The 123,979-nt window shown below is 32.2% G+C and overlaps 10 protein-coding genes, 1 long non-coding RNA gene and 2 other non-coding genes across 34 annotated transcripts; 9 read left to right on the top strand and 4 right to left on the bottom strand.

Moving 5' to 3' along the window:
- The first annotated feature begins 12,627 nt into the window (after positions 1–12,627).
- LOC123921604 (N-terminal acetyltransferase A complex auxiliary subunit NAA15-like) lies at positions 12,628–34,066 on the top strand. The gene is made up of 26 exons (XM_045974219.1): positions 12,628–12,993; positions 14,077–14,155; positions 14,836–14,918; positions 15,008–15,157; positions 16,096–16,211; positions 16,967–17,072; positions 18,037–18,108; positions 18,196–18,311; positions 19,552–19,684; positions 21,530–21,607; positions 21,692–21,745; positions 21,897–21,967; positions 22,074–22,128; positions 22,200–22,295; positions 22,899–23,027; positions 23,153–23,235; positions 23,322–23,552; positions 23,915–24,047; positions 24,136–24,243; positions 25,145–25,276; positions 26,007–26,063; positions 31,594–31,691; positions 31,813–31,871; positions 31,963–32,074; positions 32,910–33,010; positions 33,372–34,066. The coding sequence occupies exons 1-26, from the start codon at positions 12,943–12,945 to the stop codon at positions 33,566–33,568; spliced, it is 2,700 nt and encodes an 899-aa protein (XP_045830175.1). The 5' UTR covers positions 12,628–12,942; the 3' UTR covers positions 33,569–34,066.
- Positions 34,067–38,948: 4,882 nt separating this feature from the next.
- Positions 38,949–45,074, top strand: LOC123921602 (auxin-induced protein IAA6). Of its 2 annotated transcripts, none has more exons than XM_045974217.1 (3): positions 38,949–39,381; positions 42,582–42,672; positions 44,694–45,074. In XM_045974217.1, exons 1-3 carry the CDS (start codon positions 39,033–39,035, stop codon positions 44,791–44,793), a joined length of 540 nt encoding a protein of 179 aa, XP_045830173.1. In that variant the 5' UTR covers positions 38,949–39,032; the 3' UTR covers positions 44,794–45,074. The 2 variants fall into 2 exon arrangements, with proteins under 2 accessions (XP_045830173.1, XP_045830172.1); XM_045974216.1 differs by having other exon boundaries at positions 38,950–39,381; positions 42,579–42,672.
- A 2,777-nt stretch (positions 45,075–47,851) lies between these two features.
- Positions 47,852–49,374, top strand: LOC123921603 (CASP-like protein 1C1). Its single transcript, XM_045974218.1, has 3 exons — positions 47,852–48,259; positions 48,543–48,645; positions 49,035–49,374. The coding sequence occupies exons 1-3, from the start codon at positions 48,105–48,107 to the stop codon at positions 49,266–49,268; spliced, it is 492 nt and encodes a 163-aa protein (XP_045830174.1). The 5' UTR covers positions 47,852–48,104; the 3' UTR covers positions 49,269–49,374.
- Positions 49,375–49,470: 96 nt separating this feature from the next.
- TRNAF-GAA lies at positions 49,471–49,543 on the bottom strand. The gene has a single exon. It is a non-coding gene; the product is annotated as a tRNA-Phe (tRNA).
- Positions 49,544–56,483: 6,940 nt separating this feature from the next.
- LOC123921596 (aromatic aminotransferase ISS1-like) lies at positions 56,484–92,711 on the top strand. Of its 14 annotated transcripts, XM_045974199.1 has the most exons (9): positions 56,488–56,730; positions 56,862–56,894; positions 57,432–57,987; positions 58,110–58,157; positions 59,053–59,181; positions 59,288–59,347; positions 59,435–59,591; positions 59,927–60,033; positions 90,242–90,908. In XM_045974199.1, exons 3-9 carry the CDS (start codon positions 57,925–57,927, stop codon positions 90,758–90,760), a joined length of 1,083 nt encoding a protein of 360 aa, XP_045830155.1. In that variant the 5' UTR covers positions 56,488–56,730; positions 56,862–56,894; positions 57,432–57,924; the 3' UTR covers positions 90,761–90,908. The 14 variants fall into 14 exon arrangements, with proteins under 14 accessions (XP_045830166.1, XP_045830155.1, XP_045830154.1 ...); XM_045974210.1 differs by lacking the exons at positions 56,862–56,894; positions 90,242–90,908 and adding an exon at positions 62,159–63,776 and having other exon boundaries at positions 56,484–56,730; XM_045974198.1 differs by lacking the exon at positions 56,862–56,894.
- LOC123921595 (inactive serine/threonine-protein kinase/endoribonuclease IRE1-like) lies at positions 63,953–66,321 on the bottom strand. Its single transcript, XM_045974196.1, has 4 exons — positions 65,400–66,321; positions 64,910–65,320; positions 64,539–64,830; positions 63,953–64,445 (listed from the first exon to the last, which is right to left on the bottom strand). The coding sequence occupies exons 1-4, from the start codon at positions 65,822–65,824 to the stop codon at positions 64,272–64,274; spliced, it is 1,302 nt and encodes a 433-aa protein (XP_045830152.1). The 5' UTR covers positions 65,825–66,321; the 3' UTR covers positions 63,953–64,271.
- On the bottom strand, positions 71,854–73,327 carry LOC123921599. Its single transcript, XM_045974214.1, has 4 exons — positions 73,170–73,327; positions 72,971–73,045; positions 72,479–72,610; positions 71,854–72,382 (listed from the first exon to the last, which is right to left on the bottom strand). The coding sequence occupies exons 1-4, from the start codon at positions 73,183–73,185 to the stop codon at positions 72,069–72,071; spliced, it is 537 nt and encodes a 178-aa protein (XP_045830170.1). The 5' UTR covers positions 73,186–73,327; the 3' UTR covers positions 71,854–72,068.
- Positions 92,712–97,303: 4,592 nt separating the features above from the next.
- LOC123921598 (auxin-induced protein IAA6) lies at positions 97,304–101,866 on the top strand. Of its 2 annotated transcripts, none has more exons than XM_045974213.1 (3): positions 97,304–97,754; positions 99,220–99,310; positions 101,485–101,866. In XM_045974213.1, the coding sequence occupies exons 1-3, from the start codon at positions 97,406–97,408 to the stop codon at positions 101,582–101,584; spliced, it is 540 nt and encodes a 179-aa protein (XP_045830169.1). In that variant the 5' UTR covers positions 97,304–97,405; the 3' UTR covers positions 101,585–101,866. The 2 variants fall into 2 exon arrangements, with proteins under 2 accessions (XP_045830169.1, XP_045830168.1); XM_045974212.1 differs by having other exon boundaries at positions 97,305–97,754; positions 99,217–99,310.
- Positions 101,867–103,604: 1,738 nt separating this feature from the next.
- LOC123921601 (CASP-like protein 1C1) lies at positions 103,605–105,469 on the top strand. The gene is made up of 3 exons (XM_045974215.1): positions 103,605–104,329; positions 104,588–104,690; positions 105,072–105,469. The coding sequence occupies exons 1-3, from the start codon at positions 104,175–104,177 to the stop codon at positions 105,303–105,305; spliced, it is 492 nt and encodes a 163-aa protein (XP_045830171.1). The 5' UTR covers positions 103,605–104,174; the 3' UTR covers positions 105,306–105,469.
- Positions 105,470–105,633: 164 nt separating this feature from the next.
- On the bottom strand, positions 105,634–105,706 carry TRNAF-GAA. Its single transcript has one exon. It is a non-coding gene; the product is annotated as a tRNA-Phe (tRNA).
- Positions 105,707–106,574: 868 nt separating this feature from the next.
- LOC123921594 lies at positions 106,575–110,702 on the top strand. 7 transcript variants are annotated; one of them, XR_006814128.1, is made up of 9 exons: positions 106,592–106,985; positions 107,069–107,156; positions 107,532–107,612; positions 108,415–108,492; positions 109,273–109,319; positions 109,447–109,546; positions 109,630–109,713; positions 109,918–110,022; positions 110,332–110,702. It is a non-coding gene; the product is annotated as an uncharacterized LOC123921594 (long non-coding RNA). The 7 variants fall into 7 exon arrangements; XR_006814127.1 differs by having other exon boundaries at positions 106,575–106,985; positions 107,069–108,228; XR_006814126.1 differs by having other exon boundaries at positions 106,579–106,985; positions 107,532–108,492.
- Positions 110,703–112,395: 1,693 nt separating this feature from the next.
- On the top strand, positions 112,396–116,379 carry LOC123921592 (aromatic aminotransferase ISS1). The gene is made up of 9 exons (XM_045974193.1): positions 112,396–113,031; positions 113,154–113,201; positions 114,093–114,221; positions 114,328–114,387; positions 114,475–114,631; positions 114,972–115,078; positions 115,285–115,343; positions 115,457–115,565; positions 115,721–116,379. The coding sequence occupies exons 1-9, from the start codon at positions 112,969–112,971 to the stop codon at positions 116,177–116,179; spliced, it is 1,191 nt and encodes a 396-aa protein (XP_045830149.1). The 5' UTR covers positions 112,396–112,968; the 3' UTR covers positions 116,180–116,379.
- Positions 116,380–119,125: 2,746 nt separating this feature from the next.
- LOC123921591 (katanin p60 ATPase-containing subunit A1) lies at positions 119,126–122,956 on the top strand. Its single transcript, XM_045974192.1, has 7 exons — positions 119,126–119,354; positions 120,072–120,543; positions 120,983–121,180; positions 121,515–121,759; positions 121,973–122,131; positions 122,216–122,303; positions 122,456–122,956. The coding sequence occupies exons 1-7, from the start codon at positions 119,212–119,214 to the stop codon at positions 122,735–122,737; spliced, it is 1,587 nt and encodes a 528-aa protein (XP_045830148.1). The 5' UTR covers positions 119,126–119,211; the 3' UTR covers positions 122,738–122,956.
- Positions 122,957–123,979: the final 1,023 nt, after the last annotated feature.

Here is a 123,979-nt window from a genome sequence, read left to right as displayed (position 1 = left end):
TTGTCAACCACAGAAAAATGGCCCTTTATCTTCTATAACAATATATAAAGGGGATAAGGGAGTTTGGGCTGGATTTTTTTTTGGTCTATTTTGCCCTTAACTTTCTTTATGGTTTTTTAATTATTTCATAATTGTCCTTAACTTCCTCTCTTTTTTTTTATGGTTTTTTCATCTATATCTATTCTATACTATATCTATAACAATATATAAAGGGGATAAGGGAGTTTGGGCTGTATTTTTTTTGGTCCATTTTGCCCTTAACTTCCTTTATGGTTTTTTAATTATTCCATAATTGCCCTTAACTTCCTCTCCTTTTTTTATGGTTTTTTCATCTATATCTATTCTATACTATAATATATAAAAATAATACATGAGTTTTGGGGTAGAATTTTCATAATACCAACATTACCCTTGCTTTTTTTTAGTAGCAACAAAAAAAATTTATTAATAAACTCACCATAACATAAGGCGTATCTTTTTTTTTTGGGTACATAAGTTAGACACAGGCAGGCGCGGTGGCCCGCTAGTTAGTTATAATCTCAATGAATGGTTATGTTATGTTACCTAAACTCGTTTTATAATGGCATAATTAGTTATATTGCCACATAACCTAAAAAGTTGATAATTGATATGCAGATGCAGTTTGGAATCGCAATCTTTACATTTTAACACATAGGATCCGTTTGAAAAGCACATAAGATAAATCTCTATAACCGATTATTATAGCTTATAAAAAAATTATTTGAAGAATAGTATCTTGGGATCAACTAATCGAAGAGACACATATATTTTCTATAATCCAATTTAGATGTAGGAGAAGCTTTAGCTATGCGGAATGCTATGAAATTTGCAACAATATATATTTTGTGAATCTTATAGCATAATCAGATACTTCAAATGTGGTCATCAATAATCTCCCTACTAGGTTCGAGGATAACCAATTTACACTAAAAAATTATACAAGAATATTCTTGTAGTTCTGTTTCTCCTAGCCTCTGTTCGTCTTGTACAGAGACCGGTTATTATTAATAATAATATATATTTTGTTGTTAAACAAATAAAGAAGAATATTTTTAAAAAATTATTCTTAATATGTGTTTGTGTGAGTTTTGCGCTACTATTTAAAAAAATAAAATAAAATACTAACGATATATACTTCATTCGTTCCTTTTCAAGTATTGTTTTAGATTACTACACACATGACAATGTAAAAGTTTGATCACTAATATCTTTATCTATTATACAAAATTATGAAAAATTTTGTCGAGATAAATTGAACAATATCTTATATACTAACATTAGTTTTTATATATTAATAAAAAAGTTTTAGTCAAAGTAGATTATATAAATAATGTACAGTAGTCAAAAAAAAAAAAAACAGAAATAGTATAATTATTGCACAATTTTAACTTTTAAAATATCGTGTAGAAAAGTATATATTTTTGGAAAACCACACTCAAGAAAAGAATAAAGAGAGCACCGATATTTTTTTGGGTGTATTGCATGAAACTTTTTATATGGTCATCAATATATTTGAGTATAGCTTGTACTTTTTGTTTTGAATCACATTTCATTATAAAGATCCACAAACAAGGAGACAGAGACAATATAACAGAAATATGATGATGTTTTCTTTTCTAATTGAAATTAGATGCACGATATATGCTGCAATACATACTTTTCTTCTAGAAACATTAATCACTACACTACACCGTATATAATCATCTACGTCTCTTTATTAATGAGTGTATATTTGAATAAAACTAAACTATTATGAGAAACTCATAATATAGAAAAATAAATAAATTAAAACAGTCATATTGTTTTTTATCATTTCAACCAAAACAAATTAAATTGGGTTTTGATGTTGATGTCTTTGTTTGGTCTTTCAATTTAGTTGTGGTTTTTACTAGTAACAACAACGAGAAATCTAATCCACTAATAAATAGCTACAATGAATATTACTGAAAGAGATGAAATTCAAACTTAAAATTTTCAAATCAAAATACTTCATCTGTTCTAAAATATAAACAAAAATGAGTCAAAAAATTTTGATATATTTGGTTAAAAAATTGGACTAAATACATATCCACTTTAAGACTTATTTTTACCTGTATTTTGCGACAGAGGAAGTATATATATTCAAACTAAATATTAGAAGCTTCCCACCGAAATATTTAACACAAAATTCCAATCTATATTATTCAAGTCACAACTTTCTATATGAATACTTTTCATATATATTGGACTATTAATATATAACTATTCCGTTCACCAATTTCTATAGAACAATTTATAAAGAACTCAAGAATTCAAGAAATCATGATTTCAATATTTTTGTCTAAAAAAGAAAAAAGAACCATTTTGCATTATACAAATAAAATAATCTTGACATATATATCAGCAAAAATAAACTCAAATTTAATGGTGAAAAAACTTCTAAAATTCTATGAAACAAAAGACTATATTTTTTATAATTAAAAATAGAGACTAAAAAATAATAAATCAATATAATTAATAAGAAGGTTAAAATTGCATTTAAGATTATTATATATTGTTGAGATTTTTTAAAAAATTTATTTAAGATTATGACAGAACAAATCTAAGAATCCAAATGGCCTTTGACAGCATCGAATTGAGAGTGATAATGATAGCATATGACTCCCAACCAAATTTGTTAACAAAGAAAGTGTATAGCAAAGTTTTTGGTCCTATTAGGACCCATACAGATAATTCCAACTTGAATATAAAGCAAAGGTCCCGGGGTCATTTTATGTCAATTTCTTTTATTAAAAAGAGGAGACGGTATTTCAAAATTCGGCAGTTAAATAAATAAAGTCTGATTAACAATTATTTTTATTAAAAATTAAATTCAAATTCTTTTAAATAATTCATTTTACTGAAAACTTACAAATCATTTGAGCCTATTTTTTTTTGTTTTACTAGCCTAATATCTTAAATTGCATAAAAATGTCGGTGTTGTTTTTGTAACACAATTTATACGTGAGGAGTGCTAGGTACATACCCTCTAACACACTCGTTTAAACACACACTACAATCAATTAATGACGCATCACCCATTTTTTTAATTATCACCTTATAACCGGTTGTGCAAGTTGGAGAATTAATTTTACATTTTCATTTTCTTTTTAATATATTTTTATTATTTAAATTGTAAATTTTTCAAATTGCAACTTGTTATCCTGTAACTTTACCCTCCACATACCAGCAACAACAAGCATCAAAACCCCAATCGACTAATACCATTGTTTAGAAACATATAAATCATGTAGATCTATAAAACAAATTTCAGAAACAGAATAGTTTAGAATCAATTAAATTGTAAATCAATACCGAGCAATCTGATGCTTGATTCTACTGTTAATACCAAGTAAATCCATAGAAATTGATTTCGTTTGAATGCAACTGTGGAAACGAACACCAAATCTCGCGATAAAAACGATGCAATAAAAAAATGTGTTAGAGGGTGTGTCTCTAGCTCTAATGTTTTAGAAGACACTACACAAAAATCCTATATTGCCATCACGTTTTAAAAACCTAAAAGCAGATCATTTTTAGTGCCTACCATAAATAATAAATACATCAACACATTGCAGACACATTATGTGAGTTATATTTCCTTGTAATATAGTACTGGACCATCTTATGTGAGTTATGAATTTACAATTTTTAAAAGTTGTAAATTTTTAATTGGTAGTTAGTTTGATTTATAATTAATGGTCCGGATTTGAATTGAATTTCATAGTTATGTGTATTTAAAATGTGTGAATTAAGGTGTTGTTTAAATTAACTTATTTTTTAGCTTATGCAATATAAATTAGATTTTATGCTATTTTATAAGTTCACATTAGTAAAAATTATATTTTTACAAACTATTTTATCATAAACTACCCTGACAAACTTATAATGATACTACATAAAAATTGTATAAGCTATTTGTATAAGCTAAAAAATAAACTAATCCAAACGGAGTCTAAGCCTTGTACCAGGAAAAAAAAATAGTTTAGTTGCTAATTTTATTTTTGTCAAAGAGTTTAGCCACTAATTTACTATAAAAAAAAAAAAAAACTTATATGGCATCCAATTTCAAATGGAGCTTTGATTTATTGTCTAACCTACTATAATTAGACTTCAAATCCTAATTAATACTACTATAATTTCACGAGTACTAGAAAACGGTCAAAAGTTACATGAGAATCGACAAGTGTCACTATTTGAAGCTATTAGTACATATGCAGGCACATGTTGATTCAAATTAGTGATCAATCACCACCACCAATTGTTGGTTTAGCATGCACTATTAAATCACAGTTATAGAAGCTAAGCTCGTCATTTTGTGATATGCTAAGTATATATAAAATGGACCACCATGTTCTTTCCGCATATAGAGTGACATTGTAACAACTTGAATATGATATCTAAGATACGTGGCAAAGCTCCATAAGCAAATTAATCAGTTTTTTTTTTTAAGAGAAGCAAATTAATCATCTGTTAATTAGTTCATACATCAATATAATTCTTTACATTTGCTTCGATAACCCGAACCCAAAAAATTATAATGATTCTGATCCTATCTACTATCAGATATTATTAAAAGGTAAAATAGAATGTTTTTATGAATTTAGCTACATTAATAGGAATATTACATTTATATGTAGGGTCGAACGCTTCATTTGTCCATTTTAAATGTAAATTTTTTAGTTATTAGACTAATTAAAAAAAAGGTTTAAATTAGCATAACAATGGGTGATGCTTCAAAATTTACAAGATTATGCTATTCATCAATTTTTAGAAAGAAAAAAGAAACTTATGAAATGTGAATATTTTTTGGATTTACTCCTAACTTTTTGGGCAAATCAGGTACAGTTAAGTAAAACCAAATTTAATAGGTAAAGTAAAGTAGTGGAAATGAAATGACCCACTAGTCACTCTCTAGTTAGTGGAAACCAGCAACCACTCATATCTATTGATCAAACTTTTTTGGTAGCATAGAAAAAGAGGAGAGAGAATTAAAAACACGGGAACCTATGTACTTGGACTAATGTTAGGTTAAATATATGTATTGATTTTCGTGTTTTTATTTTTCTCTTATCTTTTTCTCTCTACCAAGCAAAGTATTTTAGTTTAACATTCCTTTCAAATTTGTACTTTTTCCCGAAAATTATACAAAAATTCATTCAATTTGGTATCGTAGTAAAAGTACTACTACTATTTTTCTGTAACATTTTTCTCCCACTAAAATTTAAACCTTCAATTTGTTTTTGACAGATGGTTCAACCATAATAAAAAATATGAAGCTAATGAAATGTGCAGGGAGAGATTTTTCGTTTGATTTACGATGAAATTGAGCATCGAACTTAGAATCTAGAACTTTTAGTATATTATTTAAAATTTTCACCATTAAACCAACTTAGAATCTAAAACCTTAGCATATTATTTAAAATTTTCACCATTAAACCAAATCTAATGGTTTCAAAAGGATTGACTTCTCTCGTAATATTTACATTTCTCATAGTTTGCCTATAAATCATATTTATGTTAACTTTTAATTTTATTTTTTTTATAAATAACTTTTAATTTTCTTTCCGAAAAGTAAAGGGATAACACGTATGACCACGGTTATATTTTATAACTCTTTTACAACATGTATTAACTGAACTAATTGTGCATATATATTTTTTCCGTATTAAAATATAAACAAAACTAATTTTAAAAAATTTAATGTATTTAATTCAAAAATTTTAAATTATTTTTTGCTTATATTTTGAGACAAAATAGTGCGTGTGATTTTTATTGGATTCCCTTATTAATTTGAATTTAATTAAATTCTTCGGTCACTAGATATTTAACATAAGTTTTATTGTAAATGATGTTGTAGATTGTTGTTTTTTGAGATCTTATACAAGTTTCTTGCTTAATCTATTAGTTTTTCATCATCCACCTCAAAAAAAAAATCAATATCTATATACTAGTAAAAAAATTCATTATAATAAGTCTTACTATTGTGTTGATTATTAAATAAATATAGTCAAAATTCAGATCATCACAGCATACGGTTTGAATCAAACCTCTTTTTTTTTCTCTTTCTTTCAGACAAGTGGTTTGAACAAACATCTAAGATGTGTTTTATTTTAAGTTATTTTTATAGAAATTTGGAAATAAAGAAAAAGGAAATGAATAAATTCGTGTATAATTTATCAACTGACTTACTTATCATAAAAGTTCCTGTAATCAAATATCAGACCGCAAGAGGAGCACGCTCTCAGGTTACAAGTTAATATTAATGCACCAACCTAAGTGAGTTAGTACGTTCCCGTAAATAGTTAAAGGAGAATGTTAACTTGTGCCCTTAAGGCACATGTTAAGGAAGCAAAAATAGAAATTATTAAATGCTAATTTGTGCATTTTAACTTTTGAAGCATTAAATTTCTTGTATCATTAAATGATGAATTTCTATTTTGGTATATCTTAACATGTGCCCTAAGGGCACATGTTAACAAGACCCATAGTTAAATATTAGTCAAACATTTTTTATAAAGTTAGAATAATTCAAAAGCTAGCTTGTGCTTCAATTCAAAATAATTAAATGTCTTATGTTATAAAGTCAATGCATGATTCGTCCAAACTATATATATGGTCTAATTGCACAAAGATGACTGGACTAAAAATTATTCAGAAGATTCTATAGGAAGATAGATTTCTTTTTGCTTCATACTTACAAGAATCTATTAATTGGATACGGTTTTCAAGTCTATTGAATAACTTATGTATTTAATTTATAATATAATTTATGATTCCCGAACTAGATTAAGCGGTTAAGTGGATCAGATACTAATTGTGAGAAAAAAAATTAGTTATTCAATAAATCTAAAAATAAATATTTACTTAAATATTAAACTAGAAGGAGCAGTAACAAAATTGTGAGATGCTCGTCTTAAAAACTTTATTCTATATTAATTATTTTAGACTATCTAATAGATGTGTCAAAAAAGTCTAACTAATAGGAGTAAATTCAATTGCAATATAAATGTAAAAGTTTTTTTTTTTCAAGATGTAAAAATTGTACCCGTAATAAGTGACATCACTATATAATAGGTTAAATATATTTTTCATACTAAAAAAAATATTTTTCATCATACTCGAAAATTTACCTCAACTGATAAAATTTTAATATTATTAAACTAAATATTTTTATTTGAATTCGAAGTTAGAGAATGTCACTGTTAAGTATGTGCATTTTTTATTGTAATTGTCATAATTAATTTGAATCTCACTGTTATTTTATCTCTATATAAATATATAAACTAGTTTGATTATAAATGTGTTCTTCTACATCTACAATTCAAATCCTAACTGGGATAGCATTTATCAAAAATAAAAATAAACAATTCAAATCCTAAAATCATTCTGGGAGTACTCATTATTACTCCATCCGTCCTAAAATATAAGGGAAAATTAGTCAAACAAAATTGATGTATCTAGTCCAAATTTTTGACCAAATACATTAATATTCTCTGACCAATTTTTTCTTATATTTTAGAACGGGTGAAGTAATTCATAACTACAATAGAGAATTCATTCATTCATTATCCAAAATCATATCACAAAATTAGAAAGGGTCAAAAACTCACAAGAACCGACAAGTGTCAGAACTTTGATGGGCATGCATGCACATATTTTTTAGAATTAATGGATGGATAGCATAGCATGCATTATTATATCACTCTTTCTTCTAGAAGCTCAATATTTGTGGATATTAATTGAAAAATAAAAAATGGACCACCATGTTCTTCCATAGGTGACAACACCTAGCTAGTTGATGTGTAAAATGTGTGGCACAGCTCAATGAGCATATTATATTATCTGTTGATACATTAATTTTTCATTGTCATTCTTTGTTTTGTGTATAATCCATTTTTCTATGCTACATTTTGGAGGTGCCTCCAATTTAATCGGTGATTTGTCTCCTAATATAATATGGTTGGAAATGGAATTTAACAAACAAAAAAAAAATAGTATCAACTTTTTACTGACTTTTTTTAATTTTATTACAGAAAAAGTACAAAACTCACATGAAAGAGTTTACTTTCCATTAACATAAATGTATGTAAAAAGTAGGGTTTTTTTCCTTCTCCAAATTATCTTAAGCCAAAAAGTAAGAAACTAATTAATCTTTTTTTTTTATAAGAATAATGAATATCCATTTAATTATATAATTATCTGTTTTAACCTTTTTTTTTTAATAATGTAGAGGACCTAAGTCCGAAAAAGAAACGAGTACAACGAAATTAATCTAGAGGTATTTAATCTCATACTGTCGAAATCAAATAAATTCTTAATTAATACTATATGACAGACATGTTTGATATGTCATAAACCTCATAATCAAGTGTGCAACCTTCATTTACCATTGCGTCCGCACATTTGTTAGCCTCCATGTGTGTGTGAACTTTTCACTTTCCAATCCAATAATAGAAGCTTCATTTGATTTAAGAAAATTTTGTATTTATTATTAATGAGTTAAACGTAATAATATTATAGTAAAAGTTAATAAAATTAGTAAAACTCATTTGTCATAAGGTAAAGTTATTTATTATAATAAAAATAAAAAATTATGTAAAAAAAAAATATGGTTAAAATATTGACCGAAGAAAAAGGATAACATATGTTTTAAAAAGTACGTTTTATGTTCCTATAATATGTTTGAAATATTGACCAAAAAATGTATAGTATGTTTAAAAAATATGACCGCCATGTTTGATTAAAAAAATAAAATAAATCAAACTGCGTACTTTAGCTCCTATATAAATTTATGGACTATTCATTTCAAAGAAAAATAGTTTTTTATGAAATAATATTAGAAAAAATTTAGGACAATAATGGAATGGTGTGATGCTTAGAAAAATTTATGAAATGTGATTTTTTTATTTTTTTTTTTAATTTAAATTTTTGGGCAAAGCAGACAGCTAAGCAAAAACAAATTTTAGAAGAAGAAACCTATGCAACACTGATGATATCATACTATTGACAAAATTTATATTAGAAAATGCCGACAAGAAAAGAAGAAACTATGCAACACTGATATCATATTATTGAAAAAAAATTAGTTTTAAAATTCTTCAATATAATTTGTAGACAAAAGAACAATCCTTCAATTTGGTCAAAACTATATTGATGTCACCTTAACAAAATTCCTCCAAAAGAAGAATTCGCATGGTAGAAATTGTTGATTTTTCATGTGTGTTGCCCAATCCACTAGTATAATAAAATACTATAACTTTTATTATTTTTTAAATTAAAATTAAAATAAATATTCACAATTCACATACCATGATGAATATAAGAGTAATTAAGTAATTCGTCAAAAAAAATTAAGTAATTGAACTCCCATTTCTCTAATTAAAGATGTGTCGTTCAGGAGAATTCATATTCAATTTCTGGTTAAATAAATTTTTGCGAAATCATACTTGACTTTTAGTCAAACTTTAGATTATCAGAATGTCTTCTCCTGAAAATCGGATGGTTAATACAAAAAATGTACAAACACATTATACAGTACTTTTTTATATTTAATTTTTTGGGTCCAGTAGGTTAGATACTAAACTCAAACACTATAAATGTAAAGAAATGAAAAATTCAGGATTCAAATCTCAACCCTCTAAAAATGTCTCTTAGTAGCTATCAATTGAGCTACTCTGAATTTTCGATAAAACTTATTAAGTTTGTTTGACAAAATTTATTTAATAATAAAAAAAAACTTACCGATGAAGTCCAATTAATCTAGTTCTTCGTAGTTGTCTTCGAAATGATTCGTTTTTATGTTTTACAGGGTGTGGAGTTTAAGATGATCTTAATCATTTATTCTTGAATTTGTGCTTTTTTTGGATCGGTTTGATGTGATATTTTGATTCATTTGTTTTTTTGCATTTAATAATTACTGGATTTTAAGCACACCTTATATGTCTAATATATGTTTTTTCGGCTTCTTAAAAAATTGAAATTTTTTCCATATTCAAAAAGCTTGAACTTCTAAGGAATAGTCAATATTTTAAAGTCCAAGAGGAAAACAATTTAAATTTCATGGTCTAATTGCACAAGGATGGCAGCACCTAAAATTAATCAGAATCTTCAATATGATGACTGAGGCTTTCTTTTTTCAACGTTCTTTGATCAATGCATTTTTTTGACTCAACATTATTTCTTTGATGCTAAACATACATTAAACGATATGTTGCTTGCTGGTATCAACTGGGTACATCATATCATATATAGTACTAATATTCATGCTCACGTCATATTATAAAATATATATTCATGCTCACGTACATAACAAAATTGTGGGGTTATGTTAGAACTTTGATAATAGTATATATTTCATAAATAATTAATAGAAATAATAATTTATTAAATAAAAATAGTATTTTCTTACAACAATTAAAAATAGTGTTAAATTTGAGAAATTTTACGAACAAATACATTTTTTAAATAAAATAAACCATAACTAATAACTCAAAAAAATAAATCGAGTAGAAAGAAAGAAGAAGAAAAAGTATTGACTATTCTCTCTAGTCTAGGGCCAAAATCAAATTGAAAATTGCTCTTTCGGCCCCCTTATGTTGCTCTAAGGCCCTCCGTTCTGATCAAATTACCTATAGTTAATTTTGGAATTTACGTTCCGAAATGGTTATTTTTTCAAAAAAAAATTGATATTTCGGAAGTTACCATCCGAAATTAACCAAAAAGATGATTTCGGAACATAATTTCAAAATACGTTACAAAATTAACTAATTTTGGATCCTACGATCCAAAATTAACTAATTTTGGAATTTACGTTCCGAAATGGTCTTTTTATTTTCAATTTTTTTTATATTTCGAAAGTTACAATCCGAAATTAACTAATTTTGGAACGTACGTTCCAAAATTAGGTGTTTTTGGATTGTATCTTCCAAACCATTTTGTATCCCAAAAATCAGGAATATTCTTGGGTTTTTTTTTTTTGGGGGGGGGGGGGGGGGGGGGATGGGCTAAGAGCATTGCTGGGGTCTAAAAAGCCATTTTCAAATAAATTAGCAAAATAAAGGCCCGGGTTATCAAAGAAAAATAAAAGGCCCAATCCAATATCTAGCCACTTTCAAATAGTTCTGTTTTGTTTCCAACTTCAAAAGTTTTTTTTTGGCGTCCTATGAATTTATCGTGTGTTTTATTTTTACTTATTCGCTACTTATAGATATTATAAAATAAGAAATTAAAAAAAATATATCATATGATACTTAAACAGAGGATGAAATTTGAGAAATTCATGGGACTCCAAAAAAAAATTTCCTTAAACTTTTGGTTGACCCTAGTAGCAACACCATCATTTCTCTCTTTTCTCCAATATCTTCATTATTTAATATCACTATTCTTCATAGGAAAAAAATCCAATATGACTATTTTCTTTCATTATTCTGTTTCTTTAATTATTCAATAAGAATTTTCTTTATAGTGGACACGCGTTTTCATCTTCTTCATCATTTAATATCATGGTTTTTTTCTCCATCTTTTCCATCTTCTTCTCCATTGTTGCAATAGATTGAAATTGGACGAAGGTATTACACAATAAGTATGTATGTTAGTATGTGTGCCAGGATTATACCTCCTCTGCGTATTTAATAAGAAAAAAAATACATTTTAGATTAATAGAATAACTTATATATTTAGTCAATAGTTTAGACAAAATACAATAGTTATTCAAATGCATGTAAGAATTATGGATAATTCTCAATCTTACGAAAGAGTCAACAAACGAAATGCAAGGCTACTTATGCTCCTTGGGCAAGTATTTGAGTCACATGCATGACAATAAAATTCATACTAATGTGTATCTGCCCCAATTTGAAGGGAAAAACCAAAGTTGACCGAGTTTGTATTTTCTCCAATTTCAAAAGACGAGATTGAGGTGGATGATGAAGATATTGACACCCACCCCGAACCCGTTCCGCTTATATTAGAATTATATAAGAGTTTAAGGTTATACTTTTTATTACCGTTGAAACTTGAAACGAATATGGAGATATCCAAACTTTATGATTTTTGGATTTAGGGAGAGGAAAACCAATTCCTACCCCGCCCCATTGCCATTGCCATGTCTTGAATTTTGAAGTAGGGTATTTAATCAAAGAGAATGAGACATGTAAAATTATTTTACACCATCATTTAGTACCAATAATATATGAGAAATGTTGATTGGTACGAATCAATCGACAACGAAACATACGAACACTTAACTGACCTCTTTAAGCACTCACTTTTACCTGATTTCCACCAAAACACGAAATTGTTATATATAATTGTATATGTGTGAGAGATAAGTACTAACCTTAATCTGATTTTTGTCACATACATAACATATATAAAAATATTATGTATGTGCCTGAGAAATAAGATGTAAGCCACAAAATTTGGTCTTGTGGTGGAGTTTCATTGTTTTGAGTAGTACATTATAAGTCATAAGTTCGATTTCGGTTCATTATACCAAATAACACTCTAATAATTAAGCTGTACTATTAGATATCGGTGTGAAAATATTTTAGACTACTTAGCATGTGCATTATACAATTACAATCTATGAAGCACAGACACAGACACTGAACACGACACAAACATGTAATCATAAGTGTCGGTGTCGGTATCAGACACGAACACCGACATGTATCAGATACGGACTCGCCTAATCTGAGAAGTGTCGGTGCTTCCTAGATTCCAATACTCGTGAAAGCAAATGGTAATTTCCTTACTGGTTCGTTCGAAGTAAAAGAAGAACCTTACTACTCATTCACGCTTTCTTCTCTTTCGCTTCTTTCTTTGTTCCCATTCTCTAGTGTTCAATTCAATCTCTCAAACCCTATCATCTCTCTCTCTGCAACAACACCAACAACAACAATGGGTGCTTCACTGCCTCCTAAAGAGGCTAACCTCTTCAAGCTTATTGTTGTATGTCTCTCTCTCTACTTTATTGCTTTCACTTCTTTAAACCCTAGGATTATAGGTTCAATTTATTTCATGTTTGGGAGTGTGGAGTTTAAAGTCTTTGGGGATTGATGATTGATAGTTTGGTAGTACTTCAAAGCTGTGTGTTCTTTGGGAGGATTTCAAAGGAAGAAAGTTTTGTTTTTTTGGTAGTTGTAATTGAGTTATTCAATGGAGTTTCAGGATTTAAATGGAGGGAAATTCGGTGCTTTAGAATTTGAGTTATTGGAAGTTTGAATTGATATAAGAATCTGTTATAAATTGAGTTTATTGGATACTTTAACATTTGAGTTATTGGAAGTTTGAACTGATATAAAAATATGTAATAAATTGAGTTAATTTGATACTTTAGAATTTGAGTTATGGGTATGGGAGAGAATTTGCCAATTTGGTACTTTTTTTTTTTTTTTTTTGGGTATTAACCCTCCGGCCCCCAAGGGAAGGGCCCCTGCTAATCCGGGGTCCGGTGCGAGATAAGTAAAGTCTGACCAAGAATTGTTCCCAATTCCCATCAGGAATCGAACTCAGGTTCTCCCGAACGATCCGTTCTAGGGGGAACTCATTAACCACTTGAACCCAATGTCTTGGTTGTCGATTTGGTACACCAGAATTATGGTTATACATGTCAGTTGAAAATATGCCAATGCAATCGGCCATGGTAGCTGTTTGACAGCGCTGTTTCAGAATGACCGTGGATGATTTTTTTTTTCCAATGTGTGTGTGTGTGGACTACTAGCTGACTGAATCACTTGGCTAGGTCGTGACTCGTGAGTAGTGAAAATAAATTTTGGGAACAGTTATTGCCTCTATAAGGGATTAAAACTGAAAAGATGAAAATAGCTTGGCATTTTTATCTTCTTAAGGGACTAGGTGATTTGTTGCAGTGGTTTTGAAATTTTTTATGTATATGTTAAAATGTCCATTTGTTGCTCAAAAGCTTATGCAAATAGAATTTGATTATTTTATGTTAGTGAAATGATATTTTCTTTTTGAGGTGATGGATTAGTTTTATGATGAGGTCATTTGTCCTTGTTTTTATTGCTGCAGAAATCATATGAAACCAAGCAGTATAAAAAGGGGCTCAAGGCAGCTGATGCTATTTTGAAAAAATTTCCAGACCATGGAGGTATACATTTTTTTTGGCAATTCCTTTTTTATGCTTTTCCATAGATTCAGGGGACATTAAGGTTTGTTAAGTTGAGAATTGTTTTCTATTTTCATTTCATGTTTTCACTTTTAATCATGAAATTATCTCATTGTTTAAACTTTTGTTCTTGTTCTTTCAATAAATAGTAATGACACTTTGTTTGAACTTAGTTTCTTGTTGATAAAGTTCTGTATGAGAAACTGGTGAAATAACTCAATGTCTTCTCTTTTAATTACAAAAAAATGACGCATTTATTTTATTATGTTACCTATTTTTAAAGTTTTGTATTAGAAATATTAAAAAAAAGAAAGTTTTCATTTTTGCTTATAATGTTTCCAATTTTTGAAGTTTGGTATACAAAACAGTGAAAAAGAAAGGCTTTCTCTGTTTCCCATACAAAACTTTGAAAACCAGAAACAAAGTAAAATAAGGTGTTATTTTTTGTAATTAACAATGAAAATAAGTGTGCTGGAAATAGAAATGTTTTATGCTTCCTTCCCAACTTGTTTGAATCATGCAAGAAATGTCATCTTTTCAAATGTAACTTCCCCAATCCAATTCTATCTCTTTGCTTTCAATTGCAGCATATTTGGCTTCTTTGATCATATATATATATTTTTTAATATTTATTTGTGCCCGTTCCTTTTTCTGGATGATAGAAACTTTATCAATGAAGGGTTTAACATTAAATTGCATGGATCGTAAGTCTGAAGCATATGAACTTGTTCGTCAAGGATTGAAGGTCTGTGTGTTGTCTTTGAGTTTACTTGATTTATTGATCTTTTAATCATTGTTTGTCAAGTGATTCGGCTTTAATATTTTCCGGTACAGAATGACCTTAAAAGTCATGTTTGCTGGCATGTTTTTGGTCTCCTTTATCGGTCAGACAGAGAATACAGGGAGGCAATCAAGTGCTACCGAAATGCATTGAGAATAGATCCCGACAATATTGAAATTCTGCGCGACTTATCACTCTTACAGGTACCATCTTAAATGCATTTTACCTTTATTGCTTCTTTATAGTAGTTATGAACTCATAAAATATTTGAACACACACACACACACGCAATGCAATGAATTTATCTTGAACATTGGTCTTTTATGTTGATGTGTTCACGAGTCAGATATCATACTGCCAAGAGTTTGTTTGATTTATGGATATATCTTTGTTTTCTCTTTGCCTTATTTCTTAAGTAGTTTAGGTTTTGATCAGAAGTCATATAAAACATATGACTGAGCAAAAAGTGACCAAGTAATGTGTTAGATGGAGAAGTTTCTAATTTCTATAGACATATGGCTTAATATTTGAACAAATAAATCTGATTTAGAATGCAAGCTACCTGTTGATGAACGAGAAAATGTAAAATAATAAAGTTTGCTAGGTTAGGATCGTTAGAGGTCATAGTTCGCACATGATTCTCATCTAGTCATTTCGAATCTTGGTTATCTGCTAGAACTGAAGATGAACATAGATAATTGTGGGGGAATGACTTTGAACTGAAGATGCAAATAGATAATTGATGTTGTTGCTTATTAGATCTGGAACCTTACCTGCGTTAATTATACTTCCTTCTTTTGTACCAAAAGAGATTAGTTTGATGTCATTTTAGTCTTCAAAAGAGTTGAATGTTGTCCATTATCCTAAGCAGGCTATGACAAATATCCAACTCTTCAATAACACAAATATAGGAGCTTCTCATAGGAATATCTTACATTATAACATTATTATAAGATTTGTGTAGCTAATTTTCATACAGCTTTCCACGAACCGTGGAGCAAATAAATGAACTGCTGCTCTATTGTACTGTGTATCCACCACTTATGAAATAAATATGCACGAGTATATAACCGGTGATTTTTTTTTTTATAATGTAATATGGTCTACTTATGTGATAGTTCTTTCTACTCTTCACTGACAGGCTCAAATGAGAGATTTATCTGGCTTTGTTGAGACTAGACAACAACTTTTGACTCTTAAGCCAAATCATCGCATGAACTGGATTGGTTTTTCTGTTGCCCATCATTTAAATTCTAAGTATGATATGTATTTATGTTGATTACCCCCCCAGTTGTTGACAGCTTAAACTGAAATTTGTTGTAGCATGATTGGTCTTGGAACAGTTTTCCTCTTATATATTTTTTTTCTGAATCTTTGGCGTCCTTGACTCAATATATATTTGACAGTTTGCCTCTATTGTACCAATTTTTCCTGTCCTTTTTTTTTTCTTCCTTTTAATGAAAAATAGAAGTAGCGGTTGTGTAGTAATCTGCAAGAGTTTCCTTATTTTAAGTTAATATAGGAGGCCCTAAGGATTAGAGCTAGGTAGGTGGTAAAAGGAGGAAGAGTATTGAATTGAACCCAAATATCAAGATCATCCCGATCTTGAAAGACTAGGAGAGTTGCCACATGAGATATTAGCTAGTTGGTAGATACTATCTTTTTCCTTTATATCTTAACACAAATATGACCTTGAGCTCTCAACTTGGCTAAGTTAATACATAAATATAAAAGCTTTCATTTTCACGAATAATAATTATGGCGTTCTGGTTAGTCTCTATTTACTGTGTTATTTGTGCATTTTTTTTTCATCCGGTATCGGAACATAGTGATCAGAGAATAATTCGAGGAGCCTTTTAGAGAATAACTATTTTGGAACCAAATTCTCCTTCATTTCTTTATTTACCGAAGTCTAGCCTGAACCCGTGGGTCATTTCATTAGTCTAGTTTCTTAATTTTTTTATTATAAGTAGTTGTTGAAATTTAATACAGACCTTTTGAATGTGTAACAGTGGGTCCAAGGCTGTGGAAATTTTGGAAGCATATGAAGGGACTTTAGAAAAAGACCATCCTCCAGATAATGAACGGTGCGAGCATGGGGAAATGATTTTATATAAGGTTATACTTTGACAGAATGTTGCATCTGTTTCTTATTGAATGCTCAATCAATGCTTATTTACATTTTATTTACATATTTGGTGTCTCATATAACTTTCAGGTTAATTAACTTTATGCGTACACATTACATATAAAAATTTATTTTCATATTATTTATAACATCTAAAACAGTATAAAAGGATCTGCGGTAACTTGTCTTTGACCTTGAAGTCTATGGTTGAAACTGATAATGTAAAACCGAGACTGGAAATTTGGTGACCCAGTTCCCTTGCTGATCTATTTAGAATGTTGACCATTGTTATTGTTATAATATTAGAAAATATATTGCAATATCTTTATATTATCTTAGTTTGTTGCGTAAGATCAATTTGTAATTGTAGAGCATCTTAGGTTATCTCCTAGGATTAGTTTCTATACTACAGATTAGGATTCTTGTATCCCTATTTACATGGATTAACATTTAGTTTTTTGTATCAAATTAGTATGAACGTAGAACACTATAATTATATATTGCTTTATTCTTCTCCTCCTTTTAATCTGAGCTCCATAACTTAAACAACCATTTTTCTATCAAACCAAGTGATATGGATGGTTTCGGAATTTTGGGTTGATTGCTTACCAGATGGCTGAATTAGCAATTTAGTGATCTGAGTGAATGGTTAAATCATTGGTTCAAAAAATTTTGATTGTAAAAATGAAAAGGGCACCCTGGTGCTTTACAGCTCCTGTCATGGTGGGGTGTAGAGGAGGTTCAGATCCATGTAGGCAGTCTTACCTTGGTTCAAAAAGTATGACTTAAGTTAAATTTCATTTGTTGAATGTGAATCTTTTTTGTTTTTTAATTGCTTTCAGTTCTACTTGGTTATATTTGAGTATGTGAAATTTTGTACAGTTTGGATGCTGATATTATGTTATCTAAATTTTTCTTATAAAACTCTTTTTTGTGCCAAATATTATTGCTCAGATCTCTTTGTTAGAGGAATGCGGATTTCTTGATAGAGCTCTTGAAGAGTTGCGCCAAAAAGAAACAAAAATTGTATGTATGCTATAGTTACATGGGTAATTTGGTAATTTAACTTATTATCCATGATACAATAACTTGTTTGTGATAATGTCTTTTTAGGTTGATAAACTTGCTTTTAAAGAACAAGAGGTTTCACTTCTTGTGAAGCTTGGTCATTTAGAAGAAGCAGAAACGATATACAGGATATTACTTTCCATGAATCCTGATAATTATAGGTAACATAGAACAATTATATTTTAGGTCAAAGTGTATCAATTGATCAGTCATTTTAGACGTTTTTCCTTTTTGTGTTTTCTCCCCGAATTTCTCGTTTGTTTGTTTTTTAAGCCTGAATGGTTTATTTCACACACTTCTAGCTTATAAATAAAATTATTCTATACACCAAAAGTTTTGGTTTCAATTACTCATTGTGTTTCGAATGGTGAGATGAATACATATTGTTCAAGGTAGCTCTTATTTATACTTCTATGACGACTGTTTCTTTTACTTCCCCCACCATTTTTCCGATTACACGTAGCACACAACTATATTTTGTCTTGTTATATTAGTTTATTGTGATTGGTTTTGTGCATCTTCCATGACCTGCTTTTGTGCTTATTTTGAAGTTATTAGGCCACTTCTCCATTCCTGTCCAGAATTTGGAAAGAACCGTAATATACAGGGTTCAATTTCTCACTTCTTTTTGTATCAGTTTGTGCCCTCAACTACAATGCATCTTAGCTCTCATCTCGAACTTCTCTCTAGATTCTGATTCTCGGAGACTAAAACCAAGCCTCTGTTGAAACCACTTGACACAACCTCCCCAAAGGTTCTCCATGACGCATTCTGACCACTTTCCTACCAGAAACCCACCATTTGAGAGATCTAGAGACCTCTCTTGTCCAAATCTAGTTCACCAGATGTCTATCTTTCCCTCTCACCCCGTATTCTTATTTATAGGCAACAAGCTTTATTTATTTCTTCTAACTATCCCAGTCTTGTTAACTAACCAACCCCCTTTAATTATCTAGTGTCCAGTATGACTATGACTGCAATTTTGAAGTGTCTGTGCGCCCCTTTGGATAGGATAATCTTTAAAAAAGGGGTAAAATATTTCATTGATATGTCTTACTTTTGGAACCGAGAATTTTATCGGGTACCTGTGATTGTGTATATTCGTTGTTTATACTTGATTTCTTACTAGTGGAAGGGTGGGTTCTGCTTAAAGGTAGATTAGGATAAAGCTCATCTTGTCAAGTTTTCAGAGAAATTAGTTTATTTATTTTTCATTAGCTACCATGATTAAATTGATGGATGGAGGGATGATTTTGCTGCAGTTGTTTTTCTTTTTTCCTTTGGCTCTCATTGATTTGATAAACTATTTATTTTGTATTTGAATTGTCTATGACGTGCTTATTTTTATTTACTATACTTGTAGAAGCTAAACATTAATTCTTGTTTCATGTTACCAATCAGTTACTACGAGGGTCTCCAAAAGTGTGCTGGATTATATTTAGAAGATGGGAAGTACTCTTCTGATCAAATAGATCAGTTAGTTGCGTTGTATGAAACACTTGGGCAGCAATATAAGTGGTCTTCTGCAGTTAAGGTAACACAGTTCATTGCTGTTATTCTAGTCATTTATACCTTTTTGTTTACTTGATATCTTTCTGTAAAAGGTTTACAATCAACAGTAATATTTTACTGAATTATCCATGTAAGACATTTTAAATATTTGCTTTTTATGTGGCAATGGTTCTTCTAATATACAAATATTAGTGTATTACTGTGTTGCTGATAGTGTTTTTGGAGGCAGGAATTACATTGTTTCATGCTTGATTTTAAATGTCGCCAAAACTTGAATCAATTACCTATAAGCCTAATAAGTGTATTCATAATGTCTTAAATTTTGTTTTTGAATCGAGAATGTCAATAACTTAGGAAATTTAAATTACAGGGGTATTGAATTACAATGGTTTAATTACTTCCATTTGCAATTTGTTTGGATTTTTACCATGATATTGAATAACTGGAAGTGGCTAACTATCATGAATTCAATTTTGTCATGGTCCTCATCACACATGAATCTCAACGTCCGTAATTGAATGTATAAGTTTATGTTTAGGCAGCTGTTTTATGGCGCCCAAACTGCTTTTGAATGGTTAAAATGCAGTTTCAGGGCTAGGAAACACAGCTAGCCAAACATGTGCTAAGTCTGCAAGTCGACCTACATTTAATTCCTGCATGTTTACCCATGATTCCTACTCAGACCATGCGACATCACTTTTTATCAACGAGATAATGTTTGAGGTGAAAAATAGATATATAATTTGATTTTGTGGGGGGGGGGGGGGGGGGGGGAATTTAAGGAACTTGGGAGATATGAAATCTCAGCAGAGAGAAATGCAATTTATCTGAATAAGAGAAGTAGATATGCAACTCAAATTGAGATGGGGGGGGGGGGGGATTTAAGGAACTTGGGAGATATGAAATCTCAGCAGAGAGAAATGCAATTTATCTGAATAAGAGAAGTAGATATGCAACTCAAATTGAGATTTAGAGGAGGATTTCACAAAACTACCGTGTTGGTATTTTGCAGTGTTAATCACGCCATTGCAGCCTGTGAGCGCTTGATAAAAATACTGTAGAATTTTCAAAATTCTGTTTTTGAAATGGTGTCGTCAGGCTTCAAATCGAGCCCCTGGGCAGATATAGGAGGTGCAGTCGAGGAGACCTTCTAGATGTTAGCGGTTGCGGTGTGGGGAAGAGGTGCTGCCATTGGAATCCCAGTCTTCAACAGATCTTAGAACGAGGTTGTCGGGGAAGCAGCGAATCTCAATTGTCACAAATCTGGTAATGTATTTGAGGGAGACGGTGTCAGCGGAGTGCATGTTCTGTTTGCCCACCAGGCACAACTTTCAAGGTCTGTTTTGCAGTACAGCACCAAACTTTTGAGTAACAGTAGGCTCATGGAGAGAAAGTATAGGGGTTGGAAAAGGGGGGATGTGAGAAAGACGGGTGGCATAGGGCCACTGGAAGGTCCAAGAGGGTGGCACTATGTGCTGCTGGGAGAGGGACCACCTCAAAGATGTGGTGGTGGGTTGGAGGGGAAGGGGAGGCGGAAGCGGAAGCGGAGAGAGAGCATGATGATGAGAGAAAGAGAGGTCTGTAAATAAAATATTTGAGAAAATTTAAATTCGACGGTGCTAATGTACATATCCACTGTTTTAAACTAGTGTACTCTATACGCAGCTGCTAAAGAAGTAATCCTATGTTTGTTGACATTGTCACACTCACAGATCAATGTGTGGGCATATTCTAGAATTTAATATAGTATACACAAATCAATGTATGGTGTTCTACTGATGTATTTCCTATCAAGTTAGGTAGTACTATTGAAGTTCACAATTTTTTCGATGGAATTCATTCTTCGGTGGATCTTTTTGTTTGACAGAGAATACCCCTGGATTTTTTACAAGGTGACAAATTTCGAGAAGCAGCAGAAAGTTATATTAGGCCTCTCTTAACTAAGGTATACAGAGTTCCTTTACATGTTTTATGTGCTTGGTTTAGTTATTTCAAGATTAATTGAAGTTTATTTTTGTGTTGTTTATAGGGAGTTCCATCTCTGTTTTCTGATCTTTCTTCTTTGTACAATCATCCTGGGAAGGTCAGTTTTATCAATTACATTTCTAATATAAAAATTGTTTGGGATTTTTGATTGACTTTTTCTGCATTATATATATTATGATATGATGACAAAACTACTGATTCTGCAGGTTCTGATTTATTTTTCTTCATTTTATTTGAAATTTGTCCAGGCAGACATTTTGGAACAAATTATTCTTGAGTTAGAGCATTCAATTAGGACATCAAGCCAATATCCTGGGAGGTATAATACTTATTACTCTTTTTTCCCATGTCAATGAATGGCAATGATCGTTCTAGTTGGTACTTTTGTATTATATATAAATAACCATTGTCTCTCTTTTATACAGTACGGAGAAAGAATCCCCTTCAACTCATTTGTGGACTTTGTTTTTCTTGGCTCAGGTTTGTAGCTACAGTTTGATATTTAGATTCATTTCCTGCATCCTTTCACTAATAAATTTATACTGGTTCAGCATTATGACAGGCGTGGCCAATATGAGATTTCTCTTTCTAAAATCGACGAGGCTATAGAACACACACCTACTGTCATTGATCTATATTCTGTCAAGGTTTGTTCAGATGAACACTATTCTTCTTGTTGTTGAATTAATTAATTTTTGTTGTTGTCGTCCTTTCTGTTATGTTATAGTTAACTCTTAACTATGGTTTGGCTGATTAACTTCTAGAATTTATGCTTGTTCAAAAAAAAAAACTTCTGGTATTTATGTGACACATAATTTGTGTAGAATGTAAATCGTCGTTCATCGTGAGTATTAGACATTTGGTCAGCATTGTCACATAAGTTATTGCCATGTGCATTGCGTGTTTCTTTGTGCTCAAAATCCCTATTTGATTAATTTTGCAGTTTCTATCATGCTGCTTAACTCATTCAGAATGCTTAAATGCCAGATAATTTATCATTTTTATGTTAATAGAAAAAGACAAGATATTTCTGCACAGTAAAGCTTAGTTTTTTAATATTGAACTTTTAATCAAGCACATTATCATTGTAAGTTTGTAACTCGATTAAATAAGATGACAGTCACTTGTGGGACTTGTATGTGAGAGTACAGATGGATAAAATGAATTGAAACTGAGATGTGAATTCCTGGTGCCTTTGTCAACAGTTAATAACAATATTGAAAGATTTCTGATTGTCTTTTGTATAACAGAGTCGGATATTGAAGCATGCTGGTGATTTGAATGCTGCTGCTGAATTTGCAGATGAAGCAAGGCGTATGGACCTTGCTGATCGTTATGTTAATAGTGAATGTGTTAAGCGCATGCTGCAGGCTGATCAGGTTTCTGTTTTTAATTGCATTATATTTAAATATCAGCTAAGAGGCTTAGTGATTCAAATGATTCTCTTTTTTCTCTTTTCTGACTCTGGTGTATTTATAATTTTATATATTCCCTTGCTATAAAGGTGGCTTTGGCAGAAAAAATAGCTGTGTTGTTCACAAAAGATGGGGATCAACATAACAACCTTCATGATATGCAATGCATGTGGTTAGTATACAATCATGTTTTAATATTATGCACATTCAGTTTGTGGCTTAATTCTTAATGCATGTTGTAATATCTATACTTTCAAGGTACGAGCTTGCCTCGGGTGAAAGCTTTTTCCGCCAGGGCAATCTTGGGCGGGCTCTCAAGAAATTTTTAGCAGTGGAGAAGCATCATGCTGATATTACCGAGGACCAATTTGATTTTCATTCATATTGCTTAAGGAAAATGACTTTGCGTATGTATGTTGAAATGCTTAAATTTCAAGATCAATTGCACTCACATGCATATTTTCATAAAGCCGCAGCAGGAGCTATCAGGTGAATATCATGTCTTTTGTTGGTGTGCTGTTTTAATGCATGAGTTGTTATGCTTGGTAGTGTTTGCGGTGCCCTAGATAAATGGGTTTGTACATGCATGGGAGCTGAAATCCCTGCACAAATACACACGAGAAGCAATGAGTATAAGTGAACTTGTGATTGTTATTAGAACTTTCTTTTCCTTTGTTGGTTCTAGCATTCTCTTCTTCACAGTTCTTTTGAGGCTAAGGGTTTTCTGACATGGGTTTTCCTTAAGGATTGCAATGACTGTTCCACGTATAATATAAGTTAATAATATAATTGAGGCATTTTTCTTCTGATTTTGTATTTTGATACTGTGTTTGTATCACTTGGAACTGCAGATCTTATATTAAGTTGCACGATTTTCCCCCAAAGTCTACAGCAGAGGAAGATGAGCATATGTCAAATTTGCTCCCTTCTCAGAAAAAGAAAATGCGACAAAAGCAAAGAAAGGCAGAAGCAAGAGCTAAGAAAGTATTATAGTCATGTCCACAGCTTCTAGTGACTTAAATGCAGTAAAGCCTTTAATGTTGCTCATGCTTTTGTTCTATTTTGTTTTTAGGATGCAGAAGAAAAGAATGAAGAGTTAAATTCTAGTGCGGTATCAAAGTCTGGGAAACGAAATGTAAAACCTGTTGATTCTGATCCACACGGGGAGAAGTTATTGCAGGTAAATTTTATTGTCTTTAATGACATTGGGATTCCTATTAAGCTCTCTTTTATTTTCTTTCACGCACAAAAAAATTCTCCTAGGTTTCATGTAGAAGATAAGTAACTATAGGTGACCATTGTTGTGGTTGTCGCCTTGCATATTGGCATTTTGCAAGTGTAGATGGGTAGAGATTATAGAGGGTTTAGATTCATTATATATGTTATAATATATAAATTTTTTCTAAATATCTAATCTAATTTGTATATTATAAAGTACATTAGGGTAACTTACATTATCCCCTTTAAGATTAGTTTCCATGTTTGTTTCCTTAGTTAAAGGGGGTTTTGAGTCGAGTATTAAGCTATTAGCATATATTGGAATTTGTGCCTTGTCTTCTGCAACAACATCCAACATACTACTCTGCCCTTATTTATAAGCAAAAATTACTTTTTAGATTCATTGAAAAACCAATGTAGTATCTAGTCTATATTTAGGCTAGATACATTGACTTTTCAATGAATCTAAAAAGTAACTTTTGCTTATAAATAAGGCCGGAGGGAGTATTATTCACATTTTTTCCTTCTAATTTGATTTTTCTGAGTGTTTATTTTTCCTCCCTCTACCTAAAGACTGAATCCTATAACTTCAACAATGTAAATATGAATAACAATATTCTTAGTTCCTCTGTAAATAGCACTTTGCTTTCAAATAAATATCATATGGAATTGACAAGTTAAAAAGCCATACTGAAAAATACCAAGGCTTGGCATATTTATCGAACTGTTGAAATCTGCATAATACATGAAAGTGTCACGTTTATCAGACACTAGTTTTAATGTCAGAATGTTTTTTACTATTGTCAATAGTTACTTGTTAGTACTGATATAGACCTGTCTCTTGTGTGTTTTTCCATGCTTAGGTCGAGGATCCACTGTCTGAAGCTGTTAAATACTTGAAGTTGCTGCAGAAGAATTCACCCGATTCATTGGAAACTCATTTGCTCTCTTTTGAATTATATACAAGGAAACGGAAAATTTTGCTTGCCTTTCAGGTATGAGGAGGAGTAACTTATTTTATTGGGCATCACTTTTTTTTGTTGCATTGTAAATTTGTCTGGCTAGTATACCTCTATCCCTAATATAAGCCTCATTTTAAAAAACCCTTTATCCTCTAGTATAAGCTCCTTTCTAAAGTACTAGATACATTAATTATTTTACAAAAATACCTATAATTAGTATCGTTGTTTAACTAAATGCACTCTTCCTTCGTCTCTCCCAATGATACTCTCAAATTCTCAATGGTTAAAACTTAAAACCCCTACTGAGATTGGCAAACAAGCCAGGATTCGGTCCCTCTAATTTCACTTTTCACACATCATGCCTCCTTCATTCCATTGCTCCCCCCTAAATGCAAATTTCCCTCCTCTCTCCCAATGATTACCACATTTCCTTTCTCCACTTATAACCTGCCAGATGTCCATATTTCAGTTAGACCTTCCCTCTCCACTTCATTCCTTTCATCATATTCAGCCGTCTAGTATTCTTCTTTCCTCACCTGATAGGCCTTGTCCTCTTGGCCCAACACCCTTCACATTCTTGCCATCTCTTTCCCTTCTCTCATATATTTCATGGTTCAACGAGAGCTCTATTTTTGAATAAACACTTAATGTCACGGTAGCTTTGATCATTTATACATTTCATTTCTTACACTTCTTTCTTCTTTATCATTTTAGACTATGATGTTAATGCAATTTGTTTTCTTTGCTATCTTTGGAGTTGTAGGCTGTAAAGCAGTTACTGAGGTTGGATGCTGACCACCCTGATTCTCACCGTTGCTTGGTATGTGTTGTAAATAGATAGTAAATATTTTATTACTAGAAGCAATCTTTTATTTTTATTAATAATATGTATTCGGCCCATGAGCCCATTAGGTTAGAATAGCCTATATAAACACATTAGTGATTGTACATTATTCAATAACTTGAAATATAATAATATATTCAGTTTTCACATGGTATCAGAGCTCTCGTTCTTTGAGGGCCTTGCTTCCGCATAAACCCTAGCCGCCTTCATCGCGGTCATAAACCCTAACCGCCTTCATTGCGGTTTTATTGTGATTTTGAAAGTACTGTTCACGCGTACTGTCCACGCGTACTGTTCACGCTTACTGTTCACCTGAATCGTTGTTCATCCGAATCACTGTTCGCGCACTGTTCATCAAAAAAAAAAAAAACTTTTTGAATCTTGTTGTTTCTGAGTTTTTTTCTCGATGGCTGAAGCAGTTGTGATTAAAAATGAAACTGAAGCTGAAACAGGGGATTACAAATCCCAATCAGAATTGCCACACTTCCCTTCGACTTACAAGTTGAATGCTAAGAATTACTTGAAGTGGTCTCAACTTGTGAAAACCCTCTTGAAAGGTAAAGGGAAGGTGGAACACTTAACTGAAGAACCTCCCAAAGAAACAGATCCCAGGTTCAAGAAGTGGGACACCGAGGACTCGGCCATCATGGGATGGTTATGGAGTGCAATGGTCCCAGAAATCAGTGACACTTGCATGTTTCTCAATACAGCAAAGGAAATTTGGAAAGCATTAGAAGAGTCTTATTCTAAAGCCAAAGATGCTGCCCAAATATATGATGTGAAGGTGAAAACCATGGCTGCTAAACAGGGAAACAAGACTGTTACAGAGTATGCAAATCACCTCAAAGTCTTGTGGATGGAGTTGGATCACTACAGGGTTGTAAAAGCCAAGTGTTCCGAAGATATGACCATACTCAAGGAGTATATTGAGCAGGATAGAGTCTATGATTTCCTGGTGGGACTCAATTGTGACTTTGACCAAGTTAGAGTACAAATTCTTGGCAAGGAAAAGGTACCTAGTATTAATGAGGTGGTGGCTATAGTGAGGAGTGAAGAAAGTAGAAGGGGGTTAATGCTGGCACCCCCTCCTATGGAAAGCTCAGTAATGTTGGCTGAGAAGAATTCAATCATGATAGCTGACCAAAAGAATGGGGGAGGAACCTATGTGGAGAAGAAAGATGAAGAAATAAGGTGCACTTATTGCAACAAGCCTCGCCACATTCGTGAAAATTGTTGGAAATTGAAAGGAAAGCCACCTAGTAGGCAGTGGGGAAAGAAGGGAGATTTACCAAAAAAGGGAGGACAAGCACACATGACTGGCAGTACTAGTGAAGCTGGTCTAGAAGGTATGAAGCAACTCAACCAAGTTGAGATAGAGAAAGTGAGATCTTTCCTTAGCAGGTTGGAGAGACCAACAGGTACTAGTACTTTGTCACATTCAGGTATTTTTTCATTCCCAATTTCCTTTGGCAAATTTCAATTTTCTGTTGGACTTAATGCTTCAGATATACCCTTTAAACAATATTGGATTTTGGATTCTGGAGCCACTGACCACATGACACCCTTACCCAAACATTTCTCTACGTATTCACCTTGCCCTAGTAATAGGAAAATATCCATAGCGGATGGCACCCTTTTAACTGTAGCAGGTCAGGGGGATGTCCGGATTAACTCATCCATAACCCTTAACAATGTCCTTCATATTCCAAAATTGTCTACTAGCCTAATCTCCATACAAAAACTCACAAAAGACCTGTCATGTAATGTTATCTTTTATAACAACTCTTGTGTTTTTCAGGACCAACAGTCGGGGAGGACGATTGGCTATGCTAGAGAATGGAATGGTCTTTACTACTTGGATAACCAAGATTCAAGCCCAAATTTACTCAACAACAACAACTCTTTCTTTTCAGAATCAATAAAGACCAACAGGGAGAAGGTTCTCTTGTACCACTGTCGCCTGGGTCATCCATCATTTAGAGTCATTAAGCAGTTATTTCCATTGTTTTTTAAATCAATAGATGTTGAGAGTTTTCATTGTGAGGTGTGTGAGCTTGCTAAACACAAGCGTGTACCTTTTTCAGTTAGTAATAAAATGAGTACTTTTCCGTTTTATTTAGTTCATACAGATGTGTGGGGTCCCTCAAATGTTCCAAATATATCGGGTACACGATGGTTTGTAACCTTTATTGATGATTGTACTCGGGTTACTTGGGTCTATTTACTTAAACAAAAATCTGAAGTTAGTTCTGTGTTTCTCCAATATTTCTCCATGGTTAAAAATCAGTTTGGTGTGAGCATTAAACGAATTCGATCCGATAATGCCAAAGATTACTTTAATCACGGCCTCAATTCGTTTTGTCAAAAAGAAGGCATAATTCATGAGTCGTCATGTGTTAAAACACCCCAACAAAATGGGATCGCCGAGAGGAAAAATGGACACTTGTTAGATCAAACGCGTGCTATGTTATTCCAAAATAAAGTCCCCAAGAAATATTGGGGAGAAGCGGTTTTAACTGCAACATATCTCATAAATCGTTTACCATCCAGTGTTCTTGCCTCTAAAACTCCTATGGAGGTTTTATCCTCATTTTATCCCGATGTGTCCACCTCTTGTAATCTCATTCCTAGAATATTTGGGTGTAAGTCGTTCGTCCATATCCATAGTGATGGTAGAGGGAAACTTGATCCTAGAGCCTTAAAGTGTGTCTTTATAGGGTATTCTTCCACCCAAAAGGGTTACAAATGTTATCATCCACCGTCTCATAAATTCTTTGTCTCCCGAGATGTCACCTTCCATGAACATGAAAGTTACTTCATTCAAACTCATCTTCAGGGGGAGAGCACAAGTAAGGAAGATGAGTCTCTTATACTCCCTGACCTTAATTTCGGGCCAGAAGTTGAGGCTGAAACTAGAGGTGACAATGTTGAGACTGAAATTGATCTTGAAAATATTGAAACTAAAGTTGACAATGTTGAGACTGAAATTGATTCTGAGAAAGATGGAAATGTTGGTGTTGATGTGAGGTATGGGAAGAATTTAGTATACACAAGAAAAAAGACCATTCCTGAATCTACTCATATCCATGAGTCCGATCCAACATTACATGAGGTAACTTTCCTTGACCCTTCAAACTCTAGTGATTCAATTTCAGAATTTTCTCATACCCAGGAACCAGAATCTAGCTCAACCATACAAAGGGAACCAGAATCCATTCTGATAAAACATAAAAACCCAAAATCCAGAGAAATAACACCAGTAGACTCTAAAGATTTACATCTCCCAATTGCCCATAGGAAAAATACTAGAACCTGCACCAACAAGCCACTTTACCCTCTATCCAATTACCTATGCTTTGAACAATTATCACCTACTCATAAAGCCTTCCTCACAAATCTAAACACTACCACAATACCTACCTCCTTATCTGAGGCATTGTCTGACAGGAGATGGAAACAAGCCATGGATTTGGAAATGGAGGCACTTGATAAGAACAATACTTGGAAATTGGTTTCTCTACCAAATGGAAAGAAACCTGTAGGGTGCAAATGGGTATACACTGTAAAATACAAGGCTGATGGATCTATTGAGAGGTACAAGGCAAGATTGGTAGCCAAAGGGTTCACTCAGACTTATGGAATAGATTACTCAGAGACATTTGCTCCAGTTGCAAAAATGAATACTGTTAGGGTGATATTGTCTTTAGCAGCTAATTACAATTGGGACTTGCAACAATTTGATGTAAAAAATGCTTTCCTTCATGGAGAACTTGAAGAAGAGATCTACATGGATGTACCCCCCGGATATCATGAAGATATTGCTGCCAACACCGTATGCAAGTTAACAAAGGCTTTATATGGGCTAAAGCAATCACCACGAGCTTGGTTTGGAAGATTCACTAAAGTTATGGTTGGTTTGGGCTTCAAACAAAGTCAAGGAGACCATACTTTATTTGTCAAACACTCTGAGTCAGGGGGAGTCACAGTGTTATTGGTGTATGTGGACGACATTATAGTAACAGGTGATGATGAAGAAGAGCAACAAATGCTAAGTCAACACTTAGCCAAGGAATTTGAGATAAAGTCCTTGGGAAAATTGAAGTATTTTCTGGGAATAGAAGTGGCTCATTCTAGGAAAGGGATTTTCATATCCCAACAGAAATACATTACTGATCTTCTGCAAGAGACTGGCAAGACAGCATGCAAGCCTGCATGTACACCAATTGATCCAAATGTAAAGTTGGGGAATGCAGAAGAAGATATTGCGGTTAATAAGGAAATGTATCAAAGGTTGGTCGGCAAACTGATATACCTATCACATACTAGACCGGATGTTGCTTTTGCTGTAAGCTTAGTGAGCCAATTCATGCACCAACCAAAGGAGATTCATCTACAAGCTGCACTCCGAATTGTTCGATATTTGAAAGGAACCCCGGGTAGAGGGATTTTGTTTGAACGAAATGGAAGTGTGGAACTTGAAGCATATACTGATGCTGACTATGCAGGGTCAATTGTGGATAGAAGATCAACTACAGGATATTGCACTTTCTTAGGAGGGAATCTTGTGACTTGGAAGAGTAAAAAACAAAGTGTGGTATCTAGATCTAGTGCTGAAGCAGAGTTCAGGTCAATGGCACAAGGAATATGTGAATTATTATGGCTAAAAGGCATCTTGGAAGACTTGAGGATAAAGAGTGATGAACCAATGAAACTCTACTGTGATAATAAATCTGCTATTAGCATAGCCCATAATCCAGTGCAGCATGATAGGACCAAACATATTGAAGTTGACAGACACTTCATCAAAGAAAAATTAGATAGTGGTCTAATTTGCACTCCATATGTCTCTTCCCAAGGCAACCTTGCAGATCTTCTAACTAAGGGGCTGAACAGCAATAACTTTGAAAGAATTGTTTCCAAGCTGGGAATGATCGATATTCATTCACCAGCTTGAGGGGGAGTGTTGTAAATAGATAGTAAATATTTTATTACTAGAAGCAATCTTTTATTTTTATTAATAATATGTATTCGGCCCATGAGCCCATTAGGTTAGAATAGCCTATATAAACACATTAGTGATTGTACATTATTCAATAACTTGAAATATAATAATATATTCAGTTTTCACAGTATGGTATCTCCTTTGAAAGAGAAAATTAGTTCCGTTTTATTGGGAGAGAGTATTTTTAATGATATTTTTTTATAGCAAAGCTATAATACAAATTATTCCATCTTTGCATAATAGTCATCTTTGTAAATTTATTATTCTTCGATTCAAAATTGTTTGTACATATGATATATTTTTAAGCATTGTGGTAGATTAGACAATCTGAAAGAAAATGTACATTTGGATTTGCAGAAGTTATTCCTAGTCTGTTATTCAATTTCTTTATTCTCATGTATGGAATTTGTCTTCTTTATTCTTGTGATTTCTTCTTTTCTCCATCACACACAAACAAGTAAAAAAAACACTTTCTGCTCACATTTATTTGTCCATATGTTGCAGATTAAATTTTTCCATCAATTGGGATCCATGAGTACTCCTGTGACTGAAAGCGAAAAACTGATATGGAGTGTCTTAGAAGCCGAACGCCCAACTATTAGGTTCTTGATACCTCAGTTTTTACCTTTGTCTTCCTTTAAATTTTTTTTTTGCAATATTTACTTTCATTCATTTTTGGACACGATTTAATTTTTACTTTATATGTTTATTCCTTTCTTGCAGTCAGCTGCATGAGAAATCTCTTTTTGACTCAAACAATGCTTTCCTTGACAATCATAAAGGTTGTCCCAGTGAGCATTATCATCTTTGTGGCATTTCATACATTTCAAGTTTCTTCATGAAGAAATTATATTGTTTCTCTATTGTTTGCAGATTCTTTGATGCATAGAGCAGCTTTTACGGAAATCTTGTACATTTTGGATTCTAACAGAAAGTCTGAGGCTGTCAAGTTGATTGAAGAGTCAGCAAATAATATTGTTCCAAGGTAATGTTTTACAACATCTTTCCATTTGATATAACCAACTCAACACATTTCTTGTGTCAGTTAAGTAAATATTGCAAATAATACATGAAAGGTATTTATAGAACAATGGACAGACCAATAAGCACTACAATAGCCTGAGAATCAGAGCAATTATTCTTCCTATAAATGCTAATGCTAAATATGGTAAAGATAGAAGTCAACTAGGTATTATTTACAATCAGTACTATGAGCTGTAAACAGAATCTGTACTAATATCTCTAATAACTTCCAACATATATTTGTGGCACTGCTTGACTAACTGGGACCTGAGAACGCTTGCCGTAATTCATCATCTCATTCTACTGGAGGGGGGCTTACCTGTTAACCTAATTTTTAGTATGGAGGGTGTTGAAAATCCCCATTTATTAGAAATATGACTTTGGCGGTGTTATAAGACTTGGGTAATCCTCATCTTACAAGTCGGTTTGTTGTGTTGAGTTAGTTCAAATTCTCAGAAGTCTCGCATATTGGCTGGAGATGTGGCCTAGATTATATTTAAAGCTTGGAAGGTCCTCACCTTACAAACTAGTTTTGTGGGGATTGAGTTAAGCTGTGAGCCCAAATTAAAAGAGAGGGGTTCTTGTCTTAAAATTTGGAGAGATTGGTAATTTGGTGCCTATCTATGCATCATTATATCTATCCTATAAAATTTTTCACTTTGTGTTGTTAGGGTTCATGTTTGTGTGACAGCAAGTGCGTCCCAAACTTAAGCTCCTTGTTTTCCTTTTAGTTTCATATTTTTCTTTCAAAACTGAGTAATGGAGACATTAAATCTTTCCTTAATTTTTTCTGCTAGAAATGGAGCAATCGGGCCAATCGGAGAATGGAAACTTAAAGACTGTATTGCAGTTCACCAGCTTCTTGGAACAGTACTTGTTGACCAAGATGCGGCATTGAGTAAGTATAACTGCAATAATTTTATGTTGCCTATATAATATTCTATAGGTTTGCCTTAAGGACCAGTGCATGTAATTTTAGTAACATGATATTTTCCACAAAAGGTCCTTTCCATGTACCAAAAGTTTTTGTATATGGGAGATTAAAAATGTACTGTTGCTCTGAAGTGAACAAGATTATAAAATTGTTTGATAAACATACAGTTAATAATTTTGCCACTATCTGCAGATGGGGCTGAGTTGCTCTCAAATTTATAAAGTTTTAAGGCTCTCTTCCTAGATATGGAATTGAGTTTCATATTCTTTTTATTGCAAGTAAGTAATTTTTGGTACTTAGTTTCTGCTGTTCTCTATTTTTGCAGGGTGGAAAGTGCGTTGTGCAGAGTACTTCCCTTATTCAACGTACTTTGAGGGAAGGCACAGCTCTGCCTCTCCCAACTCAGCCTTCAACCAGTTACGTAAGAATTCTGAAAAAGATAGTCCTAATCATTCAGTTGGTAATCAAAATGTGGTCTCCACCACATCAAACGGGAAAGCATTTGAAAATCTCACTATCTGATAAAATACATTCACGAAGCTAACAGATACATGCAAGTAACTTGGTTTGGGTGCTTGATAAACCAAACTGCATTTTACACTCCCAGAAACGACAGTGTCGCTGTTTGCTGCATTTGTCACAGTTTTGGTGCCTGTTATGGCGAATTCTACACGTTCTTCCTCCCATTTGCAAATGTGTATAATTTTACATCAAATAATGTTTTCCAACTGGCTCTTTTATTTGCTCTCCCTTTATTCACGGGAGGTGGTAGAGGGGCTCCAAGGGTTTGCACCATTGTCCGAGGTTATCATTTTCGTCGCTGGGAGAGGCTACACAATTTTTAGGCTTCTGGTTCTGCATCCAACCAACATAAATTAGGGAGAGCTTGTTGTACCTTTCTTATTTTATTAGCTTATTTATCATGTATAAACATTAAATCATGTTAAATTTTGCTACAAAGATGCTGGAATGACAGCTTTAATTTTGGATGGATTTAGTTGACAAAAAGGTTTTAGTTTAGTGATGTTGTATTATATAGATAGTATTTTATTTCAACTCCTGTTTGGTTTGTTTTGAAGAATTAGTTTGGCTTTAATTTTTAATATTAACAATTAACACTAGTACAGCTTCTATGTTTTATAGTGCTTCTATACCAATAGCTTTGTAATGATTGATAAGGACCCATTCTGAAAATGGAAAGTACTAATGAATTTTTTATTTTATTTTTAGAGATAAAGTTAATTCTTATCATTACTAATTTAACAAAGATGCTTTACAAGATAATCATAAAAATCATTGAAATTACTACTATAAGGCCTAGTCATATGAAAGCTCTTGTGTAAGGTAAGAGTGATTATAAACCAAATAGCTTTGTAATGATTGGTAAGGACCTCACTCCGGGAATAGGAAGTAATAATGGAGTTTCTTTTTTAAACACATAAAGTTAATTCTTATCATTAGTAAAATGTTGTAGGGAGTATGTTGGGGTACATGTTTGAATCTCCATTTTTTTTTACTTCTCTCTGTAAGCGCGTGCGAGTTTTGTCATTAGACTCTTTAAAACAATAAATCAATAGTACCAACATAATTGTCAATATTAATGTAGGTTATATCTTTGACTTGCTTACGGAACAATTTCAGAGATCTATCTTTGACCTAATGGTGGAGGTAGTAATTTTACTCTCATAAGAGATCTTCTAAGGAACACCATTTTTAATTTTACCCATGCTTTGATCCTTGAACAAGGGGCAATTGTTTAGACATGTTCTTAGGTGTCCATTCATACGAAATTCAAATCATGAGATAGATGCCTGAATGTTGATATACATGAGTCTGAATTTGAATTCGAAATTTTCCATTTTTTAGACACTTAAAATTGGTCTAGTGTAGAATCAAGCCCTCTTTGAGAAGGTCTATGTCACAAAATCAATGTGATCAATGTAATATAAAATAAACAGGGAACAACTACCATCAAGTGTGGCTCTAAGTGGCCCCACTTATGTAGTGAAGTTCAAGCTCAGGGCAAACTAGTGGTGTAAAAAAATCTGCTCGGTTGGGAAGGAACATAATTGTTCAAATCAACAAGGGTTTAATGAATATAATTTAGCTTCCAACATTATGGTTTGTAACATTTATATACATATGTTCTAATGTTCACCTAGCAAGTTCCATACACACCTGATCCTGGTTATATATCTTGTATATATATAGTAGCAATATATCAACATCAACCATATATGTGTCCCTTATACATGCTTAAACATGACTTTTCTTATTTAATGGTTGTAGAATGTATAGGTTATAAATTTTCTGTTCAATTATCAGATTAGAAATCTGTCTCAATTAAAATTTGAATGTGTGATGCTCAAAATTGACTTGAAATCTTGTTATATACATTAATTAGAGAGACATATTTCACATGCTAGTGCAGAGTTAGTTTTACTAACAAGTGGTTTCGGCATCTTCATGAATACAAGTTATTTTTTTTTACTATAAATTAAGTTCTTTTAAATGAAATTGATAGGCTTGAAATAACTTTAATTAATTGTTTGGTGAACATAATTTAGTTGGATTGTCGATGGCAGTAGCGTATGGTTACATGTTTGAAGACAAACTTCCTCACCTCTACAAAAAAATGAATTGAGTTATTTGAGTTAATGTATGATTTGTACACATAAAAATGATAAAGGCATAAAACTCACTTTACAATTAAATTTTAATGAAATATTTTTTATCTTATGTGGTCACCACCAAGGAAGTTTATGGGAAAGGTGTAGAGTAAGATTAACAAGAAAGATGAAGTTTATGACCTTATAATTTGGTTAAAAAAATTCGACAATTAGTGTTATATATGTTGTTATATATCAAGGCTCAAAGGGTTACCGACATAAATTGTTTAAACAACAAATAATATTTCAAGTGTGTTATTATATAATTGTATTATTTTAGCATAGCCGAAAGAATGGCTGGACATCCCCAGAAGAATTCAGGGGTGCTTTTGTAGATGTGTCTATTGTTTTCAAACTTGGTTTGATAATATAATTAAAGGGCATGTGTATAACACGTGCCCGAAGGGCACATGTTAGGGCAGATGATAAACTAGCTAGTTAAAAAAATATAACATTAAATAATGCAAGAAATTTAATGTTAAAAATCTTGATTACCTTTGCGTAAAAAAAAAAGCTCGATTACACAATTACAAAAAAAATAATTTTATAATAGACTCCCCTTAACATTTGTCCTTATTGTACACGTTAACATTTTGCATAATTAATTAAAATCGGATGGATGAAGTATACTCCTCCGTCCTCCGGTCTTTTTTATAAGAAACAAAATGTAAAAATCACTAAGATAAAGACAACACATTGTAAATAGTTATTTTCATTTAATACTTATATAAATTTAAATTTATTCCATAAATACTTCCATTTAATCACTCTTAATTCCACAAACTTACTTTTAATATTTTCTCTCATAATAAATAAAAGCATAAATAAGATTAAGCATTGAATACATATAAAATTTGGTCAAATCCAAAATTTGTTATGAAAAAGAACAAAATATTTTTACTTTTATTTCTTATAAGGACCGAATGGAGTAATTTATAGTTTGGTTAAAAGTTTGGTTGTTACACATGATTGATTTCTCACTTATTAGCACTAATTATTAATTAATAGATATTGAATCGAATACGAATTTCAATACGCCACATGACATAATATCTCAATTAGTGTAAGTGGATACGAATCTTAATTAATCGTAATTTTTTTCTAGTACTAGTATAATAACTGATCCTTAACCGAACATTACAATATATGTTTGCCGTTTGGGGAATTAAAGCTTACTGAGGTTTCCTCTTTTATACATTTCTGTCCACTCCTTCTACTACATGGAATCCAAACTGACATATAGTGTGCTCCTAAATGGTTAACATCAATATTAAAAACTATACGAAGACATGATTTGAATACCATTTGCATTAAACTAATTAAGGAGGAATTATGTTAATGTAATAGTTTTAGTTTTATTTTAATTAAGTGTTGTAATACAATGTCTTAAACCTTTCTAGTTCTTGATCTCTAAGGAAGGGAGAGTGATATTTAGGAGAGTGTGAGAGAAGGTTAGGAATCTCGTATAAACTAGTCTTTTGGTTTGGACCCTCTTCATATGTTTAAGTATCATATTGATTAAAAAATCCTAAAAATATGTAAAAAGATTGTTATATTCGAAGTGTTTATCCAACTCTATATACTTTCCAAAATTAAATTTCTTCTTGTTATAGACGACTCAAAATTTGAATTTCTAAATCATGTCCAAATTTCGTATGGGTTAAATAACATTTATTTAGATCATTTCTCCAATTTTGTCTTTAGTATTTATGTCTCTGAATCTATAGCGTTGGCGACATCTATATATTTGTTATGATATCTTAAGGAGATTCTATATTTGAATTAGCGATAGGTAGGATCTTCTATGGTCTTGCTTGCATCAAGCTGTAGTTCTCAAATATTTTGGATACGCGTTTGTAACTTAATTTGATTTGATGAGTGTCTCTGATTCATGGTTCTAAGGATTGTCTAGTTTGACTCAAATGGTTTAATGCGATCATTCACAGCTCACAACGAATTTCCTTAGGGTCCCACTTGCTCATTTCATTTCAATTCCTTGCAACACCATCAACATAATGCATGCATGCATATATATGCCCCATATCATATATTCAAAAGTATCACATTGTATATGGCATGGCATTAATTTGTCCTCATGGTCTAATTGACATATACTATCCATATAGTCCATGTATACAGACATATACTACATATCAAATTTCATCTCTATAATATATGAGTGAGTAATGATTGTATCTCGTTGAGAAAAATATGGTTAATTCAGTTGAATAGATCGATGACTAATTCAATTTAGATTAAAATTGTGGTTATCGATCAACTAATTAACCATAGATTTTTACTATTTGAGTGTGATATAAATTAATTAATTATCTATTTAACTAGATTAATTATAATGTTATATGTGATTAAGCAGGTTGATAGAAAATTAGGTTATCGATCAACTTAAATATTTTTTATAATATATTCATAATTAAAAAAAGTCATATTAAATAGAGGGCGATGCATTTGAATTGGAGAATTTTAATTTCTATCATAAATTAATATTTCTTACAACTTACTCACATCTCATGCATGATTAAATGGTTAAATTTATGGACATATAAAGATAATTATTATTCTTTGTTAAAAAAAAAGAAAATCATTATTATTCTATCTCATTAAGGTAACTCAGTTGGTAATTACAAGAGATACTATTGGATGGCTGAGGTTTGAATTCCTCACTTCTCTACATGTATAATGTGCGAGTGTAGCCACTATACAAAACAAAAAATGAAAATTATTATTCTTCAATATGTTTTCTTTTGAATAAGTAAATTTAAATAAGTATAGGTCATTATATAGTTTTGAAGGAAAATAGATCATGATTATTTATAAAATATAAGAGAAGCCTTAGTAACATTAATTAAATAAATACATTACACAATTGTTCATCTAACCCTCTCTCACTTGGTATAATTATTTATTGCAAAGAGACCCCTTAATCAAGCAAATCACATGGCATGTTCCTAAGTCATCTAATCAAACGGCCATGATCAAATCTAAAATATCCACAAAGGAAGCATAAATCGTTCGATATGTCCCATATCCAACTTATTATGGTGCTGGCTTCTGTTGGGTGTTTTAGGAGGAGACAACTTTTGTCCCCACAATTGTTTCTCATGTGACCGACCATTTCCTCTTACTTGACCTGTCTTTGCTCCCACCAAGTCCTTTTCCATTCACTTTGTGTGTGTTTAAGTCTTTATATATATATAACATCATAAGCACTTATTTTCTTACATATTCAAAAAAAAATATTGATCCTTCATCAAATATATTCCAACTCTTAAGAAAAAAACTTTGCCAAAAAAAAAAAAATGGCAAGAGAAGGTCTTGGACTTGAAATAACTGAGCTAAGGTTGGGTTTGCCATGTGGTGAACCGCAAAAGAATGAGAAGAAGAGGATGTTTTCCGAGATTGACGGTGGTGTCGGGGAGGAAAATGGAGGTTCGGGTGATCGGAAAATTATAGAGAAGAAGAATCAAGTTGTTGGGTGGCCTCCGGTGTGTTCGTACCGAAAGAAGAACATGAATGAAGGTTCAAAAATGTATATGAAGGTTAGCATGGATGGAGCTCCTTACTTGCGTAAGATTGATCTTGGTTTGCATAAGGGATACTTGGAATTGGCTTTGGCTTTGGAGAAGCTCTTTGGTTGTTGTGGAATTGGTAAGTTAATTACATAATTTTCATTCTTTTTTCTTGTATTTCATTTTCAAGTCTTTCTCATTATTTGTTGCATGATCTTTTGATGGTAGGTATTGTTAGATAATAAAATAATAGTCTATGTTATTGGGCCTATTAGTTTAGAGTCCATTAGGTTTTATTATATATTCTCTCCAATAACCTTTTGTAATGTTATGCTATTGGTATTCTATTGAAACTCTAGCCGTCTTTCTCTTTTCCTACTATTTGTGTATCTCTTATTCTAACATGGTATCGAGAGCTTGTTTCGATCCTCCTTAAATTGAATGGTGTTAATCCGCTGCCGAGTTCCCGATAGTTTGGGAATGTGTTTGCCATGTTGTTTTGTTTTTGGTTGGATCGCAAGATTTGTATTGATGGATCTAAAGGTTGCATTTGTTTTGTGTTGGTTGCATCTACGGTTTCACAATTGGGTTGTAACGGTTCCATCAATTTGCATCGCTCACACCTTCGTCAATTTATTGAGATTATGGTCAATTTGCATCTTCAGGATCATGTGGCACACTTGTTTGAAAGGTTAAGTTTTATTTGAAGTGGAATTTGTGCACTAAAAGTCTCGATGCATGGAATGTTTTTTTTGTTGCATTGGGTTTGTTGTTTGTGTGGCACTTGTTTCTTGTTTTTTTTTTTTTTAAAGTGATGACTTTGGTGAGTTTCAATTTCATCATGGTGTTGTTGCTTTGTTTCGTGTCTCCGCATTGGAATTGTTTAATAAGGTGCCCCCTCTTTGTTTTGATTATTGTGTTTCTATTGGATTCTTTTCTGATTGCATTGCACTTCTCCCTCCTATTGCATTTCTTCTGATTGCATTGCACTTCTCCCTACTGCACTTCTCCCTACTGCACTTCTGATTGTATTGCACTTCTCCCTATTGCATTTCTTCTGATTGTATTGCACTTCTCCCCCTATTGCACTTCTCTTCTAATTGCATTGCACTTCTCCTCCTATTGCACTTCTTCTGATTGCATTGCACTTCTCCCCCTATTGCACTTCTTTTCTGATTGTATTGCACTTCTATTGCACTTCTTTTGATTGCATTGCACTTCTCCCTATTGCACTTCTGATTGCATTGCACTTCTCCCCCTATTGCACTTCTTCTGATTGCATTGCACTTCTCCCCCTATTGCACTTCTTCTGATTGCATTGCACTTCTCCTCCTATTGCACTTCTTCTGATTGCATTGCACTTCTCCCTATTGCACTTCTTCTGATTGCATTGCACTTCTCCCTCTATTGCACTTCTTCTGATTGCATTGCACTTCTCTCTCTATTGCACTTCTCTTCTGATTGCATTGCACTTCTCCCTATTGATTCTTATGATTAGTTTAGTTTGAATTTGTTCGATTGATTTGGATTGATTGACTTTGGACCGGACTAGATTGGATGTTGGATTAATTTGATTTGGTTCTCCCCTCTTTGATGGTAAATTGCTGCGTTGATCGTGATCTTAATTTGGTTGATTTGTTGTCAGGGCTAATTTGTAACAAGCTTAAAGCTTAGTAAGCTTTAGCTTGAGGGGTGATGTTAGAAGTTTATTTTATTTGGTAGTTTATTTTATTTTCGTATTTTGTTTTGACAAACTCATAATGCTTCTTGTTAATGCATCATGAGTTTGAGAGTAGGTGTTAGATAATAAAATAATAGTCTATGTTATTGGGCCTATTAGTTTAGAGTCCATTAGGTTTTATTATATATTCTCTCCAATAACCTTTTGTAATGTTATGCTATTGGTATTCTATTGAAACTCTAGCCATCTTTCTCTTTTCCTACTATTTGTGTATCTTTGATTCTAACAGGTATAGGGTAAATATAGTAGAGAATACAACATGCAAAATATAGGGGCCTAACATATATATTACATCAAATTGTTTTTTTTTTATCGACAAATATTCGTAAGTTAGTGGTTAACTATACGAGATCAAACGCGGTTTAACTTAAAACTCCTTCAAGTTGTATCGATGTAGTGCTTGTTCTTCAAGTAATCTAATTTCTAGTATGCAAGGTTCTAAATCAAAGTCAATTGTATTTCTTGATATCGCGAAAAGTTATAATTAATTAAAGAGGTAGATTAGAAAAAACCTTAGTTAAATTGATATAACCATTACTATAGTTGTAATGCTTCTTTTGTCTTAATGGTTTGAAGTACTTCTTGTATTTCTCTTTTATCCATTTTCTATTGTAAAAAATAAAATAAAATCATCTTCGCATATATTTTTAACTTTTTTTTTCAAGTTTGTATAATATTCGTTTATGCATATGCTAGCTTGTCCTATAAGAAATTAAATGCAAGTATTAACAAAAGTTGATTATACATATGTAGCCCAAGTATATATATTGAATATACCAAATTTTAACCTAATTAGTTTCTTATTTTAAGATAGGAAAGACACTATCCCCGCGCAACTGCAATTAAAATAGAGTTGAAATCACTTGATACCAGAACCAAAAATTGGAAAGACAGTACAGTTAACTGATATTCTAAACTGACAAATAATATAAGACTAGTATATTTTAAATAGGATAGTATGAGAGATATGAGATAATTTTTTATAAGAAAATATATACTAACAAATCCTTTTAGGACATTATTTAAAGACTCAAAAAAGTCAATTTTATATAGAAAAATGTGTATTTACAACTTTGATAAGTATTTTTAAAGCAAAGTTTCCTCATTTAAATTTTTTAAACAATAATTTTAAGACACTTGTTAGTATGAACTTTTCTCACGCTAACCTGAAAAAACCTTAACCGGAATATCATGGTTTATGTAAGTTAAGGTATATGATCCCACGTAGATATTATCATGCGACATAAAGATGAAGAAGAATCTTTAATTTTGATAAAGTGTCATAGAAAAAGGATAAAGTGGGAGACCAAGTAGAATGTACTATAATTATAATTAGACATTTTCCTTATTATGTGATGGTGGCGTGCTACAAAGTGTACGTATAAAGTTGATCTATGAGTCCTAATGACAAATAATTAAGCACAAGATTATGCTACATCAAATTTAATTAATCATATAACACTACTTGATTATTCGGTTGAATGAAAAGAAGGAAACAAACCCCACAAAAAAGTGAAAAAAAAATTATAATAGGATTATTTTATTATTTTTTTGACCAAATAATAGGAGTATTGAAGATTAATATTTGTTGGCAGAAGAAGCATTGAAGGATGCAGAGAATTGTGAACACGTTCCCATTTATGAGGACAAAGATGGTGACTGGATGCTGGTTGGAGATGTCCCTTGGGAGTAAGTCTTTCTATCATTATTTAATTTAGACTAAATTGCAAAGTTTAGTTTTCAAGTTAATTTTAAATTTTATATTGATTCCTTAAGTTTTATTTTATTTTTTTTTAATTTTATTTTAGTCTCTTGAACAATGAATTTTTTATTTTTTTTATAAATTAAGAGCATTTAGATGTTAAGGTAGGGATAAATATGTTAACTATGTTGGCACTCTTATCTTTTCCCGCCTTCCACCAATATTATTCGAACACTTTTATCTCTTTAATTTCTTTAAGTAGCACGAGAAAGTTCGGTTGATATAGATTAAAACATTCCAATTAAGTTGACATCCTTTTACCTAACCGATAAACAAATTACTCAAAAATATATTAAAGAAGAAAGACAGTGACAAGAAAACTTTAGACCAAAATAACTTTTAAATTATAAACTTTAGACAATTTACGCCTCTTATTAGAGACTAAAATATCTTAATATTTATAATTTAAGGGACTAAAATATTTAACATTCATAACTTAAGGGATCAAAAAAATAAAAAATTTAAGGACCAAATTATCTAAGTTTGTAATTTAAAGGATCAAAATGAAATTAAAAAAAATTCAAAGTACTAAAGTGAAACCTAAAATTAACTTAAGAGAATAAAAATATAATTTGGTATTTAATCATAATGTTGTTTTTTATACTATATGTAGAAAAATATACTCGTTTATTTGAGTACTGTATTGTGATCGTATAATTTATTGAATCTGGTGGAACATGATAAGACCCATTCTTAAAAATTAAACATATTTAATCATGGAATAATGAATATAACCAAAATTAGGTTATGTTTAATCATTAGTTAACTAGCTCAATAATACAGAAGTTTTTTTTTAAAAAATAAAATAATACTTAATAAAAAATAATATTATTTGTCAAAAACAAATAAAATAATATTAATATAGGAGAGTATATATATTTTGGGATCCTTTCTTTTAGACAAGCATAATCGTGTAAGATACGAGTCAAGTAAACATTAAACACTTTTGTCTATAGAGTCAGCTTCTCATGTTTGTGACCTAATAACCAATTAGTTTATAGTGCATTCACCACTACTACGTACCAACCTTGATTCCATGCATATGTTTGAGGAAAAAAATGTGCTACAAAACTTTCGTTTACTTGACTAATGACTTCTATAAAATGCAACCATAAATGAAAGTTACTTGGATATTTTAGTATTAACTCTCTTTTTTTTTTTTGGTTACATTTAGTATTAACTCTCTAGTATTTTAAGAAAATTAAAATCTGATAATTTGAAATTCAGCCGAAAGATAAATAAATTTTATAAAAAATTATTCCTTATAAAAATTAATCTTGAATTTTTTTTGCTTGAATGATTTGTTACTTTCAACAAAATTTTATTTAGGATAAATGAAAATCAACATATTTTGTGAGATAGTATATATTAATTGGACCCATAGAGCCGACATGCGTGATTATAATATGTTGAGCACATCAATTGGGAAGGAGAAATAATCGATGTCATGATGGCCTACCATGGAAAATTCAAAGCCATTATTGTGTTATATATATGGAAGCATCAAAATAAAGAGGGAGAAGAAATAAGCTTGCAATTCCAATAATGATCAAAATGTCCATAAAATATATAACAAACATATTGAGCTGAAGTGGTTAATAAAGAGCTCTTTTTAGAATGAATCATTCGGGAGAACTTAAGTTCAATTTCTGTGAAAATAATTTTTTATCAGACTTTACTTACCTCGTAGTTGAATTCTGAATTATATGAGTCTTTTTCCCCTGAGAACCAGAGGGTTGATACAAAAAAAAATGTCCATGAAATATATGAACTATTTCTTCAAAAAAAAAAAGTTGATTAACAAAACAAATAAATAAAATAATATGAAAATCTACATTCATTCTAAAAATTTTGTTCAAGGTTTAAGATTTTCATTTTTATTTTTGATCAAGGTTTAAGATTTTCATATATAAAGTATTAATTAAATTTTACTTTTGACAAACAACAGAATGTTTATTGAATCATGCAAGAGGCTGAGGATTATGAAGAGGTCAGATGCAAAGGGCTTTGGTCTACAACCAAAAGGATCTTTAAAGAGATTCATATAGAAGAAGGCATGGCAAACTGAAAGATATGTTAGGTTTTCTAATCAATGAAGATCATCAATTTGAAATTATGTTGTTTTTTTTAATTATATTTGAGAAGTATTCCTTTATACTATATAGTTTGTTATGAATGAACTAGGCTTCAATCATTATGTTTATTTTAATTTTTTATATATAAAAAATATATAGGAACCATTTTTATTAAGGACTTAAAAGATATGTATTGTCGGTGTTATTGAGTGAATTCCTTCATTGAAAGGAAAAAGTAGTGTTTTTGTTGAAAATGAACCTGTATAAATTTTTTATGTTCATCCAATTTCCCTTCTTTATTGTCTTAGTTATTATTGATTTACTAATAACAAGTGGAGCAATCAAGGTTAATAATTGATATGTTTGCAATTTTTTTTTTGTTGATAAAGATATGTTTGAAATTAATGGGCTAAATTGCACTTTTGACCCCCTATATTTTAGAAAGTTGCAATTTTAGTCTCATATGTTTCAAAATAGCAGTTTTGACCCCTATGTTTACTCCCTTTTGCAAAAGGTCAATTTTGACCAAATCAATGCTGATGTGGCAAGTCACTTAAGTGACTCACCTGCCGCATCAACTTTTTTTTTTCAAATTTTTTGCAAGTGCATCATACTCCTGCCTGCACCAGATTATATACTATTCTCTTTCATTCAAATATTTCTCAAGAATTCTCAAATTAAAACCCAGATATTTTTTGTTCCACATCCTTAATGAATTTAACGGCAGAATTGAAACTACAAGTAATTCATATGTTGATCTATTTATCATAAAACTTGGGCACTTTTCATACTTAATCAAGGAAAAGTTGTTAAAGAAGAAGGTGATAATCACACAAACAATGAACGAATCCCAGTAGATGGTTGAGCTAGCCATTGAAATCAAATATTGAACCAGTAATCTTTACGCTATTAAAATCATAAAGATCGTGAAAATTTGTAAAAAAATAAAATAAATAAAAACTCAAAATTAATCTTTTTCTATGAGAAGTTGTGCCAGCAAAGAAGATAAAAACACATCAAAATTATTCTCAGATTTTTTGTTCTCTCAATCTCTTTTTCTATGATTAGTTTGCAAAAAAAAAAATTCCCTTAATTATGAGTCCTCTATTGAAAATTTTCTTTTGGTCCAGGCCCATTATTTTAAATACTTTTTGGAAGAATTAATATTTTTTTTTGAAAACTAAAGTAATAGAAAAAGTTGAATTTTTGGGTTAATTTTAGATTTGGGTTGAACTTGGTCTAACTTTAATTCAAGTTTATTTGTTGGTTTGCTTAATTTTTTTCTTCCACTTTTTTTTCATCATACCAAACGGACCCTAACACATTGTTTGGTGAAAGTGGGAGGAAAGAAAGTTGGGAAAGGGAAAGCACCAATTTCAAGAAACTTTTCATTGTTAGGATGTTTTCATGTTTGTCATGGTGTAGGCATCGTACCCATTTATGATATGACGTGCGTTATATAAACACAAAAAAGTTGGGTAAAAATACAACACATTTTTTTTCCACTCATATCACGGATATCGAGACGTGCAACAAATATTAAAAAAAGTAAAAAGTGTAGTTTTGTTGTATTTTTGTTAAAAATTTGTGTTTAAATAACATTTTTCTTATGATATATATATATATATATATATTGTTTAAGGTTAATTGGTGTTGACGCTTGAGATTTGTGGTAAGTGTTTTGGTAATTGACGTACTATTGATTATAACCAGTAATTGAGGTTTAGGTTTATGGCACATTACCTTAAAATATTACTTAATTTTTACTTATTTATGTCTAACTACACTAAATAAAAGACATCATATTCTTTACTTATAACAAGAGAAATAAAAAATATACTATAATTTTGATCCTTGAAAAATTGAAATAACTTTAAGACAATAACTAAATGACACTGGTTTTGTCACCTCACATTTATGTATGGTTTTTACATGTAGTTCAACTAATCCATTCCACTACTGATTCATTACAATTTTAAATCATTTACTTTTAGCCCTATTTGGCTTAAAAGAGACAAAAAAATAAGTAATTTAAACATACTGTACATGGGTCAATCCATGGGTCAATCCATAACAAACATCAAAGATAAAAGAAAATGCAAAAGATTGGCTCACACCAAAAACACATAATATAGCAAAATTTTTTTAAAAAAAAAAGAGGAGTGTTTTCTTTTTCTCTCATATTGTTCCTTAGTTTTTCGTTAGTTTCCTCCTTTGTTTATGCTTAATAAACTTAAATTTCAATTAGCTTATCAAATATTTTTGTCAAATCAATCATTATATATATATATTTAAAAAATTACTATTACACGTTCTTTAAAAAAATAATAATGTATCAATCGTTAGTTGGTTCAGTGATGATTGACGATGAACTTGGTCGGAAGGATCACCGTTCAATCCCCCGCAACTGCAATCGGGAGGAGGCTAGATACTAAGAGAGTTGATAAAATAAGTGATATTTCCTCCGATTATTTCATGTATATATATATATATATACACTGAAAGGAGTAGTTTATAGGCATCTTGGTCCAGCATATTGGCTTTTGTGTACCAAGGTAATTACTATTATAGTGGTAGTTTAAAAATAAATCTTGAAAGATCAAATTAAATTTTAAAAATAACATAAATAAACACAAAAATATAATTTAGCCTAACTAATGATTTTTTTTATTGACAAATTAGCCTAACTAATGATACTCATATAACTAGTAATAAGGTAGATTGTGTTTAGGTAGTATTTAGGTTGCAATAATGCACTTTTTACCAATATCATAACAAATTTCTACAATGAAGTAAATGCAACCGAAAAGGACAAGAAATTAATCTATAACATTTTGAAGAGTAAAATAGAGTTGCTCACATACACTAAGAAGTTTTTTCTAAATAGAATTGTGAATACTAATCATTCAAAATAATTATGATTTATTTAAAGAATTGATCTCTCCCGACAAATATTTTTTCATACGTACCGACCGAAATTGAAACTTAGAGCAAATAGTTAAATGACCCATGTAACTCTACATAAGGAGATGCAGCAAAAGTAGAGAAAAAAAAGAACACTAGTGGACGGTGGCATATACATCAGAATTTCACCTAACATAACACAAATATGTACTAATTTAAGTGCACAATCCCTTATTTTCTTTCCTAACATCCTAACCTTGGTCCCAATACACATATTGTCTACCTCAGCATCTTGAAAATTTTCCCAATGATATCATCTTTTAAATATTTAACTTTTCCTTGAACCAAAGATTCATTGTTTCCACCAATTTAGTGAAATCATGGCCAAGACTAGTAGAATATGCCATCTTTTGTTAAGGTTCTTGGCCTTCTCAGCCACCTTGTCAGCAGTAATTGTCATGGTTTCTAGCCATGAAAGAGCAACCTTCTTCAATGTTTCCTTTGAAGCAAAATACACTACCTCCCCTGCCCTAAAGTAAGTGAATTTCATTTTTTTATTTATTTAAATATTATTATGAAGGAAGCACAAACAGATATATCAGACACAACAATAGTAACTATATATTGAATGAAATCACATGTCTTGATGTTGTGTCGGTCTCACACACTAACACGTGTCTCACACCGGACATGTCTTTTGATCAAAAGTGTTGGTGTTCGTAGAGATTGTTACATAGTATATTACTGATTTATTTTGTTAAACAAAATTGTTTCCTTAAATTCTTCTCTAAACTGACCAAACAATTCCTAATTTCTAGGTACTTTGTGATTGCAAACTCTGTTGTTACTGTCTATGGATTTTTGGTCCTCTTTCTTCCAGCAGAAAGCTTGCTATGGCGACTTGTGGTAGCCATGGATATGGTAATGTCCTAAACTTAACCTCTATATATCATGCAACATTTTTTTTTTTTTACTAAAATATCATGCAACAACTTTTGTTCAAGTGTTGTTTAATCATAAATTTTTTGTAACTTCTATAAGAGATAGTGATTAGATGAGATGGAGCAGGTTTCTTCTAGCTTAACCAATATCCTGGGTTCGATATCTGATTTGGGCATGTAGCCGCATTAAAACTCTTAGGGGGAGTTTGCCGCCTATTTGGATCTCATAAGATTCGAGGAATTAGTTAGTCTCTGCAGTTGCGCCAGAGGATACCTAATTTGCGCAACCAAAAAAAATTGTAACTTGCTTTAACTTATGTTATCAACAAAAACTCCATTAATTTGTGGTTTAATTAATTTTATGAGCAGGTTTTGACAATGTTACTCATTTCAAGCCTGTCTGCAGCTTTGGCTATAGCTCAAGTGGCAAAGCAAGGAAACAATTCTGCAGCTTGGCTACCAATATGTGGTTCAGTCCCCAAATTTTGCAATCATATTACAGGAGCTCTAATTGCAAGTTTCATTGGAGTCATTATTTACATGATTCTTCTATTGCATTCCATTCATAGTGTCCTTGACCCTCTCCTCTTGAAAAAAACTTGAGAAGCTTTTCAAATAACTCGGTTGTAACTTGGTGTTTGTAGTTGTCACATTAATCTCTCTAGTATATCTATACATGAAGGACATACAAGATTTTGGCGTGGCTTTCTCCATATCTAATTTAGTAATCCTCCAATTTCACAGACTGAACTGACCCGTTCTTAAATGATATTTAATAAAAAAACGTACCATTAAAAAAATATGTTGCGGTGAGCGTGGATCAAACACGCAACCTTCAGATCTTCAGTCTGATGCTCTCCCAACTGAGCTATCCCCGCAATAATATTATTTATCTTAGTTTTTCGTTATTAATATACTATATTTGTTACGTTTTTATGATTTTATCTACACTCTCCATGCACGCAACAACACCCTGAGTTGAACAAATGAAATCTTAGAAAAAAAAATCATAAAAAATGCAAAATAGTTTTAAACTTTTTTTTACTAGGATAATAGATTATGAATCAAATTATAAAGGATAAAAAGTGTAGTTCATTATATATATAAAAAAAGATCACGGGTCACCCGTAAATTTAAACTATATAGGCTTAATTAGTAAAATGATTCCTTAAAGATATTTTTGTTTTCAGATTGGTCCCTTAAAGGAAAAAAAAAAAAAAGTCCGAATAGATCCCTTAAAGACATCTCTGTTAATCAGTTTAGTCCCTAAAAAAAAATGTCTGAATAGGACCAAACTGATTAACAAATATGTCTTTAAAGGACATATTCGGAATTTTTTTTCTTTAAGGGACTATTCAGACTTTTTTTCTTCTTTAAGGGACCAATGTGAAACCAAAAATATCTTTAAGGGATCATTTTATATATTACCATAATTTAAACACTTCAATTCAAATGGATGATGGATCACAATATAAATTAACAAAAGAAATTCTTCTCTTCCCACCTAAGTTTTTTTTCTTTTTTTGCCCCCGAATCCAAATTTCGGAAAAAATTATTTGCTTGAGTGGAAAGAATGGAAATTTTTTTCCGCTCGCTTAAAAAATTCCATTTTTTTCTAAAACTTTGTGTTTTATACTCAAAATGTGACTTCTTCTCTACAGTTACATTTTTCACTAAAAAAAAAATTGTGTTTCTCTCTTTTGTGAAAACCTTTCGGAAAATTCAACATACTTGGGTTTGTTGAGCAATCCAACTTCTTTTTAACTACATTTGTGACTTACAAGTAAGTTTTAATAATTTCAATAACCTTTATGTTGAGTTTGAGTGTAGTTTAGGCTTAAATTTGATTTTTAGTGTTAAAATTGATTATGTTTAAGTTGTTGCTTATGCTGTTAAAATTGCTTATGTTGATTAAGTTTGAATGTTGGTTATGTTGGCATGTATGGCATGGTAATCTCTAGAAGGGGAGTGTAGCTCTAAGTTAGTTGTTGGATTAAGTTGTGATTAGAAATGTTGGTCAGTTGTGTGATTAAAATGGATTATGTTGGTTGATGCTGGTCACTTATTAGAGATATTGGTTAGTGTTAACATATACTTGTTATTCTCAAGATATTTTTGAAGTTGTCACATTTTATGTATATATTGTAAAAATGGAGTTTGAATTTTAATGTATATTCATATATTTGTGTAGAAAAAGTACAAAGGCTATGCTAATTATATTTACAAAGCAAGCATGAAACGTAAATGGAAAATGGTCAAAGATACTTAATTACAAACAATTCCTATTGAATGAAAATATCTCCTATTAATCACAAATTCATTGCCATCTTGATTTGAATGGAAACCGTGTACAGCTAAGCATGATTTGCTGTGATAACACTCCCCCTCAAGATGGGAGGTGTAAGTTGGATAAACCCATCTTGCTTTTTAAATGCATGAATTGATCTTTGCCCAATGACTTGGTAAGTAAATCAGCAATTTGATTTGCGGAACTGACCTTCATGGTAGTAATGAGACCGGAAGAAACTTTTTCACGAACAACATGACAATCGATTTCTATGTGTTTCGTCCGTTCATGGTATACCGGATTTGAGGCAATATGAAGAGCAGATTGGTTGTCACAAAACAACGGTATTGATGTAGAAGGAGATAGACCAATATCTTTCATAAGATAGGAGAGCCAAGTAATTTCACAAGTTGCATTAGCCATTGCTCTATATTCAGCTTCAGCCGAGGAACGTGAGACCACACTTTGTTTCTTTGTCTTCCAAGAGATTATGCTAGAACCCAAAAAAATGCAGTATCCAGTAGTGGAGCGTCGAGTGGTAGGGCAACTAGCCCAATCTGAATCACAATAACCTTGAAGAGAAAGATTTGAACTAGAAGGAAAGAAGAGACCTTGGCCCGGAGTCGCCTTGAGATAGCGAATAAGTCGAGTAGCAGCATTCATGTGTGGTTGGCGAGGAGCATGCATGAATTGACTCAAAATATTGACCGGGTATGTGATATCAGGGCGCGTGGCGGTGAGATAAATGAGACGACCCACAAGGCGACGATAAGGCGCGGGATCAGATAAAATTGTACCATCAGATGGAGATAATTTTAAATTTTGTTCCATCGGAAAGTCTACAGGTTTGGTGGCAGTAAGACCACTATCAGATATAATATCAAGAGCATATTGTCGTTGACATAAAAAAATACCCTTTTTTGATCTTGCAACTTCAATGCCCAAAAAATATTTCAAATGACCCAAGTCTTTAATTTTGAAGTGTTTGTGTATAAGATCTTTAACCAAATTCATGAGATGGAGATCTGAACCTGTGAGGACAATATCATCGACATACAGTAGCAAATAAACAGAACCAGATTCACGATTCAGACAAAAAAGAGATGGGTCAGCTGTACTATGTGAGAAACCAAAGTTAATAAGAACTTCTGAAAATTTTGAATACCAGTTTCTTGATGCCTGCTTAAGACCATATAATGATTTATTTAACTTACAAACGAGAGGCTCCCCCTGACGCCTAAAACCGGGGGGTGGCAGCTGCATATAGACATCCTCATGTAAATCTCCGTGTAAGAAAGCATTATTGACATCAAGTTGATGAAGAGGCCAATTTTTTGCAGCGGCAACAGAGAGAATGACTCTAACTGTAACAAGTTTAGCAACTGGAGCAAAAGTGTCAAAATAATCAACCCCTTCAACTTGGGTATATCCTTTAGCAACTAAACGTGCTTTATACCGTTCGATGCTTCCATCAGATTTTCGTTTAATTTTGAAAACCCAACGACAACCTATCGGTTTTTTCCCAGGTGGTAGTGAAACTAAAGACCATGTTCTGTTTTCACACAAGGCGTCAATCTCCGATTGCATTGCGTTGCGCCATTCCGGAAAATTCTTAGCCTCAGTGTATGATTTTGGCTCAGACTCAATAGCAATTTTTGATAAAAAAGAACGATAAGTAGAAGAAAAATTATGAGAAGATAAGAAATTGCAAAGAGGATATGGATTACCAGGAGTATGAGTCGAAGAAGATGCCTGTGATGAGCTGAGAGAGCAAACATAGTCAGTGAGGTAGCCGGGCGGTTTTCGTGTTCGAGTGGGGTGGTTGTGAACTACTGAGGAAGGTTGGGGTGGTACTGGTTCATTGTTGGAAGATGATGGCTCTTGATTTGGATGTGGATTAAGTGGGGGAATATGTGGTGTTGTTTGTATGGGGGAGGGAGGATCGTATAGTGTAGGTGGGTCATCAAATGGATATATGGTAGAAGAAGGTGTTTCAATTGGTGGCAATGGTAAAACTAAGGGAGATGATTCAACATTAAGCATCTTATATGGAAAAATATGTTCATGAAAAATAGCATCTCTAGTTACATATATTTTTTTTGATGATAAATCAAGTATTTTGTAACCTTTTTGACCATGGGGATAACCTAAGAAAACTCCCGGAGATGCACGTTTATCAAATTTGTGGGAAATTTGTGTGTTGTGACCATATACTAAACAACCAAAAACACGAAGGTGAGAAAGATTTGGTTTTTTGTTAAATAATATTTCATGAGGTGTACGACCTTTGAGAACTTTAGATGGTAAACGATTGATTAGATATGTAGCTGTTAACACAAAATCACCCCAAAAATTTAAAGGCAAATTAGATTGAAAATGTAGAGCACGTGCAACATTTAATAAATGTCTATGCTTACGCTCAACAACTCCATTTTGTTGTGGGGTGTAAGCACAACTTGATTGTTGCAATACTCCCAAATCTTTGAAAAAATTATTAGTGTGGGAGTTGAAAAATTCACGTGCATTGTCTGATTGAATTTTTTTAATATGTGTATGAAATTGTTTTTCAATCATTTTAAAAAATTGAGGAATTAGTGTGTTAACTTCACTTTTGTGATGCATGAGAAAAACCCACGTGCTTCTTGAAAAATCATCAACCACAGTAAGAAAAAATTTTGCACCGGAAGAGTGAGATTTATTATAGGGTCCCCAAACATCAAAATGTACTAACTCAAAACATGTAACAGTAGAAATGCTACTTAATGGAAATTTTAAACGAGTTTGTTTTGCCAAAGGACAAACATTACATGAACATTTATTTGAAAACTTAATGCTAGAATCAAGATTATTGAATTGGGAAGATAGAGTGGGGGCTGGATGTCCTAAGCGCCAATGCCACAAATCAAAAAAAGATTCAAATGAAACTGCAGAGGAAATGATGGTTGGAGAATGGTTCATAAGGTAAAGGCCTCCATGTTGCTCACCCATCACAGAAGTCTTCTTCGTCTTCTGGTCCTGTAAAATACATGAAGTGGAAGTAAAAGTGATAGAAGAGTTAGTATCACGTGATAATTTGCTAATAGATAACAAATTAAATTGAAATGAGGGAACATGTAAAACATGTGGAATTAAAAGACCAGTTTTCAAATAAATAGAACCAATATGATGTACCGGAACAAGTTTATTGTCAGGTAATTTAACAGAAGTGGAGACTTTTTTGTAGGAATGAAAAAAAGAAAGATCAGATACCATATGATGAGTTGCTCCAGAATCTAAAATCCAAAGAGAGGAAGAAGGTTTTAAAGACGCAAAACATTGAAAAGAAGTACCTGCAAAATTTGCTAGAGGTTGATTATTATCGGACTTTATGAGAGAAAGCAATTGCTGGATTTGAGTCTGAGACAAATTAACCAATGGCTGAGAATCCGAAGATGAAGCAACAGCAGCAGCAGTGGGATGACCGTGTGAAGCAGAAGGTCTCGAGCCTCGACTATCACGAGAGGAAGGCCCACGACGGGTTTTGTTGGATCCAATATTATGTTTCCACCAAGGAGGATATCCAATCTTACCGTAACAACGACTATCTGAATGTCCATCAATATCGCAGATTGAACAATGATAAAGGGGTTTAACATTGCCATCGCGAGAATTAGTGGTATGTTGGGCCGCCATAGCAGATTGTTCCATTGCAATGGAACGAGAATCAGATAATGAACGTTGACGTTCTTCCTGCAGCAAAAGAGAGTATGCTTTCGGCACCGAAGGAAGAGGATCCATTAGGAGGATTTGACTCCGAACAGATGAAAATGAATCATTTAAGCCTTGTAAAAAATCCATGAGATGTTCAGTAGCATAAATTTCATTGAAATTGGGTATAACACCACACGCACAAGCAGGAAGTGTACGATAAGAATCAAGTTCATCTCGATAGGCCTTGAGTTGTGTATAATAAGTAGCAATGGAATTGGTTCCTTGAGAAAGGTTCGAAATGGCTCGCCGTATTTCAAAAATACGAGGTGCATTTTTTTGATTAAAACGCGTAAGGAGATCAAGCCATATATCACGTGCACTTTTGATCCAAAGAATGGAATTTGCAATTGTTGGGATAGTGGAATGAACAAGCCAAGATTGAACCATGCTATTGCAACGAATCCAGTTAGAAAAATTGGGGTTGTTGGGTTCTGGTTTGAGGATGGTGCCATCAATAAATCCAAGTTTGTTTTTAGCTTCTAGGGCCATGGTAATTGCACGGCTCCATGTGGGGTAATTATCCCCATCAAGAAGTTGTGTAACTAGTAATTGTCCTGGTTGATCAGAGGAATGAAGAAAATATGGAGAGGATGGATTTGGAATGTTGTTGGCTTGATTTGGAATGATGTTGGCAGCCATGAGTGATTAAAGAATGAAGGATCGGTGGTAGGCTGATACCATGTAAAAATGGAGTTTGAATTTTAATGTATATTCATATATTTGTGTAGAAAAAGTACAAAGGCTATGCTAATTATATTTACAAAGCAAGCATGAAACGTAAATGGAAAATGGTCAAAGATACTTAATTACAAACAATTCCTATTGAATGAAAATATCTCCTATTAATCACAAATTCATTGCCATCTTGATTTGAATGGAAACCGTGTACAGCTAAGCATGATTTGCTGTGATAACATATATCTCTTTCAATATGGAAATAATATTTCTTGGCAGGACCAAATTCCTTGTCATTTTGGCAAGATACTCCTTCTATTGAAGTTTCAAACGCCCCTCAACTAAATGATCTTCTAACTCTTTGTCTAACACATATGGTTGTGTAAGCTGGAAACAACCGTAAGATGTCATTCTTGTGATGCATGAAAATAACCATGAAATCTAAATGAACATTCACATTTTCTCGTTTCCGTCTCTTCATATTTTAACTTCTTGTTGGTTGGTTTGTACACACCATCCCTTTCGCACCCAACACAAAAACGTGATTTTAGGGAGCATAAAAGAAACACAGGTTTAGGAAAAGAGAAAAATTCAAAAAATTTGTGTTGACCATAGATTAAACGAGTTGGTCCGCTTTCCGCAAACCATAATTCATATTGGTCACCATATGGTGGTTTATTCAATGGATTAGGGACCAAATTACTCTATATTAGGTACTCAACCTTAATTATTAAGTAAAGATAACTTTTCAAATTTATTGAATAATGAATGTATTTAATCTACTACATCCGATTCTTAATATAAGAGATTGTTTATTTTAGGCTTAATTACTAAATTGGTCCCTTAAAGACATTTTTGGTTTCAAATTGGTCCCTTAAAGAAAAAAAAGCCCAAATTGGTCCCTTAAAGACTTTGCCGTTAAACATTTTGGTCCTTTCCGTCTAGAAACTGTTAATTTGTACATATGGCAAACTGAGTGCTTACATGACTGCTTACATGGTTGCTTACATGGATGCTTACTAGGTAAATCATTTAAGTTAAAAAAAAATACTTAAAGTTAAAATTTAAAAATTAAAAAACGTTTGTTTGTTGTAAAAAATTGGCATTTGTTTGGTGTTTGGCTCTGTCTATTTGTTAACCGGCGAAAACCAAAACGCAAAGAGAAGAGTCACTCACTCAACAAAACAAAACTGGTAGAACAACAACAACTTGGTGGTGTTAGCATAAACAAGAAGAAGCAACAACACTCTCTCAGAATCACAAGAAACAAAGCAATGGGTTTCGTCGGTGACACCGTCGATTCTATCAAATCTCTTCAGATCCGTCAGGTCCTCACTCAGGGTGTTAGTCTTGGTCAGTTCCCTTTCTCATTTTCTATCTCAATTCAATCAATTTCAACAAACAAAAAAACAATCTTTACGTTATCTAACTTCAATTTGAGAGCTACATTCATCTGGGTTTAGTGATAAATTGCTTATCTTTAGGGTGATGATATGTGAGGAAGAAGGCTATGTTAGGTATATTATATTTTTTTTGTCTGTATAATTTTTCATCTTCTTCTTCATCCATTCTTTTGTTTGTATAATTTTTTTTTATTTTAAATTTTAAATTTAAGTTTTTTTTTTTTTAACATAAATGATTTACCTAGTAAGCAACCACGTAAGCAGCCATGTAAGCACTCAGTTTGCCACATGTACAAATTAACAGTTTCTGGACGGAAAGGACCAAAATATTTAACGGCAAAGTCTTTAAGGGACCAATTTGAGCATTTTTTTCTTTAAGGGACCAATTTAAAACCAAAAATATCTTTAAGGGACCAATTTAATAATTAAGCCTTTATTTTATAGATTCATTAAATTTCTAACGTATATAAGTCAACTACATTAAAAACCCACCAACAAAGGAAAAATTCTCTTATATTAAATACCGAAGAAAGTTAGAAACCCACAAAAAAAACAAACGTTCTCTTATATTAAATACAGAACGAATAGAGTAGAATCTAATCTAATAGTAAATTAAATCTCAAAAATAAATTTTTGCTTATAATAATGCAGAAGAGATCGGTAAAATCAGAGTCTGCTAAAGACGAACCATTGGATAAGAAAGTGAGTGAGTCACTGAAGCTATGACAGATAGACAGACAAGCACAGTGAATCATCGTTTTGAAGTGGTCCTCTCTGTCGTTTCATACCCATTTTTCAACACTCTTTAAAGATACAAAATTTATCATTTAATTAGCGTTAAACAAACGCAAAGAGGAAAGAGAAACCAAAAAGTTTCATTTTTTTATCAATTTTTTTATCTTATGTGTTAAATTAATAACATTAAAAGGTTTTCGTCTTTTTCCCTTTTGGATTAGATTTACTTGTACTATAGTTTAATGGTGGATGGGTTGGTGAAGCGTGGCGTTGCAAAGTTGAATACTTTTTGTTAGGTTGACGTTTTCGTTTTCTTCTTCAACAAGACTAGTACTTCATTGTGGTTTTTCTTTTTCACTTCAAATCCCAAATTTGGAACTTGTTTCTTCTGTTGTGTGTGAAAAGAAAAATGGGTTCTTTTGGAAATCTAGCTAAGAGGGTTGTGGAAACTGAGATGCCTATTATGGTTAAGGTAATCAAGAAAACATTTTTTGGGATTTTATATGTTTTTGTTTGTATGTTTTTCAATGAGTATTTGGATTGATGATCTAGAATTTGAGGATGTGTTTTTTTGTTTGTGTTGTGTTTTTCCAGATGCAGGAATTGCTACGAGGAGCTAAGAATGCTGTGTCTTTGGCACAGGTTTGTTTTTCAATTTTGTTCTGTTTCCAATGCTTGTTTTCTTTTGTTAATAATAAACTTGTGTTGTGTGTGAGTGTTTTCAATGCATGTTTATGTTGTGAGTGTGTGTTTGTGTTTCCAATGTTTGAGTTATAAATTAGTATTATAGTACCTTCTTGGTTGTGTTGTGTGAGTGTGTTTTCTGGTTTCCAATGTTTTAATTTATAAATTAACTTAGATTTGTGTTGATTTTGTTATGTGTGTTTGTTTTCTGCATTCCAATGTTTGTATTATAAATTAGTCTTGCTTCTTGTTGTTGTTGTGTGTTTGTGTGTTGAGTTTTGAGAGAAGCTTGGTTAGCTGTTCAGATTTTTTTGCATGTTTGGATTGGCGGTGAGATAGACTAAATCCTGGTGAGTACGGTGATTTTGCCAAACTCACCGCTCATTCAGACATATGCTTCAACAATATGAAGGACTCGTTCGGATCCATTTTATGGCTGCAATCTATGTGCAAGTGGGTATAAAGGATGAAGATATAAGATATATCTAGAAATGGGATTGATGTACTTGGGGTGGCGAGACGACCTTAGAAATGTCCAAAAAAACCTAAAAACTTGAAAATCTTAGGAAATCAAAAGTTGTTTTCTGCAGTTCCCTACTACATTTACATGACATGATTGCTATCAAAGATCCCAAATTGAAAAGGCATATAAAAAATAGAAACAGATGTATAAAGTCAGAAAATGAGAACTATTTTCGAAATTGTATAGTATATATGGCTTGCACTGTGTACTCCTTATGTTTGTAAATATTGCTATCAATTAGCTAACGTTTTATGCATTATTTGCTCCTTCTTTGTTCTGTTTGAAATGCAATTTTGATTGATTGATTTGTTGAAAAAATTTCTTCTTTAGGGGGTGGTTTATTGGCAACCTCCAAAGGAAGCGTTGGATAAGGTGAAAGAACTTGTGTATGATCCTTCTATTAGTCGTTATGGTAATGATGAAGGCATTCCTGAACTCAGAGCGGCATTAGTGAAAAAGGTAAACGGTCTAGTTTCTTGTTATTGCTAACCCTTTAACCTATAGGGGAATTGTAATCCTTGACATTTGTGATTCATCGATTAACTCATTTGCTTTAATCACACAGTTGCGTGATGAAAATAATTTGCACAAATCCTCGGTAATGGTTACAGCAGGTGCCAATCAGGTGATCAATCGCCCATATATATAATTTTCTATTAATGTTCATTATTTCAGCATTCATTCGACTCATTTCTAAGCATCTGCAGTACAGGCGTTCGTGAATCTTGTTCTTACTTTGTGTGATGCGGGGGATTCTGTGGTGATGTTTGCCCCTTACTACTTCAATGCATACATGTCCTTCCAGATGACCGGCATTACTGATATACAAGTTGGTCCCAGTAACCCGGAAACACTTCATCCAGATGCAGGTAAGAGACTGTATGATCTTATCACTAGCAACTTCTCTTACTACCATTATACTAACTAAGAACAATAGAAAAAGAATAATGGTTCCATTTTTGTGTGTGTTTTGAATCCATCATACTTCATCTTCTGATTTTGTATACTGTTAAAATTCAACATCCTATAGTAGCATATTATGATGTATAGATTTCTACGCATGTCCGTCACAATACATCAAGAACCTTAGAAGACTATTTGATGTCTGATAGATAATAGTCATTCGAGTGTGTAGTAGACTTTCCTACGGTGTATCTGCTGATTTCTTTGTCTAAATATATATCTGAATTTTCCTGATTTTCAGACTGGTTGGAAAAAGTGTTATCAGAGAGTAAACCTGTGCCGAAGCTAGTAACTGTTGTAAACCCTGGCAACCCAACTGGAACCTACATTCCAGACTCTCTTCTGAAGGTCACTCTCTCAAACTCTTCTAAGAATTTTCCATTCAAGTTTTCTTTCTGTGGTTTCATTTGAATCAGCTTATGTGGTAAAATTTGTCGTTATCCCGTATTAATAGTCCTCATATAAATCAACAAAAAAAAAATATCAATGTATGAATATATGAGTAAATGTATAAAATCCCGTATAAATGTCTTAAAATAAGGCCCCCGAGCAAATAAAAAAGTTAAATTAATTCCATAATATCTAAAGTAAAATAACTGCGAGAAAGCTGGCTCTTGGCTTGTTGTGGACAATACATATGAGTAAGTCTTCAGCATCCTAATGGAAATTCCATCAAATTAATGAAAAAAAATGTATACAGGTATCGATGTAGATCATGTATTTGAGGATATCTCTTATTGTCCTATCTTTTACAAAGAACACATCAACTTGATTTTGTTAATGTTTCTCCTCTCTCCAATAATTCAAAGAGGGCAAGTTGTGTTTTCCATTTTCCTTTTCAACCACTCTACATGGTAACTTTCAAAAATACCAATTTTGCTTCTTTTATTTTATTTGACACTTTCCTTTCATCAGGTACAAGTATTAACAATAAGAAAAGACATTTCCAAAAAAAACAATGAGAAAAGACAAAATAGTTTTTTTTGGTACATAAAAGACAAAATACTTTATTTACTCTTTCCTTTTATATTTAATCAAAATGTTTTTTGGTTTGTCTACTTTCTATATGTGAGAGCCTTGTTTCTTTCTCCTTATGAGAGTTAGTGAGGAAAATCAACTATACCACTTTTAAATGAGTGTTTATAAGTGGGTTTCTTGTTAATCTCACTTGTATACATTGCTATTTACTAACTTTTTAATGTTAGTTGCTTTCAATCATTTTAATCTAACACCTTTAAAAAGTTTCACTAATAATTTTACATCATTAATATCAAAAAATAAAATAATTATACATCATTGATTATTACATTTTAACAATAACTTGTATTATAGTAAAAAAAAACAATAACTTGTATTATCCTACTTATTAATCAACAACTACAATTTTAACAATAAGCAAGATAATAGCTTATCTTGTTAAATATTTGTCAAAGTTAAATACTCAATATAATAATATTTTGTTTAAAATCTCAAGTTTAAAATGAGGAAATGACTATTTGGTTTGATAGAAGGTTTGACACAAAGGGTTTTAATAATGAAGATGAAAACAAGAGCTGTAATTACATAATAATCAATTTCTTTTTCATTTTTCGTTTTTGTTTGTGCAACAATATAATTAATTTGGTTCAGCGGTCATTGATGGTGAACTTAATTCGGAACATTACTGTTTGATGCATTCGTAACTACGATCGGAAGAAGGTTGCAACTACTTGATGTTATAGCTAATTCCCGAACCAGATTAAACCATGCAAATGCAATTGAGTGAAGGCTGAAACCACTTAATGGCAGACTGATTCTCCGACCATATTAAACTAGTGATGAAAGTCAAAACTAAAAAAAAGAAAAGTTAAATTTTTTACCAAAAATTAAATAAAATTATTAAACTAAAATTGAGAACCCTAAATTATCCAATTTCCCCCAAATTCCCAAATTCTCAGATACATTCAAATTTCAATTTTGATATGAAAAACTTGTTATCACTGACATATACAAAACTCACACCTTCAATCTTCAACAATCATCTTCTCGATTTCTTCGATTATCTTCTTCAACGATTATCCACCCGGAAAGTTTTCGCCACCACCCCAGTTGAGTCTCTTCAAAACATCCTTTTATGGAATTCCATTATTAGAGCCAATGTATCTCATGGGTATTATCAATATGCCTTTCAACTGTATGTTAAAATGCGAAAGTTTGGTTTTTTACCTGATGGGTTTACATTTCCTTTGATTATTAAGTCGTGTTCGTGTATTGAGGATATTAGTCTTTGCAAGATTGTTCATTGTCATGTTTTGCAATTGGGTTTTAAGGATCATCTTCATGTGGTGAATGAATTGGTGGGTATGTATGGGAAAGTTAGGAGAATGGAGGATGCATGTAATGTGTTCGATGGAATGGCTGTGAGAAGTGTTTTGTCGTGGAATACTATGATTTCGAGTTATGCTTTTAATTTTGATTCTGTTGGTGCTTTTAGGATTTTTAAACGGATGGAGTTGGAAGGTTTGAAGCCGAATTATGTAACTTGGACGTCACTTTTGTCGAGCCATGCTAAATGTGGGCTTTATGATGAAACTATGGAGTTTTTTAAGTTGATGAGAACAAGAGGAATTGAGATTAGTGGTGAAGCTATTGCTGTTGTGTTGTCTGTGTGTGCCGATATGGATAGAGTTCAATGGGGGAAAGAAATTCATGGGTATGTTATTAAAGGTGGATATGAAGACTATTTGTTTGTGAAAAATACATTGATAGGGACTTATGGGAAGAAGCGTGAGCATCTCTGTGATGCACATAAAATATTTTCTGACATAAAGAACAAGAATTTAGTAAGTTGGAATGCTTTAATATCATCATATGCTGAATCCGGATTATGTGATGAGGCCTATGAAGTATTTTTGCAGCTGGAGAAATCAAATGGTGGTTCGTCCCGGAGACCCAATGTCATAAGTTGGAGTGCTGTCATTAGTGGTTTTGCTTCCAACGGGTGTTTTGAGCAGTCATTGGAACTGTTTAGGCGAATGCAGCTTGCAAAAGTAATGGCCAATTGTGTCACTATTTCCAGTGTTTTATCAGTTTGTTCAGAATTAGCAGCGTTGAACTCTGGTAGGGAGCTGCATGCTTATGCCATTAGGAATCTCATGGATGGCAATATTTTGGTGGGGAATGGTCTGATTAACATGTATATGAAGTGTGGGGTTTTCAAGGAAGGACATTTAGTATTTGATAATATTAAGAATAGAGATATAATCTCATGGAACTCATTAATTGGGGGTTATGGAATGCACGGGCTTGGTGAGAATGCATTAAGAACTTTCGATCAGATGATTAAATCCGGAATGAGGCCAGACAACATCACATTTGTTGTTGTTCTATCTGCGTGTAGTCATGCAGGACTTGTTGCTGCAGGTTGCAACATTTTTGATCGGATGGTCACAGAGTTTAAGATAGAGCCTAATGTAGAGCACTATGCATGCATGGTCGATCTCCTTGGTCGGGCTGGGCTTTTTTGCAAGAAGCAAGTGATATTGTGAGAAACATGCCAATTGAACCTAATGAGTGTGTTTGGGGAGCTCTTTTGAACTCATGTAGAATGTACAGAAATACAGATGTTGTTGAAGAGTTAGCATCACAAATTCTAGGCCTTAAATCAGAAATAACTGGGAGCTTCATGCTTCTGTCCAATATTTATTCTGCAAACGGAAGATGGGAGGATTCTGCAAGGGTTAGGGTCTCAGCAAAGAATAAAGGTTTCAAAAAAATACCTGGTCAGAGTTGGATTGAGGTGAGAAAAAAGGTGTACACATTCACAGCAGGGAATGTAGTCCATTTGGAACAGGGTGAAATTTACGCGATCCTTGATGAATTGGCACTTCAAATGGCGAGTGTAAATTATACTATCAATAGTTGCTTCGATCAGCAATGTATTTGTGACCAATCAGAACTCTTTGTTGCAAACTGAGAGAGGCTAGATTTTTTGTGCCATAATACTCAGATTTTGACGCATCACATGTAAAATAGTTGTAAAATAGTTATGAAACTAACAATTCGTTTTGACGCAACGCATCACATATAAAATAATTAGTAATCTTTGTTTATATCGTCTTTGTGTTTTATGTGTATATAATCCACATGTACCATTCTTTATATTGATTGCCAAATAAATTAATACTTCAAAAAGTCATATAAACATTTCCATTTATAAAAGAAGCTTCAACTTAACTCAAAATATGAAAATACATTTCCTACCTGAACATGACAGACACAAATATTATTTGGATACAAATAAGCTTCAGCTGGAAATTTCATTAGAAACAGAATTCAATACAAACAACCTTTGCCACTGGGCCAAGGGCGCAGCCCACCCATGATTTGGAACATACATTCCTAGCCAGCTAAGTTAACAAATACACAATTACATTTGGCAAACTAGAAAGAAAAACCCTACAACCAACTTGTCAGCACAAGAGATCAAATTAATTTTCCTGATTCTTTCCTCTTCCACTATTTTCTCTCTGCTCCTATGAATTAATTTTTAAGAATATTCTCCACCTATCACCTACGCTTCCTAAACTCAACCGAAAACTACCATGTCATTTTGGAAATAACCATTCGAATGGTTCATCTGTTTGCCGATGTAGTTTAACATGATTATATGCTTCAATCAGAAGACGAGGAAACCTGTACTCGATCAGGGAACGATACACTGATGCCTTCGATTTTCCAACAAAAATCTTTCCTCTTGTTGACACACACAAACCAAGAGCCTGATCAACAAAAAAAAAAAAAATCAGTCAGGCCTATCAATTTTATTTAAAATAAAACAATTTAAATTATAGTTAAAAAAAAAAAAAACAAACCTCATATTCATTGAGATGCGCACATATGTTCCTAAACATCTTTACTAAAGATTGCAACGAGTATTCATTATAGTCATTTTTGAAATCCTTAGTATAGCACATCAGAACTTCGTGGTCAATAAAACAATCCCATTTTTGGTAACCGTTAAAAATCAACTGTTTCTTCAAATTAAATTGATTGAACTCAGCCCAATCTAAACGATGCAACAGATCATTAATCTCCCATATAAACCAGGCTTTAGTTGTATCATCCCAAAATGTGGGATGCAATAATAATGAGGAAGCAACTGACCTGCGCAACAAAGTCAAAATTAAAAAATTTAATTGAAGTTTTAATAAAACAATAAAAAAGAATTATGATAATAACATACCTGTCATCTGGTAAAGCTTTTAATAATCCAGTGATAAAATCTTTATCCACAGGTGAAAGACGGCTTGTAACTGAAGTATCCATAATATTATGTCGAACATTTTCATCATTTCCAAAAGCATGCGATGCTGTCAAGCAAAAACAGATTACTAATCCTAATCCAAATAAATCGGATTTTTCATCTGTAAGTTTCTGTTTGATTTCTTCGGGCGTCCTCCAGCCCGCGGTGCTGGTATCAAGCACAAGGTTATCGGATGACGGAGATGAAGAACCTAGATTAGAGATTTTTGCACGAAGACGGTTTTTATAGGGCGGCTCATTAATCTCCTCAAATATTAAAATATTATCCGGAGTGAGATTCTCATGTCTTATCTTCTTCTTTTGAAGGTCTGTCACGCCATCGATTATATCCCTATTATTTCAATGTCTCAATTAGTAAATAAATAAAAAAATAAACAATTAAATTAATCAAATTATCAATTGCTGCTTACCGTATTAGTGTAAGCAAATCAGGACTTGCCGATTGTTGATCCGGGGCCCCTTTTACTCTTATTTTTTCATGACGATCAGGTGTGTGCCACAGACGATAATCCTTTGAAGCTTTTTTCAAAAAATCTCTACAGTTTTCATTCTGATGATCAAATACACCTTTTTTTTTACAAGCGTTTATCAATTCCCGCAAATTACATTTGGCTCGTTGCAAGAAGATGTAATGGTGATTTTCATCCTTGAGATGGTCAAAACATCGAACGACTCTTGGCACGTCGTTCAAATGTTGATATGCTTTAATTTCAATATTTGCCTTTTCACTCTGGATCGGAACAATCTTCACAGCTGCTTCTAGCGAGTTCCACGTTGCTTCAAACACCTTATCAGTAATTGAGTCACCCATTTCGAAATAAACCTTGTGTTCCATCTTTAAAGTAGAGGATTTTTACACATACCCATCACATACCATCACATAATGTGTAACAGTTAGTAAAATAATCATCATAATATAAATAATAGATAAGAAAACTTTGACAGAGGGTTGAATAAAATGGAACTAGTAATAGTATATCAGACAAACAATCATAATCAAAATGACAAGGGTTTAATAAACAAGATTTGGAACAAATAAACAAACACAAGGTACATGATTTTGTTTCTGCATAAGAAAATGCAGAAGATTCAAAATAACTAAAGACTAGAATCAACCTAAAATAGGGAAGGATTGTATAGCAATAGCAAGATTACATACCTGTTTAAGAGGGAGAGAGTGATGAGCAATAGAGTAAGAGTGATGAGAGAGTTTGAAGGGGTTGTTTGTTGATATGCAAATAGAATATTCTACCAAAAACAAAAAAAAGAATATTAAGATATTCATTCACCCTCACTCGCAAAAAGAATATTAAGATATTCATTCACCCTCACACCCTCGAGAAAAGGGAGGGTGTGAGGGTGAATGAATATCTTAATATTCTTTTTGCGAGTGAGGGTGAATGAATATCTTAATATTCTTTTTTTTGTTTTTGGTAGAATATTCTATTTGCATATCAACAAACAACCCCTTCAAACTCTCTCATCACTCTTACTCTATTGCTCATCACTCTCTCCCTCTTAAACAGGTATGTAATCTTGCTATTGCTATACAATCCTTCCCTATTTTAGGTTGATTCTAGTCTTTAGTTATTTTGAATCTTCTGCATTTTCTTATGCAGAAACAAAATCATGTACCTTGTGTTTGTTTATTTGTTCCAAATCTTGTTTATTAAACCCTTGTCATTTTGATTATGATTGTTTGTCTGATATACTATTACTAGTTCCATTTTATTCAACCCTCTGTCAAAGTTTTCTTATCTATTATTTATATTATGATGATTATTTTACTAACTGTTACACATTATGTGATGGTATGTGATGGGTATGTGTAAAAATCCTCTACTTTAAAGATGGAACACAAGGTTTATTTCGAAATGGGTGACCCAATTACTGATAAGGTGTTTGAAGCAACGTGGAACTCGCTAGAAGCAGCTGTGAAGATTGTTCCGATCCAGAGTGAAAAGGCAAATATTGAAATTAAAGCATATCAACATTTGAACGACGTGCCAAGAGTCGTTTGATGTTTTGACCATCTCAAGGATGAAAATCACCATTACATCTTCTTGCAACGAGCCAAATGTAATTTGCGGGAATTGATAAACGCTTGTAAAAAAAAAGGTGTATTTGATCATCAGAATGAAAACTGTAGAGATTTTTTGAAAAAAGCTTCAAAGGATTATCGTCTGTGGCACACACCTGATCGTCATGAAAAAATAAGAGTAAAAGGGGCCCCGGATCAACAATCGGCAAGTCCTGATTTGCTTACACTAATACGGTAAGCAGCAATTGATAATTTGATTAATTTAATTGTTTATTTTTTTATTTATTTACTAATTGAGACATTGAAATAATAGGGATATAATCGATGGCGTGACAGACCTTCAAAAGAAGAAGATAAGACATGAGAATCTCACTCCGGATAATATTTTAATATTTGAGGAGATTAATGAGCCGCCCTATAAAAACCGTCTTCGTGCAAAAATCTCTAATCTAGGTTCTTCATCTCCGTCATCCGATAACCTTGTGCTTGATACCAGCACCGCGGGCTGGAGGACGCCCGAAGAAATCAAACAGAAACTTACAGATGAAAAATCCGATTTATTTGGATTAGGATTAGTAATCTGTTTTTGCTTGACAGCATCGCATGCTTTTGGAAATGATGAAAATGTTCGACATAATATTATGGATACTTCAGTTACAAGCCGTCTTTCGCCTGTGGATAAAGATTTTATCACTGGATTATTAAAAGCTTTACCAGATGACAGGTATGTTATTATTATAATTCTTTTTTATTGTTTTATTAAAACTTCAATTAAATTTTTTAATTTTGACTTTGTTGCGCAGGTCAGTTGCTTCCTCATTATTATTGCATCCCACATTTTGGGATGATACAACTAAAGCCTGGTTTATATGGGAGATTAATGATCTGTTGCATCGTTTAGATTGGGCTGAGTTCAATCAATTTAATTTGAAGAAACAGTTGATTTTTAACGGTTACCAAAAATGGGATTGTTTTATTGACCACGAAGTTCTGATGTGCTATACTAAGGATTTCAAAAATGACTATAATGAATACTCGTTGCAATCTTTAGTAAAGATGTTTAGGAACATATGTGCGCATCTCAATGAATATGAGGTTTGTTTTTTTTTTTTAACTATAATTTAAATTGTTTTATTTTAAATAAAATTGATAGGCCTGACTGATTTTTTTTTTTTTTTGTTGATCAGGCTCTTGGTTTGTGTGTGTCAACAAGAGGAAAGATTTTTGTTGGAAAATCGAAGGCATCAGTGTATCGTTCCCTGATCGAGTACAGGTTTCCTCGTCTTCTGATTGAAGCATATAATCATGTTAAACTACATCGGCAAACAGATGAACCATTCGAATGGTTATTTCCAAAATGACATGGTAGTTTTCGGTTGAGTTTAGGAAGCGTAGGTGATAGGTGGAGAATATTCTTAAAAATTAATTCATAGGAGCAGAGAGAAAATAGTGGAAGAGGAAAGAATCAGGAAAATTAATTTGATCTCTTGTGCTGACAAGTTGGTTGTAGGGTTTTTCTTTCTAGTTTGCCAAATGTAATTGTGTATTTGTTAACTTAGCTGGCTAGGAATGTATGTTCCAAATCATGGGTGGGCTGCGCCCTTGGCCCAGTGGCAAAGGTTGTTTGTATTGAATTCTGTTTCTAATGAAATTTCCAGCTGAAGCTTATTTGTATCCAAATAATATTTGTGTCTGTCATGTTCAGGTAGGAAATGTATTTTCATATTTTGAGTTAAGTTGAAGCTTCTTTTATAAATGGAAATGTTTATATGACTTTTTGAAGTATTAATTTATTTGGCAATCAATATAAAGAATGGTACATGTGGATTATATACACATAAAACACAAAGACGATATAAACAAAGATTACTAATTATTTTATATGTGATGCGTTGCGTCAAAACGAATTGTTAGTTTCATAACTATTTTACAACTATTTTACATGTGATGCGTCAAAATCCGAGTATTATGGCACAAAAAATCTAGCCTCTCTCAGTTTGCAACAAAGAGTTCTGATTGGTCACAAATACATTGCTGATCGAAGCAACTATTGATAGTATAATTTACACTCGCCATTTGAAGTGCCAATTCATCAAGGATCGCGTAAATTTCACCCTGTTCCAAATGGACTACATTCCCTGCTGTGAATGTGTACACCTTTTTTCTCACCTCAATCCAACTCTGACCAGGTATTTTTTTGAAACCTTTATTCTTTGCTGAGACCCTAACCCTTGCAGAATCCTCCCATCTTCCGTTTGCAGAATAAATATTGGACAGAAGCATGAAGCTCCCAGTTATTTCTGATTTAAGGCCTAGAATTTGTGATGCTAACTCTTCTACAACATCTGTATTTCTGTACATTCTACATGAGTTCAAAAGAGCTCCCCAAACACACTCATTAGGTTCAATTGGCATGTTTCTCACAATATCACTTGCTTCTTGCAAAAAAGCCCAGCCCGACCAAGGAGATCGACCATGCATGCATAGTGCTCTACATTAGGCTCTATCTTAAACTCTGTGACCATCCGATCAAAAATGTTGCAACCTGCAGCAACAAGTCCTGCATGACTACACGCAGATAGAACAGCAACAAATGTGATGTTGTCTGGCCTCATTCCGGATTTAATCATCTGATCGAAAGTTCTTAATGCATTCTCACCAAGCCCGTGCATTCCATAACCCCCAATTAATGAGTTCCATGAGATTATATCTCTATTCTTAATATTATCAAATACTAAATGTCCTTCCTTGAAAACCCCACACTTCATATACATGTTAATCAGACCATTCCCCACCAAAATATTGTCATCCATGAGATTCCTAATGGCATAAGCATGCAGCTCCCTACCAGAGTTCAACGCTGCTAATTCTGAACAAACTGATAAAACACTGGAAATAGTGACACAATTGGCCATTACTTTTGCAAGCTGCATTAGCCTAAACAGTTCCAATGACTGCTCAAAACACCCGTTGGAAGCAAAACCACTAATGACAGCACTCCAACTTATGACATTGGGTCTCCGGGACGAACCACCATTTGATTTCTCAAATATGACACTAGGACTTCAACTTTTGAAATCACGTGGATTCTTAACACATGCGTATTGGTATTGGATCGGAGTTGGTGCATTATTTAATTGGATTTATTTTCCTTTCAAATTGTTTATATACTTTGTTTCTCACTTATCTTGATCGGGAGTATCTTTACATTTGGTTATTTATTTATTTTTTCTATTCAAAGGCAACAATATTCATTTATTCAAATTTATAGGAAATACGTCGATCAAAATCATTATATATTAAACATTAATGTCTATGACAAAGCCTACAATTGATCTGACAAAATTTAAATGTCCGAAATAATCATGTATCCAGATCTGCAACGTTGATGATGCGAAAACCATTGAATATGCAACCAAAATCATAGTTACGATGTTGTTGAGGCTGTTTTTAAAAAGAACTTGCTATAGTGTTTGAGTTTAACCCATGCAGTAGTATATAGGCTACAAATGCGTTCAAAATCTTATATTTTGTTCTTGGAATTTCGACATCCAGAAAATGAAGGATCAAGCTGTAATTGATGACAGATTGGTGCTTTTGAAGGGTGTTAGTGGTGCCTTTAGGCCTGGGATTATAATGAATATTCACGGCACGAAAACCAGTCAGAAAAATCTTAGTCCAAAGACATAAATGGTTGATAAAGAAAATTCTCATTTGTTGCCAGTTTGGGCAACATAAATAGAAGAATATGCGGGTCTTGTTTCCTCAAATAATTGGAAACATAATCAGGCAAATCAATTGCAAACCACTAAAGAAACTGTATTTCATTGGAATCACTCTAGTAAGACTTGTTCCTCATAATTCATCAATCCAAGTTTGGACTTTTACTTGAAATTTGGTGACATTATCATCCCTGTGACTGCAATTCTTCTCGCAATTTTGATCTATTTTCAACAAAGATTAGGCTATGACAAGCTGAATCAGGTTTTGACATTTCGACAGTATAAACTTCTTCCAAGTTTTAGATATGAAAGGTTGGATTCTAAGTCCTCTGAAACTGAAATAATTTCAGGTATCAATGGTGGTGGTGAAAATGGAAAAGAACATGTTGATGTAGAATGAATATAGACACTAAAAAATGACAACTAAAACCTATATTTGATTGTCATTTTGAGAAATTTACACACGCAACCTTTAAATTCGGCAATTTTCTCAAGTTAGTCCTTCAAGTATTTTTCTTCTTCCATACTAATCATTTTATGTCTCAAAATGTGCACACATTATCATTTTATGAATCAAAATTTGGCAAGGGCATTAGAATAGAATTGTTGAAGCGTATCAGCGGTTACCAATTTACAATTCCACACACAAATCAGGAGGGTGGGTTCTAACCAACAAAGAAACATGTAAAATTAAAATTAAACCCAAATAATAATAACTCGTTTATTCCTAAAAAGGAGGAATACTAACTAAGAACAACCACAAAAGTAGTCTTATCAATCCCACTACGGATAGGCTAAGATGACAACCTCCCGAGACCCTACAACTACAAGGCGCAAACCTTCAATATAAAAAGCGGCAATGATGGTTTAACAGAAACAAACCTTCAATAAAAAAAATAGTAGCAACAGTTGTAACTAAACGGCCTCTGCCATTCTGTTGTTATTCCTCTATTTTTTTGTAGAGGGGGTAATATATGGATATAAATTTGTTAAATGTAGTAGATGCAGCAATCATATTCAAAAAAGGCTTTAACTGTTATACACTATTTGTTCAGGAGAAATAAGCAACTTATAGAAGAATTGGACACACAAAGACACAAATAATGACAAAGTCAACTTTAAGATAATTAAATTCATTTTTTCATAGAATTTTACACTCATTTCTGGAGAGTTGTATTCTAACCAACAAAATTAAAAGGTATAGATAGATAGTCTCACAAGAAACATTTGTTCCTGAGAAGGAGGAAGACCAAGAACAACCACAAAAGTCTTCTTATCATCATCCCACTAGGCTAAGATGACAACCTGCCAAGACCCTACAAGACGTTTGGATCCATATGTAATCGTAATGGTCTCAACACTTCAATAAGTTCACACATAAGTTTAATGTCGATATCATAAAGATAATTATAAACAGGATCATCGGGGTTGGTGCCGAACATCTCTTCTAATTCTTGTTGGGTTAGATCAGCACAAGCCTCAACTCTGGGAAGGAACTCCTGTTGTGAGGGCGGTGAAAGAGATTTCTGGAAGATAAGGAACCTCTCATCTTCTTCCTTTTTGTCGGCGTATGTTATACCCCAACGCTCCTGCCATATTTTGAAAATCTCTCGATCTGAGGGGCGTGTCCCTAGAAGTAGAACAAACATGCATTAAACACAGCCAGCCAAGATATATTATTATAAGAAAACAATAATTAATTAAAATATGATTTAGGGTTTTGTACAGGAATCAGTCTGGTGTTCTTCTTCTCCTCCTCCTCCTCCGGAATCAGTGTTGTGTTCTTCTTCTACTAAACCATCCTTGTCAACTTTAAATTTCTTTATGGGTCGAGCAAAATCCTTGTCATTCTCAACAACTAATAATCAAAAGAAAACAAAGAAGAGATCATTCATTTCAATTATTTATGGAACTAGTAACGGAATCTTTGAATTTTGCAAAATCCTTCTTCTAATTCTGAACTAATAATAATAATAATAATAATAATAATAATAATAATCAAAAGAAAACAAACAAGAAAACATCGATTTTGAATATTTATGGAATTAGTAATGAAATCTTTCAATTTAGCAAAATCCTTGTCATTCTCAATTAATAATCAATCAATCAATCAATCAAAAGAAAAACAAACATGAAATCCATATATATATATATATAAATATATACAAAGAAAGAACACAAGAATTTAATTAAAATATGATTTAGGGTTTGTATATACCTTTAGGATCAGGATCAGTGTTGTCTTGTTCTCCTACTAAATCTTTCAATTTCGCAAAATCCTTGTCATTCTCAACTAATAATCAATCACAAGAAAACAAACAAACAAGAAATCATCCATTTGAATTAATTTTTAATAATTGTAAAAAATTAGATGTTGTGCTACTGCGTATCGTGGTCTGGTTTACGGTGGTTCGTACCTGGAATCGGGTCCATCAGGTAGCTGTTGCGGCGGCTCGCTCAGAGAGAGGAGAGGTTAGGGTCGGTAACAGAGGAGACGAATTTATGGAGTGGATCTATGAATGAACGAATGAATAATAATCAACATCAACAACATACACCACACGCTTATTATATATTCCTTCCTTCTCAGTTAAGCCCAAAGTTTTTTTAAAAAAGCCCACTATACCACACCGACAATAAAATATAAGCCCAAACTTGATTTGAAGGAATTCAATGTGTTGATTTTATTCATGATGGTGAAAGGGATATATACAAGTTACAATATGTAAGTCAACCATAGGAAAATAATTACACTTAATGGAAAATAATTACAAACATAATTATACTTAATTGCAATAATATTCTATTCTATCACACCCCCGTAGTCGAAGCGGGAGGTTCACGGACGATTAGACTGGTCCGAAAATCATCAAAAAGAACTCGAGGTAGGCCTTTGGTGGTGAAAATATTGGCAATCTGGTGACGAGAAGGAACATGAAGGACGCGTGCTTGACCACGGGCGACTTTCTCTCGAACAAAGTGAACGTCCATCTCAATATGCTTAGTACGCTGATGTTGTACAGGATTACCAGAAAGATAAATTGCACTAACATTATCACAATACACCAAAGTAGCATGAGAAAGTGGAAAATGAAGCTCCAAGAGTAGGTTGCGTAGCCAACAAGATTCAGAAACCACATTAGCAACACCTCTATATTCAGCCTCTGCACTAGAACGAGATAGCGTGGGTTGTCTTTTAGAAGACCAGGAGATGTTGTCACCACACCAATTTACATGTGCTTAGTTTGGCAACTAAGTGATTACAAATAATTATACAATAATAACAAATAATAGGAAAATCTATATATATAAATCCTAGATAGTTGTCCAACTACCTATCTAAACCCTAATCCATAAACCAATGAAAACCTTTCATTTAGCCACATCATCCACTTACATCCATTCAATGTGTAATACTAATTGTTGTTATTATTATTATTATTATTATTATTATTATTATTATTATTATTATTATTATTATTATTATTATCATTATCATTATCATTGTTAATTCATTTTAATTTTTTTTCATTTTATTATTTTGTTTATTTAGTGTTTTTTTTCAAAATAGTTAATGCTTTTGTTAATAATTTTTTGTCCAATCTTTGTGTATATAAGGAGTTGGTCGATTGTCACGACTATTTCCTAATGTTAGTAAAAAAAGTTAGATGAAAAAAAATCACTAATGGTTGGTATGCCCTGCCTGATTTTTATCATATTCGATTTTGAGTTTGTGTTAAGTTGGATTATATTTGTTCCAATAAGTTTTAAATTAATATAAATGATAAATTTGATAATGAAGTAGTTTACAATTATTAAAAATTAATTCAAATGGATGATTTCTTGTTTGTTTGTTTTCTTGTGATTGATTATTAGTTGAGAATGACAAGGATTTTGCGAAATTGAAAGATTTAGTAGGAGAACAAGACAACACTGATCCTGATCCTAAAGGTATATACAAACCCTAAATCATATTTTAATTAAATTCTTGTGTTCTTTCTTTGTATATATTTATATATACTAGCGGGCCAGGCAGGCGCGTTCCGCGCCTGCCTGTGTCTAACTTATGTACCCAAAAAAAAAAAGATACGCCTTATGTTATGGTGAGTTTGTTAATAAAAGATTTTTGTTGCTACTAAAAAAAAGTAAGGGTAATGTTGGTATTATGAAAATTCTACCCCAAAACTCATGTATTCTTTTTATATATTATAGTATAGAATAGATATAGATGAAAAAACCATAAAAAAAAAGAGGAAGTTAAGGGCAATTATGGAATAATTAAAAAACCATAAAGGAAGTTAAGGGCAAAATGGACCAAAAAAAATCCAGCCCAAACTCCCTTATCCTCTTTATATATTGTTATAGATATATGGATTTCATGTTTGTTTTTCTTTTGATTGATTGATTATTAATTGAGAATGACAAGGATTTTGCTAAATTGAAAGATTTCATTACTAATTCCATAAATATTCAAAATCGATGTTTTCTTGTTTGTTTTCTTTTGATTATTATTATTATTATTATTATTATTATTAGTTCAGAATTAGAAGAAGGATTTTGCAAAATTCAAAGATTCCGTTACTAGTTCCATAAATAATTGAAATGAATGATCTCTTCTTTGTTTTCTTTTGATTATTAGTTGTTGAGAATGACAAGGATTTTGCTAAATTGAAAGATTTCATTACTAATTCCATAAATATTCAAAATCGATGTTTTCTTGTTTGTTTTCTTTTGATTATTATTATTATTATTATTATTATTATTATTATTAGTTCAGAATTAGAAGAAGGATTTTGCAAAACTCAAAGATTCCGTTACTAGTTCCATAAATAATTGAAATGAATGATCTCTTCTTTGTTTTCTTTTGATTATTAGTTGTTGAGAATGACAAGGATTTTGCTCGACCCATAAAGAAATTTAAAGTTGACAAGGATGGTTTAGTAGAAGAAGAAGAAGAAGAACACAACACTGATTCCGGAGGAGGAGGAGGAGAAGAAGAACACCAGACTGATTCCTGTACAAAACCCTAAATCATATTTTAATTAATTATTGTTTTCTTATAATAATATATCTTGGCTGGCTGTGTTTAATGCATGTTTGTTCTACTTCTAGGGACACGCCCCTCAGATCGAGAGATTTTCAAAATATGGCAGGAGCGTTGGGGTATAACATACGCCGACAAAAAGGAAGAAGATGAGAGGTTCCTTATCTTCCAGAAATCTCTTTCACCGCCCTCACAACAGGAGCTACTTCCCAGAGTTGAGGCTTGTGCTGATCTAACCCAACAAGAATTAGAAGAGATGTTCGGCACCAACCCCGATGATCCTGTTTATAATTATCTTTATGATATCGACATTAAACTTATGTGTGAAGTTATTGAAGTGTTGAGACCATTACGATTACATATGGATCGAAACGTCTTGTAGGGTCTTGGCAGGTTGTCATCTTAGCCTAGTGGGATGATGATAAGAAGACTTTTGTGGTTGTTCTTAGTCTTCCTCCTTCTCAGGAACAAATGTTTCTTGTGAGACTATCTATCTATACCTTTTAATTTTGTTGGTTAGAATACAACTCTCCAGAAATGAGTGTAAAATTCTATGAAAAAATGAATTTAATTATCTTAAAGTTGACTTTGTCATTATTTGTGTCTTTGTGTGTCCAATTCTTCTATAAGTTGCTTATTTCTCCTGAACAAATAGTGTATAACAGTTAAAGCCTTTTTTGAATATGATTGCTGCATCTACTACATTTAACAAATTTATATCCATATATTACCCCCTCTACAAAAAAATAGAGGAATAACAACAGAATGGCAGAGGCCGTTTAGTTACAACTGTTGCTACTATTTTTTTTATTGAAGGTTTGTTTCTGTTAAACCATCATTGCCACTTTTTATATTGAAGGTTTGCGCCTTGTAGTTGTAGGGTCTCGGGAGGTTGTCATCTTAGCCTATCCGTAGTGGGATGGATAAGACTACTTTTGTGGTTGTTCTTAGTTAGTATTCCTCCTTTTTAGGAATAAACGAGTTATTATTATTTGGGTTTAATTTTAATTTTACATGTTTCTTGTGAGACTATCTATGTAACTTTTACTTTGTTGGTTAGAACCCATCCTCCTGATTTGTGTGTGGAATTGTAAATTGGTAACCGCTGATACGCTTCAACAATTCTATTCTAATGCCCTTGCCAAATTTTGATTCATAAAATGATAATGTGTGCACATTTTGAGACATAAAATGATTAGTATGGAAGAAGAAAAATACTTGAAGGACTAACTTGAGAAAATTGCCGAATTTAAAGGTTGCGTGTGTAAATTTCTCAAAATGACAATCAAATATAGGTTTTAGTTGTCATTTTTTAGTGTCTATATTCATTCTACATCAACATGTTCTTTTCCATTTTCACCACCACCATTGATACCTGAAATTATTTCAGTTTCAGAGGACTTAGAATCCAACCTTTCATATCTAAAACTTGGAAGAAGTTTATACTGTCGAAATGTCAAAACCTGATTCAGCTTGTCATAGCCTAATCTTTGTTGAAAATAGACCAAAATTGCGAGAAGAATTGCAGTCACAGGGATGATAATGTCACCAAATTTCAAGTAAAAGTCCAAACTTGGATTGATGAATTATGAGGAACAAGTCTTACTAGAGTGATTCCAATGAAATACAGTTTCTTTAGTGGTTTGCAATTGATTTGCCTGATTATGTTTCCAATTATTTGAGGAAACAAGACCCGCATATTCTTCTATTTATGTTGCCCAAACTGGCAACAAATGAGAATTTTCTTTATCAACCATTTATGTCTTTGGACTAAGATTTTTCTGACTGGTTTTCGTGCCGTGAATATTCATTATAATCCCAGGCCTAAAGGCACCACTAACACCCTTCAAAAGCACCAATCTGTCATCAATTACAGCTTGATCCTTCAATTTCTGGATGTCGAAATTCCAAGAACAAAATATAAGATTTTGAACGCATTTGTAGTCTATATACTACTGCATGGGTTAAACTCAAACACTATAGCAAGTTCTTTTTAAAAACAGCCTCAACAACATCGTAACTATGATTTTGGTTGCATATTCAATGGTTTTCGCATCATCAACGTTGCAGATCTGGATACATGATTATTTCGGACATTTAAATTTTGTCAGATCAATTGTAGGCTTTGTCATAGACATTAATGTTTAATATATAATGATTTTGATCGACGTATTTCCTATAAATTTGAATAAATGAATATTGTTGCCTTTGAATAAAAAAAATAAATAAATAACCAAATGTAAAGATACTCCCGATCAAGATAAGTGAGAAACAAAGTATATAAACAATTTGAAAGGAAAATAAATCCAATTAATTAATGCACCAACTCCGATCCAATACCAATACGCATGTGTTAAGAATCCACGTGATTTCAAAAGTTGAAGTCCCAGTGTCATATTTGAGTTTGGGGTTATCTGATTGTGATGTGCTGACAGTAAAACTTTGTACACCGACCTTGCGTGAAAATAAATAGTGTTATAAAAATTAGACCTAATGATAATATTCAACCATACATTAATTTAAGCAATTCAACAAATATTATCGAGAATAAATTAAAATAGAGTTTACAGGAACTTATCTCTTGTGGGTGTAGTAGTTTGATGTCAACCGCATAGTAAACAACCACATAATCATAAACCTACAAAATAGTGACCGTGTTACAATATCAGAGGCGTGCTGATCGCACCGTCCTTAGGGATTTATCCGCCTCATAAGCACAAATCCCCCCAGCAAAGATGTGAATTAGAAGGAATTGGTCGGCGAAATATGAACCGAAGGCTGAATATTGATATACCCGAGAACAATCCATTTTTGTTACCGCGAGATATATTGACAACAGGTCTTCCCGAATATGAATCATATCGAGGTAACAGAACTAGCAAGATATTATTAGACATCGGTGATGTAATCAAGGAAGATAACTCAATTTTATGAGTGGAGAGATTATTTTTGTTCAAAGTCATTTCACTTGGAAGAGATATGCACACTCTTATTCATTTCTAAGCCTTGCTACTTAAAAAGGTATCTTGATCTTTTGTAACTGCCCTAATATTGTTCCTAATAATTAGGAATATTATCAAATAAATTGAATTGAAAGGAAAACATTTCTTTGACCAAGTGAAAGGCAATTAACTTTAAAATAAATTATAATTATAGTATAAAATATACAACAAATAGAACTTTATGATGTCATAAAAGTTTAAGAAATTACTTTGTTCCAACTATTTCCAAGGAATTCATTCACCAGTAAAGCATTTTGTGCATACATTTAAGGTGATATCCAGTAACCCCAAATCCACCATCTCTTAATATCATCTGAGTCGTTGCAAATGAAATATGCATTAATATCTTAAATTTCGAGAATATTGAACCGAACGAAACCAATATATTCGTCAAACCAACATATTTCTCTCACTGGTTTGGTTTGATTTGATTTAGATTTCGTGAAAAAGTATTGCGGAAATTGAATCAAACCAAACTGAATAGTATATTTGATTCATTTGTATTGAGAATGAGGTTTGATTTGTATTAAGTGTGAACTCACCTTTTGACAAAACGAATCCGCCCAACGTGAAAATATGAGAATTGAATAGAAGCAAGTTATGTTAGCAATAATGATATTCCTACAAAGTGCTGCAATAGTTCGGAACATTCCAGAAGCTGCTTGGTTTATCATTATTAGCAGAAAATGCAGCTTAATATAAATCTGCATAAATTAATTGAAATCAGTCACACCATAAATAAATAAATAAATAAATAACACTATACTACGATCAATCATTATATTAATATACACAATAACTGTTGCCAAACAGATAATATAAGCTTATTTACCTCCAAATATTTGGATCAAATCCAATTACATAGTAGGTGAGGAATACCCAAATAGAAACTTCTAATAATGTAATAGGGGCTTTTAGGATCCATGAGGGATAAAATTTGTGGTCTCTTTGCTTGAAAAATGTTGGAAGTTTCATAAATAAATAAATAAATAAATAAATAAATAAATAAATGATTCGTGAATTAGCAAGAAAATAAATAAATAAATAAAAAAATAGCTGATTCGTGAATTAGCAAGAAACTGTTGTCGCAATATATAGCATTTCTCATAATGTACTAATGTAAGTATACAGCACAATACAATAGCTAGGTGGAAGTTTGTGGTCTCTTTGCTTGAAAAATGTTGGAAGTTTCACAATTGTCATTGTAACCTCAGAAGTTCCATTAAACATGAGTATTGTTAATGAGAAAAATAAAGCACCAAGATAAATTGTTCCATTAAGTTTGTGAAAGTTAGGGGGTTAAAAGTGCATTTTAGCCTAAAAAGTATTTAATATAGAAATAAAGTTGGAACTCACTTGAACCATCTTGAAGAGTTAAATGAATGAATTTCTTTTCATAAGCAAATACTCTCTTGAGAAGTTAGCCTTTAACAGTTCCTTCTTGTTAACACCATACTTTGTAGTGGTTAATGCAGCTGGGTGACTATTACATTTGTCGAATGGAATTTCAAGCTCTTCTTTAATCCTCTTCCCAACATGGAATGACTTAATGCCTCTGCAAATTCAGTAACTGTTACAAACCTATATGCTATATCTCTGTGCATCCAATATTGCTCTTGATCCTTTCTTGAAGTTACCTACAACATATACATAGAAGCTTCAAGATTCTGAATTCACATAAACAAATCTCTCTCTCAGATTCTGAATTCACATAAACAAATCTCTCTCTCTCTCTCTCTCTCTCTCTCTCTCTCTCTCCATTTATCATAAGCTATTTATATACAAAATATAAAATCATATCAAATTGCTTTCATAAAAGTTATAAGCTGTTTTTATAAGCTATCCAGGAGAACTTATGTAAATAAGCGAAAAATAGCTTATAGACTTGTCATAAGTTGTTTCTGTAAGCTCCACCAAACAGTCTCACAAATACTTATGTCAATAGATAAGCTAAATAAATCAATCCAAATAAGCTCTTATAAGCGAAAATGCTTATAAGCTTATACATGTTTATAGAAAGGTCAAAGAAGAGTTTCCGAAAATTGATGCAAAAACAATTACAAGATTCTTTCAATGTTTATTTTTCATAAGCACTTCTCAAGAAGTTTATCCAAATCTATTTGAATACATATATGATGATCAACATTTTCAAATGCAGGACATTTGAAACCAACAGATTCAAAAAAATCAAGAACATGTTCACGATCGATGTTGAGAAATGCAATCCAATGGTTTAGTGAAGACAATCAACAAAGTGTTAGTTACTTGCTTTGCAAGTTAGTTATTAGTTTGATTGTTGTAACTACTTTAGTTTGTTAGATAGTTAGTAACTAACTTGAGTTAGTTACTTAATCATGGTTGCTTGTTAACCAAACTATCACACTACAATTTGTAACTCTATAAATTGTATTCCTAAGATCAATAATAAATCAATCCTCATTGATGAAACTAATCCCTCTTTCACTCTCTTCTCCACTCTAACAAGTGGTATCAGTTAGCCTTTTAGGTTTTGATCCAATTCCCTTTTCACATAGATTTCAACCATTCTTTCTTTCGTTGATTCATCTTTCTGCAAGATGAATAACACTGGTAATGCTTTCTCTGCAAATCTTCCAATTCTTGATGGCAAGAATTGGGACCAATGGTTTGTGAAGATGAATGTAATCTTCAGCTATCAAGATGTTGAAGATCTTATCACCACTGGTTATGAGCCCCTTGCAGCCAATGCAACAGAGGCTCAGCAAACAGCTTTCAGAGAAACCAAGAAAAAAGATAGTAAAGCTCTGTTCTTGATCCATCAATGTGTGGATTCATCAAACTTTGACAAGATTGCTGGAGCAAAAACTGCAAAAGCAGCTTGGGATATACTCAGTAATGCTCATGGTGGAGGAGAAAAAGTGAAGAAAGTAAAGCTTCAATCTCTTCGCAGGCAGTATGAACTAGTTGGCATGATGGATAAAGAATCCATTGGTGAGTATTTTACAAGACTGCAGACTTTGGTTAATTCAATGAAAAACTATGGAGAAATTGTATCTGATCAGCAAGTAATTGAGAAGGTTCTTAGAACATTGAACCCTCAATTTGATCACATAGTGGTGGCAATTGAAGAATCCAAAGATCTTTCCACAATGTCTGTGAATGAACTGCAAAGTTCACTTGAAGCACATGAACAGAGATTGAATGAAAGAAAAGAAAAGAAAGACAACAAAGCTAATCAAGATCAGGCTTTGTATGCAAAGAATGGAGGTCAATGGAATAAGAATGGAAAGGGAAAGAACAAATGGAATAAGAATAAGGGAAAGGCTGAGTTCAGTAATGATCAAAATGGTGATCAAGATTAAACTGAAACTTCAAAGAAAGACAGTTTCATCAAGGGCAAGAATGGTGGAAAGAAGGGTGATAAAAGCAAGATTCAATGCTATAACTGTGAGAAATGGGGTCACTATGCTTCTGAGTGCAGAAGCAAGGGAAAGAAGAAGCAAGATAATGAGGCAAATCATGCAAGACACAATGATTCAGACTCAGATGGTGTCTTGATGATGGTGACTTCAAATTCAGAAAATGATAATTCAAAGCTATGGTATCTTGACACTGGCTGCTCAAATCACATGACAGGTCATAGAGATTGGTTATTGGGATTTGATGAAAATTTCAAAAGCAAAGTGAAATTTGCAGACGACAGCACAATCAAAGTGGAAGGCAAAGACAAAGTAATGGTTCAGAGAAAGAATGGTAATCATACTTTTGTCACTGATGTGTTGTATGTACCTTCTATGAAGCATAACCTGTTAAGTCTTGGACAATTGCTTGAGAAAGGGTTCAATTACTCAACAAAGGATCACTGCATTCAAGTATTTGACCCTCATAACAAGTTGATTATGAAAGCACCACTGTCAAAGAATAGAACATTCAAAGTAAATCTGCAAGCTTCTACATTTCAGTGTTTCTCAAGCTTGATCACTGAAGATGAAAAATGGCTGTGGCATTACAGGTATGGACATTTGAACTTTAAAAGTTTGAATCATCTGTGCAATAAGAAGATGGTTGTAGGGTTACCACTGATTCACACACCAGAGAAACTGTGTGAAGGTTGCTTTGAAAGCAAGCAATCTAGAAATTCATTCAAAAGTTCAGTGTACTCTAGGTCAAAACAATCACTTGATGTAGTCCATTCTGATGTGTGTGGACCAATTGAAGTACCAACTCTAGGAGGTAGCAGATACTTCATGACCTTTGTTGATGAATTCACTAGAAAAATCTGGATTTATCTACTAAAAGAAAAGAGTGAAGTATTTGCAATGTTCAAAAATTTCTGTGCACTAGCTGAAAGACAAAGTGAACATAAGCTAAAAGTACTTAGAACTGATGGAGGTGGAGAATATAATTCTAAGGAATTTCAAGCCTATTGTACTCAGAGAGGTATCATTCATGAAGTGACAGCTCCTTACACACCTCAACACAATGGTTTAGCAGAGAGAAGGAATAGAACTCTGCTCAATATGGCTAGATGTATGTTGAAGGGTAAAGGCTTACCAAAGTGCTATTGGGGTGAGGCTGTCAATACTGCAGCTTATGTCTTGAATAGGTGTCCAACAAAGAGATTGAAAGACAATACACCAGAAGAACTGTGGACAGGTCACAAACCAAGTGTGAAGCACTTGAGAATTTTTGGTTCACTATGTTACAGACACATTCCAGATGAGAAAAGAAGGAAGCTAGATGATAAAAGTGAAAAGCTGATTCTCATTGGATATGATGCTACAGGAGCTTACAGGTTGTATAATCCTAACAACAATAAAGTTGTAATTAGCAGAGATGTGATTGTTGATGAAAAATCACAATGGAAATGGAGCTCAGAAGATAAGCAAGTTAGAATGCAACTGGAAGATGGAGTGAATGATGCTGCCATCACACATCAACCAGTAGACAATGAAAATCAAGGCACACACCATGAAGAAGATATGCACACATCAAGTGATGATGATGATAGAATTCAACTATCATCAGTGCCTGTTCAAGCTACAAGGAAATCAACTAGAAACAAATTTCCATCTGTCAGGCTTAATGATCATGAAATCACCTCAGATAGTGCAGTAAATGAAGATGGTGACTTGGTTCATTTAGCTTTCATGGCAGATTCTGAGCCAATCAACTGGAAAGAAGCTGTAGCTTGTTCAAAGTGGAATGCAGCAATGCAAGAAGAACTCCATTCAATTGAAAAGAACAACACATGGAAACTGGTTGAACTACCTCCACAGAAGAAAGCTATAAGTGTAAAATGGGTGTTCAAATTGAAGAGAAATCCAGATGGTGAGATAGTGAAACACAAGGCAAGGCTGGTTGCAAGAGGATTTCTTCAACAAGAAGGAATTGACTACACTGAAGTGTATGCACCAGTAGTAAGAATGGAAACTATCAGGTTAGTGATTGCAATAGCTAGTTCATACAATTTGTCACTATACCATATGGATGTAAAATCTGCTTTTCTCAATGGTCCATTGGAAGAAGAGGTTTATGTAATGCAACCACCTGGATTTGAGCTTGAATCAGAAAAGAACAAAGTATATAAGCTTGATAAAGCTTTATATGGCCTTAAGCAAGCACCAAGGGCTTGGAATAAAAGGATTGATGAATTCCTGCAGAAGGAAGGATTTGTCAAGTGTACTGTTGAATTTGGAGTATACATGAAGGGAAGTGATATCTCAGATGCTATCATTATCTGTCTATATGTAGATGATTTGCTTATTACAGGACATAATGTAGCTAGCATTGAGAAATTCAAGGGCAGATTGAAAAGTGAGTTTGAAATGAGTGACTTAGGCAAACTCAATTACTTCCTTGGATTAGAATTTCACTATGCTCCAAATGGTATTGTACTGCATCAGAGAAAATACATTGCAGATGTATTGAAGAGATTTCAAATGGAAAACTGTAAAGCAGCTGAAACTCCAATGGATGCAAATTTGAAATTGTCAAAGAATGAAGATGAACAAGCAGTTGATGCTACTTTGTTCAAGCAGGTAGTTGGTAGCTTGAGGTTCATCTGCAATACAAGACCAGACATTAACTATGCAGTAGGCTCAGTAAGCAGGTTTATGAGCAAGCCTAAAGCTTCACATATGGTTGCAGCAAAAAGGATCTTAAGATACTTGAAGGGTACACAGGATTATGGTTTAATCTTTCCAACAAATGACAGTGAAACTCAGTTTGAACTTGAAGGATTCTCAGACTCTGACTGGTGTGGAGACAAAGATGATAGAAGAAGCACATCAGGGTATTGGTTCAGGTTTCAGAAACTCACCTATTTCATGGTCTTCAAAGAAGCAGAACATAGTTGCATTATCTAGTTGTGAGGCAGAATATGTTGCTGCAGCACAAGCAGCTTGTCAAGCAGTTTGGCTTGAATCATTACTAGAAGAATTGAAGATCAACTATGTGAAGCCTATGAGATTGAATGTTGACAACAAGTCTGCAATTAGCTTGGCCAAGAATCCAATTGCACATGGAAGGTCAAAGCACATTGAAACAAAGTATCACTTTCTGAGAGATCAAGTTAGCAAAGGCAAACTGAATGTGATACATTGTAGAACAGAAATTCAAATTGCAGACATCATGACTAAGCCATTGAAGGCTAATAGATTCAAAGAATTGAGGAAAATGGTAGGCATTACCATGATTGCAGACAAGACATTGGATTGAGGAGTTGTGTTGAGAAATGCAATCCAATGGTTTAGTGAAGACAATCAACAAAGTGTTAGTTACTTGCTTTGCAAGTTAGTTATTAGTTTGATTGTTGTAACTACTTTAGTTTGTTAGATAGTTAGTAACTAACTTGAGTTAGTTACTTAATCATGGTTGCTTGTTAACCAAACTATCACACTACAATTTGTAACTCTATAAATTGTATTCCTAAGATCAATAATAAATCAATCCTCATTGATGAAACTAATCCCTCTTTCACTCTCTTCTCCACTCTAACACACGAGGTCCTTGGTAGACAATTTCACCATCAGATAAAAGAATAATGTCATCGAAGAGTTCATAAGTCTCGGGTGCTGGCTGAAGCAATGAGATAAGTGCAGTTCCATTAAGAATATGAACATATTGGCCAAGAGATTTCACAATTTGAAATGCAGTGGAACTATCCAAGCCAGTTGATATTTCATCCATGAATAAAACTTTTGATGGTCAGACCAAGATCTCTCAACGCAGTTAAAAAGGGACTAAATATGCCATCATAAATTATTTGTAGGTATCAAAATATGTCAATTTTTTTATAGGACTAAAAAATATATTTAATCCTATGAAAAATAAGGAAAACATATTTATGAAATATGAAGGTAAAAGGATAGATGAAATCATTGGACATAATCACCTTTACAAAACCTCTGTAAAAGTCGACATAAATTTATAAGATGACATAACTACACCTTTGTACAACTATATATATATATATATATATATATATATATATATATATATATATATATATATATATATATATATATATGGGGGCTGCTAACTTAGACCCAGTTGGGTCTAAGTTAGCAAGGTGCATCTTTTCAGTTGGACCAAAATACCCATTCTTTTTAATTAATTAACCAAATTACCATCAATGGACGTGGATCCAGTGTCGCGCGCGTACCGCAGTACCATGGTTACAGGCTGTTGATTTCCATCAGACAGCCAAGATCTGATCTCATCAAGACTGTCTGATCAATCAGACAGCCCAGATCATCCGAATCCATCAGATTCCAGCGCATGCACCACACTGGATTACACCCTGGAGAGAGAAGAATCTACTTTTCAAAAGCAGGACACGTGTCGCTGTCTGATTGGCTGGGCGTGATTTTTTTCCATTTAATACTTTGAACTCAATTATTTCGTTGTAAATTAATTTTTTATTTTTTTTTTTTATACCAAAATTCATAATTTTTTTTTCTCTACAAATAGAGACTTGGTTCGTTTGATTTGGACACAGAAAAAAAAACCCAATTTTTCACTACCTTAATCTCATTTTTCACTACCTTACATCAACTCACTGAAACCATTCTACCAGCAAAATGGTTTCAGATTACAACTCTCTGAAACCATTGTACCAGATAAATAGTTTCAGAAGCAAACACAATTAATAAATTACTCACTGAAACCATTCTACCAGTAAAATGGTTTCAGAATACAACTATGTGCAACCATTCTACAAGCTAAATGGTTTCAGAAGCAAATAACTAATAATCAACTTACTGAAACCATTCTACCAGCAAAATGGTTTCAGATTACAACTCTCTGAAACCATTGTACCAGATAAATGGTTTTAGAAGCAAACACAATTAATAAATTACTCATTGAAACCATTCTACCAGTAAAATGGTTTCAGAATACAACTATGTGCAACCATTCTACCAGTAAAATGGTTTCAGAAGCAAACATTAGTTTTTAATTACCGTTTTATCTCATTTAATTAACTAAAAATAGTTTCAGGTCTCCAAAAATTTCATAAAATATACCAAAAGTTCCAGAATATTATCTACTATTTTCCTGGTATAATGGTTTCAGTGAGTTGGTTGAGTGGTGCGTGTTAAATTACAACACACAAGTAACGTATTTAATAGACAAAAAATGAGATTAAGGTAGTGAAAAATTGCGTTTTTTTTTCGGTGTCCAAATCAAACGAACCAAGTCTCTATTTGTAGAAAAAAAACATTTATGAATTTTGGTATAAAAATAAAAAAATAAAAAATTAATTTACAACGAAATAATTGAGTTCAAAGTATTAAATGAACCAAAATCACGCCCAGCCAACCATTGTGTGACACGTGTCCTACTTTTAAAAAACAAATCTTTCTCTCTCCAGGTTGTAATCCAGTGTGGCGCAGGCGCTGGAATCTGATGGATCAGGATGATCTGGGCTGTCTGATTGATCAGACAGTCTTGATGAGATCAAATCTTGGCTGTCTGATGGAAATCAACGGTCTGTAACCATGGTCCTTCGGTACGCGCGCGACACTGGATCTGCGTTAACTAATGGGTATTTTGGTTAATTAATTAAAAAGAATGGGTATTTTGGTCCAATTGAAAAGGTGCACCTTGCTAACTTAGACCTAACTAGGGTCTAAGTTAGAAAACCCATATATATATATATATATATATATATATATATATATATATATATATATATATATATATATATATATATATATATATAATTTACAAATGAATTTTTAAATATGTAGTATCTTGCTGACCTTCATGTAGACATCAATATCTGAGTCTGGTATAATACAAAATTAGATATGAAAAATTTGGTGAATTTAAATATTTGTCATGATACGATGCAAATTAGATATGAAGGGGTTATACCATATCGTGATCCAACTCCTTGGCACCTTGCTGAGAAAGCTAAGGTTTCCCTGACAGTCATTTCTCCAATATGAACATCATGCTGAACCACTAAACTAATTATTTGCTAAATATAATTTTATTTCTTTTACTTCATTTACATTACTAATTAGCTTAGTAGATGTGAATATGTGGGGTTGACACAAAGTATGATTCTTTGAATTTGTTCAAAGAATTTATGAATGAAGTAAAGGAATAATTTTAAAAGTATTAAGACTAGACGAACAAGTCGTAATGGTAAATACTTAGATAAGGAGTATAGTAACAACTACTCCCTCCGGTCATTTTTATAAGAAACACTTTAAAATATGCATCTCTAATTAATGCACTAGCATTATAATGAATTATTTGATTGTATTTAATAAGGGTACAAATGAAATTGTGTCAAAGTGTTTCTTATAATAAGGACCGGAGGGAGTATTTATATTACATCATGTTTGACATGATTACAAATAAGATAGTCCGTTTATATCTCCAACGACTCTTTCAAAAATTATTAATTAGAGTTACTCTTTACCCACAAAAGTTCCAATAAAAGAAATCATAAAGACACCATATTTGATATGAAGGTAAGAATACATAGTTCGACTTTATAATAGTTTGGATTGTAAGGTTTATTAGATAAACTTAATTTCGACTTGGATGAATGTGTATTTGTGGAGGTATCCTAAAGAAACAAGTGATGATGATAAAGATTATACTTCTTTTTACGGAAATGATGATAAAGATAACAGAAATTGTTTGATAAACATACAGTTAATAATTTTGCCACTTTCTCTCAAAATTTATAAAGTTTTAAGGCTCTCTTCCTAGATATGGAATTGAGTTTCATATTCTTTTTAGGCTAAAATACATTTTTGGCCCCCTAATTTTCACAAAGTTGCAATTTTAGCCCCTTAACTTTAAAAATAGCAGTTTTGGTCCCTTAACTTTAATCATTTTTGTAAAACCTCAATTTTGACTAAGTCAATGCATAGGTGACAACTCAATTAGCTGACTAAGATGCCATGTGTGCAATTTTTTATTTTAAAATATAAAAAAATCCATATAATTAAAAATGAAATAAAATAATTAGAAAAGGAAAACTAAGAATATATTTATCTTAATCTTAAATTAAGGATCCTTGAAAACTAAGATTTATAGAGTACAAGGGATGAACAAGGATGAGAGTAGACTACTCTCATGGTTGTCTTGGTTGTCGTCACATGCATGTTAACCGTTCATACATCTGAATAAAATTTAGTATAAACTTCCTTCGATATACATCTGAATATTGCATATTTTTTGTAATTCATAAAATGAAAAGGGTAGCTCCGGAATTTTTTTTAAATGTTGTGATCTATTTTTTGTATCTGTATGGTCTGCTCTGCCCAATTTTTTCAAGCACACCAAGTGAGTTCAGGTTCTTTCGATTTAATGTATCCTTCATTTAATCAATTAATCGCATGTAAAAAAACAATATGGCTGAGATCACAACAACAGTAGTCTTCCTCTTTCACTCACCACCGCCGGCTTTGTTTGTCTTTCCCAACCTTATTCTCTGGTGACCTTCATCTCAACGTTTTTTTCAATATGTTCGTGAAGTTGTTTTTGAAAAAATATTCAAAAGATTGAAGATTGAAACAGAAACTAATAACATCCAATTTGAGCCGGTAATTCACATGTCACTAAATCATCCATGGATGAAGCAGACCGCCCAGCACCTATGACGGGAACTAGGTTGAAGATTGTTTATTGCCTTTTCTAATTATTTTATTTCATTTTAAATTATGTGACTTTTTTTATATTTTAAAATAAAAAAATTACAGACATGACATCTTAGTCAGCTAAGTGAGTTGCCACCTATGCATTGACTTAGTCAAAATTGAGGTTTTGCAAAATGAGCTAAAGTTAAGGGGCCAAAACTGCTATTTTTAAAGTTAAGGGGCTAAAATTGCAACTTTATGAAAGTTAGGGGGCCAAAAATGCATTTTAACCTTCTTTTTATTATAAATAAATAAGGAAATTTTGGTACTTAAATTTCTGCTGTTCTCTATTTTTGCAGGGTGGAAAGTGCGTTGTGCAGAGTACTTCCCTTATTCAACGTACTTTGAGGGAAGGCACAGCTCTGCCTCTCCCAACTCAGCTTTCAACCAGTTACATAAGAACTCTGATAAAGATAGTCCTATTCATTCAGTTGGTAATCAAAATGTGGTCTCCACCACATCAAACGGGAAAGCATTTGAAAATCTCACTATCTGATAAATACATTCACGAGGCTAACAGATACATGCAAGTAACTTGGTTTGGGTGCTTGATAAACCAAACTGCATTTTACACTCCCAGAAACGACAGTGTCGCTGTTTGCTGCATTTGTCACAGTTTTGGTGCCTGTTATGGCGAATTCTACACGTTCTTCCTCCCATTTGCAAATGTGTATAATTTTACATCAAATAATGTTTTCCAACTGGCTCTTTTATTTGCTCTCCCTTTATTCACCGGAGGTGGTAGAGGGGCTCCAAGGGTTTGCACCATTGTCCGAGGTTATCATTTTCGTCGCTGGGAGAGGCTACGCATTTTTTAGGCTTCTGGTTCTGCATCCAACCAACATAAATTAGGGAGAGCTTGTTGTACCTTTTCCTATTTTATTAGCTTATTTATCATGTATAAACATTAAATCATGTTAAATTTTGCTACAAGATGCTTGAATAACAGCTTTAATTTTGGATAGATTTAGTTGACAAAAAAGATTTAGTTTAGTGATGTTGTATTGTATTATATTATATAGATAGTATTTTATTTCAACTCCTGTTTGGTTTGTTTTGAAGAATTAGTTTGGCTTTAATTTTTAATATTTAATAAAAAATTATATAACAATTAACACTAGTACAGCTTATATGTTTTATAGTGCTTCTATACCAATAGCTTTGTAATGTATTGATAAGGACCCATTCTGAAAATGGAAAGTACTAATGAATTTTTTACTTTATTTTTAGAGATAAAGTTAATTCTTATCATTACTAATTTAACAAAGATGCTTTACAAGATAATCATAAAAATCATTGAAATTACTACTATAAGGCCTAGTCATATGAAAGTTCTTGTAAGGTAAGAGCGATTATAAACCAAATAGCTTTGTAATGATTGATAAGGACCTCACTCCGGGAATAGGAAGCAATAATGGAGTTTCTTTTTTTAAACAGATAAAGTTAATTCTTATCATTAGTAAAATGTTGTAGGGAGTATATTGGGGCACATGTTTGAATCTGCAATTTTTTTTTATTTTTCTCTGTTAAGTGTGTGCGAGTTTTGTCATTAGACTCTTTAAAACAATAAATCAATAGTACCAACATAATTGTCAATATTAATGCAGGTTATATCTTTGACTTGCTTACGGAACAATTCAGAGATCTATCTTTGACCTAATGGTGGAAGTAATAATTTTACCCTCATAAGAGATCTTCTTTACCCATGCTTTGATCCTTGAACAAGGGGCAATTGTTTAGACATGTTCTTAGGTGTCCATTCATACGAAATTCAAATGATGAGATAGATGCCTGAATGTTGATATACATGAGTCTGAATTTGAATTCGAAATTTTCCATTTTTTAGACGCTTAAAATTGGTATAGTGTAGAATCAAGCCCTCTTTGAGAAGGTCAATGTCACAAAATCAATGTAATATAAAATAAACAGGGAACAACTACCATCAAGTGTGGCTCTAAGTGGCCCCACCTATGTAGTGAAGTTCAAGCTTAGGGCAAACTAGTGGTGTAAAAAAATCTGCTCGGTTGGGAAGGAACATAATTGTTCAAATCAACAAGGGTTTCATGAATATAATTTAGCTTCCAACATTATGGTTTGTAACATTTATATACATATGTTCTAATGTTCACCTAGCAAGTTCCATACACACCTGATCCTGGTTATATATCTTGTATATATATAGTAGCAATATATCAACATCAACCATGTGTCCCTTATACATGCTTAAACATGACTTTTCTTATTTAATGGTTGTAGAATATATAGGTTACAAATTTTCTGTTCAATTATCAGATTAGAAATCTGTCTCAATTAAAATTTGAATGTGTGATGCTCAAAATTGACTTGAAATCTTGTTATATATACATTAATTAGAGAGACATATTTCACATGCTAGTGCAAAGTTAGCTTTAAAATAAAACATAAAATTTTAGAATTATTAATTAAAAAAATCAGCTTTCTTAATCTGTGTATTTTTTTTAAGTGTTATCTATAAAAAAGACCAGCAGAAGTACTTATTTTTGGGGGAAAATGCTCTTTGTTACGGGAACATAAAAAACGAAATTTAAGAATATAAAAACATCGCCATCCTATGATTTCCATTAAACGGGGAGGCATAACAATTTTTTTTTTACGAAATAACAGTTTTTATCATTATTAAATCATTTCACTCACATATTCTAGCCTTTTCTGTATCAGTACTTTCATACTATGTAGTAATGTTATTTCATAATTTGAAAACAGAGATATCATTGACGCGGCGACGGACCCGAAAAAACAGGGAGTGATGCATGGGAATTTCAAGTCAAAGAATATTTTGATATTTGAAGAGATATTTGTGGAGCATTGTCATAATCGTCTACGTGCGAAACTGTCAAACTTCATTTCTTATTTTTCATCATCTCGTATTAAGTCTGATACCGACACTCAAGGTTGGAAATCCCTAGAACAATTAAAAGGACAATCTACTGACGAAAAATCAGACTTATATTTCGATTAGGGTTGTGAACAAAAGACTTATATTTCGTTGTCAATTTATTCAAAGCTCAACCGAGTGACATATTTTTACTGAGGATGGCGAGGAAAGTGTTTCGGCATCTTCATGAATACAAGTTATTTTTTTTTACTATAAATTAAGTTCTTTTAAATGAAATTGATAGGCCTGAAATAACTTTAATTAATTGTTTGGTGAACATAATTTAGTTGGATTGTCGATAGCAGAAGCGTATGGTTACATGTTTGAAGACAAACTTCCTCACCTCTACAAAAAATGAATTGAGTTATTTGAGTTAATGTATGATTTGTACACATAAAAAAGGATAAACACAGAAAACTCACTTTACAATTAAATTTTAATGAAATATTTTTTATCTTATGTGGTCACCACCAAGGAAGTTTATGGGAAAGGTGTAGAGTAAGATTAACAAGAAAGATGAAGTTTATGGCCTTATAATTTGGTTAAAAAAATTCGACGACTAGTGTTATATATGTTGTTATAAATCAAGGGTGCGTTTCATTCGTAAAACAGCAAGGACTAGACAGAACAGTATAGGACAGAACAAGATAATACAGGACAGGACAAATCTGTACCGGAAAGATATATGACGATAATATTTTTATATTCGAAAATAAAATGGGTATTTTCGTATTTTTTATATTTGTACTATGGACAAAAAGTTGTCCTGTGATTTAGTGAGGGACAAAAAATCTTGTTTTTGTCCTGTCCCTTACTATCTAATTTGTCCAGTCCCATAACAAATTTCAAATCAAACAGAGTACAACAAAAGTTGTCATGTCCAGTCCCTGTTTTTTAGCAAATCAATTGTATTATTTTAGCATAGCCGAAAAAATGGCCGGACATCCCCAGAAGAATTCAGGGGTGCTTTTGTAGATGCGTTTTCAAACTTGGTTTGATAATATAATTAAAGGGCATGTGTATAACACGTGCCATAAGGGCTTAGGGCACATGATAAACTATCTAGTTAAAAAAAATATAACATTAAATTTTACCTTGCATAAAAAAAAAGCTTGATTACACAATTACAAAAAAAAAATATTCTATAATAGACTCCCCTTAACATTTGTTCTTATCGTACATGTTTTTTTTTTTTTTTTTTTTTTTTAAAAAAAGTTGATGGTTTATAAGTACCACCAACTTATTTACAAAGAAAATACTACAATTGCTGCTGTCAAGGATCGAACACCTGACCAACAGCCTACACCTGCTCAGTCAGCAAGTGCCAACTGAGCTACCCCACCCACCCCTTTTTTTTTTTTTTTTTTTTTAAAAGTTGATGGTTTATAAGTACCATCAACTTATTTACAAAGAAAATACTACAATTGCTGCTGCCAAGGATCGAACCCCTGACCAACAGCCTACACCTGCTCAGTCAGCAAGTGCCAACTGAGCTACCCCACCCACCCCAAAATAATATAAAAATCGTACATGTTAATATTTTGCATAATTAATTAAAATCGGATGGATGAAGTATACTCCTCCGATCCTTTTTATAAGAAACAAAATATAAAAATCACTAAGACAAATACAACATATTGTAAATAATTATTTTCATTTAATACTCATATAAATTTAAATTTATTCCATAGATATTTCTATTTAAGCACTCTTAATTCCACAAACTTACTTTTAATATTTTCTCTCATAAAAATAAAATTAAGCATTGAATACATATAAAATTTGGTCAGAATTTCTTATGAAAAAGAACAAAATAATTTTACTTTTATTTCTTATAAGGACCGAATGGAGTAATTTATAGCTTGGTTAAAAGTTTGGTTGTTACATGATTGATTTCTCACTTATTAGCACTAATTATTAATTAATAGATATTGAATCCAATACGAATTTCAATACGCCACATGACATAATATCTCAATTAGTGTAAGTGGATACGAATCTTATAATTAATCGTAATTTTTTTACTAGTATAATAACTGATCCTAAAATGAACATTACAATAAAATACAATAAAGCTTACTGAGGTTTCCTCTTTTATACATTTTTGTCCAAATTTTTAACCAAATACATCAACTTTCTTTGACCAATTTTCCCTTATATTTTGGGACAGAGTAGTACATTTCTGTCCACTCCTTCTACTACATGGAATCCCAACTGACGTATAGTGTGCTCCTAAATGGTTAACATCAATATTAAAAACTATACCAAGACATGATTTGAATACCATTTGCTTTAAACTAATTAAGGAGGAATTATGATGAGGAACTAAAGAAAATATATATATGATAAAGAAGAAAGCAAGAATATTTTTTAAATATCATTAAATATGACACATAAATATTTTTTTTATTTGTGTTTGTTTCATGTTAATGTAATAGTTTTAGTTTTATTTTAATTAAGTGTGTTGTAATACAATGTCTTAAACCTTTCTAGTTCTTGATCTCTAAGGAAGGGAGAGTGATATTTGGGAGAGTTTGAGAGAAGGTTAGGAATCTCGTATAAACTAGTCTTTTGGTTTGGACCTTCTTCATATGCTTAAGTATCTATCACATTGATTAAAAAATCCTAGAAATATGTAAAAAGATTGTTATATTCGAAGTGTTTATCCAACTCTATATACTTTCCAAAATTAAATTTCTTCTTGTTCTAGACGACTCAAAATTTGAATTTCTAAATCATGTCCAAATTTCTTAGGGGTTAAATGACATTTATTTCCAACGAGTTACACACTTTAGAAAATAAAGATCATTTCTCTAATTTTGTCTTCAGTATTTATGTCTCTGAATCTGTAGCGTTGGCGACATGTATATTTGTTATGATATCTTAAGGAGATTCTATATTTGAATTAGCGATAGGTAGGATCTTCTATGGTCTTGCTTGCATCAAGCTGTAGTTCTCAAATATTTTGGATACGCGTTTGTAACTTAATTTGATTTGATGAGTCTGATTCATGGTTCTAAGGATTGTCTAGTTTGACTCAAATGGTTTAATGCGATCATTCACAGCTCACAACGAATTTCCTTAGGGTCCCACTTGCTCATTTCATTTCAATTCCTTGCAACACCATCAACATAATGCATGCATGCATGCATATATATATATATATATATATATATATATATATATATATATATATATATATGCCCATATCATATATTCAAAAATATCACATTGTATATGGCTATGGCATGGCATTAATTTGTTGGTCTAATTGACATATACTATCCATATATATAGTCCATATATACAGACATATATATATACTACATATCAAATTTCATCTCTATAATATATATGAGTGAGTAATGATAGTATCTCGTTGAGAAAAATATGGTTAATTCAGTTGAATAGATCGATGACTAATTCAATTTAGATTAAAATTGTGGTTATCGATCAACTAATTAACCATAGATTTTCACTATTTGAGTGTGATATAAATTAATTATCTATTTAACTAGATTAATTATAATGTTATATGTGATTAAGCAGGTTGATAGAAAATTAGGTTATCGATCAACTTAAATATTTTTTATAATATATTCATAATTAAAAAAGTCATATTAAATAGAGGGCGATGCATTTGAATTGGAGAATTTTAATTTCTATCATAAATTAATATTTCTTACAACTTACTCACATCTCATGCATGATTAAATGGTTAAATTTATGGACATATAAAGATAATTATTATTCTTTGTTAAAAAAAAGAAAATCATTATTATTCTATCTCATTAAGGTAACTCAGTTAGTAATTACAAGAGATACTATTGGATGGCTGAGGTTCAAATTCCTCACTTCTCTACATGTATAATGTGCGAGTGTAGCCACTATACAAAACAAAAAACGGTAATTATTATTCTTCAATATGTTTTCTTTTGACATTGATTTTTTGTTATACTACTCCATTGTGTGTGTCTTAAAAAAATATCCCTCTCATGTAAATTTAAATAAGTATAGGTCATTATATAGTTTTGAAGGAAAATAGATCATGATTATTTATAAAATATAAGAGAAGCCTTAGTAACATTAATTAAATAAATACATTACACAATTGTTCATCTAACCCTCTCTCACTTGGTATAATTATTTATTGCAAAGAGACCCCTTAATCAAGCAAATCACATGGCATGTTCCTAAGTCATCTAATCAAACGGCCATGATCAAATCTAAAATATCCACAAAGGAAGCATAAATCGTTCGATATGTCCCATATCCAACTTATTATGGTGCTGGCTTCTGTTGGGTGTTTTAGGAGGAGACAACTTTTGTCCCCACAATTGTTTCTCATGTGACCGACCATTTCCTCTTACTTGACCTGTCTTTGCTCCCACCAAGTCCTTTTCCATTCACTTTGTGTGTGTTTAAGTCTTTATATATATATAACATCATAAGCACTTATTTTCTTACATATTCAAAAAAAAATATTGATCCTTCATCAAATATATTCCAACTCTTAAGAAAAAAACTTTGCCAAAAAAAATAATAAAAAATGGCAAGAGAAGGTCTTGGACTTGAAATAACTGAGCTAAGGTTGGGTTTGCCATGTGGTGAACCACAAAAGAATGAGAAGAAGAGGATGTTTTCCGAGATTGACGGTGGTGTCGGGGAGGAAAATGGAGGTTCGGGTGATCGGAAAATTATAGAGAAGAAGAATCAAGTTGTTGGGTGGCCTCCGGTGTGTTCGTACCGAAAGAAGAACATGAATGAAGGTTCAAAAATGTATATGAAGGTTAGCATGGATGGAGCTCCTTACTTGCGTAAGATTGATCTTGGTTTGCATAAGGGATACTTGGAATTGGCTTTGGCTTTGGAGAAGCTCTTTGGTTGTTGTGGAATTGGTAACTTAATTACATAATTTTCATTCTTTTTTCTTGTATTTCATTTTCAAGTCTTTCTTATTATTTGTTGCATGATCTTTATGGTAGGTATAGGGTAAATATAGTAGAGAATACAACATGCAAAATATAGGGGCCTAACATATATATTACATCAAATTGTGTGTGTGTGTTTTTTTTTTTATCGACAAATATTCGTAAGTTAGTGGTTAATTATACGAGATCAAACGCGGTCTAACTTAAAACTCCTTCAAGTTGTATCGATGTAGTGCTTGTTCTTCAAGTAATCTAATTTCTAGTATTCAAGGTTCTAATTCTAAATCAAAGGCAATTGCATTTCTTGATATTGTGAAAAGTTATAATTAATTAAAGAGGTGGGTTAGAAAAAACCTCAGTTAAATTGATATAACCATTACTATAGTTGTAATGCTTCTTTTGTCTTAATGGGTTGAAGTACTTCTTGTATTTCTCTTTTATCCATTTTCTATTGTAAAAAATAAAATAAAATCATCGTCGCATATATTTTTAACTTTTTTTTTCAAGTTTGTATAATATTCGTTTATGCATATGCTAGCTTGTCCTATAAGAAATTAAATGCATGTATTAACAAAAGTTGATTATACATATGTAGCCCAAGTATATATATTGAATATACCAAATTTTAACCTAAGTTTCTTATTTTAAGATAGGAAAGCTACTGCCATAGTTCGATCTCCGCGCAACTGCAATTAAAATGAGGCTGAAATCACTTGATACCAGAACTAAAAATTGGAAAACCAGTGCAGTTAATTGATATTTTAAACTAACAAATAATATAAGACTAGTATATTTAAAATAGGATAGTATGAGAGATAGGAGATAATTTTTTATAAGAAAATATATACTAACAAATTCTTTTAGGACATTATTTAAAGACTCAAAAAAGTCAATTTTATATAGAAAAATGTGTATTTACAACTTTGATAAGTATGTTTAAAGCAAAGTTTCCTCACTTAAATTTTTTAAACAATAATTTGAAGACACTTGTTAGCATGAACTTTTGTGACCTTAACCGGAATATCATGGTTTATGTAAGTTAAGGTATATGATCCCACGTAGATATTATCATGCGACATAAAGATGAAGAAGAATCTTTAATTTTTATAAAGTGTCATAGAAAAAGGATAAAGTGGGAGACCAAGTAGAATGTACTATAATTATAATTAGACATTTTCCTTATTATGTGATGGTGGCGTGCTACAAAGTGTACGTATAAAGTTGATCTATGAGTCCTAATGACAAATAATTAAGCACAAGATTATGCTACATCAAATTTAATTAATCATATAACACTACTTGATTATTCGGTTGAATGAAAAGAAGGAAACAAACCCCACAAAAAAGTGAAAAAAAAATTATAATAGGATTATTTTATTATTTTTTTGACCAAATAATAGGAGTATTGAAGATTAATATTTGTTGGCAGAAGAAGCATTGAAGGATGCAGAGAATTGTGAACACGTTCCCATTTATGAGGACAAAGATGGTGACTGGATGCTGGTTGGAGATGTCCCTTGGGAGTAAGTCTTTCTATCATTATTTAATTTAGACTAAATTGCAAAGTTTAGTTTTCAAGTTAATTTTAAATTTTATATTGATTCCTTAAGTTTTATTTTATTTTTTTTTAATTTTATTTTAGTCTCTTGAACTATGAATTTTTTTTTTATTTTTATTTTTATAAATTAAGAGCATTTAGATGTCAACGTAGAGATAAATATGTTAACTATGTTGTCACTCTTATCTTTTCCCGTCTTTCACCAATATTAATTGAACACTTTTATCCCTTTAATTTCTTTAAGTAGCACGAGAAATTTCGGTTGATATAGATTAAAACATTTCAATTAAGTTGACATCCTTTTACCTCACTCAAAAATATATTAAAGAAGAAAGACGGTGACAAGAAAACTTTAGACCAAAATAACTTTTAAATTATAAACTTTAGACAATTTACTCCTCTTATTAGAGACTAAAATATCTTAATATTTATAATTTAAGGAACTAAAATATTTAACATTCATAACTTAAGGGATAAAAAAAAATAAAAAATTTAAGGACCAAATTATCTAAGTTTGTAATTTAAAGGATCAAAATAAAATTAAAAAAAATTCAAAGTGAAACCTAAAATTAACTTAAGAGAATAAAAATATAATTTGGTTTTTAAGGGCAATATTCCGGATGTTTCGTCGTTATTGGAGACAATCAAACTTCATTCTTGGTTGTGGTTCACTAGTCGGTATAGGCGTAGGACTTGTACTCCTTTTTCTTTTTGGTGTTTAAACCCTATGTCTTGTATTATGATTACTTAGTTTAGTGTTCTTTGTTGTAAGGGTTTGAGTACCCCTTAGTACTCCCTTATAATAAATTTTTGATTATAAAAAAAAAATAAATATAATTTGGTATTTAATCATAATGTTGTTTTTTATACTATATGTAGAAAAATATACTCGTTTATTTGAGTACTGTATTGTGATCGTATAATTTATTGAATCTGGTGGAACATGATAAGACCCATTCTTAAAAATTAAACATATTTAATCATGGAATAATGAATATAACCAAAATTAGGTTATGTTTAATCATTAGTTAACTAGCTCAATAATACAGAAGTTTTTTTTTTTAAAAAATAATACTTAATAAAAAATAATATTATTTGTCAAAAACAAATAAAATAATATTAATATAGGAGAGTATATATATTTTGGGATCTTTGTTTTAGACAAGCATAATCGTGTAAGATACGAGTCAAGTAAACATTAAACACTTTTGTCTATAGAGTCAGCTTTTCATGTTTGTGACCTAATAACCAATTAGTTTATAGTGCATTCACCACTACTACGTACCAACCTTGATTCCATGCATAAGTTTGAGGAAAAAAATGTGCTACAAAAATTTCGTTTACTTGACTAATGACTTCTATAAAATGCAACCATAAATGAAAGTTACTTGGATATTTTAGTATTAATTCTCTAGTATTTTAATAAAATTAAAATCTGATAATTTGAAATTCAGCCGAAAGATAAATAAATTTTATAAAAAATTATTCCTTATAAAAATTAATCTTGAATTTTTTTTGCTTGAATGATTTGTTACTTCAACAAAATTTTATTAAGGATAAATGAAAATCAACATATTTTGTGAGATAGTATATATTAATTGGACCCATAGAGCCGACATGCGTGATTATAATATGTTGAGCACATCAATTGGGAAGGAGAAATAATCAATGTCATGATGGCCTACCATGGAAAATTCAAAGCCATTATTGTGTTATATGGAACCATCAAAATAAAGAGGGAGAAGAAATAAGCTTGCAATTCCAATAATGATCAAAATGTCCATAAAATATATAACAAACATATTGAGTTGAAGTAGTTAATAAAAAGCTCTTTTTAGAATGAATCATTCGGAAGAACTTAAGTTCAATTTCTGTGAAAATAATTTTTTATCAGACTTTACTTACATCGCAGTTGAATTCTAAATTATAAGAGTCTCGTTCCCCTGAGAACCCAGAGGGTTAATACAAAAAAAAATGTCCATGAAATATATATGAACTATTTCTTCAAAAAAAAAGTTGATTAACAAAACAAATAAATAAAATAATATGAAAGTCTACATTCATTCTAAAATTTTTGGTCAAGGTTTAAGATTTTCATATATAAAGTATTAATTAAATTTTACTTTTGACAAACAACAGAATGTTTATTGAATCATGCAAGAGGTTGAGGATTATGAAGAGGTCAGATGCAAAGGGTTTTGGTCTACAACCAAAAGGATCTTTAAAGAGATTCATATAGAAGAAGGCATGGCAAACTGAAAGATATGTTAGGTTTTCTAATCAATGAAGATCATCAATTTGAAATTATGTTGTTTTTTTTTAATTATATTCGAGAAGTATTCCTTTATACTATATAGTTTGTTATGAATGAACTAGGCTTCAATCATTATGTTTATTTTAATTTTTTATATATAAAAAATATATAGGAACCATTTTTATTAAGGACTTAAAAGATATGTATTGTCGGTGTTATTGAGTGAATTCCTTCATTGAAAGGAAAAAGTAGTGTTTTTGTTGAAAATGAACCTGTATAAATTTTTTATGTTCATCCAATTTTCCTTCTTTATTGTCTTAGTTATTGATTTACTAATAACAAGTGGAGCAATCAAGATTAATAATTGATATGAGAAATTTAAGAAAAAAATACTTTGTAACATGAAATTTTTAAGATTTTACATGTCATGTACTTAAGTAGTGAACTGTTTACGCTACTTAAATAGTGCATAAAAATATTTTGATAATTTTACAGGGCGGATGAGAAAATTAGTAGGGTGCCAAAAAAAAAATTCCCTTAATTATGAGTCCTCTATTGAAAATTTTCTTTTGGTCCAGGCCCATTATTTTAAATAGTTTTTGAAAGAATTTTTTATTTTTTTTTGAAAACTAAAGTAATAGAAAAAGTTGAATTTTTGGGGTTAATTTTAGATTTGGGTTGAACTTGGTCTAACTTTAATTCAAGTTCATTCGTTGGTTTGATAAATTTTTTCCTTCCATTTTTTTTCATCATACTAAACGGACCCTAACACATTGTTTGGTTGGGGTGAAAGTGGGAGGAAAGAAAGTTGGGGAAGGGAAAGCATCAATTTCAAGAAACTTTTCATTGTTTGGATGTTTTCATGTTTGTCATGGTGTAGGCATTGAGGTTTAGGTTTATGGCACATTACCTTAAAATATTACTTAATTTTTACTTATTTATGTCTAACTACACTAAATAAAAGACATCATATTCTTTACTTATAACAAGAGAAATAAAATATACTATAATTTTGATCCTTGAAAAATTGAAATAACTTTAAGACAATAACTAAATGACACTGGTTTTGTCACCTCACATTTATGTATGGTTTTTACATGTAGTTCAACTAATCCATTCCACTACTGATTCATTACAATTTTAAATCATTTACTTTTAGCCCTATTTGGCTTAAAAGAGACAAAAAAATAAGTAATTTAAACATACTGTACTTGGGTCAATCCATAACAAACATCAAAGATAAAAGAAAATGCAAAAGATTGGCTCACACCAAAAACACATAATATAGCAAAATTTAAAAAAAAAAGAAAAAAAAAGAGGAGTGTTTTCTTTTCTCTCATATTGTTCCTTAGTTTTTCGTTAGTTTCCTCCTTTGTTTATGCTTAATAAACTTCAAATTTCAATCAGCTTATCAAATATTTTTGTCAAATCAATCATTATATATATATATATATATATATATATATATATATATATATTTAAAAAATTACTATTACACGTTCTTTAAAAAAATAAAAAATGTTTCAATTGTTAATTGATTCAGTGGTGATTGACGATGAACTTGGTCGGAAGGATCACGGTTCGATCCTCCACAACTGCAATCGGGAGGAGGCTAGATACTAAGAGAGTTGATAAAATAAGTGATATTTCCTCCTATTTCATGTATAAGTAGAATTAACTTTTTTAATAAGTCTTAAAAGTCAATTTTATATATATATATATATATATATATATATATATATATATATATATATATATATATATATATATATATATATATATATATATATATATTATGCTGAAAGGAGTAGTTTATAGGCATCTTGGTCCAGCATATTGGCTTTTGTGTACCAAGGTAATTTACTATTATAGTGGTAGTTTAAAAATAAAACTTAAAAGATCAAATTAAATTTTAAAAATAACATAAATAAACACAAAAATATAATTTAGCCTAACTAATGATTTTTTTTTTGTTGACAAATTAGCCTAACTAATGATACTCATATAACTAGTAATAAGGTAGATTGTGTTTAGGTAGTATTTAGGTTGCAATAATGCACTTTTTACCAATATCATAACAAATTTCTACAATGAAGTAAATGCAACCGAAAAGGACAAGAAATTAATCTATAACATTTTGAAGAGTAAAATAGAGTTGCTCACATACACTAAGAAGTTTTTTTCTAAATAGAATTGTGAATACTAATCATTCAAAATAATTATGATTTATTTAAAGAATTGATCTCTCCCAAAAAATATTTTTTCATACGTACCGACCGAAATCGAAACTTAGAGCAAATAGTTAAATGACCCATGTAACTCTACATAAGGAGATAGAAAAAAAAGAACACTAGTGGACGGTGGCATAGACATCAGAATTTCACCTAACATAACACAAATATGTACTAATTTAAGTGCACAATCCCTTATTTTCTTTCCTAATATCCTAACCTTGGTCCCAATACACATATTGTCTACCTCAGCATCTTGAAAATTTTCCCAATGATATCATCTTTTAAATATTTAACTTTTCCTTGAACCAAAGATTCATTGTTTCCACCAATTTAGTGAAATCATGGCCAAGACTAGTAGAATATGCCATCTTTTGTTAAGGTTCTTGGCCTTCTCAGCCACCTTGTCAGCAGTAATTGTCATGGTTTCTAGCCATGAAAGAGCAACCTTCTTCAATGTTTCCTTTGAAGCAAAATACACTACCTCCCCTGCCCTAAAGTAAGTGAATTTCATTTTTTTATTTATTTAAATATTATTATGAAGACAAACACATATATCAGACACAATAGTAGTAACTATATATTGAATGTAATCACATGTCTTGGTGTTGTGTCGGTCTCACACACTGACATGTGTCTCACACCGGACATGTGTTTAATCAAAATTGTTACATAGTATATAACCGATTTATTTTGTTAATCAAAATTGTTTCCTTAAATTCTTCTCTAAACTGACCAAACAATTCCTAATTTCTAGGTACTTTGTGATTGCAAACTCTGTTGTTACTGTCTATGGATTTTTGGTCCTCTTTCTTCCAGCAGAAAGCTTGCTATGGCGACTTGTGGTAGCCATGGATATGGTAATGTCCTAAACTTAACCTCTCTATATATATCATGCAACAATTTTTTTTTTACTACAATATCATGCAACAACTTTTGTTCATTTAATCATAAATTTTTTGTAACTTCCATAAGAGATAGTGATTAGATGAGATGGAGCGGGTTTTTTCTAGCTTAACCAATATCCTGGGTTCGATAGCTGGTTTGGGCACGTAGCCGCATTAAAACTCTTAGGAGGAATTTGCCGCCTATTTGAATCTCATAAGGTTTAAGAAATTAGTCTCTGCAGTTACGCCCAAAGGATACCTACTTTGCGCAACCAAAAAAAATTGTAACTTGCTTTAACTTATGTTATCAACAAAAACTCCATTAATTTGTGGTTTAATTAATTTTATGAGCAGGTTTTGACAATGTTACTCATTTCAAGCCTGTCTGCAGCTTTGGCTATAGCTCAAGTGGCAAAGCAAGGAAACAATTCTGCAGCTTGGCTACCAATATGTGGTTCAGTCCCCAAATTTTGCAATCATATTACAGGAGCATTAATTGCAAGTTTCATTGGAGTCATTATTTACATGATTCTTCTATTGCATTCCATTCATAGTGTCCTTGACCCTCTCCTCTTGAAAAAAACTTGAGCACCTTTTCAAATAACTCGGTTGTAACTTGGTGTTTGTAGTTGTCACATTAATCTCTCTAGTATATCTATACATGAAGGACATACAAGATTTTGGCCTGGCTTTTTCAATTTTATCTTTATTTAATTATTATTACAACTAAGGAAAAAAGAAGCTTAAATTCGCTTTTCATATCGAAGTATTGTGATTTTGATTTTAATGGGTTATTTTTTTTTATCGATTTTGGTCTCATAACTTTTCTCCATATCTAATTTAGTAATCCTCCAATTTCAACTAACCCGTTCTTAACTGATATTTAATAAAAAAATGTACCATTAAAAAAATATGTTGCGGTGAGCGTGGATCGAACACGCGACCTTCAGATCTTCAGTCTGACGCTCTCCCAACTGAGCTATCCCCGCAATGATATTTTTTGTTTTAGTTTTTCGTTATTAATATACTATATTTGTTACGTTTTTATAATTTTATGTACACTCTCCATGCACGCAACAACACCATGAGTTGAACAAATGAAATCTTAGAAAAAAAATCCTAAAAAATGCAAAATAGTTTTAAACTTTTTTTTTACTAGGATAATAGATTATGAATCAAATTATAAAGGATAAAAAGTGTAGTAGTTCATTATGAATCCAAATTTCGGAAAAAATTATTTGCTTGAGTGGAAAGAATGGAAATTTTTTTCCGCTCGCTTAAAAAATGGAATTTTTTTCTAAAACTTTATGTTTTATACTCAAAATGTGACTTCTTCTCTACAGTTACATTTTTCACTAAAAAAATATTTGTGTTTCTCTCCTTTGTGAAAACCTTTCGGAAAATTCAACATACCTGGGTTTGTTGAGCAATCCAACTTCTTTTTAACTACATCTATGACTTACAAGTAAGTTTTAATAATTTCAATAACCTTTATGTTGAGTTTGAGTGTAGTTTAGGCTTAAATTTGATTTTTAGTGTTAAAATTGATTATGTTTAAGTTGTTTCTTAATGCTTATGGTGTTAAAATTGCTTATGTTGATTAAGTTTGAATGTTGGTTATGTTGGCATGTATGGCGTGGTAATCTCTAGAAGGGGAGTGTAGCTCTAAGTTAGTTGTTGGATTAAGTTGTGATTAGAAATGTTGGTTAGTTGTGTAATTAAAATGGATTATGTTGGTTGATGCTGGCCACTTATTAGAGATATTGGTTAGTGTTAATTTTTAAAGTTGTTGCATTTCAATCATCAACGTCCTAGTGACAAGTTTTAATCTATGACGGACATTGTACACCTCACTAGTGGAAAAAACACATTTTAAATCAGGGATTTTAAATCAGCTGACATCCACCTGATTTAAAATGTTAAGATCATGGGACACGCTGGGAATTTTAAAAATTGAAGTGATATTAAGTCAGGCCACCTGACTTAAAAACATTTCATAATTAAAATTAAAATATAATTAATATTAATAAAATAGAAAACGAAAGATGGTTCTCACAAACGCGACCTTCTCCCTCAACACGGACAAAACCGAACCCTAAACGCCTCTCCGCCGCGAACTTCCCCCTCTTTGCAACGAAGCCCTAAACGCCTCTCCACGAATCCCCTATCTCTGATGCCTGTCGGAAAACCTTCCTTCCTCTGCGACGAAATCATTTCTACTACCACCGGTGACTTTGTTCTTCCGCCTCGTTGTTTAGAGTTTTCAAGGTTAAATCGGTTTTCCTTTCGATTCTAGTCTTCTCATTCTTCAATAGATTCTGATTCTAATTTTCCTTTTGTTTTGCTTTCAGAGTTTTCAAGGGTTTTTCAACAGTTCTCTTCGTTGTTGCCGCCATCATCACGTGCAAGTCTTAATCAATATGTATCCCTATTTCTTCAGTAAGTAGATCCGAACTATGTTTATCTTAATCTCAATTTTCTATGATGTGTGATACTGTTGTTTCTAAGCTTCGATTTGGAATCTAGTAGTTCTGTCCAGAATTTGCGATTAGACAATTGTTTCCCACATTCATGATGCTTGTAGATTTCTCCACACATTTAGTTATCAGTAACTTATTTAACATCAGTGATAATTTATTCTAGTTAAATAGATGAAATAAGGTATAAAGAGGTGCTTTTGGTAAGGTACTTTAATCTACTGTTCAATATCCGCTATTTTTTGTCAAATAGAGTCATACTCGTGGAAATTTGTCTTTGAAATAGCTGAAATCCCTAATTTTATCTTTGCCATTCTGATTGTTGGAAACTCTCCAGTGTATATACATGTTTTGGATATAGAGATTGGGAACATGTCGGAAAGCATTCTAAATCTGAATTACCACTTTTGATGGTTATGTAAGTTTATAATATATTTTTGTTGGATTGCATACTCTTTATTTGATAGTTCTTGAAAGTTGTTGTGCTTGTTGCTAACTATAAGTTGTTGGATGGTTTCTTAGTTTCCTTGTGATTTAAGACTTTTTACCAATTCACGTGTACTGATTGCTTGTAGAATTTTTTGTTGTGCTTTTTCTCTTTTAATTTGGTAGTTTAGAAGCAGTGATAATTCTTATGGACGATTGTACTTTTTAGCAATATTGTGATCAAAATTTTGTATTCTATGCAAGTTATACATTTTATGGATATGGTTATACTTGAAGAACCAATAGAGAGGTATCATTAGTTGAAGCTTGTTTGGAATCTTCATTTTTAGTTCTCTTCATTGACCAACTGATTGAAATGATATACTATTCTCAAGTTCTATCAATAGACAGACATTGATTATTATCATAAATTTCAGGATATATTACAAACTCAATGGCACTAAGGATTGGTTGCTTTAATCAAATGAATTTTCTATTTGTCATGCGAGAAGTTAAAGTTTGAAATAATATGATTGGTTTCTTGAACCCTTAAGTTAGCATGTGGAAAATTTAAATTGAACGTGATGTATTGTCAGACACCATTTATTGTGAGTATATAAGTTTTGTTTGTCTTTAGCTTAGAGCATACCCTTTTGTTTGTCTTTAGTTAGCATTTGGTAGAATTAGAAAATGTGTCTAATGCTTAGTATATATCATAAGTAAAAGTGATACTATTCTTTGGCACTGATCTATTGATTTGTTCTTTTCTATTGTGATTCTTTCTTATCTTGTAGGCATTTCCTGTTATGTTTTTATGGAATAATTGGCATGACTTAGTTTTTGCAAGGAGTTGAAAAAATCAAGAGTTAAAGGTAATATCTATATCTTATATTAAGATCTTTCGTGATTGAATCTTTCTGTATATTAAGACTTTAGAAGTTTCACCATGGAGGTGACGGTGATGAGTTTGTCAGAATATTATTTCATCATTTGAAAAGATTGTGCAGTATAGAGAGGCTAGATAGAACACTAGTAAGGTTTATGATGCCATCATCAACCGAAAAGTATGTAGATTGGAATAAAGACTCATTTTTTAAATTAATTATATCTTTATAGATATAGATGAAAAAAATGATCATATCTAACTCTTAAATGCCACCATGTTTGTTTCATTGTAGAGAGGGCTGATGTTTAAGTTTCAATTTCCCATCTTGGCTGATTGCTAGTTAACTATGTGTTGGTCATCATTATCATAGTATTTTAAAGAGATTTATTCAATTATCATACTTGAGTACTGCTGCTAATTGATTTATGCTACTCAGCCACATCCTTTTGTTTTTCCATCATACTTGAGTACTGTGTGTTTGTGTTTATTATTCCGTTTATTAATTTTTACTTCCTTTACTTGCTCCTTGCTTTGATTATCCAACTAGGTTACTTTCTAAAATACAATTAGGTTTGGTTTTCAAAAGTAAGTTGTCTTACAGCAATAGGTTGGATATTATATATAGGGAGCTTTTGTAACATTATTCTTGTGCTTCCAGAGACTGGTTTATGAATGACTTTTGGGGATTTGAGATTTTAATTTATGCAGGAATTTTGGGACTGTTTTATTCATGTATTAATTAGGCTTGTTTTGTTGTTTGTTTTAGATCATCAAACACTGCTACAAATGTCATTCAGAACCTTCACAAGCTAAGTGAGTTTGATTCTAATAAATCTCCGACACGATCACATCAGTCACAATTATTTATTCAATGCCTTTCACTTCTCTTCACTTTTTTACAATCTCTCCCTTCTGTCATATGATATATTTAACTATGTAGGCAATATAGAACTATTGTAAAGAGACAAATGAGGGGAAGGAATGCTTCTGAGCTAGACAAAAAAGTACATAGAGAATTCATTCTTTGGTTCGCCAATCGTGTGAGTGTTTCTACATGTTCTTTTCAGATCAAGTGACTAATTTCAATAGCAATGCGACTAACTATTGTCATTTTCTTATTCAGATTGGAAACAATCTTGATAGTCATAGCGGACCAGATGAAGATGTTCTTAATAGTCTTGCACAAGGTCCTTGGTCAAGCTAGAAGGTTCGTGCTTCTTAATCCTTTTTTATTTTAATTTGTCTTTTAATCCAAATAATATAGCTTCAATTGTGTTGTTTTCTCATGTAGGATCATTTTCTGTGTGTGCAAGATTGCAAGAGCACTTAAAATTTAATTCTAACAAGCTATCTATTCCTTTTTACATGAGTTGGTTGTGCATTTGATGTGATTCTAGTTGGTTTTGTTTAGGCACTGGTTGCAAACCTGGATTTCATGTATGCTGATATCCAGGAAATGTTAAACAATTTGGGTGACCTGTTATGTACCATAGCTGGATTTGACTTCTCTTGACAGGTATGTCTAAACTGTCAATCATTGTACTGTTAAAATATTTTGCACATATGAAACATATTCATAAATATGAAATGGATTTGAAAACAAGAAGATTAAAGAGGTTAGACTATGTGTGGGTTTAAAATAATACTGAATGTTGTATTGAAAAGTGTGGATGTGTTAATTATTTCAATTGAGTATTATTGAAATTCCTTGACAGCTTTGTGATATTGGTTGTTGTCATTTCTAGGCTTTATTTTCTCTAAGTTATCAATTTTATTATGCTTCCATGTTGAGCTGAGTTTATCTTCTTTTTTTTTTCCTTTTCAGAATTAAAAGGTTTGAGGACATCCTTGTGGAAATATGGAGAGAATTGATTCAACCCAGCGAACCAACTTATGAGTTAACTGTTAAAGGAGGAGACAAAGTTAAGCATACAAATAGAAGGAATCGAGGTTACAAGTATAAATTTGTAACTTTATGATTTATAATTGATGATTCTAGGTATATGATATTAACTCTACTATTATGGAGTGATTTTAGTATATATAAGTATAATTTATGCTATTAGGTGTATGGTACTCTATTATTATAGTATCATGATTTTAATGTAGAAGTATAATTTTGTAACTTTATATTATTAATGGATGATTTTGGATTAAATAAATTTTGGTGTATGGTACTCGAGAAACAATAGTAAAAGAAAAAAAATAATTGAATTTAAATCGGGTGAGATATGAACAGATTTAAAATAACGTGTTTTAAATCGGTTAAACCGATTTAATTTTGGATTTTAAATCGGATCAAATCTAGTTAAAAACTTCCAATGACTTTTTAAACATTTTTTAAATCGGGCAAACGGATTTAATAAACTCTTTAAAATCGGGCAACCCGATGTAATAAAATCTTTTAAATCGGTTCAAAACCCGATTTAAAAACGGAAAACTTACTAAATCGATGGAATTTAAATCGGTCCCGGAACCGATTTAAAAAGCCTTCCAGAACCGATTTAATAAGTGTTTTTTGCACTAGTGCCTGTTTTATTGTAGTCACATTTTATGTATATATCTCTTTCGATATGGAAATAATATTTCTTGGCAGGACCAAATTCCTTATCATTTTGGCAAGAAACTCCTTCTCTTGAAGTTTCAAACGCCCCTCAACTAAATGATCTTCTAACTCTTTGTCTAACACATATGGTTGTGTAAGCTGGAAACAACCGTAAGATGTCATTCTTGTGATGCATGAAAATAACCATGAAATCTAAATGAACATTCACATTTTCTCGTTTCCGTCTCTTCATATTTTAACTTCTTGTTGGTTGGTTTGTACACACCATCCCTTTCGCACCCAACACAAAAACGTGATTTTAGGGAGTATAAAAGAAACACAGGTTTGGGAAAAGTGAAAAATTCAAAAAATTCGTGTTGACCATAGATTAAACGAGTTGGTCCGCTTTCTGCAAACCTTAATTCATATTGGTCACCATTTGATGGTTTATTCAATGGATTAGGGACCAAATTACTCTATATTACATTTGATTCTTAATATAAGAGAATGTTTATTTTATAGATTCATTAAATTTCTAACGTATCTTAATATGTAATAGAGATCAACTACATTAAAAATCCACAAAAAAAAACGTTCTCTTATATTAAATACAGAAGAGAGTTAGTTTCTCTTGTATTAAATACCGAATAGAGTATAATATAATCTAATAGTAAATTAAATCCTAGGAAGCACCGACACCTCTATGATTAGGTGTGTCGCGGTGTCCGACACGTGTCGGTGTCCGACACTCTTATGACACTTGTCCGACACGTGTCGGATAGCTCATATCGGTGTTGGAAAAAATTCAATTTTTTCTTTAGTTTGACACTCCTTTGATCGGTGTCCGACACCTGTAAGACACTCGTATGACACGTGTCGGACAAGTGTCCCAAAAAAAATTATTTTTCTTTGCTTATACTCTCCTTAGGCACATATTAGACATATCTACAAGAGTTAAAGATGTGTAGAAACAACAATATTGATCAATTAGGCATTGAAGATATTACATTTTGATTACGATATTTTTAGTTTTTTCGATCGTAGATGTATAAATAAAGGTAAAATACTATTATATCTTGTTTTAAAACTTTTTTTAAAAAATAACTTGCTCAAATTAGATTTACATGTATATATTTTGATTCTCAATTTAAATGTTTTATAAATATGTAGCGGTGTTGGTGTCCTATATTTTTTACATTAGCGGTGTCGTGTCGCGGTGTCCGTGTCGTGTCGCGGTTCATAGATTAAATCTCAAAAATAAATTTTTGCTTATAATAATGCAGAATGGATCGGTAAAATCACAGTCTGCTAAAAACGAACCATTGGATAAGAAAGTGAGTGAGTCACTGAAGCTATGACAGATAGACAGACAAGCACAGTGAATCATCGTTTTGAAGTGGTCCTCTCTGTCGTTTTGTCTGTGCAGACTCACACACTGAAAACCAAGACAATGACAAAAAACATACACAAATTTCACAAAAACCCACTTTCTTAGGAACTCCGATTTCAGTGAAAACCCAATCACTTTTTCCAAGCATTTTTCACACTTTTTCTACATACCCATTTTTCAACACTCTTTAAAGATACAAAATTTATCATTTAATTAGCGTTAAACAAACGCAAAGAGGAAAGAGAAACCAAAAAGTTTCATTTTTTTATCATTTTTTTTATCTTATGTGTTAAATTAATAACATTAAAAGGTTTTCGTCTTTTTCCCTTTTGGATTGGATTTACTTGTACTATAGTTTAATGGTGGATGGGTTGGTTGGTGAAGCGTGGCGTTGCAAAGTTGAATACTTTTTGTTAGGTTGACGTTTTCGTTTTCTTCTTCAACAAGACTACTTCATTGTGGTTTTTCTTTTTCACTTCAAATCCCAAATTTGGAACTTGTTTCTTCTGTTGTGTGTGAAAAGAAAAATGGGTTCTTTTGGAAATCTAGCTAAGAGGGTTGTGGAAACTGAGATGCCTATTATGGTTAAGGTAATCAAGAAAACATTTTTTGGGATTTTATATGTTTTTGTTTGTATGTTTTTCAATGAGTATTTGGATTGATGATCTAGAATTTGAGGATGTGTTTTTTTGTTTGTGTTGTGTTTTTCCAGATGCAGGAATTGCTACGAGGAGCTAAGAATGCTGTGTCTTTGGCACAGGTTTGTTTTTCAATTTTGTTCTGTTTCCAATGCTTGTTTTCTTTTGTTAATAATAAACTTGTGTTGTGTGTGAGTGTTTTCAATGCATGTTTATGTTGTGAGTGTGTGTTTGTGTTTCCAATGTTTGAGTTATAAATTAGTATTATAGTACCTTCTTGGTTGTGTTGTGTGAGTGTGTTTTCTGGTTTCCAATGTTTTAATTTATAAATTAACTTAGATTTGTGTTGATTTTGTTATGTGTGTTTGTTTTCTGCTTTCCAATGTTTGTAATATAAATTAGTCTTGCTTGTTGTTGTTGTTGTGTGTTTGTGTGTTGAGTTTTGAGAGAAGCTTGGTTAGCTGTTCAGATTTTTTTGCATGTTTGGATTGGCGGTGAGATAGACTAAATCCCGGTGAGTACGGTGATTTTGCCAAACTCACCGCTCATTCAGACATACACTTCAACAATATGAAGGACTCGTTTGGATCCATTTTATGGCTGCAATCTATGTGCAAGTGGGTATAAAGGATGAAGATATAAGATATATCTAGAAATGGGATTGAGGTACTTGGGGTGGCGAGACGACCTTAGAAATGTCAAAAAAAACCTAAAAACTTGAAAATCTTAGGAAATCAAAAGTTGTTTTCTGCAGTTCCCTACTACATTTACATGACATGATTGCTATCAAAGATCCCAAATTGAAAAGGCATATAAAAAATAGAAACAGATGTATAAAGTCAGAAAATGAGAACTATTTTTGAAATTGTATAGTATGGCTTGCACTGTGTACTCCTTATGTTTGTAAATATTGCTATCAATTAGCTAACGTTTTATGCATTATTTGCTCCTTCTTTGTTCTGTTTGAAATGCAATTTTGATTGATTGATTTGTTGAAAAAATTTCTTCTTTAGGGGGTGGTTTATTGGCAACCTCCAAAGGAAGCGTTGGATAAGGTGAAAGAACTTGTGTATGAGCCTTCTATTAGTCGTTATGGTAATGATGAAGGTATTCCTGAACTCAGAGCGGCATTAGTGAAAAAGGTAAACGATCTAGTTTCTTGTTGTTGCTAACCCTTTAACCTATAGGGGAATTGTAATCCTTGACATTTGTGATTCATCGATTAACTCATTTGCTTTAATCACACAGTTGCGTGATGAAAATAATTTGCACAAATCCTCGGTAATGGTTACAGCAGGTGCCAATCAGGTGATCAATCGCCCATATATATAATTTTCTATTAAAGATTATTATTTCAGCATTCATTCGACTCATTTCTAAGCATCTGCAGTACAGGCGTTCGTGAATCTTGTTCTTACTTTGTGTGATGCGGGGGATTCTGTGGTGATGTTTGCCCCTTACTACTTCAATGCATACATGTCCTTCCAGATGACCGGCATTACTGATATACAAGTTGGTCCCAGTAACCCGGAAACACTTCATCCAGATGCAGGTAAGAGACTGTATGATCTTATCACTAGCAACTTCTTTTACTACCATTATACTAACTAAGAACAATAGAAAAAGAATAATGGCTCCATTTTTGTGTGTGTTTTGAATCCATCATACTTCATCTTCTGATTTTGTATACTGTTAAAATTCAACATCCTATAGTAGCATATTATGATGTATTGTATAGATTTCTACGCATGTCCGTCACAATACATCAAGAACCTTAGAAGACTATTTGATGTCTGATAGATAATAGTCATTCGAGTGTGTAGTAGATTTTCCTACGGTGTATCTGCTGATTTCTTTGTCTAAATATATATCTGAATTTTCCTGATTTTCAGACTGGTTGGAAAAAGTGTTATCAGAGAGTAAACCTGTGCCGAAGCTAGTAACTGTTGTAAACCCTGGCAACCCAACTGGAACCTACATTCCAGACTCTCTTCTGAAGGTCACTCTCTCAAACTCTTCTAAGAATTTTCCATTCAAGTTTTCTTTCTGTGGTTTCATTTGAATCCGCTTATGTGGTAAAATTTGTCGTTATTTGACCTTGTAAGATAATATTGCGAATGAATATGTTGATTGATCTAAACAAATTAACTTTCTTAAGAATCTATTTTGAAATTCCTAACCTAGTGTTTTTTCTTAATTGATCAGAGGATTGCAAATCTCTGCGAGAAAGCTGGCTCTTGGCTTGTTGTGGACAATACATATGAGTAAGTCTTCAGCATCCTAATGGAAATTCCTTCAAATTAATGAAAAAATGTATACAGGTATCGATGTAGATCATGTATTTGAGGATATCTCTTATTGTCCTATATGTATGCAGGTACTTTATGTTCGATGATCTGAAACACACTTGTGTGGAAGGAAATCATGTTGTGAATATTTTCTCTTTCTCAAAAGCTTATGGAATGATGGGATGGCGTGTTGGATACGTAAGTAAACACTCCCTACTTATTATGTCTTGATTTTCATCAGTATTAGAGCAATGCCTTGAACTTTATATATCCACTTGATTTTTTTACGATAACTATAGAAATTTTCAACATGTAGTTATGCGCTATTGGATTTGTGTATTTGATTATTGCAGATAGCATACCCTTCTGAAGTAGAAGGTCTTGCTGCCCAACTTCTCAAAGTCCAAGACAACATTCCAATCTGTGCTTCAATAATTTCACAGCACCTTGCACTCTACTCCTTAGAACTGGGACCTGAATGGGTTACTGAACGAGTAAAAACTCTCGCTAAGAACAGACAAATTGTCTTGGAGGCTCTTTCCAATGTTGGAGAAGTTTCAATTAAAGGAGGTGAAGGAGCTATATATCTTTGGCTGAAGATCCCGAGTGGACAAGGTTACGATGATTTTGAAGTTGTTCACTGGCTGGCTAATAGGCATGGGATTGCTGTTATCCCTGGAAGTGCATGTGGTGCTTCTGGTAATCTTAGAATTTCGTTCGGGGGTTTGACTGAAAATGATTGTCGAGCAGCTGCAGAAAGGCTTAAGAAAGGTTTGGAAGAATTGGTTGCACATGGTTTGGTACAAGACTAGTAACAAAATAGTTTATCTCAAAAGAGATTTATAGAAAGAAAAATCCATTTACCAGTGGAGAAAATTTGCAACTGGTGATGCTTTTGAATAAATGTTAGGATTTATTTTCAGCCTTGTTAAGTTGGATATTACTACTAGCAAGGTTTAATAATTTTCATTATGAAAAAGTAGATAATAAATGCATCATAACCTTCTTTTCATATCAATTCATTTCTATAAGTTTTTGGCTCGTGACACACGTGTACACACACACATGTGCACAATCCTTGTTGAACAATTTTTATACAAACTTTACTTACCTCTCATCTGAACTCAGTATAGTCAAGAAACCTCTTGAAAACTTAAGGGTTTAGAAAGAAAAAAAGTGTATGCCCGCGCAAGTGCTCACATACACATTGAGTAGGTTGTTATTGGAGTATGAACAAACAAGAGCACTCCTTCACAATGGTAACAACTTCTCAACTGAGTTCTTAGACTCTTTTCCTAGTAATCTATCAGTATGTATGACTTATCACTATTTACATGATGTTTGTATGCGCGTCGAATAAGTGCTGAATTAATCATGTCTCACTATCAAACTCTTAGCATCTTTCTATGTTGTTGTGTCGTCGTGCTTTTCATTAATCATGTCTCACTATCTCAACATTTTTGGTTGTTTTTTACTTCTCTAAATTAATGTGTACAATTGATTGATTTTAGAAAATGTAATATTGCTTTACCTTTATCTTTGGTCTGGTTATTTTGTAAAGCAGTGAAAATATGGACATGTTTGATTACATATTTTTAAAAATGTTTTCTTTTTAAAATAATTTAGACAAAATATCACTACTTGAGTTTGTGATTGTTTGCATTCAAAATTTCTTCTTAGTTTTTAGAACAAGAAAAAAGAAAAGTTTTTTTAGGCTTACTTTTGTCCCCACTTTTTATTTTCTCAAAGAGATTGATGATTGATGAAAGTAACTTTGTGATAGACACAATATGACTGCAATACTATATTTGAAATTCTGAAAAATAATTCACCAATTTCTTCAATGTAACACAACAACAAAGCTATAGTAGTACATGCCAGTAGATTAGATTAATCAAGGAGGGGTCAACTCATCGTTATATGTTGCATCAATTATTATATTCACATGGCATGCTCAATTGTAAAAAAAACAACAATGATCACTTATAGCATGATTAGCCAAAGTTTACCCAACCATTGAGTTCAAATCAAAAGAGAGGATAAAGTGAAACAACGGACAAAATGTAGTGTAGTAGGAGTAATGTTATAATAAAGAGGGCCTATGTACGACGAAAAAATATTACAGCGATATCTAGTTAGGAGTAGTAATTTTCATAACATCAGTCATCGGAATATGTCTAATCTAACTAGGACACAAAATCAAAATACACAATATTATGATTCAAAGAACAACCTATGTTGGCTAGAGCGTTTGCACCCTGATTGACACCTACGTAACAAGCGGCGAATATTCTTCACCAATGCTTGCTCCAAAATGCTTTTAGACAATCCTGTCTTAATAACCTGAGCAACCACAGCTAAACCAACATTTAATCCAACTTCATCAAATCATAACCTCTTAGCATACTTCAATCCTTCAAAACTCCCCACAATAGTTACATAAGCTCCCTCTAACACCACCACACCAACTATATAAGCACTCTATCATTGTAAATAAAATCATAATTACACTTTAATTCGTCTCATTTATGATTTTGATTCTTGGATTTTTTGAATGCATGACTTTTTTCTACACATATATTTGGAGGCTGGATTTTGACATTATGAGCTGTTATGTGTCAACTCAATTGATGGTGTGTGACAATGTCTAAGCGGATTTACACTTAATAACTGATTATCACACAAATAACTAAGTTTGGTGCAAGGTGTTTTCTAGGTTGATTTTCACTTAACAACTCATTGTTATTCATCAATCCACTTGTGAGTTGTGACATAGCATCTCATTATTTGCCAATATCTTGAAAACTGTATAAGAGATTGAACCAGTGAAACATATGATTCGTGATTTAATTGGTTCAATCCCTTCAACTATGTTTGAATTGAATGACAAATAAAAAAAAAAGTAAAACAGTTTAACGCAATCGACCAGACACCAATATAACCATAATCAAATTAGTCAGCAAATTGGTAAACTTTTAGTTCAATCGATTGAATCACTGAGTTGGCCAAATACCAATATAACCATATTCAAATTAATGGGTGAACTCGCTAGATTTTAGTTCAACCGATTGAAATTGAACCAATCGATTTCTTTTAATTTTTAAAATTGCTTGTTACATCATAAAAAATAATCTTCACATGCATCGATGAAGAAAATAATTTCGATTCATAATTAGTGTAAAATTTTTCATACAGTCAATCAATCACAAATCAAATAGTTATATTTTTTTTGGGCTTAAACCAGATATTTTTTGCGCGCAATTGCGAAAACTATTTTCTCGAATCTTCACATGCATCGATAAAGAGAATAATTTCGATTCGTAATTAGTGTAAAATTTTTCATACAGTCAATCAATCACAAATCAAATAGTTATATTTTTTTTTGTTTAAACCAGATATTTTTCGCGCGCAATTGTGAAAACTACTTTCTTGAGTTTTGTGAGTACGAGATAGCATTGTTATATATCTATGTAGAGATAAAACTCCGAGATTTTGGCTAAGTAAGAAGAGACGTGTGTTATTTTATCTGAACGTTCTTGGATATAGTTAAATTCAATAGTAAATCAAGCAAAATAAAGAATCAAAACTTTATTCAAGTCAATTTTAAAAAAGCAAAAGAAAAAAATGAAACGTTAGTTAGCGGAAAAAGCAAAAACGGGTGAGTTTGGTAGTTTTGAAATTCAAAAATCAGGAAAAAGCCCATGGGCCCACTGGATTCTTCAATTTCAAAAAAAGAAAAAGCCCATCAAAACCAAACTAACCAACCAACCAAACAAACACATCTCACTCAGAAGTCAGAACAACAACCAGTTCGGTGAACGGAGAGAAACAGAGAGAGAAGAAAATGGCCGGTGGTGGTGGTGGTGGTGGTGGTAGTTCACTGTCAGGGTTGCAAGATCATGTGAAGTTAGCAAGAGATTATGCTCTTGAAGGTCTCTATGATACTTCTATCATCTTCTTTGATGGTGCTATTGCACAAATCAACAGGTTTCTACTCTTTCTCCCATTTTGTAGTAAAGTTTATTCTTTTATTTCATTATCTTTCATGGGTTTCAATTGTTTTTGAATTTTGACACTGCCCATTTATTATATTGATATGTGTTTCCCATTTTCATTGTAAAGTTTGTTCTTTTATTTCATCATTGTTCATGGGTTTCAATTGTTTTTGAATTTTGACATTACCCATTTAATTCTTTTTTAATGTTGTTTATTTGTTATGCTAAATATACATTGGAACTTGAAAGAGGGGAAATGAATGATTCACAGTTGGTGTGATTCATGAATTAGATGTTAAGTTCTTTTTGTGTTGAATTATAACAATAGTTGAAGTTTTAAGTGGATATGGATGTGGATGGATCTTTGGCTGTTTGATTATAATTAGTAATTTAGTAGCATAACATTTCTTGTTATGGATTAATTGGAGTTTTAAGTAGGACAAAACTTAGGTGCATTTTCTTAGATGCTTTTGTCTTAACTTAAAATACAATTTTTGTGGTTATAGCAAATTTTGAGAAAGTTATAGATTTGAGGAAATTGTGGTGGTTAAGTTAAGAATCATACCAAAAGCACTTAAGGAAATGCACCTAAGTTTTAAGTTTTTAAGTGTTGTGTTGTTGTAGTTAGTTGGTTTGGTTAATCCACTTAATTGTACTCTAGATTTGTGTTATAGTTAATTAAAGAAGTTTGAATCTTGTGTGATTTCAGGCATCTAAACAGTGTTGATGACCCTTTGATTCGTGCAAAATGGATGAATGTTAAGAAAGCTCTTTCTGAGGAAACTGAAGTTGTTAAACAACTAGATGCAGATAAAAGAGCGTTTAAAGATAACCCTATTGGAAGACGTCCTCCGTCGCCTCCAATTTCTACTAAATCGTCGTTTGTTTTTCAGCCATCAGATGAGTATCCTACTTCATCTGGTTCTTCCTTTGATGATCCTGATGTGTGGAGGCCACCTAGTAGAGATAATAGAAGACCCGCAAGGGGTGGTCAAGTGGGTAATCGGATATCTCAACAAGATAGTAAATGGGCTCGAGGTGCTACAACAAAGCCAGCTGCAGCTGGCCGTGGTGCAAAGGCTGGTGGTGGTGTTAAAAGCAAGGTTAACTCAGGGGCCCGGACATCAACTCCCGTAAAAAAAGGCGGTGTTTCTGGAAAGTCTAGCAAGACAGACACAACTGTAAGTTTCAATTTCTATGAAGCATTCTGTTGGACTACATTTTCTGTATAACACTTTGTTGTTCCAAAAAGTTATTCTTAAGGATTATTTATTCAGTGGACTCGGCCAAATATTAATTATGTGCTTGATCCTATAGTACCATAATTTGATAAGTTCTTATGAGCATCGTAGCTAGTTCCCCAAGTGTTCATTTAGTATTGGTAGATCCATGGCAAATAGGCAAATATCTTTTTTATTTTTCTTTCTTTTACTCTAATTCAATTTACTTTTTTGTATAAAAATAATGGGACTTGTGAGAGGTTTTGGTATCCGAATTTTTGACATTGTAGCATCTCTGGATATAAGCTTATCATTTTGCTTATGGCATCTTTGAGACTACTGTTTGGGTAGTTTGAAAAATATCAAACTTATGTGCTATAATTTTAAATGTTATTGGTAGAATGGTGATGCTGAAGATGGGAAGTCAAATAGGGTACAATATGAAGGTCCTGACCCTGAATTGGCCGAAATGCTTGAAAGGGATGTGTTAGAAACCTCTCCTGGAGTGAGATGGGATGATGTTGCAGGACTTACTGAAGCAAAAAGGCTTTTAGAAGAAGCTGTTGTGCTTCCTTTGTGGATGCCTGAATATTTCCAGGTAACCTTGAATAATTCTCACTCTGAATTTTCTCAAAAATCTAGCGTGGCTAAAGCTTATAATTTTTTTTAATTGTGGTTTAATTATGAGAGTCTGTAACTGTTATCAATATCGTTAATTTTAAAGTTTAGAACCTTGTTTGGCTATTTGATGAACAAATCTTGCATATATTAGTTTGCAACTATGACCTATTTTATGAAATTATTATTGCTAATAGATCTGTTTTCTTAAGCAAGCTCTTAACATGCAAAGGCATATCAATCGTACTGAATGAAATGTCTACGGAAATATTAAGATTTGCTCTGTTGAGCTAATTATTTATGTTTTTTCTCAGGGAATTAGGAGACCATGGAAAGGTGTCCTTATGTTTGGTCCTCCGGGAACTGGAAAAACACTTCTTGCTAAGGCAGTTGCTACTGAATGTGGGACCACTTTCTTTAATGTTTCTTCTGCTACTTTAGCTTCGAAATGGCGTGGAGAGAGTGAGCGAATGGTGCGGTGTTTGTTTGATCTTGCAAGAGCATATGCACCAAGTACAATTTTCATTGATGAAATCGATTCGCTATGCAATGCTAGGGGGTATGTTCAATTTCTCTCATTTAGACATCCGCCACACAATACTAATCTGATTATTGTGTAGTTTGTCCTAGGTTGTGTCCAATTCATTAAGCAACAGATATATCATTTTTCATCTATCTTGACTAGTTGGGAATGGGATAACTCTTCATTTGTACTCTATATGAATTATGGACTTATGTCACAATCTGATTGAATTCACTTCAATTTCATTAGGGCTTCTGGAGAGCATGAATCATCCCGAAGGGTGAAGTCTGAACTTCTAGTTCAGGTCGATGGTGTAAGCAACAGTGCAACAAATGAAGATGGTAGCCGAAAACTAGTAATGGTCTTGGCAGCTACTAACTTTCCATGGGACATAGATGAGGCACTAAGGTTTGTATATTTGGTTTTCTGTGTTATCGGTGTCTGAGATATCTTTGAAACTACTTGTTTACACTTTACACTTGTGTACTGCAGGAGAAGGCTGGAAAAGAGAATATATATTCCTCTTCCAAATTTTGAGAGTCGTAAAGAATTGATCCGGATAAATTTGAAAACCGTTGAGGCAAGTTGTAGTTTTTCATTACTGTCTTGGCTTATATAGGATTTTGAACTTACCCTAAGTTTAAAGCTTTATTTATTAGGATTTGAGGATTTAAGATTACCAGTAAAACTTGATTATTTTATTTATAGCTGATGATACTTGTCTTGCACCAGGTGGCCACTGATGTCAACATAGATGAAGTGGCTCGCAGAACTGATGGCTATAGTGGAGATGATTTGACAAACGTCTGCCGCGATGCTTCCTTAAACGGAATGAGGCGGAAGATAGCAGGAAAGACTCGCGATGAAATCAAGAATATGTCTAAGGATGAAATTTCAAAAGATCCTGTTGCTATGTGTGATTTTGAAGAAGCTTTGGTAAAGGTCCAACGAAGTGTTTCTCCGGCCGATATTGAACGCCATGAGAAATGGTTTCATGAATTTGGATCAGCATAAAGACACACCAATGGTAGTATCTTTTTTTTTATTACCATTTTGGTTCTATGTTCTTTGTTGGGTGGATCGGGTTGTTTGTATTGTTTGTTGATATTTGACTTGTTTTTTCGACGGGTTTGATTGTTGTTTTACGGTGTTGGAGGATTTTCTGTTGTTAATTTGTATCTGTGACCATTGAATATTGATGTAATGTAATTTAATATGATTTTAAAGCTGTTATTGTCTCTTAATTAATGCACTAAACCTTAACATTTGAACTTCTAAATTAGTTATCTTTCTGGCTAATGCTAGTTGACATATAAATGTTAATGGCTCCCTGCAACTTCTGTTGTTTTTTGCAACTTTAATTCTATTGCTGAGATGAGGGTTGAAAGGATCCAAATCCTACTAATCCCACTTTTACATTAAAACATTCTTAGAGGCTAAATCTCAAAAGATTACAAGGTTTTTGTTTGCCGATGTAAGGGCACTACATGGTAAGTTTATACCCTAGCTTTGGCATATATCTTAGGGATAAATCATAAAAATTTGATTGAATAACCAAAAAATGAATTTGGATTTATGGTATTAAAAAAAATGACAGTCACTGCAGTCAGTAAATCAGAGTTATTACACAAAATATTGATTCCTTTCACATTTTGATTTTGTGCTTATGTGAGTAGGTTTTTTTTTTTTTGACGTAAACCAGGTATCACATTTTGTTGGATGCCCTTGGTATGTGAGTAATCTAAGCGCTCTTTAACAAAATGTCAAAGATCGAACCTAGAATTTTGGTTAAGTTAGAAGAGATCTTCATCATTTCATCTAAGCGTTCTTGGGTGAATGTGAGTAATCTAAGCGCTCTTTGACAAAATAATAACGTCAAAATAATTTTGCCAAACCCATTAACGAAAAAAACTCACTAAACTTTTTTGTCAAAAAAAAAATCACTAAATTTTGACAAATAAGGAATATATTGATCATTTTGGCTTTCATTTTATTTATTTTTTGGTAAAGGCAATTTGGCTTCTTTTTTTTTTTGTATAGGAAAATATTAATATTATTGTGTAGTGCCAAATTATTTGGTTGTGATTTTGCATAATTAACCACGTACCATCTCATTTGAGTACAAAATTAGTCTTGTAATTAGTATAGGACAATAAACCTATCCCTCTCAACTTCCTATTTCTTAAGCTTAAAATCTCTTAACAATGCATAGGACTCATCACTTCTTATAGTTAACTATTTTAAGAAAAAATAATT

This window comes from Trifolium pratense, linkage group LG4 (assembly GCF_020283565.1).
Source record: "Trifolium pratense cultivar HEN17-A07 linkage group LG4, ARS_RC_1.1, whole genome shotgun sequence".
NCBI classification, from domain to species: domain Eukaryota; kingdom Viridiplantae; phylum Streptophyta; class Magnoliopsida; order Fabales; family Fabaceae; genus Trifolium; species Trifolium pratense.
The sequence above is the reverse complement of the archived record's forward strand: the minus strand, read 5'-3'. Positions and strand labels throughout refer to the sequence as shown.

Coding starts and splice junctions, on each gene's coding strand:
- LOC123921604 (XM_045974219.1), top strand. CDS start 12,943: ATGGGTGCTTCACTGCCTCCTAAAGAGGCTAACCTCTTCAAGCTTATT. Junction 23,553..23,914: donor GCCGCAGCAGGAGCTATCAG/GTGAATATCATG, acceptor TTGGAACTGCAG/ATCTTATATTAAGTTGCACG. Junction 33,011..33,371: donor TGACCAAGATGCGGCATTGA/GTAAGTATAACT, acceptor CTATTTTTGCAG/GGTGGAAAGTGCGTTGTGCA.
- LOC123921602 (XM_045974216.1), top strand. CDS start 39,033: ATGGCAAGAGAAGGTCTTGGACTTGAAATAACTGAGCTAAGGTTGGGT. Junction 39,382..42,578: donor CTTTGGTTGTTGTGGAATTG/GTAAGTTAATTA, acceptor ATTTGTTGGCAG/AAGAAGCATTGAAGGATGCA. Junction 42,673..44,693: donor GTTGGAGATGTCCCTTGGGA/GTAAGTCTTTCT, acceptor GACAAACAACAG/AATGTTTATTGAATCATGCA.
- LOC123921603 (XM_045974218.1), top strand. CDS start 48,105: ATGGCCAAGACTAGTAGAATATGCCATCTTTTGTTAAGGTTCTTGGCC. Junction 48,260..48,542: donor ACTACCTCCCCTGCCCTAAA/GTAAGTGAATTT, acceptor CCTAATTTCTAG/GTACTTTGTGATTGCAAACT. Junction 48,646..49,034: donor TTGTGGTAGCCATGGATATG/GTAATGTCCTAA, acceptor TTTTATGAGCAG/GTTTTGACAATGTTACTCAT.
- LOC123921596 (XM_045974198.1), top strand. CDS start 57,925: ATGGGTTCTTTTGGAAATCTAGCTAAGAGGGTTGTGGAAACTGAGATG. Junction 57,988..58,109: donor AGATGCCTATTATGGTTAAG/GTAATCAAGAAA, acceptor GTGTTTTTCCAG/ATGCAGGAATTGCTACGAGG. Junction 59,182..59,287: donor GAGCGGCATTAGTGAAAAAG/GTAAACGGTCTA, acceptor TTAATCACACAG/TTGCGTGATGAAAATAATTT.
- LOC123921595 (XM_045974196.1), bottom strand. CDS start 65,824: ATGGAACACAAGGTTTATTTCGAAATGGGTGACTCAATTACTGATAAG. Junction 65,321..65,399: donor GATTTGCTTACACTAATACG/GTAAGCAGCAAT, acceptor TTGAAATAATAG/GGATATAATCGATGGCGTGA. Junction 64,831..64,909: donor AAAGCTTTACCAGATGACAG/GTATGTTATTAT, acceptor TTTGTTGCGCAG/GTCAGTTGCTTCCTCATTAT.
- LOC123921599 (XM_045974214.1), bottom strand. Junction 72,611..72,970: donor CACTGATCCTGATCCTAAAG/GTATATACAAAC, acceptor TTTGATTATTAG/TTGTTGAGAATGACAAGGAT. Junction 72,383..72,478: donor AGAACACCAGACTGATTCCT/GTACAAAACCCT, acceptor TTCTACTTCTAG/GGACACGCCCCTCAGATCGA.
- LOC123921598 (XM_045974212.1), top strand. CDS start 97,406: ATGGCAAGAGAAGGTCTTGGACTTGAAATAACTGAGCTAAGGTTGGGT. Junction 97,755..99,216: donor CTTTGGTTGTTGTGGAATTG/GTAACTTAATTA, acceptor ATTTGTTGGCAG/AAGAAGCATTGAAGGATGCA. Junction 99,311..101,484: donor GTTGGAGATGTCCCTTGGGA/GTAAGTCTTTCT, acceptor GACAAACAACAG/AATGTTTATTGAATCATGCA.
- LOC123921601 (XM_045974215.1), top strand. CDS start 104,175: ATGGCCAAGACTAGTAGAATATGCCATCTTTTGTTAAGGTTCTTGGCC. Junction 104,330..104,587: donor ACTACCTCCCCTGCCCTAAA/GTAAGTGAATTT, acceptor CCTAATTTCTAG/GTACTTTGTGATTGCAAACT. Junction 104,691..105,071: donor TTGTGGTAGCCATGGATATG/GTAATGTCCTAA, acceptor TTTTATGAGCAG/GTTTTGACAATGTTACTCAT.
- LOC123921592 (XM_045974193.1), top strand. CDS start 112,969: ATGGGTTCTTTTGGAAATCTAGCTAAGAGGGTTGTGGAAACTGAGATG. Junction 113,202..114,092: donor ATGCTGTGTCTTTGGCACAG/GTTTGTTTTTCA, acceptor TTTCTTCTTTAG/GGGGTGGTTTATTGGCAACC. Junction 114,632..114,971: donor AACACTTCATCCAGATGCAG/GTAAGAGACTGT, acceptor CCTGATTTTCAG/ACTGGTTGGAAAAAGTGTTA.
- LOC123921591 (XM_045974192.1), top strand. CDS start 119,212: ATGGCCGGTGGTGGTGGTGGTGGTGGTGGTAGTTCACTGTCAGGGTTG. Junction 119,355..120,071: donor GCTATTGCACAAATCAACAG/GTTTCTACTCTT, acceptor GTGTGATTTCAG/GCATCTAAACAGTGTTGATG. Junction 121,760..121,972: donor TCGCTATGCAATGCTAGGGG/GTATGTTCAATT, acceptor CAATTTCATTAG/GGCTTCTGGAGAGCATGAAT.